The 136,287-nt window shown below is 46.0% G+C and overlaps 1 protein-coding gene and 2 long non-coding RNA genes across 5 annotated transcripts; 2 read left to right on the top strand and 1 right to left on the bottom strand.

Moving 5' to 3' along the window:
- Window positions 1-18,911: 18,911 nt before the first annotated feature.
- On the top strand, window positions 18,912-79,903 carry LOC113603469 (uncharacterized). 3 transcript variants are annotated; one of them, XR_003425066.2, is made up of 5 exons: window positions 49,587-50,598; window positions 53,209-53,327; window positions 74,517-74,600; window positions 75,050-75,660; window positions 76,830-79,903. It is a non-coding gene; the product is annotated as an uncharacterized LOC113603469 (long non-coding RNA). The 3 variants fall into 3 exon arrangements; XR_008290458.1 differs by lacking the exons at window positions 49,587-50,598; window positions 74,517-74,600 and adding an exon at window positions 18,912-19,136; XR_003425067.2 differs by lacking the exon at window positions 74,517-74,600.
- On the top strand, window positions 19,356-21,623 carry RASSF10 (Ras association domain family member 10). The gene has a single exon (XM_027073105.2). The coding sequence runs from the start codon at window positions 19,676-19,678 to the stop codon at window positions 21,200-21,202; it is 1,527 nt and encodes a 508-aa protein (XP_026928906.2). The 5' UTR covers window positions 19,356-19,675; the 3' UTR covers window positions 21,203-21,623.
- Window positions 79,904-114,519: 34,616 nt separating the features above from the next.
- On the bottom strand, window positions 114,520-127,605 carry LOC113603467 (uncharacterized). Its single transcript, XR_003425064.2, has 3 exons — window positions 127,116-127,605; window positions 119,898-119,990; window positions 114,520-116,353 (listed from the first exon to the last, which is right to left on the bottom strand). It is a non-coding gene; the product is annotated as an uncharacterized LOC113603467 (long non-coding RNA).
- Window positions 127,606-136,287: the final 8,682 nt, after the last annotated feature.

Here is a 136,287-nt window from a genome sequence, read left to right as displayed (position 1 = left end):
TCCTGGAGACTGTTGACAAAGGAACTTGAGAAGGCAAAAAAGCGCCTGGAATCACAAGAGGATGCTCTGAAGTGCAGGAACAGCGCTCTGCCACTGGCGGCTGAGAGGATCACTCTTCTGAGTCCAGGATTAGAGAGAGCTCCGTCTGCCAATCCCAGACACCAGAGCAGCTGAGAGACTCGAGGGGAGCCTCCTTGCCCACCCCCTCTCCAGAGGATTGTTCTCCTGGAGAAGCCACCGCGTCTGTGTTCCTGTAGTTTTCCAGAAACTCCTTATCCTCTCCAGGCGCCTGGCAGCCCTCAGGGTACGGAAGCTTCAGGCGAACCCTGAGCTCTTACCCAGGGTCTCCAGTCCACTGATCTCAACAGTGTGCAAGAAGCCTTTCATACTTGAAAACCCACAGTCAGGAGAGCTGAAACATCCCCCCTGTGCAGAAAGGAAGTAAAAAAAAAAAAAGTTTCTATTTTTCTAAAAACAGATTTTCTTTATAGACTCTTCCGATGTGTTAATTTCAGGTCTTTTTTATATCTTGAGACTAAAAGGACCAACAAACCAGAGTCCATTGTGCTAGGACTAACTACTCTCTGTCTCTCTCACTCACCGACACCTTATCTGGAGCTCCCAGTTTTTCTGCCAATTCTATTCCGTAGTTACCCTCTCTCCACCCCCACATCCCTGCCCAGCTCCAGGCTTCCCCCATCACCCTCCAGGACTACCGCCGTCAGCCTCCTAATATGTATCCGTCCTGATGGTCTCCTATCATTTTGTGGGGGAGAGAGGAAAAGGAGGGAAGTGTGGACTGAATATCAGATTTCAAATGACTTCTGGGTTTTCCTTACGTTTATTTATTTATTTTGAGTGTGACAGAGCCCACGAGTAGGGGGGAGGGGCAGACAGAGGAGAGGAAGAGAGAGAGTCCTAAGCAGGCTCTACGCTGTCAACGCAGAGCCCAGTGTGGGGCTTGATCTCGTGAACTGTGGAGATCGTGACCTGAGCTGAAATCAAGAGTCGGATGCTTAACCGACCGATCCACCCAGGCGCCCCAGCTTCTGGTGTTTCTTGTATGGAGCATCATGAGAAGAATTTGGGGTATGTGATCAAGAAACGTTAACAACCGAGAGCAGCCAATATTCAAGAACTAAGGAAAATGCATATGCCATTGTGTCTGATCTGATAAAAATCCTTTGCATATTCATGATTGTTCACCGACAATGATAAATGAATGCTGTCAAAAATCATTCCAATTCAAACTTCTGTGGGCATATACAGATATACAGATTGTATAGATACACATAACAGAATGACAGAAAACACAAATCATTTGCATTTCATTTTTTTAAATGCTTATTTATTTTTGAGAGAGAAAGCATGAGCCCGGGAGGTTCAGAGAGAGAGAGAGGGACAGAGGATCTGAAAGGCTCTATGCTGACAACAGAGAGCCCGACGCAAGGCTCGAACTTGCACATCGTGAGATCATGACCTGAGCCAACGTCAGACGCTCAATGGACTGAGCCCCCCCGGGCGCCCCTGTATTTCATTGTATACTGCATTTTATTAATGGAGATGAGCACACTCATCAAACATTTATTGGGTTTACCAGACAGATGTAGGGCCACTATGCAAGAATAAATACAGAGCTATCGTGTCTCTTAAGGGGCTAAACATAGAGTTTCAAAAACGACAGGATCATTTGGTAACTTGAGATCGATAAACAATATTCATCTGATGTCATTTGGTTCTTGAACTGTGTTGTTGGGGGAATCAGGAGGTTCGTCTTTTTTGTTGCTGTGTGCACGGAAGTACCAAATGTTGGTTTATCCATTCATCAGGTGAGGGACATGTGGGCGATTTCCAGCTTTTGGTGACTATGACTAAAGCCATTATATGCGTGTAGGTGCAGGTTTTTGTGTGAGCCTGACTTTTCATTGATCTTGGGTAAATGCCTCTGAGTGCAGTTGCTGTGGGAGCCTTCCAGTTCCTCCATAGCCTTGCCAGCACTCGCAGTTTTAGACTTTAAAACATTTTTTAAGTGTTTTTTTTTTTTTAATGTTTTATAACTTCAGTCATCTAATAGGTGTGCATTGGCATCTCACTGTGATTTTCATGCGCGGTTCCCTCAGGGCCCATGCTGTTTGTTTCTTCATATGCTCATTTGCTCGCTGTCCCCATATTGTCTCCAGTGAAGTAACTTCAAATCTTTGGCTTTTTAGTATTATTTTTTAAATGTTTATTTGTTTTTGAGAGACAGACACAGACAGACAGGGTGCAAGGAGGAGAGGGGCAGAGAGAGAGGGAGACACAGAATCTGGAGCAGGCTCCAGGCCCTGAGCTGTCAGCACAGAGCCCAATACGGGGCTCGATCTCACGGACCGCGAGATCGTGACCTGAGCCGAAGTCGGTTGCTTAACTGACTGAGCCACTCAGGTGTCCCGAATCTTTTGCTTTTTAAAAAATTGGGTCATTTATTTTCCATACGTTATTTATTTTTTAAGGTTTTTATTATTTTTATTTATTTTTGAGAGAGCATGAGCAGGGGAGGCACAGAGAGAGAGAGAGAATGAGGATCCCAGGCAGGGTCCACACAGCACAGAGCCCGACTTGGGGCTCAAACTCATGAAGTGTGAGATCATGACCTGAGCCGAAATCAGGAGTCAGACACAACCAACTGAGCCACCTAGGTGCCCCTCCTTACATTATTTGTAAAGAATCTATCCTTCTCGCTGCCTTGGTCCACTATTGTTATTGGTCAGCAACTCCTTAATCCTTAAAGGATAGAGTCCAAACATCTTACGATGACATAAACAACACTCATAATCTGGTCCCGGACAGCCTGGCCACCTGTTTCTTTCTGCTCCCAAACATATTCTTTCCATGGCTGAACCATACTATTTACAAGGTCGCAAGGGCTGCATCGTATTCTAAGTTTTGCACACGCTGGGTTGCATGCCCTTCTTTCCAGGTGAATTCCTACACTGCTCTCTCAAGGACCATATTAGAAACTTTGGAATTTTGAGACAGCTAGTAGGCTTCTGAGCTTGTGTTGCTACTGTAACATATCACTCATCTATTGATGCATAACAAATTGCCTAAAACTTAGTGGGCTTAAGACAACAAACATTTATGAGCTCACAGATTTTGCAGGGCAGAAATTTGGGAGTGGTTTGGCCGGGTGGTTCTGGCTTATAGGAGGTCACATGACTCCTCAGATACAGTCATCTGAAGACTTGACTGGGGCCAGGAGATCCCCTGCCAACCTCACTTATATGGCTTAGCAGAAGGCCTAGTTCCTTGATGGATGTTGGACAGAAATCTCACTTCCTCAGCCATTGGGTCTTTTCTCATAACATGGTGGCTCTTTCCCCAAAGTGAGTGATCCAAGAGAAAGAGGCAGAAACTGCAATGTGTTTTATGACCTAGACTTGGAGGTGCCATTACTTCTATCATGTTCTCCCCTTTTTTTTTTAATTTTTAATGTGTATTTATTTTTGAAAGAGAGACAGAGCATGAGATGGGGAGGGGTAGAGACAGAGGGAGACACAGAATCTGAAGCAGGCTCCAGGCTCTGAGCTGTCAGCACAGAGCCTGCCATGGGGCTCAAACTCACAAACTGCAAGACCATGACCTGAGCCAAAGTCGGACGCTTAACCGACTGAGCCACCCAGGTGCCCCTATCATGTTTTTTTTTTAAATTTTTTTTAAAGTAATCTCTGTGCCCAACGTGGGGCTCAAACTCACAACCCCAAAATCAAAAGTCACATGTTCCACTGACCGAGCCAGCCAGGTACTCCTACTTCTCTCATACTCTATTGGTCACACAAACAGTGGGGAAGAGGAGCATCCAGACTATGAGTACCAGGAGGCCAGGATCATTGGGGATCATCTTGCACACTGGCTACCAACTAAGAGCATAGACTCAAAAAGACCCAGGTTCAAATCCTGCCTCTTGCCGTGTATTAGCTGTGTTGTCATAATTAAGTTACTTAACCTCTCTGAGCCCTGATTCCACATCTATAAAATATGCCTGATAGTATTAACCTTATGAGGTTGAGGTTGCACCTAAAAAAGTGGGTTGCCATAAACCAGCTAATTTATAGTAAACACTTCATAAAAGTTAGATGCCCTTTAGAACCTCCATGTCATTTCATATCATTATTAACCTATTTTTTTGGCTATATATGTTTCCTCTTCCTTACCTAAATTGCAGTTTTATTATTAACAACCAACGATTGAGTCCCACCTGCCAGACTCTATGTTCATGCCATCTCTCTGACAATCTGTTGCCACTGGAAGAAGAAATGAACATACTAATTGGGATCGTAAGCCCTTCCATTTCCTCCCTAGGACTTCAAGGTTACAAGAGATTCCTTCCAGATTTCTTTTGCCTGAATTATTCTTTCTATGTGTTGGTTATCACCCCCTCCCAACTCCCATCACTCCAAGCCCATGATCTATCTTTCTTTGCTCTGCTCTGGGCTCTGGGAGCCTAACCTCTCTTGAAAGCATCACTGCGGCCCTTTGCTTTCTGGTTTCCTTTGAGTTCAAAGGGAGGCACTGATTAGAGATCAAAGAGCAGTAGAAGATGAGCTTGGAGTATTTTTTTTTTTCCTGATTCCTCCCTGTTTGGGCGCTGTGCTTCTGGCAAGGGCTGTGTCCCTCTGTGTCCCTCCTGCTGGGGTGGGTGGGACTTGCCTCTATGTTTCTAGCTCTCGCTTGGCCCAGAAACACTATTTCTTCCCCATTGGCCTTTCAGGACCAGGGGTGGTGATGCCTTCCAGCTGTTGCAAATCATGGCCAACCCTAAGCTATGGTCTCAACTCCATGAACTTGCAAAATACATTATTCACTGTCATCGTTTTCCCCACAACATCACTTCTGATCAAGGAACGCATTTCACAGCAAAAGAAGTGAGGCACCAGGCCTGTGCCCATGGGATCTACTGTTCTTACCTCGCAAGGATGGTGGGACACCCTACTGAAGACCTACCTCTGGCACCCAATAGACAACATCGTGAAAGTTCAGGGTTCTATGTTATGGGGTGTGGTAAGGGAAGTTGAGGTCATTCTACCAGGTAAAGAACCCACACCTGCTGATTTCCTGGCTGGGGGCAAAGGAAGGAAACATGGAATGAGGAGTGGAGGAAGGGAGTTCTAAACAACAATTCTGCCTGGTTATCAGCTGCGGCAACAAGGACTGTCACGACCATGCACGATTTCTTTCATACATGCTACGTGCACACGTCCACATACATACACTTATTTCTTCTCTCTCCCTCTCTCATCCTTCCCGTACATTTATAATGTATGTAAGTCTTGGTGGCTGTAGAGGAGGCCCAAAAGGCAAGAAGACAGGGTGGTGAGGTTGTCCTTTTGAAAGATAAGAAGTGGTAATAAGGGATGATTAGCAAGAAGCAAAAGTCCGTGACAAGTTCAGAAGAAAGTGGCAAAGCGGCATATATAATCGAGCCTGAGTTGCTGGTAAACTAACTGTAAATTAAATACAATTCTTTGGGGCACCTGGGTGGCTCAGTCAGCTAACCCCCCGACTCTTGATTTCGGCTCAGGTCATGATCCCACGGTTTGTGGGAACGAGCCCCTAAATGGGCTCTGTGTTGACATTGTGGCACCTGCTTGGAATTCTCTTTCTGCCCCTTCCCCACTCATGCACCAGCTCTCGCGCTCTCTCTCTCAAAATAAATAATAAACTTTAAAAAAATAAATAAAATTCTTCAAGGAAGTCCCCACACCTTGCTCCAACTATTTGATCCTTTCTTCTTTCTAGTGAATCATCAGGACCCGTAATACACAGGGTGACCATACAGCAATGAGATTGATTGCCACAGTCCAATGTCCAAAGTCCAAATCGGTCTCAGCATGTTGGAGCACATCTGATCAGTGCTTGGTAATAAGGATTAACTTTGTATTCACTGCTGCCAAACTCATCACAAACACGCTCTAAGTGACCAGAACAGTGAAAGAAAAAGGCCTGGGTCTGGGAAGGCCATGTCTCTTAACTAATCATGTAGCATGTTGGGACTTAGTTTCCTCGTCCACAAAATGAAGGGGCCACCTGACATGGATGGATGATGCATCAGAATGTTTTTGGTTCTAAGTAAGAGCAAAGCTGGCTCATACTGGCTTAAATTATAAAGGGAATTCACCGGCTCATGTAATTGAAAAGCCCATAAAGATTTGAAGAGCTTCGGGGCTAGCTCGAACACCTGAAGGGGAACCAATTTCCGCCTCACCGGTTCTTGGCTCTGCGTCCCTGGTGTTACTTCGCCTCCGGCAGATCTGGGCAAACCATTTGGTGGTAAACGGGGTTCCAGCTGTTCCCTGGAGCTGCATGCGCTCAGGCATGGAGGCAGGAAGGGAATATGTTTGTGCCAATGAATGTTATCAGCAAAGTGCTTCAGATTTACTCTAACCACACCCTCTAAGGTCACGTGCCCCTTCCCGAGCCAATCACTGCCACCGGCGGTGGAACGTGAGATCCCCCTAGCCTGGGTCCGCAGCTCGGTCCCTTCGCACTGCTTGGGGTGGCTTCAGCCTCCGGACAACTGCGTTGATTCCCAGGTGGAACTCGAACAGGGGGGAAGCAGGAAGGAGAGAAAGAAAGGTGCACAGTCAAGCAACACGTCTTCGTGGTTAGTGCATTTAAACTTTTTGGGGGTGAACAGAACCCCAATATATAACATATACATAATGGAACTTCTTCACTTAACTGACATACATACGAGTGGGGATTTAGGACCCTTTCTTCTGTTGTTCCTAAGAGACGTGCTTAGAAATGTAGCGCCTCCTAGCCCAGGAAACAGGGATAAAAGCAATGTCCCTGGGACCATCAGCTCTGTTCGTTGCTACTGCCTAATAAGCAAGTATCTACTAAGATAACTTGTCAGCTGCCTCCAGGCACTTCTGCGGGCCTTGTGCTATTAATTCTGTGCACAGCTCTGTGAACTAGGTAGAACATTAATTTTTATTAAGAATATGCTTTATAGTTCCAGGCTCCTCAACATAAAGATTGATCAGTACCCAACTCTCATTGTTCAAGTTTACCAAAGCTTGCAACCATTTACCTAAGTTTCTGGTAGAGACCAGAGCGATGAAGCCACAGACCAGCACAAGAGGCTAAGGAATCTGACTATACATGGGTCCAGGGAGAAACGGTTTGAAAGCAATAGGAAGATAAAGGCTTTCTTCAAGTGGACAGTTACCAGAAACATAGTTTCCTGAAAGACACAGGGAATTAACAAAATATTATATTAAAAAAATTTAAAAAAAAGGGGGGGCACCTGGGTGGCTCAGTCGGTTGGGCGTCCGACTTCAGCTCAGGTCATGTTCTCATGGTCTGTGAGTTCGAGCCCCGCATCGGGCTCTGTGCTGACAGCTCAGAGCCTGGAGCTTGTTTTGGATTCTGTGTCTCTCTCTCTGCCCCTTCCCTGCTTGTGCTCTGCCTTTCTCAATCTCAAAAATGAATAAATGTTAAAAAAAAAATTTTTTTCATAATTTTAAAACCCCAAAATATTATATTTACTTTTATTTGTATTTATTTTTATTTTAACATTTATTTATTTTTGAGAGAGAGAGAGAGAGACAAAGCATGAGCCGGGAGGGGCAGAGACAGGGAGACACAGAATCCAAAGCAGGTTCCAGGCTCTGAGCTGTCAGCACAGATCCTGACCTGGGGCTCAAACCCATGAACGGTAAGATCATGACCTGAGCCAAAGTCGGACGCTTAACCGACTGAGCCACCCAGGCACCCCAATATTTACTTTTAAAGTCACGTGGAAAGCATTTTACGTCTTGAAAAAGTTGAAGATTCTCTTAATAAACGCTTTGACCTAAAAATCTGAAATACTTAGACAAATTATCATTTTAAGTTCTGGTAAAAAATGTACATGACGTAAAATTTACTATTCTCACTTTTTTTTTTCCAGCGTATCGCTCAATGGCATTACGCGCGTTCACACTGTGGCGCAATCCTTACCACTGTTCATCTCCAGAACTTTTTTCACCTTGCAAAATGAAACTTCACACACATAAAGCAACAATTCCCCGCCAGCATCTGGTGAGCACCCTTCCACTTTCTGTCTGTGCATTTGACTACTGTAGGTGCTTCATATAAATGCAATCCTAAGGTATTTCTTTTTTTTTTTTTATGCCTGGCTTATTTCGCTTAGCCTGATGACCTCAAAATTCATCCACGTTGTAGCATGTCAGAATTTCCTCCCATTTAAGGCTGAATTGTATGTGCATCACATTTTGTTTATCCATTTATCATCTGTCGATGGCCGTTGGGAGTGCTTCCACCTTTTGGCTGTTGTAAATGACGCTGCTATAAACCTGAGTGTGCACATCTGTCTTCAAGACCTGTCTTCAAATCTTTTGGATAAGCACATACCGAGAAATGAAACTGCCGAATCACATGGATGGATAAGATACTTTTAATGACACAGTTCTGCTCTGTGAAATTCTTTAACGTGTACTCAAAAGTAGCAAATGCTTGCATACGGAAGAATTCAGTGATTTCATTTTATAGCTGAACAATCGATATGGAAGAGAAAGCGACTGGACAATCTTTCGGAAGATCGAGTGGCTTCTTTCCTATTTACGGAGGTTTAAGTGATTCGGGGTTCCATTGTGTTCTAGGTTTGCATTTGTGTCAGTCTCGAAATCACGAAATCAGGTGTAAGGGATCCATAGTTTAATCCAGGTTTAACTCAGAGCACGGGTCCAAGAAAACAACGCTGTGCTTCAGGAGTGAGACAAAGAGGAGATTCTCCAGCAAGCGGGGAGAGACGGCCGGCATACTCAGATGTAACCTATTTTTGCTTATCTCTCCCACAGCCTTCCTTTTCAATCCAGACGGGCCACAGTGACAATGGAAACATGTCTCTATTTCTTCCTCAGTGGGGGAAGAGAACATCTCCTTGTGAAGATAGTTTCATTGTCTGAGAGTCGTTTGTATCAAAGGTTCCATTTAATCAAATTTAGCTTCTTCTAAACATTATTTCTTAAAGGGAGTTGGCGAGTTCTCTGCAGCTGGTGCCAGCTCATAAAACAATCCTGCTTTCAAACCAAGAAACGTGGTATTGAAACTTCTCCCGACTCGGTTGACTTCGCTGAAAAAAGAAAGCTAGCATTTTGCTCACATAAAATGGCAGTAACTCAAGCACAGGCCTCGTATTGTGTCCTGGGTGGCGAGCAGCTGACACATAATAATTTGGTGTTGGGACGGTTGGAGAGAGTTTGTATCTCTCTACAATGAAGAAAGGCCACACTTTGGGTCAGGCCGATTCCACCCTGAAAAGGCTGGGGAATGTTTCAGATGTGGCAACGAAGACACTGTCTCGTTCACACACTCATTAATAGGATCACCTTTCGTTAATTGGGTAACAACAGATAATGAAAATTAATCGAACAAAACCCCTTTTGACATAGTCTTCAAAGGTGATGTCATAGACCATTGAATGAACCGTGTTTGTTTGTTTTGTTTTGTTTTGTTTTGCTCAGGAGACTTCTCTCTGTAAGTCATACATTCCCAGGATGATTTGTGAATCAGGAACGAGGCTGGTTTTGTTGGAACAAAAACTAAGAATGTCAAATACCTTCCAGAGTGTCTTTCGGATGACTGAAGTCAATGCTACTTGAGACTCTCGTACCTAAACATTTCTACGTTATCACCTCGTAACCTAGGCTTCCAACAGAAGATACAAAGCTTTCACCAAAGATACAAGATTGCAGAGTATAATGAATGAGCCGCTCCTCCCCTACTCTGTCCTGTGTCTTCCTTTCTCTCTCTTCCCTGGGGCATCCCTCGCCTGTCATATGTTGCCAACATCCTACGGTGTGGATGTCCTTTATATGTATGATTACTATTCATGGAGCCAAGGTGCTAAAGAGAATTCTTGCTAAGAGCGTGCTTGTCTCAGGTTTTTTCCTCCTAGTGCAGTTGGGCTCAACTTTCAGTGTGCAGAAGAAGCCCCAGGGGAGATAGCTTTAAACACAAATTCCTGGGCCTACCTCTAGAGACTCCAATTCAATGGGTGTGGAGAGGCCCTGGAATCTGCATTTTAATAAACACCACCGGCAATTCTGAGCAGGTGGCTGGCCGACCTCACTTTTAGATGCCGTGTCCCTGAGGAGGCCTCCCTCCGCACCCCTCACCCCAGCATCTCTGCCCCAGCTCAGGCTGGTGAGGAATGCGCTCCCTCGGTGGAGAGCGGCAGGTCCCCGATCTCCCCCGATGCATTTGAGAGAGCAGCCACGCACTTCCGTAAACACAATTTGCCAGATTATTTTCTGTGGTTAATCGTTAAGAGGAACCGATTCAGGCAGTAAGGTCCAGTCACACTTCTGCACGGCTCAGGATAGTGAAGGGCGGAAGTTCCTGTTTGGGGTGTTCCACGGCCGCCATGAACCGTGACTGACAGACTGGACGGGTAGGAATGCCAGACAAAATACCAGCTCCCACAGGGCTCTGTGAGCTGGGAAAGTGGCCAGTGCCTGCCCCTTGGCCCTCAGTTTTCTCATGAGCGAGGGAGCTATGTCTCACTTCTCACAGGTATAAGGAAGATGACTCAAAACCCATAGAATCGAATGACTCGCCACCCTTGAGATCCAACACGAGGACATTGAGCAAAGGGCTCTGTCCCCACTGTGAGAACTTTGTAGAAGTTCTGTGTTGCCTTCTTAGAAGCTCCCCTACAAGAGGAAAAAAGATCCAGGGTGAAGCGCATTCACATTCTTTTTTGTCTTTTTATGTTTATTTATTTTTGAGAGAGAGAGAGAGAGAGGGAGAGAGAGAGCAAGCACGAGTGGGGGAGGGGCAGAGAGAGAGGGAGACACAGAATCCAAAGCAGGCTCCAGGCTCTGAGCTGGCAGCACAGAGCCCAACATGGGGCTTGAACTCACAAACCGTGAGATCAGGACCCGAGCCACCCAGGTGCCCCAGCATGAAGCCCATTCTTTAAACCAGGTACTCGACTGGACTCCTCCTCAGCCGGTAGCATTCTTAATCTTCACCATCCTTGGAGATAAAGCACCTGAGATAACTTCCTTCAGATTACAGGGAATGGAGATGCCCTCATTCCCGGGGCTGTATCCACAGCAAAGAGACATGGGCAGGTGAAGAAAAGGTCTAAAGGAGAAGCAGGACTTAGTGATCCAACCTGAGGCCTCTCACTTTTTAAAATCGTACGCTGTAACTGCATAATCAGGCAATACGTGACTGAATTCCTCTTGTAAAATCATTACAGAGGAAGCTAAGTTCCTCTCTGATCCTCTCCCTGGGCAAACATCTTCTTCCTCCAAGAGAGATTCACTGCTTTCAGTCTGGTACCTTTGATACCTGGCTCTGTGCACGCACACACAGATATCAGTACCCCTGGAAAACATACAACGTGGTTTTATGTACATGCGTAAGGGTATGTGTTTCGTGTGTATATTTTTTTAAATATCAATGGGATCCCAGCACATACATCCCTCCAAAACTTCCCTTTTGCACAGAACAATGCATCCTAGAGATCTGTTATTGCCTGTGCAGATACACCTACTGGCTCTAGCTAACACCTCGCCTTCCAAATTATGGTTGTCCCCCAGTGCACTCAGCCAGTCCCTTCCTGGTGGACACTTGAATTGTATCCAGGGGCTTGCTGAAACACAAATGGTCAGTTCACAGCCCTGTTCATGCCTCCTGAGCATATGTGTGTTTCTCTAAGGTAGATACTAGAAGGTTGAATTGCTGGGACACGGGGTATGCATAGTTTTATTTTTAAGAGATATTCCCACATTGTCTCTAAAATAGGTGTATTGATTTACACAAGTGGCGAATGAGAGGAGGTATCTCATCTTTGCCAACAGTGTTATTACCGATTTAAAACATTTTGCCCATCTGCTGGCAGGAAAAGGGCATCTTGTTCTACTTAAATTTACATTTTCCTGATTTCTGGTCTGGTTGGGCATTATTTCATGTTTGTCACCATTTATTCTTCCTTAATCTACCTGTTACCCATTTACACGACATGTGATGATTTTGCATGATCTTTTTTTAAACTAAATTTTGCGAGTTCTTTTTACATCCTAAATCCTAAGCTTTTGGTACCTACAAGGTACATGTTTTCTCCTGAGTTATTACTTAACTTTTCAACATCATTGATGATGTCCTTCTGTACTGTTTTCGCCAGAAGTTTCAAATTTTGGTATGGTTGTATTGACTGGCCTTTTCTGCATTTTGCTTTTTTTTTTTTTTAATTTTTTTTAACGTTTATTTCTTTTTGAGACAGAGAGAGACAGAGCATGAACGGGGGAGGGGCAGAGAGAGAGGGAGACACAGAATCCGAAGCAGGCTCCAGGCTCTGAGCGGTCAGCACAGAGCCCGATGCGGGGCTCGAACTCACGGACCGCGAGATCGTGACTTGAGCTGAAGTCGGAGGCTTAACCGACTGAGCCACCCAGGCGCCCCGCGTTTTGCTTTTTTAAATGTCCTGTTTGTGAATGCCTCCCCTCGGTTATAAGTATATTTTTGTATATTTTCTCCCATTATGAAGCCTGTGTATTTTTCTGGCTCAGAGAACTGCCTGAATCTATGTGTCTTACATTAGGGCTGGTGGATGAGCAGGGATGCTGAAATCCTGTCCGGGAAGCAACAATGTATGTTTTCAATGGGATCCAGCTGCGGGCGGGACTCAAGAGCGGGCTTCTTAGGCTGCCTAAGGGGACTGGCTTACGTTGCAGCACAAGGCTTTTCTGAGGGACATCATAAAACAAAAAGAAACCTTCCAACTACAAATCCAGAAAAGATATGCAGTGGGTTTCTCTGGAGGTGGCCACGACCCAAGACAGATATGCACTTGTTCAGGACTCTTAGGGTAGCTCCACTCGAAGAGGCTCAAACAATCTGCTCCAAGTTTCTAGGCCTTCCCATAGACAGCATTGCCTAATGGAAATACAATGTGAGCTACATAAGTATTCATAAATTTCTGGTAGCTACATTAAAGAATACATAAAAAGAGGGACACCTGGGTGGCTCGGTTGGTTAAGCGTTTGACTCTTGGTTTCAGCTCAGGACATGATCTCATGGTTCATGGGATCGAGCCCCATGTTGGGGTAGAGCCTGCTTGGGATTCTCTCTCTCTCTCTCTCTCTATCTCTCTCTCTCTCTCTCTGTCTCTCTGCCTCTCCCCCCTCAAAATAGATAAATAAAAAATTTTTAAAAGAATAAGTAAAAAGAAACAAGTAAAATAATTTCAAGGATTTAATCTGATATTTCTAAAACAGTGTCATTTTAATATGTAGTCTCTATAGCATATTGTTCGTGAGGTATTAAACATTTTTTGTGTGTGTGCTGAGTCTTTGACATCTAGTGTGTAGTTTATACTCACAGCACATCTCAGTTCAGATGACCACATTTCAAGGGCTCCAGAGCCACCTATGTCCATTGGCTACTTGTGTTAGAAAGCACAGCCCTGAGGATTAAAACCGGAATGTCCCTGGTGTGCTGGGAGGCATCTACTCAATGTGTAGGAAGGTGCTTAGGTGACCACAGTCTGAATCTTAAGTCCATTCTTCACCTTCCCCTGCAGCCCAGTCTTCTTCCTAACAAAAGGGTGTCATGACGTCCATTGTTCTCAGCTAGTTATATGGGTTAATCATCCTAAAGCCCAGTTTTGCTTGGATTATTTCCTGGAGAGGATGTTGTTGACTTTTAGGAGGAGGTGATCATTCAGCTGAAACCTGGAGGGTGGGTAGGAATTAGGGGGTCAGAGAGGACGGAATGAACAAGGGGGCAGCTGGAATGGACAGGCTGGGGGTAAAGCAGACATCAGACCCCAAGGGGCGTGTAGACTCTACTGAAGTTAATGGGGGTCATCAAACATTTGACAGTAGTGGGTATGAGAGAAAAGCAAGACCAGAGACAAGGAAACTCATGAAGAAAGTGTAGGATCCAGATAAGAAATAAGCAATCCTTCCTTCCTCCCTCCCTCCCTCCCTTCCTTCCTCCCTCCCTCCCTCCCTCCCTCCCTCCCTCCCTCCCTTCCTTCCTTCCTCCCTCCCTTCCTTCCTTCTTCTTCTCCTTCCTTCCTTCCTTCCCTTCCTCCCTTCCTCCCTCCCTCCCTCCCTTGATTCCTTCCTTCCTTCCTTCCTTCCTTCCTTCCTTCCTTCCTTCCCCCTGCCTCCCTCCCTCTCTCCTTCCTTCCTTCCTTCCTTCCTTCCTTCCTTCCTTCCTTCCTTCCTTCCTTTCTTCCCTCCCTCCCTCCCTCTCTCCTTCCTTCCTTCCTTCCTTCCTTTCTTCCCTCCCTCCCTCCCTCTCTCCTTTCTTCCTTTTTTCCTTCTTTCCCTCTTTCTCTCCTTCCTTCCTTCCTTCCTTCCTTCCACCCTGCCACAAACATTTACCAAATGCCTACTGTGTGCAGAAAACAAAAGAGACAAGACCCATGCCCTCACAGAACTTCAATATACTGTGGGAAAGGAGATAACTAGTGAGTGATGGACTGTGACACTCAGGTTCCTGCTCACTTGGTGAATGGTGGGGCCATTCTCTGAGACAGGGGTTCAGGAGCCAGAGCAGGTTCAGGAAAAAAGATGATGGGTTCAGCCTATCTTTTTTGACACATGTTTGGGGTGTTTGGGGGACCCCTAAGTGGAGCTGTGCCACTAGCAGCTGCACGTACCTATTTGGAGATCACGAGATCTGGAAGGGACACATAGATTTGGGAGCCATGACAGATCAAGGGTATTAAATCCCTGGCAGTGAATGAAAAAATCCTGGGAGGATGTGTAGCAGCAGGAGTCACAGACTCAAAGGTGCACGGTGGTCAGGTGAGTTGCGAGTGTGTGTGAATTGGGTCATATGTGAGACATAGAAAGTGGTGGGAACGTGGCTACCTGGAAAGGATGTCCTCCACCTAAGACATCCTGTGGGCCACATATAGACCCATTTGCAACCTATAGACTTTCAGAACTCTCTCTGCCGTATCTCCCGTTTCTTATAAAGATTCTCGCGGCAGGTAGCTAGCTGTTCACAAAAATCCACTTCCGGTTCTTTGGGGTCACTGCATTTCCCGGCCTCCCTCGCCATTACAAGTGGCCGTGTAACTGGGTTCCAGCCAATGGGACGTGAGGGGAAGTTGTGTGCTCCACTTCCCGGCCATGGCCTTGAAGAAGGTAGGCCCCCTCCTCCTCTTTTCTTCCTCTGGCCAGATGTAGATGATGAAGTCTATGGGCTTTTGGATCCATTAAGTGGAAGGAACCAGGCTCCCTATATTATTGTCTAGAATAATACCACCTACCAATCAGGACACCTGCTTTTGACTATGACGTCGGTGATAAATAAACCTTTGTCATGTTTGAGCCATTATACATGTTTGGCTCCGTTTGTCACTACAGCCTAGTGTAATCTACCAAATACATTTCTAATCGAACAAATACCAAAGTAGCCCTGTCTGTGAGCTCTCTAAGGGCAGGGACCATGCCTGTCTAGTCCACTGCTGCGTCCTCAACACCAAGTCCACGGTAGAGCATGGAGTAGATACTCAATAAAACTTGTGGATAAAGCTAGGTATGTTTCATTGAGCATTTGCTAGATGAAATGTTAAATCTTTTATTGTTGTACACTGTTTCATTTTGTATTCCTGGGAACTCTATAAGAAAGGTTCTATTATTGTCTCTTTTTTCCACACAAAGAAAACTTGGAAAAGTTATAGCTGGGTGAAAGGCGAAAGGTTCATCTAAGCAGGATGATTCCAGAACCCACACTCTAAAACACTGGTATACAACCAACCATATGCATACCTACGTTAATAATTTAACTCACATGGTCTCTCCCTCCAAGGATACCCTCAACCCCTTCCCTCTGCTCATTAAGGTCCCACCTTCTTTATCCTTCCCGGAACCCCTTGATTACCCTTTAATTACTCCAGCAGGAATTTCATATATATCATTCCTGTAACAGGGATTCCACATATCTGTCTGCCTCTAGATAGAAATTATACTAACCTTAAGGGTAGCAGAATATCTTAGACATCATTTATTTTAGTGTTCCTTATAGCATCGAGGAAGATAGAGGCACCACTATGTGCCAGGCACTCTCTAGGCACTGGGGACCAAAATATAAACAAGACAGTCCATCCAGTCTCACAGAAAGCTCTCAAGTCTTGTGGCATAAACAGCTATTTTAAAAAATGTAACTTCTGCATATTAAGAGAGGCAGAAGAAGAGCAAGGAACCCATTCTTTTTGGAGGAGAAAAGAAAGGATTCCCAGAGTGTATGATCTTTGAGCACAGCTTCTGGAGGATAAGTAGGCATTCTCCAGTTGTTTAAGAGGGATCCTCATAAGCAGGGAAAGCATGTACCAAAGCATGGATGCATCAAGACTTCCGTGCTGTTCTGGATGAGTGAGGTGTTGACTTGCTAGAATGTAGGATCCACTCACTCATTTGCTCATCCATTTATCTGACAGATACTTGAGTAAACTTAGAAGGTGCCACGCATTGTACTTTAAATGCAGAGGATTCAAAAGTGAGCAGGAACAGGTAGGATCGCTACCCTCGTGGAGCTTAAAATCCAGTAGGGATTACGGCTGAGAACAAAGCTGTAACGATCACGTGTCCGGCGGGAAGGAGGAAGGGATAGCCAAACATGTGAGGACTCGGGGGAATGGGCTGAGCCAGACTATCAGAGACCTCCAATACCATGCTAGGGAGATGGAAATAGCCCTGCCTCTCTGATAGTTCTCAATTTTGTCCAGTCCCCTCACTGCCCCTGCCTACACTCAGTGCAGGCCACCGACTCCTCCATGAAGGTATATGACAATCCTCTAAAGAGCCTTTTTGCCTCTCATCCTCCCCCACCCACCATCACCCCCAACGCAAACAGAGTGATTTTTTTCAAATGAGAAGATCATGTTACGTTCTGTGGCAGGCAGAAGTCTAAGAGAGCCCTATGATCTCCATCACTCTGGTGTTTCTCTGGTGATTATGCTAGGTTACACAGCAAAAGGAATTCCGCAGATATAGTCAAGGCTACTAATCAGTCAACCCTAAACACAGGGAAATGATCCAGGTGAATCTACCTGATGAAGTGAGCTCTTTAAAAGTAGAGAGTTTTCTCCAGCAAGTAGAAGGGCAAGTCACAGAGACTCAAATTCAAGGAGGTTTCCCAAGGATTCAACATGCTGCCGCTGGCCTGAAGATGAAGAGGGTCACGTGGAAAGGACCTAAGGAGGGCTTGCAGGAGTGGACAGTGAGCTCCAACCAACAGCCAGCAAGGAAACAGGGACCTCCCTCCTCCAACTGCAAGGAACTGGATTCTACCGACAACGTGAGTGAGCTTGGAAATGGGTTCTTTCCCAGAGCCTCCAGATGAGAGCTCAACCCAGCCAACGCTTTGCCAGTAGGCTCGGGAGACTATGTGCAGGGAAGCCAGCCATCCTATACTGGGTTTTTGACTTCCAGAACTACAAACTAATAACTGCGTGTTATTTTAAGCCACTAAATTTATGGCGATTTGTTCCACAGCAATAAAAAACTAATACACCCCCTGGCTTCTAACCCTCCAATAAAACACCCACCGTGGGCTTGCCACGTCTCAGCATCGAAACCTTATCACAGTCCTATTACGTGGGTATGTTATTATCATGATTTCACCGATGAAGTAACAGCCACACCACCACACTCTCTATTCCTTGACTTTGCACATATGGCTCCTTTTTTTTTTTTTTCAATATATGAAATTTATTGTCAAATTGGTTTCCATACAACACCCAGTGCTCATCCCAAAAGGTGCCCTCCTCAATACCCATCACCCACCCTCCCCTCCCTCCCACCCCCCATCAACCCTCAGTTTGTTCTCAGTTTTTAACAGTCTCTTATGCTTTGGCTCTCTCCCACTCTAACCTCTTTTTTTTTTTCCTTCCCCTCCCCCATGGGTTTCTGTTAAGTTTCTCAGGATCCACCTAAGAGTGAAAACATATGGTATCTGTCTTTCTGTGTATGGCTTATTTCACTTAGCATCACACTCTCCAGTTCCATCCACGTTGCTACAAAGGGCCAGATTTCATTCTTTCTCATTGCCATGTAGTACTCCATTGTGTACATATGGCTCCTTCTGCCTGGGATGCCACCTGCCTCCTCGCTCTGTTTTTTCTTTGGCTGACCTAAATGGTGCTTTTGGCCTTGCTTAAGATGCTATCTCCTTGGGGGGGGGGGGGGGGGGAACGGCTTCCTTGGCTCTCCCAGGCTGGGTAGATACTATCCCAGCCTTTCCCTAGCACCTCATACCTCCCTTATCAGAGCACAGAAGCCGCTGTGTTCAACACTCCACTCAGCGGGGCTCTTCACTAGATTGTGAGCTCCTTGCTGGCCAAGACTGTGCTTTGTTCATCACCAAAGTCCTAGCACAGTATCTGGAGCCAGTGGGTACTCAATAAATATTTACCAAGTGAATGAATAAAAGTACTTTATTCAGGAGGCAATGGCAGTCATCCAAGGTCTTGACGCAAGGGAGTGACCTTATCAGACCCGTGCTTACAAGGACAAGCTGAGGCCAAGTCTTGCACGCAAAGGACCACCCTCATCAACATCTGAGGATGAAGAAGTTCATTCACATTGTGGTCTTGGACTTCTTGAGCTAGGAAACTTGGCTCTTCTGTCTTCCTGACTACATCTGGATACTGGATATGCCAGAAACGGTCACGGTCATGGCTAGTGTTCTCCTACGGAGGTGGAACGTGGAAAAAAAGCTCGCGACTGGGGTCGAGGGTCTCGAAATCCCACTAGAATTAGGCGCCGCCTGCCAATACGGCTGTGAGAAGCCACCGCAATATGGGGAGCCACGACCCTGTCCATGCGGGGAACCTGGAGCCAGCCTCCGGAGAGCCGACTCAGGCCTAGCCCTCTCTATCTCCACGGAGCGCACAGTCCGCAAACCTCTCCTTAAATATGCAAATATTGCTTCCTGATGAGTAGGGCTGTAAGGCCTTCCGCATTAAAGGCAGCGCTTACTGCTCCCAGCTGGAGGTCAAGTGATGCGGTCAGAAGAGTCTCCAGTTGAGACGCTGCGCGTCTCGGTTTCCTCGTCTGCGCAAAGGGCACTCCCCAGACGACGCGGCCTTGAAGGACCAAGGGGCGCCGGGAAAGGTGAGAAAGTCAAGATGCGTACAGGTAGCTCTACACGCAAGGAGAGGAGCCAGTGGGCCGAGGGAGAGGCAGCGCAACAGAGCGGCGAGTCCGCGAAAGGGGCCGGGATTCCCGTGGCGGGCAGCGCGAGAGGGGGTTGGACTCGGCTCCCGGGCGCGGCGAGGCAGCGAGGGGCGGGTCCGGGCGCCGCGCCTCCCGCGCTCCGGCGGCGGATCTGGGCGCTGGGGGCGGGAGGGGGAGGAGCCACGTGGGGAGGAGCAAAACCTGGAGGCCCCGGGAACCTTGGGCACAGCCAAAGCGGCGGGAGCCCGATCCCGGGCGCACTGCCCAGGGGGAGCGCGCCGTCCGGGCCGAGCACGGCCTCGGCCATTCCAGCCTGCGTCGGCGCTTGCGTTCGGTGAGCAACCCGGGAGGAGGGCCAGTGCGGACCGGGTGAGGGTCCCAGGCTCCTAAACTGTCCCAGAGCTGCCGGGCTGCCCGCCGTCGCTGCCGCCCCATTGGGGCCCAGCCCGACCCGCCACCTGCGTCCCGGGTGCACCATGGATCCTTCGGAGAAGAAGATATCGGTGTGGATCTGCCAGGAAGAGAAGCTGGTGTCTGGTCTCTCCCGCCGCACCACCTGCTCGGACGTGGTTCGGGTGCTGTTGGAGGACGGCTGCCGGCGGCGACGGAGGCAGCGGCGGGGCCGGCGGCGGGGAACGGCCGGCGACTCTCCAGGCCGGGAGGAGCTTCGGGAACTCCTGGACGAAGACGAGGAGGACGACGACGAGGCGCTGCCGCAGGGCATGCTGTGCGGGCCCCCGCAGTGCTATTGCATCGTGGAAAAGTGGCGGGGCTTTGAGCGCATCCTGCCTAACAAGACGCGCATCTTGCGCCTCTGGGCCGCCTGGGGCGACGAGCAAGAGAATGTGCGCTTCGTGCTGGTGCGCAGCGAGGCGTCACTACCCAACGCGGGCCCCCGCAGCGCCGAGGCGCGCGTTGTGCTCAGTCGCGAGCGCCCCTGCTCGGTTCGGGGCATCCCCGCGCGGCCCAGCCTGGCCATGACCCAGGAGAAGCAGCGGCGGGTCGTGCGCAAGGCCTTCCGCAAGCTGGCCAAGCTCAACCGGCGGCGCCAGCAGCAGCCGTCGTCGCCCTGTTCGTCTACGTCGTCTTCCACCGCCTCGTCCTGCTCGTCGCCGCCGCGGGCCACCGAGAGCGCATCCGTGGAGCGCATGGAGACGCTGGTGCATCTGGTGCTCTCCCAGGACCACACCATTCGTCAGCAGGTGCAGCGGCTCCGGGAGCTGGATCGCGAGATCGATCGCTACGAGGCCAAGGTGCACCTGGACCGCATGAGGCGGCACGGAGTCAACTACGTGCAGGACACCTACTTGGTGGGCGCAGGCATCGAGGTCGACGGGCCCAGCCCGGTAGAGGAGCCCGAGGCGGCGGCGGCGGCGCCGCCGCCGCCGCCGCCGCCGCCCCTGCCCCTGGACGGCGAGGCGCAGGCGGCCGCGCTGGAGGAGCTGGCCCGGCGGTGCGACGACTTGCTGCGGCTGCAGGAGCAGCGGGCCCAGCAGGAGGAGTTGCTGGAGCGCCTCTCAGCCGAGATTCAGGAGGAGCTGAACCAGAGGTGGATGCGGAGGCGCCAGGAGGAGCTCACCGCGCGGGAGGAGCCCCTGGAGCCTGATGGTGGCCTCGACGGCGAGCTGCTGCTGGAGCAGGAAAGGGTCAGGACGCAGCTCAGCACCAGCCTCTACATCGGGCTCCGGCTCAACACGGACCTGGAGGCCGTTAAGTCGGACTTGGATTACAGCCAGCAGCAGTGGGACAGCAAAGAGCGCGAGCTGCAGGGCCTCCTCCAGACTTTGCACACGTTGGAGTTGACGGTGGTCCCCGATGGGACTGTCGGCTCTGGCGGGCCCTCCCGGGAACCGCGGCCTCAGGGCTGCGCGGAGATGTGGGTGGACCAGGCCCGCGGACTGGCCAAGAGCTGTCCTGGCAACGACGAGGACTCGGATACCGGGCTGAGCTCCATGCACAGCCAGGACTCGGACTCGGTGCCCGTGTGCGAATCTCTTGTGTAAGAGGTGTAGACCACGCTTCTCCCTTCCACGAAGAAAGCAGTGGCCTTGGCCGGCTCAGGGACTCGAAACCAGGCAGGGGGTGGGCGGGGGAGGTCCTGCCAGGTAGCATTGCTCTTCGCGGGGCGGGGGGAGGGCTGGCGACACCCGCTAGGCCAGGGAGTGTGGAGGGGGTGCGGGACTGGGAGGCCCAGAGGAGGCAGGCGGGTCTCCATTCCAAGCTCTTTTAGGGGAAGGAAGGAGGGAGGAGGTGAGAACGTCCTGTATTGGAAAACAGTTGCCCCAGGGAAACTGACGTGGTCCGAACCCATTTTCAAAAAAAGAAAAAGAAAAAGTATTATGGAGATTTCAGCAATCTTCTGTATGGGAAGGACTGATGGCAGCTAGAACTTTAGTTTGTGGCATAAAGTGCTTTTAAAAGAAACTCTTGGATGAGAAGGAAATTCCTTGAATGTTAATTGTGACTGTGAACGTGTTAAAACTAGCCAAAGAGCACTGGTGTTCGTCTCAGCCTTGCTTACATCTCTGATAAAACCCACAGGCACCCAAATCCTGGCTCTTTACATTTCTGCAGATTGGGGGATTTACCCATCTGCTACACTGTTCATCTTTTCTTTTCTTTTTTCTTTTTTTAATGTTTATTTATTTTTAAGAGAGAGAGACAGAGACAGAGCATGAGGGGCGAGGGGCAGAAAGGGGGGGAGACACAGAATCCGAAGCAGGCTCCAGGCTCTGAGCTGTCAGCACGGAGCCCGACTTAGGGCTTGAACTCACCAACCGGGAGATGGTGACCTGAGTGGAAGTCGGACACTTAACCGATTGAGCCACCCAGGTGCCCCATCTTTTCTTTTCATTCAAAGGCTGAGCTGTATGGAAGCCTAGCCTCGTATTTCCTCCTAGCAAATACAGTATATGGTAAAATAGAATCCTTTCCCTACAATGACCTTTTATTATTACAAAAGCTAAACATAACCCTTTTGAGATGATAGAGAATCCTGGGACACCTAATCCCTGGTTACAGCTTAATGTAGGCCCTTCGGGATTTGCTCCTGCAGAGGTACCTGTGCCGTCCTTAATTTTCATTCATGTTGCCGCTTCATCCACTCAATCACTGCTCCTCCAAGAAAACTAGGAGGAAAGTTGCAGAAGCCAAGTGCAGTACAACTAAATTTGCTATTTAATGAGCACGCCGGTTGAAATTAAGACTTGAAAGCCAAGATCTTTGTTAGCATTCAGCTTTTGAACTAAGCTGTGTGATTAAAACCAACCATGACCTCAAGGTGTTTTACCCCCACCCAAGCCAACCTTCAGTATCTTTGGTCAGAGATTAATTAGTTACTTGTCCAAGCCTAAACGGAGAGGGCAAGTATCCAGGCTTACTAGATAAGGCCCCCCAAAGAAAACAAAAGAAGTCAGTCTAATAGTACACCTTGGGTGAGCAGTTTGATTAACCGTGGCACGTAGCCATAGATAAAAGCCTACAAAAGTGAGCTCGAAGACAACTCGAATGACTCTGGCTCTTGCCTTTGCAGCCGCCAGGAGACACAAGCACAACACCTCTCTCCTAATAGCCCGGTGACAGAGCCCTGGTGGGGACTCAGGGTAATTGTTGCAGTTATTTCAATGAAAAGTTATCAGTTGTAGCTAGTTGTTGGCCTGTGGAAGGAGCCTGTTGGCAGTGTTCCCTCTGGAGCTCAGTGCTTCTGAGGAATGTGGGATCTAATCTGTCCTGAGGAGGTATTAACAATGGCGTGTGTGTGTGGTTTGCAGAAGCCCGGTGTCAGCCCAACCATGCAGGGGCTGGCTCTGGTTTCAACACTGCACGTGAAGATAACGTCAGAGGTCTTGCTGTAGAGAGACGTTTCTTTCCTTGGAGAGGTCACGTCTGCTGGTCACCAGCGGGGACCTGCTCACCTGACCGCCCTCCAACCATTTCAGCTGTTTCCTTTGGCGTTCAGCCAGCCCTCCCCTGCCCCTTGCCGTTACAATGCACGTGGATGTCGCAGGTTTTCAAGGAAAAGGGGGATTAAAAGGCCATTTTCTTAATTGATGTTTTCGGAAGACATTAGCTGGCGTAATTACGGTGTTTTAGTTTCACCTGATGCGGAGAACGTCTACGCATTTGGTCTTGAGCGTGACTGAAATGGGGAAGGGACCGGAAGAGGGCCACTGCCCCCTAGATGATCATTTGATCTCATAAACACAAAGCCTAATGATAGCTTCCCTTTTGAGGCGGAGGCACAATCCTCGTCAGAGGGTGACAGACGCTGCTTGTCTGAATGGCTTCTGCTGGCAATGGGCTGACCTGGCGGTTTTAAAATTATTGTGTTTTTTTCCTCCCCCCCTTTTTTTTTTAATCCCCCAGAGTGGTAGGGGAGGTGGTTCTTAGACGTTTATTAACTCAAAAGAGAATACAGAAGTTGGCAGAACAGGACTGCCTGGCAGAAAGGGGCTGTTTTCCTTTTCACTATTATTATTATTTTAAACTTTGACGGGCTGCTGACATCAGCAAATATGCCCGAAGCCTGTAAAGCAAATGAGCCACATCACAGGGAGAAGGGCTGTGAGGTTTTCTGGTGCCCTCTTTCCAGAGCCTTCCTGTCCCGTCTACCTGGAGATGCTTCTCCAGTCAACACTTCGGGCAGCGAGGAGGCTCTGTTTATAACAAAGGGCAGCCCAGTCTGCCCCGTTTCTCCTTTCATCCCAGTCACTTACGTCCCCAGGAGCCACTCCCTGTGTGGGTAGGAGAAGGAACAGGAGGTGAGAAAGAAAGGAGACGATAGTCCCTTTTACTAAGAACTTTCCCACGCCTGAGAAAACGTGAAATTTGGATATCAAAAGGACCGAAACAGTGCCTGTGCCTAGAAAGTGCCTAACAAATGCGAGATATTTTGAAAACGTCATTTCATTTAGAAAATAATCCTCATGGCATATTTAAAAATATGCATCGTGAATGCACAGCATTGGAAGCATCCACTCAGGAAGTCAGAGCCCCTGGGAGAAGGAACTCATCTCCTGCTCTCCCCGCGGAACAGGAAACCCCGGGGAAGAAGCAGCAAGCCTGTGCAGGACAGTGTGAAACGGAGGGGGCTCCCACCAACCCACCCCTTCCTTGCTGGGAGCTGATAGAATTTACCGTAACTTTGATCTTAATTATCCCATTCTCCACCCTCTCCCAAACCAAAAAGACTTCCCCTGGCATCTCTGTCTGTTTACATATAAAACACGGTGGTGATGATTTGCTAATTAGACAACTTACATTCCATGGTCCTTATGATGAACCTAACAATAACATAAGTAAAAAGAAAGAAAAGTCACTCAAAATCCTGTCGCCAAAAGCTTCTCGCTACCAAAATTGGGCATGTTTTCCTTCCCAACCTTTTGAATTGTGATTTCATATTTTGCTGGGGGTTTTTGTTTTTTGTTTTTGTTTTGTTTTGTTTTGTTTTGTTTTGTTTTTTTTTTGGAGAGCACCAGCGGGGAAGGGGCAGAGAGAGGGGGAGAGAATCCTAAGCAGACTCACGACTGTGAGATCATGACCTGAGCCAAAATCAAGAGTTGCGTGCTTAACCACTGAGCCACCCAGGTGCCCCCATATTCTGCTTCTTTTAAAAAATATATATACTTTAAATGAGGTCGTATGTATGCTTTTATGCTCGGGTTTTGACCTGAGGCTCCATCCATCTGGTGGATACACCATAGTGCATATAACTGTTCTCATGTTAGTAAGTTATTCCCAGTGTTTGTTTTTTTTTTTACTGTTATAAAATAAGACTGTGACATGTTCCTTTGTGCACATTTCTGTTTTCCCCAATAAGATGGAAAGAGACTTCCCAGGCCAAAGAGTGCAAACATTTAAGGACTTGGTACTTAATCATCAACTTTCTTTTCAAAAGATTTGTTCTAATAACAAGCTGCTATGTGTGATGGGGTCTATTTCACCACCCCTTGGCTTTCATTAGATATTACGTTTTGTTAAGAAAATATTTTTTTAATGTTTATTTATTTTAGAGAGAGAGAGAGAGTGAGCGAGAGAGCGCGCGCGCGCTAGTGGGGGAGGGGCAGAGAGAGAGGAAGACACAGAATGTGAAGCAGGCTCCAGGCTCTGAGCTGTGTCAGCACAGAGCCCAATACGGGGCTCCAACTCACAAACTGGGAGATCATGACCTGAGCCGAAGTTGGACGCTTAACTAACCGAGCCCCCCAGGCGCCCCATTGTTAAGAAAATATTTTAACCAAAATTAATTAAATAGTTCTTTGTGGCCCCAGGAATGCAGGGCTGGCAACCACTGGCTTAAAATATTCTTACAACAGAAATGTGGGTCATCCAACGGAAGTGTTCAGAGGATGCGGTGCTTTCCCTTCTTCCTGTTTTCCGTGTCTTCCCTGAGCACCTGCTTTGGAATAGAGATCCTGTCTCCTATCAGAGCTGGCCAACAATGAGCGAGATTAGGAGAATTAACGAATAAGAGAAACAGATTTATAAAAGACAAACTTTATTATCTTTTTCACCCTGAGTCTATGAGAAAAGGTTATTCTTAGAAGGTGATGAGAGAGGGGCCCCTGGGTGGCTTAGTTGGTTGAGCCTCCAACTTCGGCTCAGGTCGTGATCCCCCAGTTTGTGAGTTCAAGCCCCACATTGAGCTCTCTGCTGTCAGCACACAGCCTGCTTCAGCAACTCTGTCTCCCTCTCTCTCTGCCCCAACCCCGCTCGTGCTGTCTCAAAAATAAACATTAAAAAAATTATTTTTTAGAAAGGTGATGATATAAGTCGCGTTTGATTTTCTGCTTCTCCCTACCCACTCCCATCTGAAATTAAATCAACATAAAATAAATACATAAGCCCACTTGCTTATTAACAGCCTCTAATTAACAGTTTTGATTTTTTCTGGGAACTTCTTTCTACATGTAATAAAACACCTGAGCTTATTCTTGGAAGGGGAACATTTGCCCATGAAATTTGTAAAACTGTGAATGTGGAAATGTTTGAAATATATTGTTCTAAACAGACAGAAAGGAGGACAATAAGGAACTATTTTTTGCTGAGTACTTCCCAAACATCAGATCCTTGGGCTGAGTATTGTTGCATGCATTTTCTCTGCATTCATCTTGTGAGATAGAACTTTCTAAAAAAATTTTTAATGTTTATTTATTTTTGAGGAAGAGAGAGAGAGACAGAGTGTGAGCAGGGGAGGGGCAGAGAGAGAGGGAGACACAGAATCTGAAGCAGGCTCCAGGCTCTGAGCTGTTAGCACAGAGCCCGATGCGGGGCTCCAACTCACAGACCTCGAGATCATGACCTGGGCCGAAGTTAGGACACCTCGCCGGCTGAGCCACCCAGGCGCCCCTAGAACTTTCTAACCTCCACTCTTTACAGACAAAGAAACTGTAGAGCGTTGGCATTGGAAGGGCCTCAGAGATGATCAGCTCTTGTCCACGTATTTCCACCGGGGAGGTGGAGTGCCTTTCTCAAAATCGTAGAGCCAGTAAACATCTACTAGGTGGGGATTTAGAAAAAAGACAAAGGAGGAGAAATTCCTGTGTAAATATCTGGGCATCTATCTGTCAGGTGAAGTCCTTGACAGTGGGAAAAAAATTCTCACAAAAAATTAATACCCTGTGTATCAGCATGGAGGTTTCGATGAATGCCACCTCCTCCCCCCCAAAGGCACAGATGGCTAGTCAGTCACCAACAGGGACTCCTCGGCCATCAGGGCAGACAGCTGTGTGCTATTCACAATAACATCTGGAAGGTGGTACCAACCAAGGCTGTGCCGAAACTGCCCCCAGCATTTTTAAGCAGGCCTTGTTTCTGGTTGAGCCTCTGGGCACGTGAGAATCAGCAGAGGTCAAGGGAGGGAATGTTGGGCCCTCCGAGGACCCCTGTGCCCATGGAGTCGTGCACACTTGGTTTAGGCATCTCTGGCCACGCTCTTTCCACTGAACATGGGTAGCCCAAAAATGGATTGCTTTGAAGGCCCGCTGCTTCAGCCTCTGCCCCTCTCATCCATTCCCTTGAAATTTTTTTCTGTTTCAGACACCTCCAGGGTTCGCTAGAGCTTTCAAGGTAAAATCCACATTTCTGAGCAGAATTTATAAGGTTGTTGGTTATCCAGCTCAAGGCCGCCTACTAAGGCCCACCCTCCCCTGCCTTAAAATCACAGAATTGAGTGGATCCTGTTTCTCCATTCAGGTCACACTGCCACTGGCTGTGCAAGGGCCCTCTTCTTTCTTGTTTTACTTCATGTTTTCCTTCCTCCCCCACTCCCACCCCCATTTCTCTTCTTCCTCCCACTGTAAGCAATTCTTCTAGTGTATTTGATCTATGACCTTTCAAACCATCTTACATATTCAAGGCTGTCACGTTGCACACCTCCAGGGGGCACCATCGACCTAGGAAACTGTGTGAATGGTTTCCCTGAAGTCGAGCAATGTGCCAGCACGTTCCATTCGCTCCTATGGGTATACGTATCTTTGAAACGTAGAATGAAACAGTTGTGTTCTGATGATTAATATGCATGACCTTTACTGGACTCTACAGCTCACTATATTTCTTTCTTTTTTTTTTCATGACATTATGTTTGTGTAAGCACTCCACATTGTGCTTCGTAAATCTAGCCCATGATTTTCTGACCTGTGTGGTATTCTGTCACTTTAAGGTCTACGTTTCTTTGGGGGAAGGAAACTTAGGTTGTTCCCGATTCCTCACTTCCTCAAACAGTGTTCCAGTGAACACAGGCAGAAATCAGTGGCGACATGCGAGAATTTGTCTGAGTTTGGAACCCAGAAGTTTGAGTGCCGAACTGCTCTATCGCTCTCCCGAATGGCTACACTCCCAGGTTGGGCTCTTAATGGCAGTGAAGAGTCTCCATTTTCCCCATTGCCTCTTCAACACTTCATATTATCCAACTTTCTACTGTTTACATTTTGTCTTAATTTGCATTTCTTTGAATTCTACTGAAATTGACCTTCACATGCTTTTTATCCTTCTGTTTACTGCCTGTTACCGCCCATTTTTCCTGTGGGTCTCTCTTTTCTGGCAGATTTGCAGGAATTCCTATGTGTCCTGAACACTAGTTTCTTGTTAATTATAGAGCAAGTATAAATATCTTATTCTAATTTGACTCCATCTTAACTGTGTCTGTGGTGTCTATTGTTGAAAGATACCTAATTATAATATAGTTAAATGTAGCACTCCCACATCTCCCCATGGCTTATGGTTTAAGGTTCTTGTCTAAGAAATAAAGTCACAAAGATATGCTTCCGTAGTTTCTTCTATTAACCCCATACTTTTTATTTCTTTCTTCCTCTCTTACTTTTTCCTTCCTTCCCTTCTTTCTCCTCCTTCTCTCATTTCTTCATCGTTGATTAACTGAAGTACTTCCACAGAAAGATTCTTCCCTTTATAAAGTGTTACTCTGAAGGACAGTTGAAAGCCTAATTATCCTGAACTATAGGACAAAAGCAACATTCTTACTTTTTATTTTTATTTACTAGGGTTCAAAATAATGTGGCTGATCTCTAGCATTCTCCAAAGGTGACTAATGAGTTTTTCCTTTATTGTTCATCTTTTGGGGAATCATTGTGACTTTTCAGATTTAAAATATTTAATGTGTTTCAAACCACTGTGGTTACGGTCCCATCTTTGGCTAGTGGGAGCTTCTTCAGGTTGACTCCTGGATCTTTTTCCTGGATCTTTTTCATACTCTTCGAAAGCTTCCTTTGCTCTTCCTTTGTCAAGATGATCCAGGCTTGCGCTGTACCCTGTCGCAGACCTGAAATCAGCCATCACTACACAGAGCCTTGATTTTTTTTCAATGGCAAATGATATTTAGAAACCACAGTCTAGATACTAGGGGTGCTCATTGCCACTGGGTTGGTGATTGTTTTTAGGACTTTCCAGTAGAAATAAAAGAGGAGATACGTTTTACTGTGTTTCCTTTTAATTTTTTTTATTACGGTAAAATACGGATAACAAAATTTGCCATTTAACATGTGTTAAGTATACAATTCATTGGCATTAAGTACATTCACAATGTTGTACAGTCATCACTGCTATCATTTTCCAGAACCTTTTCTTATCATCCCAAACAAAAACTCTGTGTCCATTAAAGAATAATTTCCTATTCTCTCCTCCCCTCTAGCTCCTGGTAACTTCTATCATCTTCTTTGGAGAAGTGCCTTTTCAAATCCTTTGTCTGCTTTGATTGAATTTTTTGTTGTTCTTGTTGTTGAGTTATAAGAGCTCTTTATATTTTCTGAATAGTAATCCTTTATCAGCTGTGTGATTTGAAAATATTTTCTCCTATTCACTGGATTGTCTTTGTTCATAGTGTCTGTAATGCACAAAAGTTTTTAAAGTTTTGTTCAAGTTCAGCTTGTTTATTTGTCTTTTGTTGTCTATGTTTTGTTGTCTTATCCAAGAAATCTTTACAAATCAAAGGTCATGAAGGGTTTTTTCTATTTTTTCTTCTAAGAGTTTTACAGTTCAAGCTCTCATATTTAAGTCCTTGACAATTTTTTTGCCACTATTCTTTTTGTTTTTATTGACAAGTGACTTTTTGGAGGTCTTTATCCTACAATTCCTACTATATCACTTACAGGATTTCCCCCCTTTTCCTTCTTTCATCGGATGGATAGAATTTTCTTTGGCTGATTGGGAGTTGTACATTTAATTTTGCTCTTCTGCAAAATTACTAGGAGCCATACTTACTGCACAGTTACTAGGAACCATACTTATGTTTATTTTTCCTGAGCAAGAAACACACTACTCTCACTTTTCCGGTCTCGCGGATTTTCACATCATCTATAATTTCAGTTATAGGAAATCTTACTTAGCTAATAATAACCTGTCTCAGTCTATTTTGTTGGGATCATATGAAATGTGCATAATATGGAGGAGAATTGACATCTTTATGATGTTGAGTCATTCTATCCAAGAATAAGATAATAGCAAAGCACAACAAATCCCTCCTGAGTTCAGCGTGGCTTAAAATAATAATTTATTCTCTCTCATGCATCGGTGAGTCAGACAAGGGTTCGTTGATCCAGGCTCAGACAAACTGGACTCCAATCTGCAGGTCAGGCTTAGGTCTGTTGTATGTTACCCTCCTGGAACTAGAGGCACAGAACTTTCCCAAACGTCCCTTAGAGTCATTACAGAGACATTAGCCTAGACTTTTTCTTTTTTACATATACTTCTGTAGGCCGTGGATCCTCAGTCTGGGTCAACACACAATTATTAAGTGCCTACTGTGTACCAGGCCTAGGGTTTAGGCCTTCAAAGGTAGGGATCAGTAAAGCAGGTAGCGTTAAATCACTACATGTACTCTCTATGACACGAACACTGGGATTTTAAACATTGGACTCATACTTTTCAGGCAGTGATTCCACTTTTAGGTATCCACAGAGTATTCGTGCAAGTGGGCAAGGATATAAGTTCACGATGGTCACTGTAGCGATATTTGTAATAGCGAAAAATCAGAAACCATCCTAAATAGGAAAGTGGTTATAGAAACCATGTTATAATCATATTGCGGATAATATGCAGCTACTAAAATAATACAGATCTGCATTGCCGACATGGAAAAATATCTAATATATCATTAAGTACAAAAGCAAGTTAATGGAAATAGCATAAGCTCCTTACTTATTTTTATAACTTTAAAAATTACACATTTCTTAACTTTATCCCCTGAAAGGGTCTGGAATCAATTATTGCCTAGCAGCAATGAGTACCCACTGGCACCTATATCATGGTATCTAAATTTGTTTTGAATTTTATTTATTTATTTTGAGAGACAGCATGCGTGAATGAGAGTGGGGGAGGGGCGGAGAGCAAGGAAGAGAGAGAATCCCAAGCAGGCTCTGCACTGTTAGCACAGAAGCCAATGCAGGACTCTATCCCACAAACCATGAGATCATGACCTGAGCTGAAATCAAGAATCAGATGCTTAACCGAATGAGCCATCCAGGTGCCCCTGTATGGTGGTATCTAAATACCATATTCTATTAAAAAGATAAAGACTGCTTGAAGTAATCATAATTCCGAATCCACAGCAAGAAATAGGTAAGATGGGCTTGCCACCTCTTAAGTACTAGAAAGCAAGGAACTGTAAAAACTTAGTAGTTTTATCTAAATTCAGGAGTAACCTGAAGGCACTCCAGTGGCTAAACATGGGGAAATCAATTTCAATGAGAATAACAACTGTTATGGATGGAAGCACATGAGAAATGTAAAAAGCTAGGGGTTCACAATGATACTGCAAAAAAAGAAATTAACTCATTAATCACCTTTGGGAATTGCGAGGATGCCTAGTTGTCATTCTGGAAATCAGTAATGAAGAGAATATTTATTCTCGTCTGTACACACCATGCTTCTCAGTCCATCAAGCTGCTGGATGAGGGGAAGTTTTTCTTTACAAGAGAATTTTAACTAGCAAGTGCAGAAGGAACGATTACCCATATACAACCCAGCCCTAATGAATTAGTGCATGTAGACAGTGGTCATGGATAGGTACTAAAATGAGCAGGTGTCAGGTTAATGGGAAGCTGTATGGGATGGTCAGCTGATCACACTGGCACCCATGGAACATTCGGGTACAGTGTGCCTCCCAGTATGATAAAATAGGAAGCACTCAGCCCCACCTATCAAATATGCTAGCCCAAATCATGGCATCTGAATCTAATCAAGAATCTAGTGCTATTGAGGGGGTTGTAGGAAACAGGGAGAACAGAATGTGGCATGATCTTCTGAGTGTGTAATCAGCCAAATCCAGATTGTGGCAAATCCTGCAGGACAAAAGCCTGTATATAAATAGCCTAAAAGAGGGAGTGGAGATGTAATGATTACAACTGTGGATTCATTTTTTTTTTTTTAACGTTTATTTATTTTTGAGACAGAGAGAGACAGAGCATGAACGGGGGAGGGTCAGAGAGAGAGAGAGGGAGACACAGAATCTGAAACAGGCTCCAGGCTCCGAGCTGTCAGCACAGAGCCCGACGCGGGGCTTGAACTCACAAACCGCGAGATCATGACCTGAGCCGAAGTCTGATGCTTAACTGACTGAGCCACCCAGGCGCCCCACAACTGTGGATTCAAAGGAACTAAGACATATCAACAAGTTATAGAGTTTATTTGGATATTAATTCAAATAAACAAAAGGTTAAAACAATTTTAATGACAATCAGGGAAAATAGAAAATAGACAATTATTAGGGGATTATTGTTTTTAGAGATGATAATGGCAAAATGTTTATGTCTTTAAAAGATTTTACCTGTTAGAAATACATAACAAAATGCTATGATGTCTAGGACTTTCTAGGATATTCCAAGAAAACAACAACAACAACAACAACAACAAAAAACTTGATGCAGAGGAGAAATAAGTAAAACAAAATTGACGAATTGTGCCTATTTGTTGAAGCTTGGTGATGGGTACATAGGATTCATTATGCTGCTCTCTATATTTATGTATTGGTTTGAGAATTTCCATGATAAAAAGTAAAAAATAAATTGTAAAAGAGAGCACAAGAAGGAAAAATCGGGTTGTAGAACGATACGTATGTTATAGTTTATGGGTTTTCCCCCCCTTTTAATAAACCAAACAGGACAAAACTCTGTTATACTGTTATCTGGGGTTATATTTGAGAGACGGGATCAAGGAATGGTGTGGGAAGCTGTTTTTTTTTTTTTTTAACAGTATAAACCTGGGGATCTTTTGAATTTGAGATAAGTACATATAACTTGTTACTTTAAAAAAAATGAATAAGACGTCATAATTAAGATATGAGCAAAGCACTGTGGGGGATTGTTTCCTGTGTCCTGGTTAAACATGGCTGCCAAAAACAGGACCTAAAAGCATGAGAGTGAAGGGTGCACCTGAATAACTGGACAGGCTCAGCGTGACCCCCAGCCAACCAATCTGCCATGCCTTGAGGGATTTACAAAGTGATCACACTCTCTGGAAAAGACGGTATTCTTATCTCATCATGTGGAAGCTAAGCAGACTGTCCAGTAGAGTGACCCTGTGATTAGATGCCTAAAAGAAAGTATTTAATCTGTTCATCATGGGTTAAAATACAAATTCTTATAGTTTTGAATTAATCTTTCAAAGCCGGAATAGAAACAGAGTAAAACCTTGGTTTGCGAGCATAATCTGTTGCAGAACCATCTTTGTAATGCAAAGCATTCGCATATCAAAGCAAATTTCAAGAACCATTGGCTCAGTTGTGATCATGTGACATTCGGCATCACGTCGTACTTGTATTGCAAGACATTGCTCGTTTATCAAGTTAAAATTTATTAGAAATGTTTACTCGTCTTGCGATACGCTCGCAGAACAAGTTACTTGCAATCCAAGATTTTACTACTTAGTTATGAAGTGTTGTCAGTTAGTTATTCATTTTCTTCCATGTCAGTGATTGCCTGAGTTGGCCCAATTCCAGGGGGGAAATGGTAGTGGGGGGTGTAAAGGGTGGATATTAGCATCAGTGGGTCTGACACATGGGCTCCTAGCATGCTGGGGTCCACAAACCCATACCTCACACTAGGCACAGTCTGTGGGCACCTTTCACATGAATGTTCTGCTACTTTGGGAATTTTTGTAGATGCATAAGTGTGTTGCATATAATCAGACTCTTCAGATCCTTGCTGAAGTTAGAGGAACATTAGGATGTTATGCAGCAACTGCTGTCACGTGGGGATTTCTAAATCTTTTGATATTAGAAGGGGTTCTCATATGGAGAGAGAATGGGGCCACTGGTCTGGAGTTATGAATTATTCTTTTTAAAAATGTTTTTAATTTAGGGGCACCTGGGTAGCTCAGTTGGTTGGGCGTCCGACTTCAGCCTGGGTCATGATCTCGCAATCTGTGAGTTCGAGCCCCGCGTCAGGCTCTGTGCTGAAAGCTCTGAGCTTGGAGCCAGCTTCAGATTCTGTGTCTCTGTCTCTCTCTGCCCCTTCCCTGTTTATACTCTGTCTCTATCTCTCTCTCTCAAAAATAAATAATTTTTTTTTTTATTAAAAAAATTTTTTTAATTGTAAGTTTTTAAATTTTAGACACAGAGAGAGAGAATGGGGGGAGGGGAAGACGGGGAGAGAGACAGAATCTCAAGCAGACTCCACGCTCAGCATGGAGCCCAACGTGGGGCCCAATCCCACAACTCTGGGACTGTAACCTGAGCTGAGATCAAGAGTTGGATGCTTAGCTGACTGAGACAACGGGACCCTCTGGAGTGATGAATTATTCTTAAGCTGATCTTCAGGGTTGGAATTTGGGTGCTCTTTCCATTTGCTGCTTTTCAAAAACGTAACACTCCAGGCCTATTTCTGCCAGGCTGAAGACACTTGAAGCTGCTGGGGCTCCCTTCTGCTTGCTCCAGGGTACTTTACTTATTACACAACTCCGTTATGGTTCTTGTAACACTGACTGGGTTGGGTGTTTTACTTGTGTCTCCTCCACTATTATTGGCAGGGGGAGGAGAAGTTGGGAGAGATTGAGAACAGAAATTCATTTATTCAACAAACTTACAGGCATCTGCAGGCTCAGGAGCTAGAGAGAGGTAAAGAGATGAACAAGATATACCCCAGGCCATCACAGAGCTCACTGAGTAAGGCAGTGGAGGATAGATGAGCAAATAGACATCACAATACAGTATGAGAAGGTGCTATGGCTTCCATGGGAGAAAAAAGCATCGTTATAACCCAGTTTGTGGAAGCCACAGATACTGGGAACCGATGATGCTTAAACTGTGATTTGAAGAACCAGTTGGAGGTGGCCAAGTTGAAGTGGGGGAGGGAGGGACCAGTAAGTGCAAAGTGCAGAGGAAGAGAGCACAAGCCCAGAGGTGAGAGGCGGAAAGTGGAGAGAGAGGGGACAAATGCGGAGAGGTTGGCAGGGGCTGGGTCACGTGAGCCTTGTGTGCCATGATGAAATCTTTGGACTTAATCTTGAGACCAATGGGAACATATTGCAAGTTTAAAAGCAGAAACCTGACCGAGCAGAGTTGTCTACCTAAATCATGACTTGGGCTAGAGTGTGGATGGTGGCTTGGTGTGTGCAAAACTGGAAGTGGGCAGAGGTATCAGGGGGCTGATTCTTCATGCAGGTAAGGTCCAGGCAGACACCTGAGTGAAGGCTGTCGTCGTTGGGATGGAAAGATAACAAACTGGTGGGACACTGAGGAGGTAGAATGGACCCACTTGGTGCTGGGTTGGACGTGCAAAGGGAGGAATCCAGAGGACTCAGATGATGACCAGATTTCTGGCCTGAGAAATAGGTGGCTATTCCCTGAGAGGATATGGGAGGAGGGAGGGGCTTAGGGAGATACAGTGCAGGATATCAACTCTATTTGAGTGATGTTGTATCTATTCCAGCCTTTCTAAGAGACGCCAGAATCACCAAGGCAGTGAAAGTCTCAAGCCACAGGGGCACCTGATGGCTCAGTTGGTTAAGTGACGGACTTTGGCTCAGGTCATGATCTCACAGTGTGTGGGTTCGAGCCCCACATCGGGCTCTGTGCTGACAGCTCAGAGCCTGGAGACTGCTTCTGGATCCTGTGTCTCCCTTTCTCCCTGCCCCTCACCCACCTGCAGTCTGCCTGTCTCACTCTCTCAAAACTAAATAAACATTAAAAAGAAATTTAAAGGAAGTCTCAATCCACCAAAGAGCATATAAATCTTCCTGCCTTTGGTGAATGGGACTAAATTTTGAACACACATACCAGGAGAGCAATCTGTGCCTGAAGGTCGTACGTGACGACACATTCTTTGGAACAACAACAATGAAGGCAAACTTCTGTGCTTTGCAAAAATGAATACATTTCATTTTCTGAAGGAAAAAAAAATGTGTCATTTAGCAAAACTTCTGCTAAGTAGAGTAGATAATCAATTTGGCTAATACCAGCTTTATGGAAGGACCTAAAAATAATGCAATTGCTGAGCAAAGCTCTATCTTTGGTGGAAAGTCTAAGACTTGGACCCATGGGTTCAAATGCAGGGTTTTCTACTGCCTCACTCTGTGACTCACTAATTTTATAGTTGGGCCAAATTATGTAACGAGAGAGGTTAGGAACAATAATAACCACCTCACAGAGTTGTCGTTCAAGTGATCTGTGAATTGTAATGTTGTAAACATATTATTTTAAGTTGGATGGTGTCACGTGCCTTGTCCCATTTGTTCCTTAGTTATCCACACATTCATATGCTCATTTCATTCGTACAGTCAGAAATACCCACTCTAAGTACACACTATGTGCCACCACTCTGGCAGACCCAGAGGATAAGACATTTATTAAGATGTGGTCCTGGGGTGCCTGGGTGGCTCAGTGGGTTAAGTGTCCTACTTCAGCCCAGGTCATGATCTCACAGTTCATGGGTTCAAGCCCCACATCAGGCTCTGTGCTGATAGCTCAGATCCTGGAGCCTGCTTTGGATTCTGTGTTCCGGCTCTCTCTGCCCCTCCCCAACTCCCACTCTGTCTTTCTCAAAAATAAATAAACATTAAAAAAATTAAAAAGACATGGTCCCTCATAGTCCAGTGAGGATGAGAGATTAAAAACAAAAGCAGGGAAGATAGCAATCAAGTGGGTCAACAATTTAGAAGAGAGGTGAGGAGGCCCTGAACTAGGGGAGGGACAAAGCAGAGATCTGAGACACTGGATGGTAACTTCACTCACATGCAGTGACTCATCAATAGTAGAGGACAAGGGAGAAAGAGTAACCTAGAATGACTCCCAGGTTTCCAGCTTGGGCAAATGGAAAGATAAGACTGGGTGATTTCCTTGGATGGGGTGAAATGGGTCTTGACAAGGGGTGGGAGTAGGAGGTGGTGAAGTCAGTTTGGAGTAAGTTGAGGTTCCTATGGGTATCATCTGATGGTGGGGGAAGGGAAGCGATAGACAGGGATCAGATGCTTAAGGAAGGGTGCAGAGTGGGAATTTAAGGGGACTAAAGTTGAGCTCTGGACAAGACTAATACTGAAATAGTAGACAGAGGAAGGGAAATTCACAGAGACTAAGAAACAACACAGAAGAAAGAGAAAGTAACATCGTGGAGACCGTATGGGAGGAGTGAGTTTCAAGACAGGGGTGGCCACCTGGACCCATGTGATTTGGTAATTTAGAAAGATAACCTTGGAGAGAGGAGTGGCAGTGGATTGGTAGGAGGTGAAGCCACATTTAGTGGTTTTAGGAGTGAGTGGGAAGGTGGGGACAGGAAGTAATGAGAATTCATTTGCGAAGTCTGGTATGATGTGGGTAGAGGTGTGACTGTAGTCTTGCAAAATGAAGGCCCACAGAAGGAAGAATGGAAGGTGAGGAGGAGAGTGGCCCAAGATGGGATTGGGGAAGTAGGCAAGGGCCAGAACATGTAGAGTCCAGAAGGCTACAGGAAGGTGTTTGGATTTTTATTTGTAATGCCCTGGGAATCACTGAAGAGTGTCAAGCAGGAGAATGATGTGATTAGATCCCCCTAGCTGCTCAAAGGATAACAAAGGAAGGGGAAAACTGGGCTTTGAGTTTCTCAAGGTGTAGAAGGTCTATGATGTTGCTCTGGCAGTAGATGGCTAAAGAGAATGGTTCAAGGCCAAGGTCATCAAAGCTGGGAGGCCAAAGGTGTTAGGAGATATATCTACATGGATGTTGATATATCCACAACGGCATCAGGAATTGAGATGGTGAGAGGAAAGGTCTTGGGGTGAAAGAACAGAGAAAGGTAAATCAGTGGAACCAATATTGTGAATATGGGGAAGCCTTGCCTCAGAGCAGTGACTGGGAAGGAGAGGCGTTAATGACCCCATGACTCTGACCACATCTCTCCCTTGCTCAGCTGCTCCAAAATTTCCCTGTTACCCACTGGAGAAAGTTCAAGCATCTTAGCACTTCCCTGCACAAGTTCATCTTGACAGCCTCACCTCCTGCCTCCACCCTCCCCGAGACTCATTGAACTGCTTGAGTTTTCCCATTCACACCTCTCTCCCTTTGCACACACTGTTCCTTTCATCTCAAGTGTCTGTCCCTTCTTCCCACCCTTGCAAGAACCTCTCTTTACCCTTTATGGCTTAGTTCAAATGTCCTGCTTCTATAAACATTTTCTCAAATGCCCCAGCTATTCAGGAAGCTGATATTTATTGAAGATCTGCCATGTGCCAGACTCTGGGCAAGGCACATTCATTTGGCCTGCCCTCTGTGCTGCCCCATCCGAGCTTGCCAGGTCTGCCAACAGCATAGAGACCGGCCCAATGTTAGAGCTTCCAGACTTGGCTCAGTAATCACTGAACCTGAGAACCAGGCTCCATTGGAATTTCATCAACAGGAAGGGCTGGGCAGGTTTCTTCTTATTCCCTTACCTTAACCCAACCTCTGCAACTTCTACAGCTATAAACAACAAAGGACACTTAATACGTGAGATGCGATGGTCTGTGAAGCAATGTTCCTGATTCATTCGGAAGTTATGGTCAGGTATTATTGCGGTACATGCTTCCTATTTTGATTTCTGGGTACCCGTGATACCCATGCCTGTAGCTAGATACCAGATGATTTTTCCCCAAGAGTCATTTGCTTTGCTGTAAGCAGAACGGAAATAACTGAGAGACTCTGTTTGGAGGGCATTCATCTTGGGGCAGAGATTGCATGTTGGGTGACATAAGCACTCGATCGGAGGCCACTACGTAGTCAAAAAATATTTCCCGAGATGAGCACTGGGCCCAGTTCTGAGCTAGACACTGCAGAACAAAGCTAAGCTTGGACCCAGCCTAAGCATCAGTGCTGTTGTGTGAAGAAAACTGCAGCCAATGATGCCCTGGCCTGCACACCCTTTCTCATTTTTTGGCTGCCAGCCTAAGCCTCCTTTTTCTGGAAAGCCTTTGATGGGCCCCAGTAGACATGGTGAGTTGTTTATTCAAAACCATTTTCCCTTACGCATAAACTCTGTTTATATTCTGGATAGCATTGTACACAGCTGATAGATTGCACTTCCCCGTCTCCTTTATACTTAGGGGCGGCTATTAAAATGTAGAAGGAATAGGTTGGGTGAGGTTTCTGGCAAACTGCCTTCAAAGAGGCGACTTAGCAGACAGGTGCCTCCTATTTGCCCTCACTCCTGTTCTCCATTTTCATTTCTGGGCTGCAGGTATGATGGCTGGAGCTTTCACAGCCATTTTGAATGATGAGGTAATCTTGAAGATGTAAGACACGCTAAAAATGACAGAGAAGAAATAGAGGGCCTGGAAACTATTCTAAAAGCCCTGGACTGCCTCCTCCTGGGTGTCTTCATTTCAGAGAAACAAACAAACCTCATTTAATATGAGCCCTTATTTATTCTGCCTGTTCTGTGCAGTTATGCCTAATCCTAACCAATACACCCCCCAGACTGCTTTATCCCTCATATCCTGATTCATGTTCCCTTTTTTGCTTGTTTACTTACTTATTTTGAGAGTGAGAGAGCGACTGTGCCTGCATGTGAGTGGGTGGAGGAGTACAGAGAGAGAGGAGAGAGAGAGAGAGAGAGAGAGAGAGAGACAGTGAGAGTGTCCCAGGCAGGCTCCTTGCTATAAGCGTGGAGCCTGACTCAGGGCTTGATCTCACAACTGTGAGATCATGTCCCGAGCTGAAATCAAGAGTCAGATGCTTAACCAACCGAGCCATCCAGGCACCCCTGATTGATTTCCCTTTATAGCATTTACAACTACCTGACATTTTTATTTGTCTGTGTCCCCCATTAGAATGCAAGCCCCATGAGAATTTCTCATGGTCTAGAACAGTGCCTGGCCCACAGTATATCCTCATTAAAAAGCTGTGGCACTGTTATTGCTGTTGTACATGTCCTTGTGTCATCACACTCATTGTACTTGCAATCACGCCCTTAACATCTATCTTCCCCGCCAGAATCTATACCCATATACACAGGGGGATATTTCTACCTTGCTTTCTGTTGTATCAGCAGCATCTAACTTAGTGCCAGTATATATGTGATCGATAAAAATGCAACAAGTGGAGCAAATTTTTCTTTGCGAGAATCCTGGGCTGGGGTGGCCGGAGAACCAGGCTGGGTTGCCAGGAGTGGTCCCAGTGGGGGAAGCAGTCCAAGTGGGGGTGGGAGCAAGAACTGGACTGTGTCTCCCAGTGATTTGGAGACAATGAAGAAGGTCTCTTGGAAGGATCCTGGGTTGGTTGGCCAAGGGTCTGGAAACAGGATGGAATGAGAGACATGGCAGGTGCCTGATGAGATCTTTCCCCGTGCTCAGCTCCTCACCTGAAGTGAAGTTGCTAAATGCTTGGAATTCTTGATCTTATTGGATTAGTTGTTGAAAATATTGAAGGCCTGCAATTATGGGCACTGTGTGTTGGAACTGAAATAGTTTGAACACAGGAGAGGAGATAGGGAGAAAACAGGAGGAAGGAAGCCATGAGGATCACAGAACTTGGGTGGTAGACTTCAGATGGCCCACTCCCGGTCTTGCCGACCCTAGATCTCAAATCCTGTCCCAAGCCAGTCCAGACACAGAGGATGTGTGTGTTCCAGAAGAGAACCAGTTATAACAAGGCATTCTCTAGTGGAGAGAGTATAGAATTTAGAGTCCGACACACCTGAGTCCCAGGGTCATCGCTGCTAGCTCACTAGCTTCTCGCTGCCTCACAGCTAGTGAGGCTCTTTAGTTTCTGCTTTGGGGCCTCAGTTTTCCTAACGTCAAAACGAAGATGAGACGAGCAAACTCAGGGTTGTGTGAAAATGTGTTCATTCCACAAATGTTTATTGAGCAGCAGCTATATGACAGGCATCGTTCTAATCCCTTAGGCTGTATCAGGAAACAAATCAAAGCTCCCTGACTTTGGACTCTTACCTTCCCAGATGGTGAGGAGTGGGAAGGGAGGAGAGGCAAACATCCAATAGTGAAATAGCGGAGGAACAGAAGATCTGGTACGTTAGACGGCGATAAGCTCCAGGAAATGGAGACATAACGTTCTATCCGGCACTTAGCACGCTGTCTGGCTAGGCACACAGTAGGTACTCCAGGAACTGGTGCTGCTATTATCCTAATTAAGAAAAGATGAAGGGCCTGAGGCAGAATAACAGGCTGTACATTTTTATGAAAACGTGTCTATCTCTTAAACTTCAATCAGAAGTAAGCAGAAAAGTTGCCAGAGAAGGAGAAGAGTAGAAGATTACAAAGTGAAGAAGAAAAAAAAAAAAAAAGACCTGAAATGCTTTCAACTGATGTGTAATCAGCTGCATCTATTCTAATGACCGCTAATTAAACTGTCTCTTGTAGGCTCCCAGAGAACCTCGCTTGCCCAAACAGGTAGACTATGAAATGAACATTATAAGACCTTCAGCGTTTAAACCGAGTTTCATTTTTACCATAACTCAGAGAGCCATTTGGAAAGGTTAGGCCATTTTCTTCTAGCAGGTGGCCTTCACAAGTGACCATTTAAAATACCCATGTGTTTTTAGCTGTATTTTTAAGGAAAAGCGAACGCTATGTCAAGGACATTTCCTCCTCCCTTTCATTCGTGATGCCCTCTTTGGTTGACATAAAGGGATTGTGATCAGAGGTTTGGGCCATTTATTTATTAGTTTGGCTAGCAAACATTTATGTGGTTAATAATAAAAACGAGAGTTAAAAATTCTTCAGTGTGCACCTTTACCCTGTCGCACATTTATGTGCAATGCCTAACTTAATTTTCTCAACAACGTATTGGTAAATATCTTTTACATGACGAAATTGAGGTTTATGGAGATTATGTAACTTCGCATGGTCAAAAAGCTAGTAAGAAGTGGAGCAGGATTCGAATCTGGGTCTGACTGACTACTGAGGGCTTATATTTGACCACTACTATGACTGACAAACCTCACGATAAACCAGGTGAGGAAGGTATAGTTCTGGCCTAGGAAGACCTCGTTATTCAATGAGAGAGACAGATAAGCAAACAAATAATTGTAAGACGGTATGTCACCTTGACACAATAGGCATGCTCTGGGAACCTAGATAAAAAGAACTGCCTACTCAGATCGATTGCACTGGGGAGATTTTTCCAGAAGTGATATTTAAGGTGGGTGTTGATGGATGAGTAGGAGTTTGTCTGGAAGCAAAGGGCAGGGCATGAAGGGAAGAGCATATTGAGCAAGCTTTCTCTGACGCTACAGCCCATGCTTTAAACACTATGCTAGACTAACTACCTCCATTCATGTCATAATTCGTCAGACGTTCACTGAGTATTTTTCTTGTACACTCAGGTTTTTTGGGCGAGAAAAAACAGAAACTGGCTTCAGTTCATATCAATAACCAACCTAGAGAATTCAGGTCTTACAAATGCATGTTCTCCTTGTAGATTCTGCCCTGGGGATTTTGAAATGAGTCATTTAGCTGAACTGCGCCCAAGGAGACAAGAAAGATCTCACCGGTGAGGTGCACGGCTCACTGGGCACTTGTCTGAGTATCCCAGAAACTGCTCACACTGGGCTCCAAGCCCTAAGCTCCTCAGTGAGGTGTCCTGCAAACCCTCCAGACACAAAAAAGTTAGTAACCGGGATCGGTTGACAACAGGGTTGATGCAGAAATCTCAGAACAAGTGGTCAGTGGGAACATAGTGAAAATCACTTGTGTTCTGGACTTGTATTTGTCTGTAGCGAGAGGAAAATGATGGCAATGGGAACCATTTAAGCCTTGTTCCCCCAAGGGGGTGGTTTATTATAATCAAGTCTTTCTGTTCTATGAGAAATGAGCGTGTTTGCATTTCCACTGAGTCTCACCCATCACAGAGCAGAGCTAGGCTCATTACAGATGTTCCTGTACTAAGGGCCGTAATCAAAATGAAAGCCCTTATGTAAATCTTGAAGCGATTGGGCTGGAGATTCGAAAGTCAAACAGGGGCAACATAACTTCTAGCCCAGGTCCAGGAACATAGCTTGTATTCAAGAAGCGTCTGCTGAATGAAGTCAATAAATAACACATTAAATAAATAAAACATAAGGTAACTAGATTGATCTGATCCTCTTTCAGTGTGGACATTTTAATTAAATTAATGGGTGATTTCTGATTACAAAAGCAGAAGGAATGAAACATCTGGAACCAGAGGGACAGCACGTAGGTACAGTGGCCGTGGTGGGAGCATGGAAGTATTTGCCGAGGGGTGGAGGGAGAGATGGCTCGATGAGGCAGGGGAGAGTGGGAGATCCTGGCTCATAATTAAGGAGTTGAGAGCAATGCGAACATTCTTGGGTTTCAGGTAGGGGGTGATTTACGGGACCACTGGCTGCTAGGTGGAGAACTAACAGACTATGGGGAGCAGCAGTTGATGCCTGGAGAGCTGGTTGGGAGATGCCTTCAGGCCCCACTGAGTGACGATGGACTAGGAGGTGATGGAGGAGTTGGGGAGCGGATGGGGGTTCAAGAGTGGGCAGGTGGGACCCACAGGACCTAAGGACAAGGGAGGAATTGTCACTGACTCCTGGGATTTTCACCGGAGCAACTAATGGGTGATGGTGTCATGTACTGAGATGGGGAAGAGAAGGTGACAATGTCTGGAGAGAAAGATCAAGAGGCTGGTCATACACCCACTAATTTTTTTTTTGATCACTTGAGTGACATCCAAATGGAGACTGCAAGCACTGAATATGAGGGTGTAGCCCAGGGAGAAGGTTTAGACTCCAGAGTGTGTGTGTGTGTGTGCATTGTATTAAGCAAAAATAGATTATACTATCATACTGTAGAGCAACCTGTTATTATGATCCAAAATACCACTTGCCCACATTCCTCTGACGACCTGTACAATTTTTCAATTCTTTTGTTTTAATTTTTTTAATGTTTTTATTTATTTTTGAGACAGAGAGAGACAGAGCATGAGCGGGGGAGGGGCAGAGAGAGAGAGGGAGACACAGAATCCGAAGCAGGCTCCAGCCTCCGAGCTGTCAGCACAGAGCCTGACGCGGGGCTCGAACTCACAGACCGTGAGATCATGACCTGAGCCGAAGTCAGACGCCCAACTGACTGAGCCACCCAGGCTCCGCCCCCTTTTTTTTTTAAATTTTTAAAATGCTTTTATTAAATTCTTTTTAATAGCTACATAATATTCCACCATATGAATATACCACTGTTTCCTAATTTAAAATTTTAAATGATGACATATTTGAAAAACAGAAAAGTACAAAACATATAACAGATACCCATGCACCCATCAGCTAGGTTTAATAGATGTTAACCTTTTAAGACATATTAGTCTCAGATCCCTTCATTGGACTTAAAGAAATAAAATAGTTCAGATACAAGTAAACCCCCCGCCCCTCTGCCTCCTTTCCTTTATCCCTTCTCCGGAGCCAATTAACTGCCCCGATGTTGGTATATGGGATTTCTGGGCACATTTTTGTGTACTTGCCAACATGTGTTTGCATCTGTAAATAATATATAATACAGTCTTATTTTAAAACTCACATAAATTGTTTCATGGAGTTGTATATGCCCTTTTGCCATGGCACAGATCACTTCACATTATATGGATGATATTTATCCGTCTTTAAAAAGTCCTCTATTAGTGGACACTTTAATTTTATTTTTCACCTGTGTTCCTCCCACACAAATATAGGGTGGTTTACCTGGATACATAAGCCTGAAGCTCTTCAGCCAGGTGCCATCTGTGAACACTGGCGTGAAAACCACTGCCAAGGTATTTCCTGAGCCTAGCCCTGGAGTGGCGGCCTTGGATATTAACCCGCGGTGCCCGCAGCGGGCCACGCAGAGCAGGTGTTATGTAACGTCACGTTCTGCGAAGAATGCACGCGAAGCTGCTTTGTCATCACGTCAGCTCAGAACAGGAGCAAAGCTGTTGAATGAGAGGCTCAGAGCACAGCCTGGGCTGTTTTCTGGGTTGGGCGTTGATGGAGCTGTTTGCTTCTCTTCATCTTGGCCCTTTTAAACCTTTCTTAATTGCTTGACTCTGGAGCTGACCAGCCAGTTCTTACATCAAACACTCCTCCTGCATCCATAGGGCTTCTCTCCTCCACCTCCTCCTCCTCCTTTTTTTTTTTTTTTTTAATATACACCCAGCACCTCCCAGCTTTAAAAAAAAAACATTTCTGAATGCTTTCAGTCTCAAACAAAGCTTTATAGATTTCTTGGCAGGAAATCCTGAATGGAATTTGCCATTAAACTTTACTAAAGCAACTCTTTAAACAACATGCACGGAACAATCAAACACGTTTAAATGTCAGTCCCCAACAAAAGCATGCATTGTCCCTGGAGAGCCCCGAGTGGCACTAACCTGCTCAGAGCTGGAAGGGTTTACAGAAACGTAACCTATTTCATTTCACGGTTTGCCTGTTGTACGGAACTTTCCACACCCCATCAAAAGTAAGGCTTCCTGATAGCACATTTCAGCAACCTCAGGTAGCTCCTTAATGGGAGACTTCTGCTCCTCTTGGGGCAACGCGACAGCACTCCCCCCCCCCCCCCATTGAGACAGCTTTTTCATAATGACAAAGTCAAACAGAAAGTGTAATTTTGCTCCAACTCTCATTCTCCCCAGCTTCTGGCAAGTCTTAGCTAATATTTATTGAGCACTTATTATGTGCCATGGACTGCTATCTCAAGCATCATGACAGCCCTGGGAGATAGGTATTGCCACTGTGTCCGCTTTCCACGTAGGGGAACTGGGGCGTAGCAAAGTTCATGAACACATTCAGGGTCATAGGGCTTGTGAGAGGGAAGTGCGACTTGAGCTCAAGGAGCTGGACTTCAAAGCTCATGGTCCCAAGTTGCTGGACTGATTTAACGCGTTCTAAAAAGGCTTCCAAATTTTCAAGGAGGTGGGAAAGAGGGCTAACCCCTGATGAGCACCCACAAGGGGCTAACGTTGCACACATGCTCTCGTTTTTTTAAGCCTCTTCACACCTTTAAGAGTACTGTTATCTTCCGTGGTTTATGCGCGTGGAGGTGGAGCCTCCAAGGGCTCTCACCTGCAGAGGACAGTGTCTGGCTTAGGACTGAACCCAGGTTCAGTAGAGAGAACTAGAACTGCCTGACCCTCTAGAAAACGACTGAGCATCTAGAAGGTCTTCAGTAATGCTTTAGATTTATGGGTCTTCGCCCTCTTTGGCTTCTTCTTTCTGATGCAAAGGGTACACATATGGTTCAGTGGGAGAACGTCTGACTCTTCGAGTTTACAAGTTTGTTTAAATAAAGCTTTCATTTATGGCCCAGATATAAAAACCTGCCAATAAATCAAAATGTCTGGCCATCGAAGATAATAAACAAGAAAGCAGCTGGTGGAGAAGACCCTCTGTGACCCCCAGGAGCTCCCCCTGTGACCGTCCAGTCCTTCGGTGCCATTGGAGGGACGCCCAGCATACGCATCGCTAATGTGAGTCAGATATCCACGCACACGTGAAACCATCCTCCTGTCGCCTTAACCTTGGGCCCCCAGGAGCTGGTGCTCTGCAGCATTTTCTCAGAAATTCCCAAACGCATGAGTTCAGAGTCCTCCCCGTGGGTGGCTGGGTACGTGAGCCAAAGTTATGTAAGTTAACCAAACAGAAGAAAGAGACTGTGTGAGCCCAGGTGACGGAATGACACAACCGGTATGGGAGCCGCTGGCCTCGGGTGGCTGGTTGGGCTCCAGCGCAGGTGAGGGAGGCAGATCTCCACCTTTGTTTTCTTCAGGCTCCAGGGCAGTCACCAAGGGAACCTGGTCAAGGGGAACTCTGATCCAGCCAAGCTGTGGGGGAGGCCCTGACCCCTGGCAAGGTCCTGGTGAACTCTCGGAAGAGGAGGAGGGCGGGGGGGGGGGGGGGGCGGAGGGGGGGGAAGGGGGGGGAGGAGGTCCCCTAGGCAGCGGGTGGGGCCACCAAAGAGGTCGCAGCCTCCTCTTTCCACACGCAGGGAGGACAGGTCCTGTGTTGTTGGAGTCTCCAGGGCTGGCGCGGCGGCGGTCGGGAGGAGAGATGGGGAAGGAGGGGCAGGTGAAGGAAAGAATCTGTTCCAGCTCCGGAGTGGGCTAGGAAATGTTGCTGGAAGTGCAAAGAGAGGGAGTTTGTGCAATCAAGACTGCTCTCGTCATGTTTCGGAGGTGTGGATGTCCGGAATAAAAACACTCAGAGGAAGAAGCGGCCCCGCGTAGTGTGTTTCACATTGCTGTGGAAACAAGCCCTCAATGGCTCCCACTGTCTTCACCCAAGAAGCGGACCTGGCAGCCAGAGCGTCTTTTAGAGGCTACCGAACCCCGAATACACTCGACACGCTTTTTCTGGCGTGTGGGCACTAGCAGCGAGTCCCGCTCCCGCTTTCCTTTACCTCCCCCCCACCCCCCACAAGAGCTGAATACAGACTACTCTTGAATTCCAGCACACAAGCCCTGTTGAGGGCGTTGAGCAGAGTGAGAGCCCCCGTGGAAGGGGGGAGGCATTTGGACAGCACATAAAAGCTGAGCTGACCCAGTTCTAAGATTCTCATTTTGCCAAGTACAGACTCAAGTCTCCCTCTTCCCCAGCAGCCGCGAGACACTCAAGACGTAGATGTCTTAAAGCAACTGCCTCCGAGACCTTTTCAGTCCACAGGAGGTGAGATTTTTCTACTTTTAAAAATCTGACACACAAAGCCAAGCACACAAGTGCCCACTGAGTTATGAAGTCAAACGTTTCAGGATTCGAATAGGGCTGCCTGGGCCCCTTGTGGCTATTACAGAAAACTCCCAATTCCTGTACAGAGAAAGGGAAGTTCATCTTGACCAGGGGTCTGGGAAGCAGGCAGGCTCCAAGCAAGATGATGTCTTAGGAGAGAATGTTAGTGCTTGCTGGCCCCCAGGCTGTCTTTTTCAAGTGTTTATAGGGCTTTGAACCTCAGGAGAAGGAAGCCATTCAAGGGTGAGGCCAGGGTAGTTCTCATTTCTTTTTCCCTTGGGGGGGGGGGGGGAGGGAAGAGGGGGCAGTATTTTTACTGCTCTTTAAAAAGCAGTGCGAAGCCTGCTTGGGATTCTCTCTCTCTCCCTCTCTCTCTCCCTCTCTCTCTCTCGCTCTGCCCCTCCCCTGCTTGTTCTCTCTGTCTCTCTCAAAATAAATAAATAAACTTAAAAAAAAAATACTCTTGATTAGACATTCGGGAACACGTTTCATGGTTGCTATTTTCCAGAAAAGGTCAGGCCCACCACCTGAACCCACTGACCAACCTCAGCATGGCCACGAGCGAGGCGGTCAGCACTGTTGCCTCCTGACGTGGGCTAAAGGGACACACGGAGCACCACCTCAAAGAACCATCGTCAAAAAACCCAAAGCAGTCAAATGTTGAATGCCAATTTCTACTTGGGGGTGGGAAGCGGGGTACGGGGAGGGGGTTAAGCAAAGTTAAATTTTACCACAAGGAGACAAATAGACTAGTTTAAAATGGGGGACGTTCTCAGGACAATGGATCTACTTCTTTCAAAGCGTTGGCATGAAACATCAAGGAGACACTTGGGAAAGAGAAACTCCCTAGCTTAAAAAGGTTTAAGAGACATAACCACCAAATGCAGCGTGAGGGGCTGGAATTGTGATTCAAGCGTACCAATTGTTTAAAAATAAAAATTAATGGGGCGCCTGGGTGGCTTGGTCGGTTAAGCGTCCGACTTCAGCTCAGGTCATGATCTCACAGTCCGTGAGTTCGAGCCCCACGTCGGGCTCTGTGCTGACAGCTCAGAGCCTGCAGCCTGCTTCGGATTCTGTGTCTCCCTCTCTCTCTGCTCCTCCCCTGTTCATGCTCTGTCTCTCTCTGTCTCAAAAATAAATAAACGTTAAAAAAATTAAAAATAAAAATTAAGAAGGAAAAAAGAAGACCGAGAAATTTGAATATGGATTTGGTGTTAGGTGATACCAGGAGATTGTTGTCAAGCTCATTGGTATATAAAGATGGTCCTGTGTCTAGATTGAAAAAACAAAACAAAGCCCAGTTAAAAAAAAAAAAATACATACTGGGGTGGGGAGTGAAATAACAGGAAGTCAGGAATTGCATTAGAAAAAAAAAAAAAAGATGAAGCCAATGCAGCAAAATCTTGCTAATTGTCAGGTACATGGGTTCATTATACTGGTTTTTTCTACTAGGTTATTATGCAATTATACCACTGTAATTGTATGTTCAAAATTTTTCATTAAAATGTTAAGAAATTAAAAAAAAAATGGGGCAGAAACTCCTAAAGCAGAAGAGTCAGGTTTTCCCTTGATCTTGTTATTCTTCCTTTTCTAGCTGCGGTCAACTTGGGCAACGGAACTCTCTGGGGCCTTTTCAACCGCGCCAGAACTGGACCGTGACCTTCACTGGCTCAATGACAATTTACCGTCTTTAGGATTTTCATTTATTCTCTTTACATACTGGGTCTGAAAACAACTAGAAGGAAGCCTTTAAGCCTTGGGTTGTGCTAGACACTTTCATAAGGTCGGGGCGGGGCAGGAGGAAGAGGGGAGGACGATCCTGGTGGGGCGAAGGGCAAGCAGACCGACCAGGCTTGGTGCCCTTGTGAGGCTTACACGGGGTGCTCCAGGCAGCGTGTCAGGGACTGGCTTAGAAACCCGCGGGGTTGAGTGCTGGGTGTTGTATGGAAACCAATTTGACAAAAAATTTCATATATTTAAAAAAAAAAGAAATGCAAAAACAAAAACAAAAACACACACACACAAGAAACCCGCAGAGAAGAGGAGGGGAAAACAGCGCAAAAGACAAAAGCAAAACCAGGTAGCTGGGAGATGGTGGGAAAACACTGACTTTGACTGAAGGGTTGGCTTGGACGACTTGACCTCTCTGGGCTTCAGGAACTTCACCCCCCCCCACCCTCCCAGCGTGGCACCGGTAAAAATCCCTCCCCGACAGCTACTCAGGGAAGAGGAATCGGGTCTGAGTGTAGAAAGCAAATATTTATTGAGAATCTCCTCTGTGCCAGGTGCTGTTATAGGTAACAGCAACACAGGGATTAATAAAATAAGAGTTTTGCCTTTGAGAAACTTATTTCCGCGTGTACTTGGCCATGCTGACGAAGTGAGTGAGGATATAGAAACGAACTAAAAAAACAAACGTGTTGAAAGCCTGCTGTGTGACGGTCACCTTGTCCTGTGTTCTGTTACCTCATTTTAACCTCGCGAGGACACTCCAAGGTGTTGTTCGCTTTACAAAGGAGGAAACTGGCCCAGAGACGCTCACCACGTTTGCCAAAACCACGCAGCTCGTACGGAGTTTAGGATGTGAAATCTCCCCAGACCTCCAATCCTCTCTCCTTCTCCATGGTTAGAAGCCAGCCATCTGGAGTGTTCTCATCTTTCCACAGCCAAACCGCAGACCTGTCCATACCAGCATCTAGCCTGTCCTTTCCCCTCTTGTTCAATGGAGAAAGCGTGCTTCTCGGTATCACACGGATTCTGGATCCCAGAACTTCTCTTGGATCTGTTTGTAGGTATGGATTATCTTCTTTCACTCCTGCTACTCCACCTGGGGCTTTTCCACCAGATCCTTCCCATCAGCGCTCGACACTCAAGCCCCACAATGCCTTTCTAGCTCTCGTGCTATCCCTCTGTTCCCTTCCACAGGGACGCTTCTTGAAAGAATTGTCTGCAACCACGGTGTCCTCTGTTTGCTTCCTCACTTCCGGTTCCTCTGACCCAGTCCCTTCCCCTTGCTGCCTGTATTTCTCCAGCAAAGCCGCTCCTGCCAAGTTCAAATGGCCCCGTGATTCCCAATCCATTCTTGTGTGTGTGTGTGTGTGTGTGTGTGTTTTCTTTCTATATTCTTAAAAATTGCTCTTTGTAGAGAGGGATCACACTGCTAAATGTTGTTGCCACCCAGGTAATTGTATCTTAAATTTAAAGAACACTGAGCTTTTATTTTATTTATTTTATTTTTTATTTGTAAAGTTTATTTTTATTTATTTTGAGAGAGAGAGAGAGAGAGAGAGAGAGAGAGACCGACTGGGGTAGGGGTGGAGAGCGAGGGAGACAGAATTCCCAAGTAGGCTCCATGCTGTTAGCACAGAGTCAGATGCGGAGCTCAGACTCATGAACCGTGAGACTGTGACCTGAGCTGAAGTCTAGAATCGGTCGCTTAACCAACTGAGCCACCCAGGTGCCCCACCACCAAACTTTTTTAAACCATGGTTATTGAAAGGTAATTCACATACTTGAAAATTCACCCATTTAAAGTGTATGGTTCAATTGTTTTCAGGATATTCACAGAATTGGGTAACCATCACCACAGCCTTTAGACACCACAGAGTTTAGACACTTTTACTGCCCCCAGATAAACCCTTCAGCTATTAGTAAGGGCTCCCCCTCTCTCCCCTAGTCCTTGGCAACCACCAATCCACCTTCTGTCTCTAGAGATTTGCCTGTTCTCGACGTTTCATATAGATGGAATCATACAATAGGTGGTCTTTTATGACATGTTTCTTTTACTTAGCTTGACGTTTGCAAGGGCCATCCGTGTTGCAGCCTGAATTGGTGTTTCATTCTCTCCCACTGTGTGGATACACCCCTTTTTGTTCATCTGTTCGTTAGTTCATGGACATTTGCGTACTGGTCACCCTTCAGCTATTATGAATAATGCTGCTATTGACATTTATGTAACACTTTTGATATGGACTTGGGCTTTCATTTCTTTCGGTCATACCTGTAAAAAGGGAATTGTTGAGTCACATCGCGACTGCACGGCTGTTCTCCAAAGGAGCTGTGCCAGGTTGCATGTCACTGGCCATGTATGAGGGCGCCAATGTCTGCACATCTTCCCTAACACTTGTTATTGTCTGTCTTTGGTCTTTGGTCTTTAGCCATAGCTTTTCTTTGTCTATTATGATATTAGCATTTTTGAATAATTCAGCCCCTCTTCCCTTGGTGTTACTCGGACAGTCTTCGTTTTAGGTTTATCTGATGTTTCCCCATGAGTAGATTCTGGTGACATGTCACGGGCCAGAACACTGCAGAGATAGTACTGTGTCCTTCTTAGGGTGTCACATCTGGAGCCTCATGATGTCTGTCTGTACCTCTTGGTGGCGCTAATTTTGGTCATCCGGTTGAGGTGTTGTTCAGTTCTCCACTCTATAATTACTATTTGTTTTTCTTCTTTGCAATTAATGGACGTGTGTGCGGAAACCCTTTAAGATCGCGCAGATATTCTGCTCTTAGTCAAAATTTCCCCTAGATTTTCCTTCCATCGATGGCTCTTGCCTAATTCTATCTTTATCAGGATGGTTGCCAAGTGAGCATTTTCCAGCTACTGCCCTCCCTCTATATTTAGCAGCTGGTTCTTGGCATTAGGTTGTAAGCTAGATTTCTCCCTTACCCATTGATTGATTGCTTGATTGATTGTAAGACCGTATGAATTTCTATTTTTCCTAATGCTTTATAATTCATTACTGTACTTCACTGATTTGGCCGGTGGGAGTTTCTCTACTCTGTCTCCTTTGTCCTTGTGACAAACCCCAATCCTTCTCTCTTTCTCAGCTCCATCAAGGCATAATTGACTAAATTGTAAGATATTTCAAGTGTACACCATGGTGATTTGCTAAACATATATACATCAGGAAAGGATTTCCAGCATCTAGTTAATTAATATATCCATCATGTCACATGTGCATCCGTCCGTATTTGTATGCTCTTTCTTCTCTTGTGAAAACCCTGGATCTGTACATCAATCCATCCCCTCACTTCTCAATCTTACAATCATATACACTGGTTTCAGAAGGGCTTCCCCTGTACCATTACAATAAGCAAACCTACAAAAACGAGTTTGAGATTTGTTTATAATTCTTAAAATTCATAGAAGTGTGTAATGCGTATCATGAGAAATCTGAAAAATATCCTAGGGACTCAGAAACTTTCAATAAAAATCTCTTATAAGCCTGAAATACAAGCTCAGTTCTTGGATTGGAGTTGGATTTGGGGGTATTTTCTTTCTAAGGTGGAAAGGCAACTGTAATTTCCTGAGAGTAGCCTTTAATTGAAGACATGTTTGCAAATCCACTGTGTGATCCCAGAACTCATTCAAATAGGCATTTGCGCTCAATATGTCTCAGGTTTGGCCTTGTCGGAGCATGCCAACAGACAGCAGAATCACCAGCTACATTTTGCTAAGAGAGATTGTGCCAAACTGATGCACTTGACCGCCCGAGGAAACAACTCCCTGCTCTTCCAGGTGAGATTGAAACCTGCTTACCTTCTTCTTTCTTCAAAAAATCCACAGAAGCATCAAAAATTGTCTTAAATTAGACCCAGGCCAATCTGGAGATAAGCTCCATCCCTGTCTACTCCCCCTCATTATTCCATAATCACCAGTTTGCATTTTTTGACTCACTTCCTTTATCATCAATCCCTCTACATTTGTTGACTTCTGGCCTCGACAACAGGAATGCTTACAATGAAGAAAAGACTTAGTGCTGTGAACTAGAAGAGGAGACCCTCCCAATCTAGACAGTACAGATTGGAATGGAGTTGAGAGTTCAGGGGCCTAATAAGTTCCTTTCCTCCTTTCTCACCCATGTAATATACTAGTTGAGAGATAGGAGTCAAGCAGATGGAAATTGACATCTCTTTATTAATGATATATCTAGGTTGGACTATGTTGGTGGATGCTATATTGTACAACCAAAAACCCATTTCAGGAAGGAAGGACTCATTCCCCCAGCTGTACATCTTCCAGAAGATCAGCTGACGGCCCTCTTTGGGGATGGTCTTGGCTGAAGGAAACCATCTTGCCCAATCTCACCTTCCAGAGGCAGCCTATACCCAATGACTGGCCCAACTTGGGAATACCAAGACTTCACCCCACTGCAATTTGGGACAGGTCTGTAGGGTTGCTGAGGCTTCTGCTGGGACTGCATTGCTGCTCAACCTCTCCCTCTACCCAGTTTGCTTCCTCCTCCCACTGTCCAGAGGTATCAATCCCAAGAGCACTGCCTTGTCAATTTCCTATAGGCTAATCTCCAAATTTGTCTCCAGAAGAACCCAGCCTGGGATGCATGCAGTCAGGGAAAGCGTCCTGGAGGTTGCATTTGACTGAGCTGTAAGACTAAAAGTGAGACAGGCAAACCAAGAGTATGTGTGATTCATCCCAGGGAACAACATAGGTGAAGGCCAGAGAACTTAAAATCTTGTGTTCTGAGTCCCAACGTCCTTCCCTGTTCCATTTAGACCTACCCAGGGCCTGACATCATTTTGGTTGTATGCATTAATAAGGATGAGTGAGCTTTTTCCATGTATTTCAGATTGTGGATTGTACCTATTTGTTTGTTACAACAGAAGCACAGAAACAAACAATGCCAAACAGGAATAATAATGGCTCCCATTTATTGAGCTCTTACTATGCTCTAAGCACTGTATTAAGCACTTGATACATATTCTCTTATTTAGTTCTCCTAAGATCCTCTAAGGCAAATACTATTATTGTTTCTAATTTTATGAATAAGAAAACTGAGGTTTAGCCAAGTTAAGAGACCTTCCTGTTCTCCAGCATCCAGTAGGACTCTTGGCCACCTACTATAGACTCCCTTAGACAGAGAACCATGAGGGAGCATATATGAGGATGGCAGAATCCACAGCGGGTTGTGACCTCTCTTGGATGTGCACAGAGGGCCTGGCCTGAGGGCAGGACCTGCCTCAGGCAGCTTGAGGCTGGGAGACCTGACCTGTGTGGCTTCCACCTCTCCAGCTTAGGTGGAGGTGGGTAGTAAGCAGAAAGGCCTCAGCGCTGAGGAGAGAGCCATGGTTCTGAGGCTGTAGACAGTTGCCTCTGCTCAAACTAAGAGAAACTTGATAGACCAGTTTTTCTTGCCTTTGGAAAAGAAGGTGCCAGCATAAGGCCAGTGCTTAGGGATCATTCAGAGATGTTTTTTCAGGAAACAGAAGGGAGTGGGGCCAGCAAGGCATAAGGGGAGGCGTTTAAAAAAAGAAGTCCTGTGTGTAGGTTTCCCTTGCAGATGGGGTTTCATAAACAAAAGACGCACCATGCCTCTTGGTTCTTTTGCTCAACCATCCAATCATTTATTTAACAATATCTATTGGGTGCCTACTATATGCTAGGCACTGTTCAAGGCACTCGGGCACAGCAGTGAACATGACATTCAAGGTCCCAGCTCTTCTTGAGCTAATATGCTAGTGGGAGAAGATAGACCTACTCTAGTCTCCTAGCTGTCACTGGCCCTGTCAACTCCTGCTAAGCTTTGTTGGCCCGTTGCCTGCTCAAGGGATGGTACCTGGGCTTCTGCATGATCATGGTCAAGGATGGGCAGGGTGTGGAAGTGTTGCTTGTCACCCCCACTACAACCTCCCTGTGGTAGGAAGGCTGGATTCCACATTATTCTCTTAATGGAAAGAGCTAATGCCAAAGCCATTAGCCTAGGCCTGTGGGTAAGAGGGCCCCAAGAGTCCAGCCCTAATCCCTCTGTGCCCCATCCCTGGCAAGAGGGGTGAGATGAGTCCAGATGACCCTTACCCATGCATCAGGAGCTACTCTATGGCCAGTTCTCTAAAACCTAGCAGCCTGTTGGGATGGCACCTATCATGAGTTGGGGCCTCCAGGCCCTGCTGCATGAAACCAAGTTCTTACTTCTCATCAAGGACTTTCTCTTGAGTGGGCAAGTCTGCTGAACTTGGGGCCCCTTTGTTTAAAGCAAGAACTACCACTGGAGAAACAGGTGTAGTGTAGAAAACCGCACTTGGTCTGAAGCAGGAGGAAAGCATGTTCTAATTCCAGGATTGCCACCTTTTAGCTGAGTGATTGGGCAAGTTGCTTGACTTCTCTCAATGAGTGTTTTGGAATATGTTATCATCCCTAACTCACAAGGCTAAATAAGGTAATGGGTAAGAAAGGCTCAGGCTTGGAACACTTAGTAAACACTGGCTAGACATCAAATATTAATTGAATATGAAGTGATCTCAAATCAAAGTAGTAACTTTTTTGCTGAGCACTTGAGGGAATTGAAGGAAGTATAAAGCAACATGCCTGTCCCCAAGGAATTTTCCCTAGAGTTCAGTTGTAGTCTTGTAGAGTTCTCTGATGACAATATCGAGTGCTCAAAATTGCTAATAACTAGCATGTGGTAAGTGTGCAAGTGTTACAAATGGGTTTCATCTACATATACAGAGAGAATTACAGACTAAGCAGGAAAAAACACTGAGGGAGCAAGCGGGTAGTTTTAAGTTCCCATACTGTATCTGGTAGGACACTTACTGGTGGGACGTAGGCACTATTCAAAGTAAAACCTTCTGAATAATGGGTTGGGGGAGTGGAGGCACCCAGCCTGGGATTTGCCCTCTTCCAGGGAGTCTAACGGAAGGCTGGGTTCAGCACTGATGACAAGTGGACCTTCACTGACCCTTGGCAGTAGTCACCTGATCCAGTGGATTTTCACTGGAGAAGAACTACAGCTTACACATGAGTTTGTTGTCCAAATAGAAACAAAACCAGAGATGGCCAGAGTTATGGAAGATGAAGACTCTGCAGGTGGAAGAACCCACAGCTCACTGATTATTATTGTTTCAGTCCTCGTACAATGAGAGGACAGGCCTTCGGGAGCCAGACGGGATCATGGTGGAACAGGGCCCAGTATAGCATGCAGGAGATCCACGGAAGAATCACAAAGATAAGCAAGGAGAGGCATATAGAACAGAAACAGGGAAGAGGCTGTTCTTGTGGCTTGTCCTAGTGGGGAGGGACAGGTAGTGAACACCAGACCCATGTGGTTGTTTTAATTGTATACTTTATTTTCCTACTATAACTATATTTGTGCTTAACAGTTTTGTAATGTAATGTGTGTATAGTTTATCGTAGAGGGTGGGCTCAGTCATTTTAAACAAACCATTTTGCTGATATAACCTCCGTAGATATTGCCAAGGAGGGGAAGTGAGTGGGCAGTTCCCATGTCCATGGCAGTCACCTGGTGCCCACCATGGGTGCACTGGTTGACCTATTCCTTACAGGGTGGTTCTGACTGAGAAGGTTGAGTATGGGCACCTCTCTCTAAAATGGAGAACAGAATGATTGCTGGAGGAATCCACCATACTGGCCGCTCCTTAAATTTCCTCCTATATTTTCTGCACTTGTGAAAACTGTCATCAGCCATATTTGTGGGGGCTTCAGGAATGTGACCCACTCAACCCTGTATCACTGGTTGCTTGGTTTTAGAAACATCGCTGAGATTTTTGACAAGTGATTTCATGGTTCCTTTATTCCTGTGTGTCAGAGACAGAATATTAACTTTACACTCTAACTCGGATGCACAGAGAAAATATACCTTATTTTTCTTATATCTAGAGTAGCCTTCCCCGCTTCAAGCCCACAGCCAACTCATTAGCAAAGAGAAAATGTAAGTGTTCAAATTTAAGTGTAACTCAATATTAAATCTAAAAGTTTATTTAGAGTAACTTCTTTGGGATAAAATTGCTCAGTCCCCCAGATATAATTCCTCCTCTGTCTTTTTTGTTCCCAAAGATGCGTCCACATGTGTACATGAGAGGTGGTGGTGGTTTATGTGACGTCACAGCCATAGGGAAGATTCAGGGTCTTTGTTCCTTCTCATGTACTCCTCACCCTCCCTGGAAGTATGACTCCTGACCTGGCCTTGCTCAGTTCGGTTAGGGCCTTCAAGCACCCTCTGGCTGACTCCCCCTCACCTTGGCTCTCTTAGGCTTTGGCAACTCCTCTGAAGAGACTCCCATTTGGCTTTGGCTGGAGTGTTTCCCTCAGTAGCCTGGGTACTGAGATCCCTCGTCCTTCCCATGGTGATCCTTCTGGAAAACTCTTCCACTGGACTCTCAGGCATTTCTGAAACCTGTCTATGCCACACTGGGAACAAAGATGACTCAGGAAAGCTTGAGCCATACGGTCTGCCTCTGCCTGACTGTGCTGGAGTATCAGGGTGAGGAGGTGGTCCCCCCAGCTCAGTGTGGACAGCCTGGAAATTAGCCTCCTCCTCCCAGTCTTCAATGGCTTGCAGAACAGAGCCTCCGGCCTTCTTGGCTCTCTTAGACTTATCTAACCCACGGCCCTCCTAAGTTCACTGGGCAGTAACCAGCTAGAGCAAAAGCTTTGTTCTGCTACCTCCATATGCTTCTTCTGTCTCCTGCTATATCCTGGGCTAGAACGTGGAGGGCTTGTCTTTTGCTTCTATTCCATTTCTTCTTGCACACAGCGCAATTTGTTCCTATAAGGGCAAGAGTATCTTCTCCATACCATGGAAGCACTCTCTGAACCAGGTCCTCCAGGCTTAGATGCTGATACCTAAGGAGGAAGACAAAAGAATTTGGAAAACCATCTCTCAAAACAATAGCCTTGGGTGCAAAGCTATTATCCTGCTACCTAAATTGTGATTGCTGGAGCTGATTACTACCTTGGTAATTCTTTTTACGCTCTCTCTGTCACAATAGCTAATCTTCTGGAGGCATTTGATAATAAAGGTCATGTACTTGGGGAGGTAAGAAAGAAGAACAATTTTAGAGATTTCAAAATGTGAGTTACCCTTCTTAGACCTGCTTCTCTGGAAAGGTCCTTCTACTTGGGCACACTGCAGTGGTGTGGGATGGAAATACCTCCAAGTGGAAAATGTCTTTGTCCCAGTCAGCCTGATAAATCTTGGTCCCAGCCAAAGACGGGATGACAGCAGCTGTAGCTGATGACAGAGGGAGATAAGAGTCCCTGAATTGAAAAACAAGAGGGGACAGTACCTCACCCAAAGGGCATCTTGAAGGAGGAAAAAAAAAGAAGATACTTAAAGCATAGCCCATAAAGAACTGAAATGGACTTCATCAAATAAGAACTATTCGCTACTCTACTACTAAATAGCTACTAAATAGCCAGCCGACTGGCAGTCACCCTTCATTTAATAGATATATTTTAATAACATCTTAATTAGAACTTTCTTGTCTACCTCCCCCAACCTCAACCTTGTCTAAATAGTCATTTTCATGTATTTGAACTGTTTCCACTGCTCTGCCTTCCCAAATGTCACCTGCATGAATGAGGCACCCTCTGTCCTCAAGGTGGAAAATTTAAGGACTAGCATATTGCCCCTTGTTATTCGTTAAGCTTTCTATGAGGAGCCTGGGTTTCTGCAGGGTCCTGGTTTCAGGAAAGCTCACAGTTCAGCAGGGTCATATAGTTCTTGCCCATTTTCTGTGTTGGGTAAATTTGCAACTGGCCGCTGGCAGAAGGCTCTGTCTGCTAGGACTATGCTCTCTTTCACGGAAGCATGTTAGGGGTCAACTTCAAGCACTATTAGCTAGGACTTACTCTCTTCATCTTCCGCATTTCCTCAGCAAGGTATCATCTTGACTGCTAGGTGCAGTACCATATATCTCCTGGAAACAGGGACACCTGAGACTTCAAACCTGTAAGGAGAGATCAAGCCTAATAGCTCAACACAAGTTTTCTGAAATCACTGACATAATACAAAAGGATCGCGTGCCTACTTTGTGCTCACACCATGCTCAGCACTGGAAACGTAAGTGTGCAAGACAGACATCGTCTCCCCTCTCAATGGAGTTTATGGGCTGGTGGAGGAGACAGGCTTTGTTAAAATATTTGCTCAAACAAATACATAATTACAAGTGGTGATAAACGCTGTGGAAAAAAACGCGAAGTGCGGTGAGTGGAAAGAGCTGACCTAGCTTGAGGGAGGAGGCGGAATAGAAAAGTCTGTCTAAGGAGAATGAGTTTTCAACTGGGATCAAGAGGAGGACAGGCGTGGATAGGAGACCAGAGTCTGTGGACAGGATATACAAAAGACCTGAAGCAAAATGAGCGTGGCTGCTTTCAGGGACCGAATCACACCAGTGTTACAGATTAAATTGTGTCCCCTTCAAAAAAGATATATTGGGGGGAAAAAATACGTTGAGGTCCTAACCCCGGGTACCTCAGAATACGATCTTATTTAGAAATAGGGTTGTTGCGGATGCAATTACTTAAGATGAGGTCCTACTGGAGACCAGTAGGCTTCTAATGCAATGTGCCATCCTTATAAGAAGGTGGCCACGTGAAGACAGAGACCTGGCGAGAATGCCATGGGACGATGGAAGATTGGAGCAATGCACCTACAAGCCAAGGAATGCCCACGATGCCTGCAAACCACCAAAAGTGAGGCGGAAGCAAGGAAGGCTTCCCTCACGGTTCTGAGGAGAAGCCTGGCCCTGCCAACACCTTGTGTTTGTAGCCTTCTAGCCAGAACTGTGAGACAATGAGTTTCTGTTGTTTAAGGCACTGGGTCTGTGGTACTTGGTTACAGCAGCCCCAGGGAACTTTCAGAGCGGGTGTGGCCGAGTTGTAAAACGGAGCGCAAGGGAGGAGTGTGAGACGAGAGGGGAAGAGTAGGAAGGGCCATAGACCTATGCTCAGGATTTGGGGCTCTAGCCTCAAAGCAGTGGGGCAGCAGTGAGGAGTTTAACTGCTATCATTCCAGTCACAGTGCACACAGATTGCCATGGTTGCCGGGTGCAGAAGGACTGGAGACGGGATGAGGGGCGTTGCAGGTTGAGTTCTCCAGGAGGAGACGCCGCAATAAAGCCTGAGCTGACAATGCCTCCGCTAACCTGCTGGAGAGCTCTGGAGCGAGGTCCTTCAAAGTTGTGCTACCACCTCTCAAATGATCAGACATTCCGGCTTCCCAGGGTGGCCACCTGTACGGGATGCCCTGGGAAAGGCATGACCTGAGGCGAGGTGGCCCGTCAGCAGCAGAGGCAGCCTCAGCAGGAACAGTGAAGCTGTCTGCGGTCTACATGCCCCACGGCTGGTCAATAAGTCTTTCCTTGAAGGGTTCTGGGCTGCTCATCTCCTCTTCTGCCGCAAGACATCATGGGGACCCCAGAAATGAAGGGCTCCGGGGGAGAGGTGACAGTGGCTTGAGCCGGTGTGGTGGCAGTGAAGAGAGAGAATGTGGCCTGGTTCCGAGATGGGTTAGTAGGTGAAATGCTACAGATCGCAGAGATTGAATGAGAGGATTGAGGCTTTAAGGGAAAAGGAGGCATCAAGAAGGGCTTCCAGGAGTCTGCCTTTGCCCCACCGAATGGATGGTTGGTGCCATTCACCAAGTTAGAGAGCTCTGGAGAAGATCGAATATGAGAAGGTAGAAGGTTGTGCTTTCAGATGTGAAATACTGTTGGATGAACTGGATATTCCGAGGAATAAAAACCCTGAGAGAAACACACACGCACGCACACGTGCGCGTGCACGCACATTTTGGTTCCAAGAAGAGTCCTGTGTGCTCACCTCTCATTCTTGAAAATGCCATCTGTTGTTGCACCACTATGGATTTTACCCTTTTTTGCTGGAACCTGAATCAGCATCCATAATTTACCTGATAAGCACGCTGAAAAGCTGTAGTGCAGAAAGATATGAAAAGGAACTCAGACATCTGAGGAGTGAGGATGGCCCCACACACTGCACAGGAAATAATTAGCCAACTCCCAAGCCAGCGGTACCACCCCCCGATGGTATCACTTGCTAATCCAGGACTGTAGTAACTCCAGAGGTGAGGCGGGTAGGTTTGAGAGGTGAGAGAGAGCGGCGACATGAAAGGCTGAAGATTAATTTAAGACCGGGAAAGAGTTTTCACCAGAAAACCACTTTGCTAAGCAGAATCTGCGGACAAGTCCAAGCAGAACTTTCCATCCAATCGAAGTTCATCAGCTGAACTGGGCTCATAATTATGCTCCATCCCGCCACCAGCTGGGGCTGCCTCCTGTACCGCCCCTTTGAGATGTCAAGTTTTCCGTGGATATGTTCATTGCCTTTGACTCAGTGAGTCCAAATTCTGAACCTGATCCTAAAGAAAATAGCCAATAAAAGGAAGATGCTGTAGACATGATGATGTTATCAGCACATCTTATGATAGCGATATATTAGAAAACTCCTTTCATGCCAAGAATGCATCTTCACTTCGTGAAAGGTGTTGACTGTGGTCATTATGAGGGTTGTGTTACAACAGGATAAGATGCTCGCCTAGTCTCTTTGCTGAGCGGCCGCCTTGAGAAGCACTGTGATACATCCGAACATAAAAGTAGGCTCTGATGTGGGGAGTAAACCACAAAGATGATACGTAGCCTTTAGGAGGTCACACAGTAAGAGGGAGAGCTGAGATTCTAACCCAGATCAGTCCTTCTACAAAGCCCGACCATCCAGCCACTCATACATTTAACCAACAAATATTTATTGAGTCTCTAATATGTGCCAAGAGCTGTGTGAGGCCATGCTGTTTTGGTGATATCATCTTCCCTGGAAAGAAAGGTAAAAGTGCAGCTTTTCATATGCAGATGCAACTTCTTGTCTGAGAACTGCAATGTTTTAGATGGTGTCTTATAGTTTTTAGAAACTCATAGTCTTTATCCTCCAACTGTTCATCACCTACCCATTTTCAAGACTTCTCTCAGACCCCTTTCCCCATTTCCTCCAGCCACAACAGCTCTCTCCCCGCACTGGGTCCCTTCACCACACAGTTCACACCTAACTAGATCTCAATGAATGCTGATGGCCAGCCCTGGAGATTTATTCTTTGGTATATACTGTCTTACTCTTTACTTAATAGATGCACATGTGTATGCATGCTCTTCTGCGTGTGTGTGTGTGTGTGTGTGTGTGTGTGTGTGTTCTTTCCAATAAGGCTGTAAACAGCTCCATTAATTGAAAATTGTTGAGGCTGGGAGTTCTCTGACTCATAGGCTTCATGTGCTATTGCCTCACCAAAAAGATTGCCGTATTCAAACTAAATAATTTATGTCTTCTTTACATTTTTCAACCCAGCCACGTCAAGCCCACAAAGACTTAAAAATTGACCCAGACATTTTAAAAACGTCTCACTTAATTATTTCAACAACCTATGAATATGTGTATCAGTAAGACTGAGCTTCATTAAGCTGTAGTAGCAAACAACCCCCTGATCTTCGTTGCTCAAAACAACAATAGGTTATTTTTATTTAGGTCGGTAGGGAATCTGTTGTACTTTAAACCCACTCAGAAGCCCGGATGATGAAGATTTCTGAAATGTTCCCAATCTTTATAGGGTGAGAGGAAGAAACAGGAGCAATTCTTGCACTAGCTTACAGGTTTCCATATTTTATTGGCCAAAGTCAATAGTATGGCCATGCCTAAAATCAAGGGAGAAGGGAAATGTAGTCTCACCAAATACCCAAAGAAGAAATAGAAATATTTGGTGAAGAGCATTAATAATTACTATGTTTTTTTAGCATTACTATTACTATTTTTTTTCCTTTTTAGTTTTTAAATACCACGAAAACTCAGATGGGTTTAACAACAGGTCCAAGGTCATACATTTAACCACAGAAGAGCTAGGATTTGAACTGAAGTCCATCTGATAGCAGAGACTACACCTCTTTCGCTTATTTCAGAGCTGCTTTCCGGAAAGGATGCCTTGCACATTCTTTGGGTTCTGGCTGGCCTCACTTAAATTATTCTTCTCTGTAGGGCTCTTCATTGGCTACTTCAGGTGTATCCTCACCAAACATGATGTCTGTTTGCTCTTCTAGTAGTCGATTCATTGTTATTTCAATTTTTTTAGGTGTTTTTAATGTTTATTTATTTTTGAGAGAAGAGAGCGAGGGAGGGACAGAGAGAGAGGATCTGAAGCGGGCTCTTACTACCTTTTCTTTGACAGAGCAGGTGTCAGTAATATCAAGGTGAATAATATTTAGTCCTAGCTTATAAGGGTTTCATCTTTAACTGGAACAATCGCTAAAGATAGCAAATAATTCCCAAAGCAATGTGACAAGTACTATAATGAAGACCTGCCCAGTCTTTGGATACAGGCTGTCTCCCAAAGTGGAATTAGGAAAATGGAAATGGCACACGTGAGAGTCACCATCACTGGAAGTAACCCAGACCAAGTCTGCAAAGAAAAAGTTGCAGAGATTGCGGAACACGCCTGAGCCTGGCAAGCCTGGATTTTTTTGCAAATAAAAAAGCTCAAAGCTAAACAACAATAAGCTGCAGCATGGGACAGGACTGCTAACAGAAGGTAGATGGTTTGATTGGGATTTCTGAGAGGGAGGTATCCCCGATGGAAGTTTATTACTTGAGATGTAGCACCGGCAAAGTCATAGAAAAATATAGCCTGGGGAAACTGAGGCTCAGGGAGAACCAGTGATGGGTCCCAGCTCACAGAAAAATGGTGATGTTGGGATTTCACCCCAAGGCTGTCTTCCCTAAAAGTTGAATGTCCACACGTGTTCCATGTTGCCACCTGCCACTAAGTGAACCACCCAAACCAGCGGCCTGCAAGCCAGAACGTTGATGGCACTTCAGGGGCCCCGGGAAGACTTTAATCTTGGGTTCTCCCAACCCAGCTGCCACCTTGGATTATTTGAAGTAAAAATTACACCTGTATTGGTGTCTTTCAAGCCACTGCTCTAAATCTCTGAAGATAAGCATTACAGATAAATGTATGCTGCTCCGTTTATCAGTCTTTTGAAACCTCCAGTTTAGGAATGAATATGTTGGGTTGTATGTCCCTTTCAGGCTCCACCCTACCCTCCTCTCAGCCCATAGGCTGCAGGGAGAGATGCTACATCCACTGACAAACAGGATGACAGAGTAGTTAATTCTTGCTAGAGCCATTTATTAATATAGCCATGGCTCCATTACAGTGTGAGTTTCTGGAGGTCAGTAGCCAAGTGTTGTGCCTTTAAAATTCCTCAGGCTTCCAGAAGAGTCAAGAGAGTTTTTTCATTTGTTTCATTTCTTAAATCAAATGCTGTCATATTATTAAAGTAATCTGGGTCAATGGAGAGTGACATGATCTTTTTGGCAGTTTATGGATAATTGCTAAGGAATCTTCCTACACTGTAGGAATCTTTCCTACACTGTAGAAAAAGGGAAATAAAATGGAGAAAGACTCCACTTTTGACCCAGATGGCATAATAATAGGGACTGGGGTTGAAATAACTAAGAAAAGACAAAATATAGAAAATAAAAGTTTTTAAGATACTGATAAGCAGGCAAAGAAAGACAGTGGTCCCGGAGATACAAGGAACAAACGTGGTGAGCCCTATGGTCGCCCAAAGTTACTGACCTGAGCTTCCAGGCCATAACTCAGGGAAGGGAACCCAAGCAAAGCCCAGCAGACTCCTTCAGTTGGCAGATGAAATTGAGAAAGCAGGGAGATCAAGGCAGCTAGAATATACATTGGGAAAAGTACCATAGAGGCGAGAGCTGCACGAAGAGAAAAACCCTTGGATCCGCAAAGAGGTCCTCTTGAGTTTTTAGCAGGGTATGATCAGCACATATGTGCAAGAGAACCACCAAAGGTCAGAGAAGGAAGCATTCAAAACGATTAAAGAGGGGTGCTTGGGAGGCTCAGTCAGTTAAGCATCCGACTTCAGCTCAGGTCATGATCTCATGGTTCATGGGTTCGAGCCCCACATCAGGCTCTGTGCTGACAGCTCAGATCCTGAAGCCTGATTCAGATTGTGTGTCTCCCTCACTCTCTGCCCCTCCCCTGCTCATGCTCTCTCTCTCTCTCTCTCTCTCTCTCTCTCTCTCAAAATAAATATACCTTTAAAAAATCTATTAAAAAAAAGATGAAAGGAATAGTTCCTAATGCCCATCTAGGGACAGAAATAGTCCTGCTCCTATGAGCCACACAGGAAAAACTTGTAATTCATGGGGCATTGAATAGAATATTCTAGAAGGTTTTGCCTCAGTAGTGAAGAATAATTATCCCTAAACTGGATATTGCTCCGGACCATAAAATATCACTGGATATTTTATGAATCATAAAAGCAAACCCTGAGAGGATTGAACTGTTTCCAAGTAACCGTATCCTAAAACAAAGCTCAAAAATATTTACAGGAATATAAAAATATCCTGTCCCTAACACAATAAAATTCATAGTATCTGGCATGCAATACAGAAGAGTTCTCACTTGGATACCCATCCTGAGTTCTCTCCACCTCTGCAAGACCTCTGCAAATGAAGTGTGCCCTCCCCTAGTCTCTCAGACTGCCATCAACAGAAATCGAGAAAGCAGCCTACAGCAACGCTTGTTGTCTATGAGAGGCTCTCCTCCAGCCTTCCATATGACCATCAGTCAGGAGTCCAGAGAGCAGTCAAGAGCTCTGTGTGCTCCTGACACCCCTTCCTACCCTTCTGTGATAGATAATTTTACATGTCAACTTGGCTGCATCATGGGATGTCTAGATAACTGGTCAAACATTACTTCTGGATGTGTCTGTGAGGGTGTTTCTTGAAGAGATTAGCATTTGAATCTGTAGTCTGCGTAGAGCAGGTGGCCCTCTCAAATGTGTCTGGGCTTCAGTCTGAATAGAACAAAAGGGCAGAAGAAAGTTGACTTTGCTCTCTGCCTGACTGCTTGAGCTGGGACAGAGATTTGCCCTCATTGCTCCCAGTACTCAGGCCTTCCAGCTACACCACTGGCTTTCCTGGGGCTCCAGTTTGCAGACAGCAGATTATAGGACTTCTCAGCTTCCACAATCAAATGAGTTAAACCTTATAATAAATCTTGTGTGTGTGTGTGTGTGTGTGTGTGTGTGTGTGTGTGTGTGTGTGTCTGGTATAGATAGAAAGATAGATACGTAAATAGATAGATAGATGATAGATGATAGATAGACAGACATAAAAATAAAATAGGATATATCCTATTGGTTCTGTTTCTCTTGAAAACCTTAGGCGAATACATCTTATCTGCCTTCAACATTCCAGCTTTACCACCATTGTCTGCTTTGAGACCATCAGAACTTATCTCATTAGTCCTTTTTTATATCAGTCACCGCAAGAGGCCCAAGGTGTCCTGGTTATTCATCATCCCTTAGACTCTCATCCCCACGTGGCTCAGATGTCCCCTTTTTTGGTGAGGCCTTCCTAACCATGCTAATTCACATTGCAATCCAACCCCTCTACACCCCGAGCCCCTTTCCCTATTTTATTTTTTTCCATAGCACTTACCCCAACTGAATATACTATATATCACTTATTGACTTGCCCACTAGAATATGAGCTCCATAAGGGCAGGGAATTGTACCCGTTCACTGCTGCATGCCCAGTGTTTAGAGCAGTGCTGGGTACATAGTAAGCAGTCAGAAATTATTTGAGGAATGAGGGACACATGCTGTGTCAGCATTTAACGGCGTATCTATGAGTTCCTTCTTCAGAAAAGGCGGGCCCTAGTTTCTGAATGTAACCTGATGCTCAGTGAATTGCTCATGGGGTGCTTTTTGGCCAAGCATTTTACACCATCTCAAGGATCATGTGTAAGCTGCGTCTGAGCACTTACCCAGATCCGCCCCCACCACTGAAGCCTCGCGGAGGACCCAAAAGGCGGGACTGTCTCATGGCCAAGAACGTGCTCCCAGATCTGTGGCTCCTGCAGTTCCCCTGGCTCAGTAAATGGCACCAGTTTTCACCCAGATGCTTGGTCTAAACACTAGGAATTACCTGTGATCTCTCTCTGACTGCTCACATCGGGTCCATCTCCAAAACCACTCGGAACTGGCATACTTTCCGCCATGCCAGGGCCACTGTCTCCCTGAAGCGGCCTGAGATCTGCTGCTTCTACGTCTGCTCTTGACCCCTACTGTTCATTCCCACAGAACAGAGATCTTTCTGTTTGTTTACTTCTTGTATTTCAAAAAATGTTTCGGTGACTTAGGAAATTGATAAAGTGGAGTACTTGATGAATAAGAATACGATAGAATAGAATAAATAGAATAGAATAGAATAGAATAGAATAGAATAGAATAGAATAGAATACGATCCAAATGTGAATAGGTACTGAGAAAATAGAATAGATAATAATAGAATAGATAGAATAGAATAATACGAATAATACAAAATAGAATAAATAATACGATCCAAATGTGAAATAGGTACTGAGAAAAAAGCCTAGAAGGAAACACGTGGGTATTTTAAGTGTAATTATCTCTGAGTGGCAAGATTATGGTTTGAATTTCCTTCTTTATGCTATTTAGTATTTCACAAATACTTTACAGTGAGTATGTATAGTTGCTGAGAAAACAGTAAGAAAAATGCTGAGTGACCAGTGAGGCAGCACTAATGTAGGTCAGATTTATTTAATAGATTTAGAATTGTTAATTTATGAATGTAACGAAATTTGGAGTCTGCTCATTTTGTAGATCTCCTCGTGCATCCCAGTCACCGTGCTACTAGGCGCTTTTCCCATACTTTATTTCTGTGGAAAGGGAGCCTTCTTCAAAGAGGCTAAGTGGTTTGCCCAAAGTCACTTAGCTGATAAGAGACATGGCAGATGCTAACGAGGTCTCCAGACCAGACATCCAGGCTCTACTCACTACCCCACATTCTCTTCTCTTACCCAAAGGCTGGGGTCCAGGGCAGACACGGCTGGCGAATGACTGGGTCAAAGATGGCAGGATTGAGGTTATCAGCCTAACTAAGGGGGTGAAATGGTTTGGTGAAGACACTGTCAGTCAACGTAAATCAAGTGACTAGAGCATCGTTTTACAGGCATACTTGAACTTGGAACTTATTAGCAACATGGATTTAATGTCGCCTGTAAAAGCAGCATAAAGGTAAACCCTTATTTGTTCTGCTTCCTCGCGCTATAAAAACAGAGCTCACGCTCTGGGAGTTGATGAGTCTGGAAAAAGGGGTGGGGCTAGACGCTGGCATCTCCACATAAGTCCTGACCTCTTGAGGAGAGAGGGGAGGAGCTGGGGGGGTGGGGGGTGGGAAGGGGCAACTGTGGTTTCCCTCAGTGGTCCTGAGAGACTAATCTTGTAATCAAAAAACCCGCTTCCCATTACACTCAGAATAACACCCACATGCTCTGCACCCAAGGTCCATGCTTCTTACGTGGCCCACCTTCTTTCTTCTCTTTGTCCAGAGCTCTCAGTCCCTGGGCTCTGGGCTCACCAGCCTCTGTGCTTCTGGAACTTTCCGGTATTCTGGCAGGGTCTTCACCGACTCCTCTGCTGCCCCGTTGCTTCTCCTTCATGCCGGTGCTCTGTAGGCTCCCTCTCGTCCTTCGGATTTCAGCTGAAATATACACCTGAGGAGAGGCCTTCCCTGGTGACTTCATGTGAGAGACCCCCACTCCGCATCACAATCATTCTCTTTGCCCTTAACCCCAATCTTTTTTATAAGCAGAACTTTTAACTGATATAATTTCAAATTCAAAGAATGTGCAAAGAATATATGGAAAAAATAGGTAAGTTGTGAAGCATGATAACATAATAAACACTTATGAACCCACCAATCAATTTAAGATCTAGAATATTAACAATACCTGATTTTTTTTTAAGTTTATGTATTTATTTCTGAGAGAGAGAGAGAGCACACGAGCAGGGCAGGGGCAGAGAGAGAGAGAGAGGGGGACAGAGGATCCAAAGCAGGCTCCGTGCTGACAGCAGAGAGCCAAATGTGGGGCTCAAACCCATGAACCATGAGATCATGGCCTGAGCTGAAGGCAAACACTTAACCAACTGAGCCACCCGGGCACCCCCACAATACCTGATTATTTTCTGCATAGCACTTATCAACTATCTAAAACCATATTGTGTACTTATTTCTGTATGTATTTTCTTTCGTATCTACTGGAAGGTGAGGTCCGATGCCTGTCTTGTTGATTGCTGTATCCCAGAGCTTAGAATGGTGCCTAGAAAATAAATATTTGAGAATGGATGAGCAACGAGGGTGAGGCAGAGAGGTCAGAGGAGTGGGACGTTACTGTCAGTGGTGAGGGGCGGCCTGCACTGTCTCCATGCAGAGATCCACAAGCCCACCAGACACAGCCCACCCCCCATTTCTCCGAAGGCTAGTCACATAACGTAAGGTGTAATGTCTAGCTATGTAGACAAAGGCACGCGAGGCCAGTCATTTTGCCATTTTGAGACTCCATTTCCGTCTCTGATAAAATGGGCCGTAGTAGCTACTTGCGGGATGCCTGGGGTAGAGATACAAACATTCTCACCTCCCTCTGTAATACCTGAGAGAGCAGGGCCACGGAGGTACAGGCAGCTGCTGGCAGCAGGCAGCTTCAGACCTGGAGACTGACAGGCAGACAGACAGACAGACAGATAGACTCTGGGTGGGCAGAACTGTGGCAGACAGACGCCCAGGCCACCCGGGAAGCAGTGGAAAGCCTCTCCTGCCCTCTAAAGGGCCCACTGTATGTGCTTTGAGCCCTGCACTGATGCCCGAGGCCAGGCACAGACCCCTAGAGTCTGTGGGATGGCTGGGCCTTGAACTGCCTGCTGGCAGGGATCATACAGGGTCTTGGTGCCCGAGTGGAGGATGCATCATAACTGAAAAGAACAATGAAATCTCTTTTCTCTTCAGTGAATCAGGGGAAAACTTCAGTCGAGCCTCGGTTTTTTTCCCCCCCAGTGCAAGTGTCCTGATTAAGCCAGTCTATACTAAAATTATATCCAGAGGAACCAGGCCCTCAGGACAGTCTTCAATGTCTTCCTTTGCCTGGCAGGCTAATGAATTAATTCAACCAGCAGTCACCAAGCGACTAGTATGTGTCGGGAGGCCTTTTGCAGGGCCAGGGTGAGGAGGGGTAAATGCACGGGGGCAGAATAGCGCAGTCAGTATTCTCCCCGGGGAAAGTGGAAGCTGGGGCGTGGTGGGGGCGTGGGGAGGGGGGTGCAGCCGGCTCTGCGAGGGCCAGGCGGAGTGACAGCGAGCTGCTCCTTGCAGAAGGGGGCTTTTGCATTGCGCCTGAAGGATGATGGAGGCACAGACCCACCCACGGATGGTGGAAAGCAGTACATGTGTGGGCATGGGTGCAGCAGGGAATCATTTCAGAGACATGGGCTACAGCCACATGTTGACGGCCTTGCTCACCGGGTCCTGAAGGCAGTGGAGCAACACGATCAGGTTTGTGCCTCAGACAACCCTCGCAGGGAACAGCTACTCCTCTGCCTCTGCCACCTTCACTCACCCTTCAGCTGATCAGAACATGTCCGGTTTCCTTTGGGGACTCGCCCTGCCCCCACTCTCAGCTCACGTGGTTCCTTCTGGCTCCTGAGTCCTGCCTATGATTCAGGCCTGGCCCATCAGTGTATTTCATTATTTTATCCCGAGGGATTGATTCAGAACTGGGCAGATTCTCCCGGTGGTCCGGTGAGACCCCGTTCGTGGACAGTCATTGGCTCTGTTGGGGAGAAGTCTCCTGTCTGCCAGTCTTGAAGCAGGAAGCCTGCCAACCTGTGGCTGTGGGGCCACCAGTGGGAGAGGACCGGCTTGAGAACGACACCGGCACAAGGGGAAGCAGAATGAAGACCTGGATTGATCAATGATGCCTCCATGCTCTCCCTGCCCATCCTGAGGATCCTGTCAGACCCATGGCAGGAGCAGGTCCCGTACTTCTGAAACCACCTAATGGGTAGAAACGGGCTTTTTTTCCCCTGCTCTGTCTACCGGACACTGACCTTCTTTTTTTTTTTTTTTTTTAAAGTTTTATTTATTTATTTTTAGGAGTGAGAGAGCATGCGCAAGTGGGGACGGGGCAGAGAGAGAGAGAGAGAGAAGGAGAGAGAGAATTCCATGGGGCTCAGACTCATGAGCTGTGAGATCACGGTGTGAGCCTGAATCAAGAGTCTCATGCTAAACCAACTGAGCCACCCACGCACCCCGGGGGATTGACCTTCTTGTATGACTCTGGTTCCATAAGGACTGTGAAAACAAACCCCTCTGAAAACAAATGGGCCATTCGGGAGGGATTTCCAGTTCCTGTAATCATTCATTCATTCATTCATTCCACAAGTATTTGAGATTCTACTTTATGCCACACTCTGCGATAAGCCTATAATTGTGAGCAAAATAAACATAGGCCCTGTTCTCATGGAGTTTGCAGCCTATTAAAAAAGACAGATGATAGGGGCGCCTGGGTGGCTCAGCCGGTTAAGCCTCCTACTTCGGCTCAGGTCATGATCTCACGGTTCGTGAGTTCCAGCCCCTCATTGGGCTCTGTGCTGACAACTGAAAGCCTGGAGCCTGCTTCGGATTCTGTGTCTCCCTCTCTCTGCGCTCCTCCTCTGCTCACGCTGTCTCTCTCAAAACTAAATAAACATCAAAAAATTTTAGATAAGACGGATGATAAAATATGTAATTAGAATGAATATGTAGTTAAAAATTGTGAAAAGTATCACGAAGGAAAAGTACAGGTAGCTATGAAATGTATTCTCGGGTATCAGATCTTATGGGGGCAGGATGGGTAGGGATCGGGGGAGTTTTCTTTAGGAACCAACAAATGAAATAGGAGCAAAAAAGAGGTGTAGGAGTTGGCTGGGTGAAGGACTGGGAGCAAGGAACTTTCCAGGCAGAGGGAAGAGTATGTTCAAAGGCGCTGGTGTTCTGTCAGCCATCTTGAAGAGCTTCCTCATCCCCACAGGCCCTCCTGGGTGGGAAACGGGGAGGGGAGGGTGGAAAAGGTGGCCTAGGAATCCAGACTTGGCTTTGCTTGGCCCTTGGACACAAATGCAGCATAGATAACTGCCTTCCTTCACTCCTTCATCTCTCAGTACCAGGGCACTTTCACTCTTTCTTCCTTAAAGAAAGTCCCTGTGCAAGTATCTTGCATTGGCGATGGTAAGGGGAGGAGGCACATTGCTAGCCTGCCTCGACCGCCGTCCTTTCCTCATTTCTTCCACAGCAAGAAGGTTTCAGTTGGGCTTATTCAGTTACTATAACTTAAGATTATAGTGATGATTCACTGCTTTTTTTTTTCTTGATTTGGAAATCATGCTGGATATTTAATCTCAAAGCTTTGTTGAAATAACAGACACACAGAAGTTTAAAAGTAGACGTTACATGACACTGAAAACGTAAGCAGAAAAAGAAAAAAGTGGATAAATTGACTTCATCAAATTTCATCGAAATTTAAATTTTTTGTGCTGCAAACAATACCATCAAGAAAGGGAATAAAGAGGGGTGCCTGGGTGGCTCAGTCGGTTAAGCGTCTGACGTCAGCTCAGGTCATGATCTTGAAGTCCGTGAGTTCGAGCTCCACATCAGGCTCTGTGCTGACAGCTCAGAGCCTGGAGCCTGGCTCAGATTCTGTGTCTCCCTTTCTCTGCCCCTTCCCTGCTTGTTCTCTCTCACTCTCCCTCTCTCAAAGAATAAATAAACATTAAAAAATATTGAAAGAAAGAGAAAGAAAGGAAGGAAGGAAGGAAGGAAGGAAGGAAGGAAGGAAGGAAGGAAGAAAAAAAGAGAAAAAAAGACAAGTCGAAGAACGGGAGAAAAATATTTGAAAATCATATATTGGATAAGGGGCTTGTATCCAAAATATATAAAGAACTCTCGCTCATCATAAAAAGAGAAAGGCCACAGGGGCGCCTGGGTGGCTCGGTCGGTTAAGCGTCCGACTTCGGCTCAGGTCATGATCTCGCGGTTCGTGAGTTCAAGGCCCGCGTCGGGCTCTGTGCTGACAGCTCGGAGCCTGGAGCCTGTTTCTGATTCTGCGTCTCCCTCTCTCTCTCTGACCCTCCCCCGTTCATGCTCTGTCTCTCTCTATCTCAAAAATAAATAAATGTTTAAAAAAAAAAAAAAAGAGAGAAAGGCCACAATCTAAAATGGGGCAGAGGATTTGAATAGACATTTCAGCAAGATCTAGAGATGGCCAATAAGCACATGAAAAGATGGGCAACATCATTAGTCATTAGGGAAATGCAATCAAGGCTCTAAGGAGTGATCACTTCACATCTACTAGGATGACTTTAAGCAAAAAGATAGCAAGTGTTGGTGAGGGCATGGACAAGTTGGAACACTCAAACACTGCTGGTGGGGATGTAAAATGCTGCCGCTGCTTTGAAAAACGGTGTGGCGGTTCCTCCAAACGCTAAACACAGAGCTACTATACGAGTCAGCCGTTCCTTTCCCAGGTACGTACCTAAGAGAAAGGAAGACGCAGGTCTACACAGAAACTCGTATTCTAATATTCACAGCAGCATCGTTCATAAGAGCCAAAAGGTGGAAATAACCCAATGTCTACTAACTGATGATGAAATCAATAGTTTGCTTTATCTATGAAATGGAGTATTATTTAGCAATGAAAAGAAAGGCAATATTGATACATGCTACAACGTGAGCCCTGAAAGCACTATGTTGAGTAAAAGAAGCCAACACATTCAATGATTCCATTTATATGAAATATCCACAAGAGACAAATCTCTAGAGACAAAAAGATGCCTGGTTGCTTATGGTGGGTTGATGGGAGTGAACGGGAGTGACTGCTTATGGCTACGGAGTTCCTTTAGGTGGAATGAAAGTGTTCTAAAATTAGATGCAGCAATGGTTATACAACCCTGTGAATATACTAAAAAACATTGAACTTTAAGTGGGTGAATTTTACAGTACATGAGTTTGTGCTTTTTTTTTAAGTAGGTTAACGATCTCAAGTAGATCAATCAATATTGTCAGAGCCTGCGGTTGAAGTAAATTTTACCCGGATTCTGGCACAAGACACAGGTCAGTCAGAGAAAACCTCCCCAGGGGAAAAGTGTAGCGATAATAATGGTCACATTATTCACAGTGGTAACTGAAATTGATATGACCTTTATGGTTAGCAAAGAACGTCTGCATTTGCTTGATTAAATCCCTTCACTCACATGAATCACGGGAGGGAGGCATCATCACACATATCTGACACCCAAGGGAACTGTGGTTCAGGGGGTTTAGGAACAGGTCAGATCATATGGGTAGTAAATTCTGGGGCTTGGGGCAGAGCCCTGGTCCACCTGCCCCAGATCTCATGTCACTTCACTAAGCCTGGGAAGGCAGAGGCCATGCTCTGTCTTTTTACAATAGTAGCCCAGTGCCTGGCAGGATGAATACATGAATGAATGAATGAGTTATAACTTACTTCTCTTTGGACTCTGTGACCATGTAATGCAAAGTGTGTTCCCATCTCCTCCTAGGAAAAGGAGACCAAGAAAGACAAGCTACAGGGGCCATCCTCGGAACACAACTTCGCAAAGTGCTGGCTGGCAGCCTGGTCTCCAGAAGTCACGCTGACTTTATCCTTTTATGGGTATAGAGAACGATCCTTTTATGGATTGCCTCAGCCCCACTCCCCACGTCCTGCCATCTTGAATTCCTGGTCAGCATTTGCCCTCCAGAGAAAGGTTGAACCTCCCGAGGCTGAGGTAACCCATAGCTAGTCTGTGCTGTCCAGAAGATGGCATGGGATCCCACAAAGGAGGTACAATCTCACGCAGCCAAAGGAGTCTTTACGGATGAAACCTGAACGGGACAGAGAGAGCTTTGACCTTCTGCGTAACACGTTTGAGTCAGCTGGTAGTTGAGTTCGGTTGGTTGGCTGTGTCTCAGATGTCAGTAGGAGACGAAGCAAAGATGTTCTGCTTGCTGAGGTTTTCCTTTCTCCATGGACCAGATGTTCTTTTGGAAAGAGCCTTGGATTTGGAATCGCAAAAACCTGGATTTAAACCCTTTTCTGTCATTTACCCTAGTGACCTCCCTAAGCCCAATGCCCTCGCCTAACCAGTGAAAATCTCACAGTCCCCAGCTGGTAAGTGGCAGAGCTTGGATTTGAAACCAGGACTCTTGACTCCACCTCCACCTGCAGTCGAATGATAGTTGGCAAAGAGATGTCTAAACTGCATGCAAAAGGGCAGGCTGTGGTAAATGTGAACACCTCCTCCCGGTGGCTGAAAGCCAGGAAGGAGTGAGAGAGCAGATTGAGAGAGCAGACGCTAATGTTCTCCCATTAATCAAGGCAGAGTGTGTGCTCTGTGCCCTTAAGAGGGCTTAGGACTTGGAATTGCTTCTGCTTCACAGCCTGTCTCTGGCACAGCCTGGGCTAGAGCCCTGGGGGTACTGGAGACACTGCCCAGATACGTGTCTGCTCACCTACACCCTCGGCCTGACTCCTTTCATGGCCCTTCCATTTCACAACCGTCACTGTGTCCGGGCCACACCCAGAAGGAATGGGATACACATCCCGCCAGTCTGGGTTATCTAGGTCTAAAACATACTTTGTTCCTTTGGTGATTCCATCTGGAAGGCCCCATGGAACTGAATGACTGACTTTCCTCCTTTAGCTTTAATCAAAGGGATGGCCGCTCCTACCCGTCCAAGGATGGGAGTTTCCATGAGATTGTCGGGGTCAGAGGCAAGGGCCCGGAGTTTTGAATCAGACAGCCCCCTATTTAATCCTGGTCTCTGGTTATTTCTGTAGGACCTTCAGTGATGCCACTTGACCTCTCTATACTTCATTTTACCTTTCCTGTAAAGTGAGGCAACGATCTAGGGCTGTGAGGACTCCACCAGGTAGCGTAGTGATGTGGTTGGTGCGGAGCAGACCTCAGAAACCAGAAGGTTCTCTCTCCTTCCTGATTCTGTCTCTTCTCTTGACAGTAGAGTAGATCCACTCAAAGAAGGAAGTAGACTCCACCTGGAACCTGGGGTGGTTTGATCAGACCTCCACTGAGTCCTCAGGTGTACGTGGGGGAGGATTAACGATCTTAGACAAGTCTTCCCGGGAGGAGAGGGGCTGGGAAGTATTGGAGGTATTGAAGGCAAGGAGAGAAAAGACCAGATGGGGATGTGCTAAGTATAGTAATAAGCAGTAATAGTGATAGAGTGCCTCATTTAATTGAACACTTACTATGTGCCAACATTGTACTTGGAAATTTACATGTGTTTCTTAATCCTCCTCTCGTCATCCCCATTTCACAGATGAAGCAACCAGCTGACAAGCGTCTGGATACGCCAGTAACTGCGACTTGAAACTACATGTCACCCAGTGCTCTGGGGAAGGGTGGGAGACGTAGAGGTGGTGGTAACTCAGGCTGGCCTGGAGGTCCCTGCCCTGGGGGAGGCTCAAGTCCTCCGTGGTTTGTGACCCAGCCCGGGTGAGGCAGGAAGTATGGGGCCTCCTCAGGCAGAGGGCCTGTCTCCCCAGTTCAAATGTTGAGCACCTCCATACCAGGGCCCCGTCTGCCTGCTCCCTCTGGTAGGGGCACAATCTGTGTTTAAAGGAAGCAAGAAACACTACCGTTTTCCCCTTTTCCTTGTGGGGTCGCCCTGTGTGGAATGATGTCTTTGACAACATAGAGCTTGTCACGGTTGACAAACCACTTTCCTACCTGTTATTCTGGAGACCACCTGCCACCCAGGAAGTCTCTCCTCCTCCCCACTGCTGACACCTAAGGGGTCACCAAGTCTGGCCAATTCTTCCCTTTATAGTCGAACTCGTCTGTCCTTCTGCACCTTCCCCACTGCCATCACCTAGATGCAGGCCTCTGTCACTTCCTCCCCCGACGGCTCCGTACCTGCCCTCCTCACTTCCCAGCTTGCCCTGTGCTAAGCCCCCTTTCTATCCAAGAGTCAGAAAGATCTCTCTATCTCTCTTTTTTTAAGTGCATTCATTTATTTTGAGAGAGAGAGAGAGCACAAGCCAGGGAGGGGCAAAGAGAGAGGGAGAGAGAGAATCCCAAGCAGGCTCTGCGCTTTCAGGGCAGAGCCTGATGCAGAGCTCGAACTCATGAACCGTGAGATTATGACCTGAGCCGAAACCAAGAGTCAGATGCTTAACTGACTGTGCCCCCCAGGTGGCCCCAGAGAGATGGCTCTTAAATAAAACTCTGCTCATTTCTCTCCTGTTGCCTTAGCACCAAGTCAGCCCCTGCACAGGACCTGAGCCACCTGCCCCCCCCCCCCCAATCCTGTCCTTATCTCCTCAGACCCACTTGTCCTCCCCCTGCCTGCCTGGCCAGGGGTGACCCATGAGGCCACGTGCCTGAATCACCTGGCAGGGGAAACAGGGACCTGGAGGCACATTTCATCCCTCCCTTCATGTCATCCCCTTGTCCGCACACGCACGTCTGTCCCGCCTGGTGATGTCACGGGCCCGGGTACATGTGCAGTAGCTCGCACCAGGGCTCCAAGGCGGGGGCGGGGTGTAGAGTGATGAACGCCCGGTCTCACTTCAGAGAGATGATGACAGCATGAAGGAAGGTGAGGCAAGACTTGGCACAAGGCACAGTGGGGACGCAGAGTCCCCAGAGCCTCCTGACTGAGAAATATGAACACGCAAACTTGGGTAAATAATGTCACTCTTATCTACCATAGCACTTGCTAAATAAGATACTTACGTGGTACTCTCTTCATGCTGGACACCGTTGTAAGCAGCCTACGTGCACTTACTTGATTTATCTGATGAGTTATCCCCACGACAACTCACTTTACAGACAAGAAAAACAAAAACAAAAACCCTGAGGCACAGAGAAGTTAAGTAACTTTCCTAAAGCAACACAGCTTGTAAGTAGTAAAGCCAAGATTTGGCTCCTGAGTCTGTGCTCTTAACCCCCATGCCCTTTTGTCAGCCTGTAAAAGTCAGGCCTGCCCCCCTGCCCCGGGGGAGCGCTGTCCTCCTGCGGCCCCTCACTCACCCGGGCGTGACAAGTGTCTGTAGAATCTCCAGCCCAGAGGCCTCACCTCGCTCTGCTGTCATTTATTATTTCATCGCTGTGAGGCCTCATCCTGTTTCTCAGCTGGGTTTTGATCTCCCCATTGCGGGGGGAGCAAACCGGAAGAAGATTCCTGTGAGGCACCGCACCGCAGCATTCCCAGGAATCAAAACTGAGGGTGTCTATCCGCGGAAACACTCCTGTAGGAGAAGGGTCGGTCTGAGGGTGCCCCGGGGGGCACTCCCCAGGCCTCGGTGGGCACACTGGGTCCGCGGCGCCACAGGGGCACGCGGCTCCAGGCAGATGCCATCCTGTGAGCCATCGGTTGTGGGCAGTGGTTGAGTCCACAGAAAGAGAAGTGAAGGAGTGAGGAGTTGATAGGCGCAAAGACGAGCCTTGGGGAAGGCCTGGTCGGAGGGGATGAGATAAAGAGCAGGGGTGGGGGGAGGAGAGGGACAGAAAAAAGTGACAGGAGGAGCACACGCACGAAGCAAGAACTCCTATTTGTGCATCATTTTCTCTTATCCCTTATCACCTACACACACACACACACACACACACACACACACACACACCAAAACCTCCGAGTCCAGTGCTGGAAGCAGGTGAGGTACGATTAGTAACACCAGTTTCCGGATGTGAAAACTGAAAGCAGCACAGGCTGGTGCCCCACCCCCCCAACACCGCACCACCACCCCCGCCCCGTGTGGCAGGTGGTAGCTAGCACCCTTCCCCACCCCCACCTCCCACCGTCCGGGAGCTTGTATCCCTCACGCAAGCCACCACGGGAGAGGAAGCAAGGGGGCCACCTGTCACATGTGCCCTTGATCCAAGCAGGAGGCACATCTGGGCCATGGAAGGAGCAGGCCCGGTGGGAGTGGGGCTCCAAATGGAGGTGTGGGTCGGGTGAGGAGTGGTGGGGGGGGGGGGGTACGGAGCAGGTGGAGGAAGCCAGCATACACCCTAGTTGGAGAAACTGGTTCTGGGGAAGGAGAAGCAGGGGGCCCTGGGAGGGGGTTGTGCCCTCTCTCTCTCCCCCTGGTCTCTCCCTCCTCTGGCATTTATGGTCTGCCCGCCCCTCACTGTCTCCCCGCCTGCACCACCCCCTTCTCATTCCCCCCTGTCTGTCTGTCTCTCCCCTTTCTCATGGCTTCCTCTCTATTTTCAGGGCCCATTCTGTCTCCATGTTTCCTCTTCCCCGACTCAACTATTCTGTACCTGGAAATCTAAAACATATCTGGCATGAGGTTTGCTTACTGAATAAAGTTTTATGCTACTTGTTTTCATTTGAAAAGCAGGAGGGCAGAAACGTTTTCTTCCCTTCTCTTTGAAGACGAAAAACCGTCTCTCCAAGGGGGATGCTTTTTAAACATCATCCTTGATGGATTCTGTGGGCAAACTAGTGTCTCCCAAGAGAGAAGAGACGGGCTCGCCATCTCTGTGTGAAGGTGCCAGAGACAGTTTCTGAATGAGACAGAAGGGAGACTCTTTCTCACTTTTCCTCCGAGTGACACAGACACCCGTGGGCTCTTCCCCATGATGAGATCACCCAGCATGCCCAGCAAGGTGCTAAAAAATAATTGCCCTCAGCGAAGACATACAAATAAATCATTCTGCCTGGCAGAGAAAAAAATGTGAGCGTTGTCAACAAAACAGGCAGGCAGAGCATTCCTCCAGCTCCTGGGCTCTGAGGACAGACCCACCCCATGCCCCCAGGGCCAGGAGGCATGCTGCTGCCGGCAGACCCTCACGACAGTCCCGTGGGGCCCCAGCTCACTCTGGGAGCAGAAGTGGAAGTCACTGCACAGCTTTCCTCCCGGAAAGCACGCACACAGTGCGCAGAAGTGTGGCTCCACCTGCTCAGTGGGGAGTTTGTCCAGGGCTGAGCTGTCGCGGGGAGACTTGCGCCTTCATCCCGCAGCCCGAGGGCTACAAGGCCATGCCGTCAGTCATAGTGGCTCTCCATGGCTGTGATTCGGCTTCAGGAACAGGCCCTTCCGGCCACCTACACCTCGGTCAGTGGGCATCCTCGAGCCCTTGAGTTTCCCCGCGTGAACTCTTGGGCAGATTGAAAGAGAAGCCCGTGTGATGCCGACGCCCTTGGAGGGAGGACCGGGTCCCTTCTCCCTCCCCCGTCACTGCTGTAATAGGCACTCTTACTAGCTTCCAGCTAAAGCCCTTAAATCACTTTTGCCAATATTAAATAATGAATTGGCTGCTTTCTTGACACAGCTGACACAGAGATAAGAGATTTCCCATCATCGAATAGGAAAAAAAAAAGGGGGGGCCTAGGTTTGACTCTGGATTTATTTCCTAAGACCAGATTCTTTCATCAGTGAATCATTTTGCTGACTTCCTTCTAAAGCACCTGAGACAAAGGCTGGCATTTTGGGGCATGCTCACAGATGATGGAGACGGGATGGCGTGAGGGCCTCTGGCTCTCAGGGCGGAGGGAGGAGACAAACACCTGAATCCGGGTCAGCTGGTGGTGGAGGCTGGGAAGGGAGGGAGGAGTTATAAAGGCTGTTCCGGGCAGAGGTAGGCGCAGCTTGGGGTCGTATTCTATAGGTGGGAGGCAGTGGAGAGGGAGGGAAAGGAAGTAAGAGGGTGAAGAAAGGGGGCAGAAGAAGAGCAGAGTGAGGACTAAATTCTCACCTCTTCCTGGGTCCCTGCTTCTAAATTTACTCTGTTAAAGATGTCCCGTCTAGGGGTGCCTTAAGCGTCCGACTCGTGATTTCCTCTCAGGTCATGACCTTGGGGTTCGTCAGTTTGAGCCCAGTGCAGAGCCTGCCTGGGATTCTCTGTCTCTCTCTCAAAATAAATAAGCATTAAAAGAAAGAAAAAAGATGTCCCATGTAAACATAGCTTTATATTGAGAGATGCGGTACAGACTTGGCATACGGCTCAAGGTCTTTTCAGTCTTGTCGGAGTCTGTTGGGCTTTCCCATCTGCTCCCATATTTGCACTTCTGGGAAACTTTCTTAGTCTGGATTCCCCCAGAAGCGTACCCTGAGACAACACTGTGAGTGCTGGAGGGGGAGCCGGGGTGAGGAAGGCAGCCACTAAGTGTGAGGCAACTGACCCTTCCTCCCACCGAGCAAGTCTGGGAGCCAGTGTAGAATATGCATTTGGGAGTTAACTGCTGCAGGAGAAGGGGAATGGGTTCCCATCGTGATTAGGTGGGAGCTGCTCCTTGGGGAGTGAGAGGGAGGGTGTTCATCCCCAGCACCTGACCTGCCCCAGGTTTGCTCAGCAGTTGGCGTAAGCCTCTGGGCTCAGCGGCCAGCCGGGTGCCGCAGTTGGAAAGGCTGGTACACATGGGGATGGAAAGAGTAGAGGCCATGGGCGTGGGACATCAACAGACTTTGCCAAAGCGACTACGGCAAGCAAGTGACCCAAAGCCGGGCATAGGGCACCTGATCCAGCCAGAAGAAACAAAACCTTACAGGGTTTGGCACCCACTGATGTGACCACTTTGAGCTTGTCGGGGCTCCAGAGACCTCTTTGGTCGTGAGGGACGCCAGCACTGGTGGGAAAAAGGAAGAAACACCAGAAAGAGATAGTCAACCGGACGTGAAAGGGGAGGGCAACGAGAAAAAGGAGCAAGACGTAGGTAAGCCACTGAAAAGGAAGCATGAAATACACAATCCGCAAAACTCCAACGGGACGTGAGGTGAGCCACGCAGGTGGTGTAGCTGGTCAGCTTTTGGGAAGGTGACACAGGAAGCAGCCACAGAGAGATGGGGTTCTGAGTAGGTGGCAAAAGATTCTAGACAGAATTCAGTCTGGAACATTGCTCTCTCTCTTTTTTTTTTTTCTTGTTCTTTCTTTCTTTTTCTTTTCTTTTTTTTTTTTTTTTTTTTTTTTTGGCTAAATCCAGGAAGATCTACTAAGACTTATTATAAGGACAAGGCTACAGCTCTCACCTATCTATGATGGGACAATTAGCAATTAAGAATAGAAGCGTTAGAGCAAGAACAATGAGAATCACAACGGTCGATGTGGTTGAGAAGTCAGGTCAGGGTGGCGCCCGGTGTGACGCAGCCAGCAGTGGCTGCGGGGGACACAGATCGTTGTGGTTTCCGATGTGTGTCTGCAGACACGGCCCAGGCAGCGTATGATCACAGAGGAAGGTCTGGGTGGGTGGGTCCGCACTGTTACAACTTCCAGCTGTTCCCTGTTTGAGGGCCCCAGGGAGGCGGCTCTGGTGATATAAAATGATATTAAATGCGACTCTTCATGTTGATCCAAAACGTTGGCCAGGAAACCCTAATGTGAAGACATAGGTGAGAAGTGGCACATTGTCTGGGGGGAAGTACTAAACATATCCATGCAGGACGTCTATGGGGTTAACAAAAATAGCTCTAGCAGGCGTCAAGCTATCCAGGTTTATAGGGACAAAGAGCTTGGGAGGGGCTCCCTAGGAGAGTCATGGAGGCAAGGAGTTGCCAGCTGAGCCAGGCGTGCTGAGCTGTTTCTCTTGTTCCCATTACCCTAAACCAAGTGAAGGGGCACTGACAACACTGGGGAGGAAAAACAAAAAAATAAAAGAGAAGGGTCCTAACTTACAGTCCTGAGATGAGCTGCAGAAAGTGTGGGTCTATGGTGAGAGAGACACTGAGCAATGTTTGTTTTGTTGGAGTTTGGAGGTATATTTGAACGTAGAGACGGGTCCCTCCTCCCAGCCTTGCCCTCTGCTAAGTTGGGAAGGTAAGAAGGTCACTGAAGTCCCCCACTAAGGCAGGGTAAAAATAGCGAGCAGGGTGCCTGGGTGGCTCAGTCGGTTGGGTGTCTGACTCTTGATTCCAGCTCAGGTTGTGATCTCCCAGTTGGTGAGTTTGAGCCCTTCATCAGGCTCTGTGCTGACAGCTTGGAGCCTGCTTGGAATTCTCTCTCTCCCTCTCTCTCTCTCTGTCCCTCTCTCTCTCTCTGTCCCTCCCCTGCTCATGTTCGCTCTCTCTCTGTCTCTCTCAAAATAAATAAATAAACATTAAAAATATTTTTAGGGGCACCTGGGTGGCTCAGTCGGTTGAGCATCTGACTTCAGCTCAGGTCATGATCTCACAGCTCATGAGTTCGAGCCCTGCATCGGGCTCTGTGCTGACAGTTTGGAGCCTGGAGCCTGCTTTGGATTCTGTGTCTCCCTCTCTCTCTGCCCCTAACCCACTCGTATTCTCTGTCTCTCTCAAAGATAAATCAACATTAAAAAAATTTTTTTTTAATATTTTTAGAAGAGTGAGCAGAAAAACATCAGCTTTGGTGTGAAAAGGAAGCATGATTTTCCTTTGGGATAAACAAACAAATCTTGGGGAAGATTAGGCTTGAAACATGGATTTGGGACCCTGCCAGAGAGCGTCACCTGCCAGTTGAGAGGCGACAGGAAAAGGTTGCAGAGAGGGTCGTTGCAGAAAGTGGCTAAGGGGGTTGCCAGGTTGATGGGAAAGTGCTTCCCCCACCCCGTCATCGGGGAACTGCAGCGGGGCCAGCCATGAACATCTAGAGGCTCCCAGAGGGTGTGGACACGTGAGAGAGAAACATACTTGTGGGACAGGTAAGAATAAAGACACACTTCCCCTGCCCAAGGGAGACACCTTGAAGTGGGTGTATGATTGCTTTATGTTTTAAATTGGAGAAGACCCTTTATATTCACCAAAGTGACCAGAAAGCCATGAAGGGAAGGACGGCAGTGTGCCTGAATGCCACATCCCCTTTCCTATTTATACAAGCATAGAATTTAGGCCATTCAATAAACTAGTTTACAGGCATTAACACCAGATTCACACCATAGTTACACCTTATCATTGGGGTGTGTGTATTTGGGGGTGTGCAATATTTATAAATGCCATACATAGCTCAACCCATAGTGTGGGTTTATTCCTTAGCAACAGGTGGCTTTGTTGTCTCTAATTTATGGTCCTCTGTAAAGAATCCTTCTAGCTATCTTAAAGAGGAGAACCTCAGCCAGTTGACCCCAATCAATGTTATAGTCCCTGTTGGGGGGCCGCAGGTGGGCAGGGTAGGTTAAGAGCAGTCCTGAGTGAACTAAGTAGCTTCGTGAGAAGGTTAATGTCTTTCTGGTGTCTATGGAAGGGAAGGCAAGGGGAACCTCCTGCAATAATTTCAGGTGGCTTGGGTTCCCACTTGGGAAGAAAAGGCCCATATTTTTACTTTGACTTTTGATTCACAAGTCTTAAAGAACCTGGACTCTGCAGGAATCTGGGTGAACTTGCCCCCCTTCTCTCCCAACCCCCCCACCCCCGCACTGTGTCCGGGCTCCCTACACCCCATTCCCGTTTTGTCCTTAGGGAGCTATCCTTCTCCTGTCTAGAGCAGTGGTTTTCAGCCTCAGCTGCATATGAGAATCACCGATTTTTCACTGGTATTTCAAAAATACACCCGTGCTAAGCTCTCACCTCCAACCGTGTTTCTGGAAGTGGGGTGTGGACACAAGTATTTATTCATTTATTATTTTTTTTTTAGAAACTCTTACGGTAACTCTTGTGTTGAATTAAGGTCTTGAAGATTGAGGAGGATATTAAACAGAGGCCAAGTGGGTCCGATTGCAGGAGACAGGGGAGGCAGCGTTCTGTAGAAAGCATGGCTCCAGGCTGACACTTCTGGGCCTGGCTGAGTGAAATAGAGAAATTCATTCATTCCTCAGATATTCATGACTGTCTACTATGTGCCCTGTACGGTGGGTATAACAGTGAACAAGACAGTTAAAACTCTGTGCCCTGGTGGTGCTTACATTTCAGTAGAGGGGGCTTTCCTGATAGGAAAACACAGGTGAGGCCCGCAGAAACCCCTCTCGGGCTCTCAGGTGGGTGAGGCTGGCGAGCATGCGTCAGAGTGCTAACTGGTTGTCTGGTTTGATTAAACACATTTGCAGTGGACTGTAGGCTCACACAGCTGATCCGCATCCGGCTGCTGGTCTCCCGTGTCTGGGCCAATACAGCCCCAAAGGCTCAGAGCAGCAGGAGAGACGTGTGGAGCAGGTGCTCATAGCCCTGCACACTGGGGACGATCCCAAGGCTGTGGGATGATGTTGCGGATGGTGATGATGAGTGTGCTCATTTTCACTTTAGTTTATTGTCTCACATGAGGAATCTGAGGCAGAGCCAGCCCCTGAACCAGAATCTTCCAACGTCTAGTCTAGACAGGGCCCTCTCCTGCCTCTCATTATGGCCATACTTAAGTTACCTTGAGACAAGAGGAAGGACGTCCTAGGAACCTGCTTTGGGCCCTTTTTTGCCCCAGGCTTCATGACCTGACAAATCCCTTCTGCTCGTCTTCCTCAGGATGAGATTTCAGAGGCTGGGATCAGAGGCAGCTTTGATGCAGCACAAGGCTAATGGTTCTTATCACCACCCCCACCTGTGAAGTGTGTTTCCGGTGGGAAGTGTAATTAGAGCCTCAGGAAGCCTCGGGGGTGGAGGGTTGCTGATGAGAGCTTGGCCACGTGCTGAGCAGGTAGTGTCGAGATGACCATCTGCCCAGCCCTGTCCTGCAGGCCCACAGGTCTTGAACCTGTGGAACAGAATGGATGGAGAAGCAGCCTGGCTTCTGTGTGCTTCCAGGTCCCCTTATCCTGGCACAGAAGAGCCTTTAGGTCCATCTCTGCCCTATTTGCGGGGAGGCCCGTTGCTGAGTGTCCCCATTCTCATTTCTAGGGTCCTCTTTCTTCTTCCACCTCTCTCCCTCCCTTGTCCTCTTTCTTCCCTGGTTTGTGCGTATGCCTACTGCCTTTAGGCTGTAGAGTCCTGAGCAGAGTCCATATCTTTGGTGGCCAAGAGGTGGCTGGACCACCAGGCCACTCTGCCCAGTACCTTGGAGCCTTTCGGACTCCCCCTTGGGTTCCGAACACTAGTTGCAGACCGTGTGAACTGCACAGAGAAGGGATCAATGAACAACATGTGAGCACAAAACTACATGCCCTGAAATGGACAGATAGCCTTTCATCCCATTGCTTGAAACATTCCCGTGGTGTCTTTGTTGCTGGCGTCGACTGAGCCAGGCCTTGTACTCAGTGCTCTACCTGTATTACCTCACGATAGGCCCATGAGCTACGTCTTATTTTCCACTCTACACTTGAGAAAACTGGGGCATAGAAATTTTAACTTTCCCAAGGTCACACCACTAGCAGGTGCTGGATTCTCCAAAGCCCGTGTGTCTGGACTGGGTGGCCTAGGCATTGGAGGAACTGGCCTGATACAGAGACCCCCGGAACCCAAACCCAAGTGGTTTAATTGGCCTCAAGGGTAATACAAGGAAAATAGTGGCAAATAGACAATTTCCGGATTCAGCCTGGGAGGCGAGCAGGGGGCAGATCTAACCAGATGAGCCAAGGATAAGCAAATGGAGTGGTGGGAAGGGTGGGAAAGAGGCTTCAGCCTTGAGGGGGAGGATTCAGAATCCAGGTCAGGAACTGGGCCTTGGCAACTGGCTGAGATGGGGTGGGGGTTGGGGGGGCGGCTGGCCCAGGGAGGAGGTGTGGCCCTGCCTGGGAATTAAGGAGAAGAAACAGGCAGAGGCCCAGTCTTTGGGGTGGGTCAGCACGGGAAGAGGAGTGGGTGGCTGTGATGTGATAGGATGTGGCAGATACGCAGATGCCCAGTATGATCCCCAATGCAGTGGTTGTTGGGTCCACTGGCACAAAAGGAGACCTGGAGCAGGGGGCACAAGGGATGCCGCTGCATGGGGCTAGACCCCAGATTTAAAGCTGAATTAACAACTACATCCCTGCAAGTCAGAGGGTCAGAGGCCACTGGTAAATATCCCGATTCATTTTAGATGAGCTCATGAACTCGGGGAGCATGCGGATGCCCAGTTTGAGAACTGGGGAGGGAAGGGTATCAGGCAATGTGCTAATATCCCCAAAGCAAGTGCCTCTGAAATCCTACTACATCTCTACCTAAATGATGAGGCCCCACTGTTCCTGGCAAAAGAGAGAGCAAGATGGGAGACCACCTAAACACAGCCTGGGCTACTCCGTTGACACGGAGAAGTCAAAGACTTTTTATTCTTCCTGCTTTATTGCCTGAGAATTATAGGCTTCTTTGTTTTGTGGTGGGGAGTGGTTGGTAATGAAAGTGGGATCAGCATCAAATAAGATAATAACCAATAGATATTGAACAGTTACCATAGGCCAAGCCTAACAACGCCCCCTGAATTAGGTACTGTTATCATTTGTCCTTTTTACTTATGAGGAAAATGAGGCTCAGCAAGTTAATAATTCAAAATCTTACAGCTCATGAGTACAAATTTCACGATTTGAACCCAAGCGTAAGCCTACACTGTAGCCACAGTGTAAAACGGCTATATTCTGTGGAAGCCACGAGCTCCAGGCCAGGATGTCAGATGTAGCAGATCATCGGAATTACATATTGAATCAATGAATCAATGAATACGTGGATGAATAGGCCCTCAAGATATATTATCCAGACCTTGAGGCCGAGGCAGGTCCAGAAGGGGAGGGAGTTAAAATGAAAACTGGGTGTAGGTCCCCCTTGTCACATTAGAATTTACTTGGGAGGATGTCCCAAGATAAGGCCAAAGGCCAAAAGTCTATCAATTGCCGTGAAATGAGGAAGCCAGGCTACCCTACCTCCTTTATGCTCTTAGGTATGATTAGAGAGCATAGATGCGGTCATTCTCAGGAATGTCACTGCTCTCTTCCTGATGTTTTAAGTCTTGTTTCCAACGTTCTATATTGTTAAATATGAATGCTGAAACAGAGTCCTTACCTGAGTTTTAGAAGCAAGTTTTTGGTTCCAGAATAGACAAATGAGGGAAACAATCCCCTGGACAAACTTGGGCCTGCAGGAGACTTTCTCTTTCACAGACGTAGCATTGAAGAATGGTAAGCGCCCAGGACAGAGGAGATAAAGAGCACTGGGGATCCAGGTCGTGGCTGAACCCTGGGGAGGCAGATAATCAGAACCCAGCCCCAAGGAGGGGATGGACAAGCATATGCAGAGCCTGGGGTTCAGGGTAGGGAATGGAGTAGCAGGAGGTGTAATTGATCCAAGACTTTGGGAGGGAGGCAGATGGGGCTCAGCCTTGTGGACTGCTTCAACATGGTAGCCCAATGGGGACAGAAGTGCTTGGAGGCAGGGATGTATGATGTCATACACTGCCTCCACTACCACTGAGAAGAGTGGTACTCAGGATGGGGTCCAATTTCCACCAAGTTACAATATCACAGATAAGGGGCCAAGGACAATGACCCATATCTTTCTGGGTTAGGATTACTACACAGTCTGGATCTGCAGGAGGGAGATGGGGGGGCACAGCTGCCCATTGCCGGGGCATCCTGAGGCTACATGGGAGGAGGGGGTCACCCTCTCCTATATGCCTGTCACTACTCTTGACCCACTTAGTTTGAAGCATGTGCATGGCCAGTTTATGCTTCAGAAACTTAGTCCCACCAAAACAGTCCTCTTGATTGTTGCTTGTTATGCCCAAGACAGCAGTATGATGCTGCCTCTTACTAGTTCTATACTGGCTTTGGGTCTCCATATTCTTTGTGGACTGTGTTGTGGGATACATAATAGCAATGAAAAGGGTGTTTACCCAGTTTTAATTGTGAAGGGTCACAATTCTTGGATCTGAGGCATCCAAGATGCCTTGCAAGATGGCTTGCTCCATCATCCTCCATGTACCCTAACAGTTCCTCTGAAGGCTCCAGATAGTACCTCAATGCCCGGGGATGGCTGCCCAGTTCCTCCCTCTTTAATAGGTGTCCATCCAGGACTGTGTGGGGCACACCTACATTGCCCAGGTGCTTTCCTCTGCGCTGCTTCCAAGGGCAGGTTGCTCCCTTGGTTGTCCTCTCTACTTTACATTCTTTGCCCAGAATTGGCTCCCTCCCTTCCCTCCTCTCCCTGTTGTCAAGGCACCAGAAAGCTTCAAATTCAGAACAGGATGGTTAAGTAGTAGAGGAAATCACAAGAGCCTCCAAGTGTCCCAGTGCCGGATCTTTCGGGATCCTCTTTCCCTCCTTTCCTTCACTCTTTTATGCCGATTGGAGACTCTAGGTAGCCCATCCCTCAATTCCTCGCAACTTACGCAACATCCTGATTATTTGTTCAGAAACACATCTAACATCTGGTCACACCTTTTCCTCCCACCCTCTTTGCACCTCCCTTTCCTTTTCCTCCTCCTTGCTGGATCACCACCTGAGTCTCCTCTCTAGGTTGTATGGAGGGCAAGTCAAAATTCCCAGGCCAGGCAACTGCAGGAGTGAAAGCTACAATAAGGAGCTAAAGAATTTGCAAGCCCGGGACTTCTTTTTGTTTTACAACTAATCACCCTATGACTTGATTAGCTGATTTGCTAATGCCAATACATTCAGTATGGTTAATTATAGACTGTGCTATTCAGGTCAGAACACATGCAGGTAAATGAGGTGTTGGGACAATTGCTCTCCCTGAGACCTGTTTTGGATTCCAAACAATCCTAGGGTTGGTTCCTTAGGACTCCTATTAGGCTACTAACTCTTGGTGTAGTCTTGAGGGGGGGTTGTCCTTTCTTCTTTCTGAGGGTCAGTTTGCCATGACAGAGGTGTCTTGTGGCATTGATGGAATCCAAAGTGCTTAAAAGGCCTAATCCATTCTACCACTCTGGGGAGCCTTAACCTCCTTTGGCTCCATAACTCAATAAGCCCTATTGCTAATAAAAATGCCTCTGTAGCAGGAAAGGATGGACCTTGTAAATCCTTCGTATTTTGGGTTTGGACTTTCATCAGGCAGGATGTGGTTCAAGAATATATAAGCTTGAACAATAACACCTGGACCCAGACCTTGCATTGGCACCCTCAGTGGCTTGCACAGGACAGATGTCTTGATTTATCTCAGCATGAAGAAACTCCTGGCTGCCTGCCTGCTAGTCAGCCTGGTTCTTGCTTGACCCACTTTTTTTTTTTTTTTAATGTTTATTTATTTTGAGAGAGAGCACAAGCAGGGGAGAGGCAAAGAGAGAGGGAGAGAGAATCCCAAGCAGGCTCCACACTGTCAACATGGAGCCCAATGTGGGGCTTGATCTCATGAACCATGAGATCATGACCTGAGCCAAGGGTCAGAGGCCTAACCGACTGAGCCCCCCCACGTACCCCTTGCTTGACCCACTTTGCCAACTCTCTGGCTACCTAGCCTCTCTCTCCCCTGCCACCTCTCTTACACACACACACACACACACACACACACACACACACACTAGGCTACCTCCTCGCATCACCCATACCACACTCCTCACAGATGTTTTCTTCCTTCACAGCACAGTCTATATAAGAAGATTGAGAAAAAACTTCTAAATATTTTCTTCTTCTCCATTTCCTCTTTCCTCCAACCCCTTTGTCCCCTCTTTCTTCTTCTTTTTTTAAAAATGTTTATTCATTTTTGAGAGAGCATGAGTGGGGGAGGGGTAGAGAGAAAAGGACAGAGGATCTGAAGCAGGCTCTGCGCTGACAGCAGTGAGCCAGATGTGGGGCTCGAACTCACAAACTGTGAGATCATGACCTGGATGAAGTTGGACACTCAACTGACTGAGCCGGCCAGACAACAGGGAGATGCAGTCAGACCACGTGCCCAGAAAGAGAACCAGGATGTTTGTAGACAGCACGTCCTGCCTTACTCCACAGCTGTCTGAGCCCCCAGCCTTCAAGAGCCCCTGGAAGTGCTGTCCAGCTGACAGTCCCCTCCTCAGTTCACTCCCACCCCAGGCTGCTTGCTGCTCTAAGAGCCCCTTGCACAGGTACCTGTGGAAAATGGATCAATTTAGGTTACAATTATTCCTAAGTGTTGTGAGAGCTCCCCCAAAGAGGGCAGCTGGATTTGTGGGTCAGAGTGAATCTGCCAGGAGATAGAGAGGACATGGATGGGGAAGCAGGGCAAGGAAGGGAGGACCATTGGGTGGAATGACTGGACATTTGGGATGCCGGAATGTGCTTCTGGCTTGTGGGGCACCAACCCCACTCCTTCTTGGGGAGGATATGTGTTGATATTCCCACTGCTTCTGGGTTCACAGGGACTGCTGGATTTGCCCACTAAGACTTGAGCCCCAGGAGTGGCCACACTTGATCTAGACTTTCTTACATGCCCCTGCTGTCCCCAGGCTTCTCTGCTCCAGGGGCCAGCTCCTCTGCCACCAGCTCTCTGCCAGGACCACCTTCGTCTCACCAGTGCTGACTGCTCAGGACCAAAGAGTTTCTCTTTGTCCAGCAGGTGCCACAGAGCCAAGGTAAGGTCTTACCCTTCTAGAAATCTATTGGCCTTGTGCTATAAACCCCATGGAGACATAATGCTCTAACCCAAAGGCTACACTCGGTGGGGAAAATTCCAGATTTGGAATCCATAAGCATTTATAGAGTACCTACTTTAATCTGAGCCCTGGGCCGAAAACTCTCTCAACCATTATCTTATTTGAGATAACATACTTATCAAGTACATCTAATTGTTCCCATTTTAAGACGGAGGAGCCCAAACTCAAATTAAATACCCAAGGATGCAGAGCTGGCAAATGGGAGACACAGGGTTAAAGTTCACGTCTGTCTGACTCCAAGTCAGAAGTTCAGTTGGCTTCCCTTCCCCTTGCAGTAACCGAAGCTCCCTCCCCCAGTCCGTGCCATGCCCCAGCTTCCTATCACTAGCTGCCTCAGTCTAGGCACTCTCAAATGATGGAGGCTCAGGCTACTGATTCAACTTCAGCAAAAGTAGATGGAGCACCCGCTACAGGCTGGTCTCCTTTCTCTCTCACGCTTTGCCTCATGTGATGCTCAGAGCATCCCTGTGATGGACCCCTTCTATCTGGGCTTTTCAAAGTGGATATGCAGTGGTGGGCAAAGAGTAGGTAACACCACAGGGAGCCATCCTACATTTTCCTAGCCAGTCAATTTTATTTAAATATTGTTTTACACAAATTACATGCAAATGCATGTGTTGATATGTATTTTTCTGATATATACGTATTTCTGATATATACGTATATTTGTAGTACTTGTATATGTAAATATATTTATAATATATATTATGATAAATTTTTTTTTAATATGAAATTTATTGTCAAATTGGTTTCCATACAACACCCAGTGCTTGTCTCAACAGGTCCCCCTCCTCAATGCCCATCACCCACTTTCCCCTCCCTCCCACCCCCATCAACCCTCAGTTCATTCTCAGTTTTTAAAAGTCTCTTATGGTTTGCCTCCCTTCCTCTCTAACTTTTTTTCCCCTCTTCCCCTCCCCCATGGTCTTCTGTTAAGTTTCTCAGGATCCACATAAGAGTGAAAACATATGGTATCTGTCTTTCTCTGTCTGACTTATTTCACTTAACATAACACTCTCCAGTTCCATCCACGTTACTACAAAAGGCCATATTTCATTCTTTCGCATTGCCTAGTATTCAATTGTATATATAAACCACAACTTCTTTATCCATTCATCAGTTGATGGACATTTAGGCTCTTTCCATAATTTGTCTATTATTGAAAGTGCTACTATAAACATTGGGATTCAAGTGCCCCTATGTGTCAGCACTCCTGTATCCCTTGGGTAAATTCCTAGCAGTGCTATTGCTGGGTCATAAGGTAGATCTATTTCTAATTTTTTGAGGAACTTCCACACTGTTTTCCAGAGCAGCTGCACCAGTTTGCATTCCCACCAAAAGTGCAAGAGGGTTGCCTTTTGTCCACATCCTCTCCAGCATCTATAGTCTCCTGATTTGTTCATTTTAGCCACTCTGACTGACGTGAGGTGATATCTCAGTGTGGTTTTGATTTGTATTTCCCTGATGAGGAGTGACATTGAGCATCTTTTCATGTGCCTGTTGGCCATCTGGATGTCTTCTTTAGAGAAGTGTCTATTCATGTCTTCTGCCCATTTCTTCACTGGATTGTTTTTCGGGTGTGAAGTTTGGCGTGTTCTTTATAGATTTTGGATACTAGCCTTTGTCCGATATGTCATTTGCAAATATCTTTTCCCATTCTGTCAGTTGCCTTTTAGTTTTGTTGATTGTTTCCTTTGCAGTGCAGAAGCTTTTTATCTTGATGAGGTCCCAGTAGTTCATTTTTGCTTTTAATTCCCTTGCCTTTGGTGATGTGTCAAGTAAGAAATTGCTGAGGCTGAGGTCAGAGAGGTTTTTTTCCTGCTTTCTCCTCTACGGTTTTGATGGTTTCCTGTCTCACATTCAGGTCCTTCATCCATTTTGAGTTTATTTTTGTGAATGGTGTAAGAAAGTGGTCTAGTTTCAATCTGCATGTTGCTGTCCAGTTCTCCCAGCACCATTTGTTAAAGAGACTGTCTTTTTTCCATTGGATGTTCTTTCCTGCTTTGTCAAAGATTAGTTGGCCATACATTTGTGGGTCCAATTCTGGAGTCTCTATTCTATTCCATTGGTCTATGTGTCTGTTTTGGTGCCAATGCCATACTGTCTTGATGATTACAGCTTTGTAGTAGAGGCTAAAATCTGGGATTGTGATGCCTGCCGCTTTGGTCTTCTTCAGTATTACTTTGGCTATTCGGGGTCTTTTGTGGTTCCATACAAATTTTAGGATTGCTTGTTCTAGCTTCAAGAAGAATGCTGGTGCAATTTTGATTGGGATTGCATTGAATGTCTAGATTGCTTTGGGTAGTATTGACATTTTAACAATATTTATTCTTCCAATCCATAAGCATGGAATGTTTTTCAATTTCTTTATATCTTCTTCAGTTTCCTTCATAAGCTTTCTATAGTTTTCAGCATACAGATCCTTTACATCTTTGGTTAGGTTTATTCCCAGGTATTTTATGATTCTTGGTGCAATTGTGAATGGGATCAGTTTCTTTATTTGTCTTTCTGTTGCTTCATTGTTAGTGTATAAGAATGCAACTGATTTCTGTACATTAATTTTGTTTCCTGCAACATTGCTGAATTCATGTATCAGTTCTAGCAGACTTTTGGTGGAGTCTATCAGATTTTCCATGTATAATATCATGTCATCTTCAAAAAGTGAAACTTGACTTCATCTTTGCCAATTTTGATGCCTTTGATTTCCTTTTGTTGTCTGATTGCTGATGCTAGAACTTCCAACACTATGTTAAACAACAACAGTGAGAGTGGACATCCCTGTCGTGTTCCTGATCTCAGGGGGAAAGCTCTCAGTTTTTCCCCATTGAGGATGATATTAGCTGTGGGCTTTTCATAAATGGCTTTATGATGTTTAAGTATGTTCCTTCTCTCCTGACTTTCTTGAGGGTTTTTATTATGAAAGGATGCTGAATTTTGTCAAATGCTTTTTCTGCATCGATTGACAGGATCATATGGTTCTTATCTTTTCTTTTATTAATGTGATATATCACATTTATTGATTGGTGAATACTGAACCAGCCCTGCAGCCCAGGAATGAATCCCACTTGATCATGGTGAATAATTCTTTTTATATGCTGTTGAATTCGATTTGCTAGTATCTTGTTGAGAATTTTTGCATCCATATTCATCAGGGATATTGGCCTGTAGTTCTCTTTTTTTTTGCTTGATATAATTATTTTCATGTAATACAGCATATTAAGTATATAACTTGATATAATAAACAATATATACAAACATAAAATACATATTTGTACTTTTACAACTATAAGTACAAATTTATCAAAACAAATTACTATGTGATAAAGTAGGCAGGAAAATGAAATTGACCATGGTAGAAAGAATTCTAGGATGTCCCCAAAGATTTCTTGGCCCTAGTGTATGTAGGTTATGTCACATGGCCAGTTGACCTTAAGATAAGGAGCTTATCTAGGGGGGCATGATGCAATCACCTGAATCTCTTAAAAGCAAAGCATTTTCTCTGGTTGGTAGCAGAAGGGAAGTCCAAGAGATTCAAAGCATGAGAAGAGTGGGCTGTGTGGGGTGTTCTCCATAGCTGAGGTGGAGGGGGCCACATCACAAGAAGTTGACAGCAGCCTCCAGCAGCTAAGAGCATTGCCATTCTATAGCTAGAAAGACAGCAGGGACTTCAGTCCTACAACCACAAGGAACTGAACTCTGTCAACAAGCAGGGGGAGTGTAAAAACATACCTTTCCCCAGTCAAGCCTCCAGATGAAGACACAGCCAGCTGACATCTTCATTACATTATGAGACTCTGGGCAGAGGACTCAGCTAAAACATTCCACATTCCTGGGGTGTCTGGGTGGCTTGGTCGGTTAAGCGTCCAACTTCAGCTCAGGTCACGATCTTGCGGTTTGTAGGTTTGAGCCCCGTGTCAGGCTCTGTGCTGACAGCTCAGAGACTGGAGCTGCCTTCAGAGTCTGTGTCTCCCTCTCTCTCTCTGCCTTCCCCCACTTGAATTCTGTCTGTTTCTCTCAAAAATAAATAAACATTAAAAAAAAAAAAAAACATACCACACTCCTGACTCGTGGAAACTGAGGTCATAAATCTAGGTTGCTTTAAGTGGCTAAGTTTCTGGTAATTCGTTAATACAGCAATAGAAAACCTATACATTGACTTTTCAGCATAAAAAATATTTCGTATTTTTGGCTTGCTGTCAGCTACTGTTTGGGCTTATGTTTCATGACTCTGTGAGGTTTGCGGTTTATGCTTCTACAGAGAGAAACTTTAGAGAAATTTTTTCTTTCTTCTGTGTTTTGTAACAAATGTTTATTGCAAATGTCTGCTCTTTGTCAGGTATGACTAGGCTGTAGTGATAGGTGAGACAGGTAAAATTCTCTGCTCTCAAAAAGTTCTGGTCCAGAGGAAAGTCGGACAATAAGCAAGAGAACAAATAAATACACAAGATACTCTGAGGAGTCTGAAGTGCCATGAAGATGGTGAAGGAGTGTGGGAATGTAAACAAGCCTGGGGGTAAGGCTGCAAGCTATGGCCTTAGCTGGGTGGTCAGGGACGGCCTCTGAGAGGATGACTTTGGAGCTGAGACCTGGGTAATAAGGAGCGGCCCCAAGTGAAGAGGGAGAAATGTCAGCTCCAGGGCCTTGTGAGCCTTCCTGAAGGTAGCCCTGTCCCTGGGCGTCACCACCAGGAAGGAGCTGGTCAGAACCTCCAGCACCCCAGGGCTGCCTCTGAGGCTTCCCTGAGGGCCAGCACTGCTAAGTCTCCAAGGAGGCTGCTTGGTACAGCCCAGGCTGGGATCCCGGAGACTGGTGCCACCCCTAGCCCCCTTCAGGATATTAGGGAAGGCTTGAAGGACCCGAGGTCCTCCTCAAGAGTTTTCCAGATAATCTGCACCATTTGGGGTCTGGCCATCAGATCCTCACCACGGTGAAAGTGCTTTGTTCTCACTGGGACCTGTCCTTACGTGTGAGAGGTTTTCCTGAAAAGTGTTTGTTTTCTCTCAGGGCCTACTGCTCAAGGGCCTTCTGAGTGATCTCAGTCCAGATTCTTGCCAATCTTCCCATACCCTGTTCATATTGTTGTAGGGTCTGGTCTTTCCATTGTTTAGGGAGCCCGTTCTGCCCCCACCCCACCCCAAGCCTTTAATGAGGACCATGAGGAGAGGCAGTGCCGAATCTGTACAGGCAGGCTTCTCTAGGCTTCCCATCCCTGGTCACACGCATAACATTGCAGGGCCTGGGAAAGAACTCGAATTCAGGTCCACATACCATATGGCTAAATACTTTAAAGCGATACATCAGGCTGGCAAAGTATATATAAAATGGGTTGTATTGTCAGACTTAAACAGACCTTCACAAAGACTTCTCAGACTCCTTGGAGCTCTACGCCGAATAGGTGGTGTTGGGGGCAGGCCTCTGGCTCCCAGGCTGCAGAAGGCTGACTTCTCTCCCCCACCAATCCCCTGTTCCACCCTGAACCACAAAGGGTGTCCCTTGAATGCATGTAGACACCCTGGCCTGCATGTCCAAGCTTCACGCAATGCTCCCTGCAAACCTCTGTCCCTCAGGCCTTACGGTGTGCACCCTTTCCGTGTGGTCCACTCTCAGGAAGATGGATCCAGGCAACAGGCACATGCAAATCTGGAAGTGGATTCAGGGTCAGATGGCAGGGAATTGTAAGGTTCTGGGTGCTTGGAGGCTCTAGAATGGGTTGGTGTGCTCTGGGTGGACGCATCCCTGTGGCCCTGCAGTCTCCTTGGCCTGTTGAGAAGGGACAGGATGCAGATGTCTGAAGTGCAAAGCCCAGTGCGAGAGCCCCTCTTGCCTGGATCTAAGAATGAGAACTTTCTGGCACTTTCCACGGTGCTGCCTGTCAGAAGCTTTTTAAAAAAAATTGTCCTTAAAGAAACATTTAACACTCGACTCTCAAAATTTCTCAAATTTATGGAAAAGATGCCAAAAGAGTTCGATGAACTCCCCTTTGCTTTCTCTATAAATAACCTACAAAAATTGTGCCGAACTGTTTGAGAGTAGTTGTAGACACTGTGATTCTTACCCTCTAAATACTCCAGTGTGTGTATAGTTTCTAGTTTCTATCTTTCTTTGTCTTTTATGACATTGATAGATTTGGAGAGTACAGGCTACACTGTCCCTTGGTTTGGGTTTGTCCGGTGTTTCCTCCTGATTAGGTTGGGGCCACATATTTGGGGTAGGAATACTTCCTGAGTGATGTTGTGCTCTTTTCAGTATATCTCATCAGGAGGCCCATGATGTCAGTTTGCCCATTACAATTCTACATGCTGATTTGCAGGTAATGTTAAACCATAAAAACATCCTGTCTCATCACACTGTTGGAAAGCATACCTTTCCCCATCTTGTAATTTTTATCAAGAACAGTATTGCCCAGGGGTGCCCAGGTGGCTCAGTAGGTTAAGCGTCCGACTTCAGCTCAGGTCATGATCTCATAGTCTGTGAGTTCGAGTCCCGTGTCGGCCTCTGTGCTGACAGCTCAGAGCCTGGAGCCTGCTTCGGATTCTGTGTCCCCCCTCTCTCTGACCCTCCCCTGGTCATGCTCTGTCTCTCTCTGTCTCAAAAATAAACATTAAAAAAAAAAAAAAAGAATAGTATTGCCCAGTAGATATATATACTGTAAGTAACTTATTTTAAATTTTCTAATAGCTACATCAAGAAAGTAAGAGAAATCAGGTCAAATTAATTTTAATAATGTATTTTATGTCATACAACCTATCTAAAATATGATCTCAAACATGTAATCGATATAAAAAAAATTGCCAAGGAGACATTTTAAGGTTTTTTTTATTCCAACTCTTTATAACGCTAGAGAATTAATATTAATTCCTAGAAACAGTACACTAACATTTTCTACAGTAAAAGGCAGTCATGAGACTTAGAACAGAAAGGCTCTGTGAGCTCATGAACAAGATGAACACCAAAACCCCACACCTGAGACACTGTAAAAACTTCTGAAGCAACAAAACAGTCCTAGACAAAGGAATGAAAATCAGTCCAGCCTAGAACTTCCCCACAGCAATAATGGATACTAGGTGATAATGGATTTGGCATTTGATAAAAAGCTGCTCATTATTTTGCCGGGGATAATACAAGTCCCACCCCATTCCGAGAGCTTGAGAAGGCTGATGGCACAGTCCTACCGAAAATCAACCATTTTTCTGCATGCACCTGCTCCATCTTGATGAAAGGCACCACTTCCTACCTAGTGACCCAAGCCAGGCTCCTTCAGGGTGCCTTCCTCAGCTCTGCTATCCAAAGGGACACCAATTCCTGTAGCTGCTACCTCCTAAATATCGCTCCACTCAGGTGCTCCTCCCCATCCGCCACCCAACTGTTCTTCTTCAGATTATTTTTTAAATTTTTTTTAACGTTTATTTATTTTTGAGACAGAGAGAGACAGAGCACGAACGGGGGAGGGTCAGAGAGAAGGAGACACAGAATCCGTAACAGGCTTCAGGCTCTGAGCGGTCAGCACAGAGCCCGACGCGGGGCTCGAACTCACAGACCGCGAGATCATGACCTGAGCTGAAGTCGGCCACTCAACTGACTGAGCCACCCAGGCGCCCCTGTTCTACTCCAGATTATTATCATAAAAGGTTCTCAGCCTCAGCATGCCGTGGTCCACTCTGCAACCCGCGCGATCTTTCTTAAGTTCAAATATCACTCACCATGTTGCTGTGCTGCTCGCAAACTTTTGCGACGGTTCTCTTCAGCTTTACGACGAGGTCTGAGTCTTGGGTTCAGTTCACAGGACTCTTCCTGATCTGGCCCAGAACAGCCTCTCCCGCCTCCCTCTGCTCCTCCACCGTGTGCTGCTCCTTGACAAAGCTCCTTGCAGTTGGCCGGACGCGTACGTTGTGTCACGCCTCGGTGCGTTGACAAATGCCGCTTCCTCTTCCCAGTAAACTCCTTCTCCTGTTTCCTCCACCTGAGCACCCCCCGGCCCTCCACAACTCAGCTGGAGCAGCACTTTTTTGGCCAGCCCTCATCAGATTTAAATTTGAGAATGGATCCCTTTGGCAGCCGTGAGGAAGGTGGGTTCCTCATAAGCCATGGGCTGATGGTTGGCTTCGGTCTTAAAACGCTACATCAGACATCTGGAATGTAAATTGTGAAGAGCTGCCCTGATAGTCACTGCAGACAGATGGTCACCACAGAGAAAAGCTGAGGCATGGTTGTCTGGAAATGGACTACTCCATTCTCCTCACTGAGTCAAGCTTAATCAGGGACGTCATGAGAATTTTGTGTTATCTTTATCTCGAGATGAACTTCCTTTTCTTACCTAGGATCAAGGCTTTTCAGCACATTCGTTTGCCAGGTTACTTGGGCTGATCTTTCACAGAATAATCAAGAGTGTCAAACGATTTCCTTGTACATGAAACTGTTATAAGAGACCTCAGCTAAGACACCTGTGGCCGCTAAGGGCACACATTCTTCGGGATCCTGTGATCTCATTGGCTACCACCACACTCTTTCAGACATGGTGAGAACTATCTCCTCTCCTCATGACTCTGTCAGAGTTAGCTTCCCTTTCGTTGCAGGGTGAGGAGAGAGAACGAAAATCATTTCACACAGCCTTCTCACCTTACTGCTTTCCTCCACACGAACCTAAAGAGGGACTTCTGAAATCTGAGATTTCTCCTCTGTCTTAATGAGTAGAAATTGATGAAAAAATACCAACGTTGGAGGACTAAACCATTGCATTTCAGGATTGGTACCTAGCAGGGCCTGGACACGATACAGAAATATATTTGTTCCAGTAAGCTCCTCTCTAACTTTGGTTTTTGTTTTTTGAACATCTGTCCTTTTCTTGGTGGGATGTGTTCGTTAAAACAGTTCGCCCTCGGGGTGCCTGGGTGGCTCAGTCTGTTAAACGTCTGACTTCGGCTCAAGTCATGATCTCGCGGTTTGTGAGTTGGAGCCCTGCGTTGGGCTCTGTGCTGACAGTTCAGAGCCTGGAGCCTGCTTCGGATTCTGTGTCTCCCTCTCCCTGTGCTCCTCCCCTGCTCACGCTCTAACTCTCTCTGTCTTTTAATAATAAATAAACGTTAAAAACAAAATTTAAAAACAATTTGCCCTCCTCCGGGCACGGGTCACTTCTCGAGGGTTACTGGCTGTCGCCCTAATGTTGGATTTTTTTCTTACCAGCTGCTTCCAAATATCTGCCCCCTTCCTTTTCTCCCTTAGACTGGAGGTCCACAAACTTTCTTTGAAGAGGAGCAAATACTTCCAGCTTTGTGGCCATATGATCTGTTGCACTTACTCAATTCTGCTGTTGTAGCAAAAGTAGCTATACACACTATATAAACGAATGGGTGTAGCTGTGTTCTAATAGGATTTTGTTTACAAAAACAGTCACCAGGCCAGATTTGGCCCAGGGGCCATCCTTTGCCAAACATGCTTTAGAATATTCCATGCAACAATGTACCCTTAAAAAATTCTCACCTTTCAGGCTCCTTGCACTTAGGGGTAGTCATGGCCAATGAGGCATTAGCAGACCACCACAATGGATTTCTGGAAAAGCTTCTTCTGTTTTCCAAACAAAGGTGTCGCCATTTTCTCTTTCATTTTCTTCCTTTCATTCAATATAAGCATGAAGCCTGGAGGGGCAGAGCAGCCATCTTGTGACAGTGAGAGTTCTGACAGCACTGGGGGTCTGGCTCAGCCCTGCGCTCTCTCCCCGGTGACTCCTTTACTTAGTTAAGCCACTGTTAGTCACGTCTTCCGTCCTTGTACTTGAACTCACTCCTAACAGGTACATATCTGAAAGCAACATATGCACACTATAAAAAATTCAGAAAATACAGACAAGCTGAAAGGAGAGGGGAAATCATACCGAGTTTAACCACCCATAAACACATGTCACAGAATGGAGAGGATGTCATCAGTTACCCTCAAACTTGCCTTGCTTGGGCCATTGCAAGGTAACTGTGATTGTATTTCTAAGTACAAAACCCCAAAAGAATGAGTTTTATTTGCTTATATCAGTTTCTTCCAAGAAATCTGGATGTTGTAAACCAAGGTTTTTACAGCACTGGAGTGACAGTTCTTGCAACATGTGGTCCATATCACAAATCTTTAAAAGGGGCAGCCTTCTGGTAGCCAAGAAAACCTTTCAGACCTGAAACTCTACCTCAGGATCAAACCCCACCCTTCTCAGTCAAACATACACATGCACACACACACACACACACACACATACAAGTGTGTGCATGCACAACCCTCCCTGGTATGGGGCGAGATGCCTTTAGATGAAGGAAAAGACCAGTAGGTTGAAAGAATAGGGTATAAAGCGTGGACACGAAAATGCAAGCGGATGGAGTCTAGTATAAAACAATAGAGGGGATACAGCAGTGCAAAAAGGACACTATAGTGAATAAATGGTGTTGGGACAATTGGATTCCTAAATGTAAACAAATGAAATTAGATTCCTACTTCACCCTCTATCCAAAGTAATTTCCAGAAGGATTAAAGACCCAAATGTGAAACGCAAAACTTTAAACCTATTTAAACATATGAGATGTCTTCATGTCCTTGGGGTGGGGAAGATTTCTTGACAAAACGTATCATGAAGAAAAGTTATAAATATGGCTACATTAAAACCCAAAATTTTGGTACATCAAAAGACATCCCTTTTGAAATATGAAAAGGTAAGCCACAGATGGGAGAAATATTTACATATATACAGCTTACAATGAATCTGTATTCTAAGCATATAAAGAAGGCTACAAATTAATAATAAGGAAAAGACAGCAGCCCAATAGAGAAATGGGTAAAGATAGAGACAAGTAACAGAGAGAGAGAGAAAATGAACGGAGAGGTAACACATGAAAGATGCTCACCTTCGCTAGTCCATTAAGGCAAAGCAAACATAAACAAGTTATGTTTTCACTCATTTATGTGGCACAGTTTATAAATAAAAGAAATGTCAAGGATGTGGGAAAACAGGGAGTCCATTGGTGGAAATGTATATTGGTATAGCCATTTTGGAAGGTAATTATAATGAAATATGTTTTTATTTAATGTTTATTTTTCAGAGAGAGAGACAAAGAGACAGAATGTGAGCAAAGGAGGGGCAGAGAGGGAGGGAGACACAGAATCCGAAGCAGACTCCAGGCTCTGAGCTGTGAGCACAGAGCCCAATGTGGGGCTCAAACTCACAAACCACGAGATCATGACCTGAGCCAAGGTCAGACACTTAACCAACTGAGCTACCCAGACGCCTCCATAATGAAATCTTTATTGAGTAACAGGGTAGGGCAGAGATCAAGTTTTACTCTTCCCCAAGCCTCGTCTTGAATCTGCTCTGCAAATTTTTTCTCTGTTCACGATAGCTTCAAATGCTACGGACTAATTCATATGTGGAAGCCCTAACTCCCCATGTGACTGTATCTGGAAATAGGGTCTTCAGTAGGTAATTAAGGTTAAATGAGTCATAAGGATGGGGCCCTAATCTAACAGGACTGTGGCCTTATAAAAAGGGAAGATTGATCTCTCTCTCTCTCTCTCTCTCTCTCTCTCTCTCTCTCTCTCCTCCCTCTGCCCCCTCTCTCTCTGCCAAATGAAGACCCAGAAAAAAGGCAGCCATCTGCAAACCAGGAAGACAGGCCTTACTGGGAACTGAATTGGCCAGCACCTTGATTACAGACTTAGCAGCCTCCAGAATTGTGGGAAATGAATTTCTTTTGTTTCAGCCACTAGTCTATAGTATTTAGATATGGCAGGCCCAAACAGACCGATACACCTAATAATAAACATGCATGGCTTAATATGAAGAAGGAATCCTTCTGAGGTGTAAAAAATGACCCAAATATCCTTGGATTGGCAGGTTCTTCCAAAGTAATAGATACTTAATGGAATCCTATTCAAAATTACAGATTATTCTTTTACCCTAACAAGCTGATTCAGTAATGCCTCAAGAAATTACGTGAAAATGACAAAAATTTTGGAAAATCAAAACAAAGGCAAAACAATAATGTGAATGGGGCTATTTTCCCACATCGCAAAACACCATGGATTTGGTGACTTTGGTGTAGAAATAGACATATGGTGACCTAGAAGTGAAGAGAGTCCAGAGATCCCCACACATCTGTGCCTATGTATATATGTGCCTGTATGTGCTTGTGTATTAAAAGTAGCATTTCAAATCAATGACAAGACAATGGCATACCCGATACATGGTATTAAAATAATTAGATATTTATTAAGCAAATACGATTCGGTTAGATCCTTCCCTAGCCCCATACACAAATTAACTTTAGGTAAAGAGTTTGGCATTAAAATTTTAACAAAGTATTTGCGGTGATCATTGTATTTGATCTATTCACCCCAAAGAATGAGTTGAAGGCAATCATGGCAATCCTATTTCCTTGGGCAGTAATTGGGCCAGGACATGAGGGGAAGTGTTTTGGAGCTTTGGGAAAATTTTTTTCATGTTTCTAAGGAAGAGAAACAGGAAAATACAGTCATTTTTGGTGCTTTGGATTTTCTATGAACTCTGCACATGAAATATATATCTGCTCTACCAATCTTGCTGGCAACCTAAAATGGAGACAGAACCAAAGATGGGATGCCAAGAAGTCAAGTTCAGGATAACCTCATTGGGCCAATGTTCGTACCAGGCCTAAATCCACCCTATTTCTAGACATCTTAAGTTAAACAATATATCTCCTTATGAGGATACATGGGAAAATACTTTAAATAATTAGGAATTAAGAAGTAATTTTTAATCAGAACACAAACCCTACAATCTGTGAAAGGAAGATTGACATAATTGATTATATTTAAAAATCCATACGGCTAACTTCATCATAACAAAGTGAAAATAGCAGCAGAAGGGGAGAAAATAATTGCAAGTTACATAACAGATCAATGGGCTATTACCCATAATCCTAAGGAGAGCCACAAGTCATAGGAAAAGTTAAAAGAAAAACTCCAATAGAAAAATGAGCAAAGGATATAAAAAGTCACTTCGCAGAAGAAATACGATGGATAATAAACATGATAAGGTGATTGACCTCTCTGCCTGCCAAGAGAATCAACAAGAAAACTGCTTGCTGAACTGACAAAAATTTAAGTAATGATAATAATACCCATTTTGATGAAGACGCAAGTATTGATGGGAATATAAATTCATATGGTCTTGTTGAAGGACAATCTGCTACATCTACTGAAGTTTTAAAGGTGCTTGTACTTGAAAGAGTATATCTATACCAACTTTTCTAGAAAGATGTCCACACAGATGCTCCATAGGAATGTATGAAGGTGTCACTGTAGCATTGTCGGGGGGGGGGGGGGAGGAAAGAACCTAAATATTCATTTTAATATTGAGCAGAAAAATTAGTAAATGGTGGTATAAATTATGAACTACTATGTGGCATTTTTAATGGGGTAGATAATTATGACCTAAAGTAGAAAAATCTCCCAAGTTATATCCTCAGGAGGAGAAAGAAAATCACAAAATATATATACATGCAGAGAGAGAGAGAGAGAAATTATATAAAACAAGTCCATTCTTATACAAAAATAAATGTTAGAATAAATCTATTATAACAATTAGATATTTTTTTTACTGTGTGAAATTAGAAAGCATCTCACAATTTCTGGCATGTCATAATTTAACTGGTACTGGTTTTTTTTTTCCTTAGATATGCAGATACTTTAAAAAATAGATGCATCTGGCTGGTTCAGTCGATGGAGCCTACAACTCTTGATCTCAGGGTTGTGAGTTCGAGCCCTGCAGAGGATGTAGCGATTACTTACAAATAAAATCTTTAATAAAATAAAATTAGATGCATATCAGAGCCAGTACAGCACAGACAGATAGATAAATAGATGATGAATAAACAGGTGATAGAAGACCAAGTGTTTGCAGCACCTTACCTCTGTTGAATTCTGTACTGTTTGAACTTTTTACAATGAGAATGCATTTGCGAACTACTTGTGTAAACATTTTAAAAATTCTAGTTCTTCTGTTTAATCTTCACTCCCTTAAATCCTCTCTTGTTTTCCTTTTGTTTGCACTTGCCTGACGGATCCCCACCCCATCCTTTTCAACCTTTCAGTATCATTTTACGACATCTTAGGTGAGCAGTCCCTGGATTGCTTTGCTGTTTTTACTCCAACGTGAGCCTTTGCCTATTTTTAAATGGGTTTTAAAAGTGTTGACATAACCATTATGTGGCGTGTTACTTCTGTCATCTTGCCTCATGCCTTACATTTTGTTCTCTATTTTGTCCTTCACTATAGGGATAGTATTTTGTTTGCTTTAATTTCTGCAGTCATTTGGAAACTAGACTTCCTGCTTTAAATTCTTTCGGTGGTGACTAAATTAGGAAGTAATTCTTAAATTCAAATGTAGCAGCCAGCTCTTGGTCAGGAAAATGATTGTCTAGGTATTTCAGGAATAGAAGTTTACTGCCAGGGCCACACAACTTTGGAAGAACGGGGCTGCGTAGGTCGGTGGATCCCCCACCTAGATCTGAGCCAGAAGGTGTGAGGCCACTGTGAAGTTACAGGACTGCACACTTTTGCGGTCACAACCGCCTCAGGAGAACAACGAACTGATCTTCTCGAGAATGTCTCTCCTGGGCAAACTCTAATCCATATGGAGAAGGCGATTCTAGGGACTGTAGCTCTTCCTGGCTTCTCTGGAGCCACGCAGAATGGTAGCAAGTTGTTAAGAGACACCAGAAGAGAACTTGTATTGTTTTATTAAAAAGTGAACATTAACATGGGGCGCCTGGGTGGCTCAGTCGGTTGAGCCCCCGACTTTGGCTCAGGTCACAATCTCACGGTCCGTGAGTTCGAGCCCTGCATCGGGCTCCGTGCTGACAGCTCAGAGCCTGGAGCCTGCTTCCAATTCTGTGTCTCCCTCTCTCTCTGCCCCTCCCCCACTCATGCCCCCCCCCTCTCTCTCTCTCAATAATAAATAAACATTAAAAAAATTAAAAAAAAAAGTGAACATTAACATTTCACTCCTCTTTATATGGAATGAGGAATCAAGCATTCTTCCTCGAGCTACGTTTCCCCGTTTCCAGTCATTTTAACTAGACGATTTATAATTACCCATTTTAGTTTTTTATATTTATATTTCTTCTGTCTTCTAGTATAATTTCTTCAGTGTATCCTCTCATTAATACACTTTTTTTTTGCAGCGCCATATTTATTACTCTTCTGTACCCAAAATGGATGCCAATCTGTACTGTATTTTCAATTCCATGGAGTCTTTTCTAATTTGGCTGACTGTGTTTTCAAGAAGTCTTGTTCCTATTTAGTACAAGAATTTCAGTAACAGTTACTGAAAACGCAAGGCAAGTCGCTTCTAAAAATGTTTTTATTCCATACCCAAAAAGATCTACATCGAAAGGGGAAAATTCTATATCTTACTCTAGAATATTGGGCCATTTTTCTCCTCTTATGTTACATTGATTTTCATAGGTCTGTGTTAATTTTTCCCTCTTTGGTTATCCTTTTAGAGTGAGCTATATTCAGGGCGAGGCTGGAGACTTAAATATAACTCACCCAGTTCCAGGCTGGAAAGAGAGAGGATAGTAGGTTTTCAGTTCAATGAATAAGCAGGCACCATATTTGTACATTTTTGTGCACTTGACCTACTTTGAAGGCTTTCTGGACACCATGAAAGATGGATACTTAGGGGAAAAGCTCTCTCTGAAGCACCACCTAATCCATTAAATGTCCACCAGTCAAATGGTGGTTTCTGTCCTAGGGTAGAAATTAAAGTATCTGCAGTGACCAGAAATGGAACTCTGATAGGCTGGCTGCAGTGCTGTCTTGCCAAAGAGCCCAGTGTTGGCTGCGGAGAGAGGCTGAGAAGTCAATTCTGAGCCATCGTTAAGGAGATGACTTCACTTTCTCCAGAATCTGGAGAATGCAGATCTCTTGCTCATATATACCAAGAACTGGCCGGGGTACACAGTGTCCAAATTCTTGGGTCAAATATGAAAAACATGCGATTACCCTGGAAGAAACGGATGGCCATTTATTTGAGCTCCTAAAGATATGAAAAAAAAAAAAAAAAAAGACATAGGATTAAAAACAAAAGTGGAATCCTTTCCAGGCAGACTGAGCCAAGAAAGGGGCCCAGGTCCTCCCCTTACCCAGAGCACCCTTCAGTCTTGGCATCCTGTGCTTTGAATCAGAGTCATTGTCTGGCTCTAATGCAAACACTGGCTTCATTGTGATTCTGCAGAGAGGCAGCCCCAAATGCACTGCTTTCTACCCGCCTGGGGCTTCTTTGAGCTTATCCCATTGAGCTATGACTCCGGCAACCAGCCAGGAGGGCCTCTATCCAGGGTGGTGCCTTGAGATTTCTGCTGATTTATTACACAAGAGCTGCCAGGTAAATCCCTTTGCTGTCTCATGGGAAATGTCAAGTCAGGGGCAAAGTTTAGGTGCTGTCCAATTGAATCTGGGGGTTTGGGTCAGAATGGATGGTGGCCAGGACCTTCCTATTTGTTATACATGCTTCTGAGGCTACTTGGATGGACCTTAGACTCCCTGGAAAGTTCTAGAAAAATTCTAGGTTCCACGAATCAAGCGTGCTAAGGGATTTTATTGAAATCTAGGGAGTGATGCAGTACACACTGAAATGGATGAGGTTCTGTGAACTGGACTTCTCTGTGGAGCTAATAAATATGGGGATTCCTCAGCCACATTCCCCGGACTTCTCATCCATAGGTCCGTGGTTGAGCCGAGCATTCCCAACGGGCTCTAATGCAGGAGGGTCACTGACAGGTTCCACTGAGAAAAACAGTGATTTGTGGGGATGTTGGCAAAGTAAACACTTGGAGCAGTAAAAGCGTATGGACCAAGAATGTGTTCCTCAGGAACTGCAAAAGGAAGACTACATCCCGCTCCCACTGGAAGGTTGAGCCCTGCTTTGCACCTAGCCAGATTTCCTCAGAAAGCAGGGTGCCTTGCAGACTCTAATAATATGCATTGCTCTCAGGCGAAGCTCTCCCAAAGGTCAAGGACAGTAGCAAGTAAAGGGAAGAAACCTTTCTTCTGTCAGGTGACTTCAGACTGATGAGCTCAACTGGGAAATCCCAGTGACAGAAACAGTGCGTTGTGACATCAATCAGCACCCGTCTGCCTACAACCACCCCCCCCCCCCCGCTAAGGAAAACTACCCCACCCACATCCCCTGATTTCCAGGTGACCACATGAAGTGCCATAAGAAGGTGCATCCCTGGCCACAGCTGATTAGACCAAGGATGGGCGCCTGAACCCCAGGCAGCCAATTTTCAAGTGACATAGGACGTGAACTGGCATGAAAAGATGAACCAGGCCAATCAGATTACTTCTTCTGGGAATCTGAATTGGGAAACATGCAGAACCCAAACCAGTTACCAGTCAGTCATAGTTTATCAGAAGGTCATATCATGGTAAGAGAGGCTAGGGGAGCTTTGATGAACCATGAGTAGGCAAAGAATGCCGGTGACGCAGGAAAAGAAAGGAGAGCAGATAAGCAGAGACAAACAAATTTTGAGAAAATGTGAAGAAGAGAAAAATGAGACACCTGGTTAAGAGCACCAGGTAAAAGCAAATGAGAAATTCTCCCCAACTCAAGGAACCTGTAAACTTACATGAGCAAGCTTGAGAGCATCTCCGTTGCTGGCAATGAGAGACACCCAAAAACAGTGAAACGGGACTGACATCACACCAAATGTTCGTGTCCCCCAGGGTTCATATGTTGAACCTAATCCCCAAAGAATCAAGATGTGGTCCCTTTGGAAGATGATTAGGTCATGGTGGGGAGGGGCTTGTGAACGCGATTAGCACCCAAATGAAAAAGGCCCCCGAGAGCCACCTCAACCCCTTCCACCACGTTGAGGACACTGCAAAAAGACCGCTGTCATTGAACAGGAAAGCAGACCCTCACCAGACACTGAATCTGCCAGCACCTCAATCTTGGACTTCCTGCCTCCAGACTCCGAGGAATCAATTTCTGTTGTCTATAAGCCACCCGGTCTAAAGCACTTTGTTACAACAGCCCCAATGGACTAAGATAAACAGTTAATAAGCTCTTGTTGCATGCAAGGTACTCGCTGAGTACTTAATGTATTTCTCATTTCTCATTCTTTCTCAGCTATCTCACAATAGCACTAAAATACATACATTATAGTCCTTGCCTGTTCTACTTTATCATCCTTACTTCAGAGATAAGGAAAATTAAGAGATTGTCTAGCTCTTCACTTCCCAGGATGGTAGCCACTAGTCACATGTTGCTCTTAAGCATTTAAAATGTGGCTAGTCCAGGGGCGCCTGGGTGGCTCAGTCAGTTGAGCAACCAACTCCGGCTCAGGTCATGACCTCACAGTTCACAGGTTTGAGTCCCGCATTGGGATCTGTGCCGACAGCTCAGAGCCTGGAGCCTGCTTCGGATTCTGTGTCTCCCTCTCTCTCTCTGCCCCTCCCCACTCATGCTCTGTCTCTGTCTCCCCAAAATAAATAAACATTAAAAAAAATAATAAAAATAAAATGTGGCTAGTTCAAATTGCGAAGTGCTGTAGGTGTAAAAGCCACACCAGACTTTTGAAATTCAGCACAAAAATTTTAAAGACAACGTAAAATATCTCCTCCATCATTTTTGGTTGATAACAGGTTGAAATGACATACGTGAAGTATCTGAACATATATCCATTTTTACGTTTGCTCTTGGAAGCCACCACTATCCTATAAAGAAGCTGAACTTGACTACGGAATGGGACAGAGAGAGAGACAGAGAGAGAGAGAGAGAGAGCGGTCATGTGGGGGAGCCCCTTAGTGCCAGACATCTGAACAAAGCCTTCTAGAACCTTCCAGCACAGCCAAAACGGCCAGCTGAACACAGCCTAACGAGTGTCTGAGCCAATGCCATGTGGAGCAAATGACTCAAGCCAAACACAGCCCAAATGGCAGAACCAAGAGAAATAATAAAGCGCTTTTGTTTCAAGCTGCTAAGTTTGGGGGTAGTTTGTTACATAGCAATAGATAATTAAAGTGTGCCTTCTGTAGGCAACACCCTATGATAGACAGACCCCTGGGGCCGTTCAGCCCCTGCTAGTTAAGCACTCCCTGCTGGTTGACAGCCGCTGCCCGGATTTCAGAAGAGACCTTTGAGTGGTTGCCTTTCTCTGTTGGGTACCCCAGGGCCCTTTTCTTCCCCACCAAGCCTGGTGAGGAGAGAGGCAGCCATCCCAGCTCTCTCTCCTGGCACCCCTCAGAGACAGGTCCACAGGACTAGCTGCCAACAGGAGCCCGCGGGAAAGCAGGTCGCAAACACGAAGAAGTAACATGGATGCTGGACTCTTACAAGTTTTTATGCTTCATTGGGCCAGACTTTCTGATATCTCACAAAATGTAGTAAACAAGAGTGGGTGGACGCTGTTCACCTCCACTTTCTTTTCTAAGGATGGGGCTCGCCTCCCCTGGCCCCCTTCCGACTCTGTATACCAAAGTTCCTTCCAGGCCAATTTTTTCCCCATCATCATCCAGGCACAACAATAGGTTCTCCTTTGTCTCAAGTTGGCCACTTGCTTTTCTGGGGCTTTCGTGCCTGGGTGACACCCACTTGATTAGACATTTGCCCCTGGTGGGCTCAGAGCCCCTCATTTACATTTCCCCACAATAGTGAATGGCTTACAGGCCGGTTGAATGAAATACAGTTGCTAAATAGCTAGTGATTGAGCCAGAAAGGCGCCCTTTAAAGGTCGTCCTTGGAGCATTTCAAAGCTGTGGACCACCTTTGAAAGTCAAGGCAGTGTGAGAACACTAGGAGCAACTCAACCTTGCCTCGTGCAGACATTTCGATGGCCACTTCCCACCCAGGTCTTCATCGATGACCCCGGGAAAAAGGATTTAGGAGTTAAAACCAAAGCCACAAAAGCAGCGTCACCATTTAAATTCTACATAGAGTCCATGCATAAAACAAAAATCACATATGGTCGCAATTATCCTTCAATTCCTGTGAATAGAGCAGACATTGTTGTGTGTTTACAACCCTGAGTAGTAATTCTTAATAGCGTTGGAAGTTCAAGACCGCTGAGTTACAAACAAAAGGGAGGAATAAAAGTAACGTCGATGCATAGATGTCTGTTTTCAAAGCATTTCACATTTAAGACAACCGCTAAATTCCCAGCCACACTCTACCCATCTCTAGCGGGAAATGAGGGACAGGTGGAGAATAACAGAAAGTCAACACTCAGCACAGTGAGGCGCTGTGCTCTCTGCTGTGTATCAGCTCATGCAAACTTTACATTCAGAATCACCCCTATTTTACAGAAGAGGAAACTGAGGTATACAGAGGTTGTGGAACTATCTGAGGTTTCCTACTAGCATGTGCTCCCAAGGGGCCGTAGTAAATGAGTTACTGGTGAAGGAAATGTAGGATCTCAATAACTGGAACTGAGAGATGGGGATGGATATTTGGGGTGAGAGACACCCCGTGAGCAAAGGAATAGAGATGGAAAATACAGGGCAGGTCTGGACGATATGTTTTTGTGGTTGGGTCACGGTGAAGTGACGTGGGCTGGGGGAAGGGTCAAGAAAGAATTCTTGACATGTTTTTGGTGCAAACAGGTGTTTTTAGTGAACCCCGGGACAGGGCCTGTGGGAAGAGTTGCACAGGGATTATGAAGAAGGATTAGTTATATACTTTTATGTTGGGGGGGGGGGTGGTGAGTGCAGTGGCTTGAGATAAAGGAAGTTTCCAAAAGGATGTTCATAAGCTAAAGAAGACTTTCAGGATCCTGGAGGTCGGCTATTGTCAAGCTAAGGTTGCTTTTTGCCTCTAGCAAAGCATGAACATTAAGACAGTTGAGTTCCTTGGGGAATGTCATACTCTGCGTGTGTCAAATCTTTGTCAAAGGGCTGCAAAGTGTAAGGAAATGTAATTTTCTCTACATTTCTTTTGCCTTTGTTCTTCTCATCCAAAGGATGAGTGAGATCTGGCATAGGAATCTAAGGCTGGATAACCTGGTAATTCTTGATTTACATGCCACCTTGGCTGGGCCATGGATGCCCAGATATTTGGTCAAATTTTATTCTGACTGTTTCGATGAGAGTGTTTCTAAATGAGATCAATATTTAAATAGGTGGACCTTGAGAAAAGCAAATTTCTCTCCCTAATGGGGTTGGACCTCATTTAACTAGTTGAAGGCCACAGTACAACAAAAAGATCAGCCTCCCCCAAGCAAGAGAGAAGACTCCAGCAGCCTGCTTCAGACTTCATCTGCAACATCATCTCTTCCTGGTTCTACAGGGGACAGCTTTCAGACTAGAATTGCAACATCAACTCCCTAGGATCCCCAGCCTGCCAACCCACCCTGCGGATATTGGACTTGCCAGCCTCTGTAATTGCCAATACCTTATAATAGATCTGTTTCTCTCTCTATACACATCCTATTGATTCTGGTCTTTAGAGCCAAACCGTGGGAGAGTCACAGAACTTGAGATCTGGAAAAAATCCTTTAGATCTCCCTCATTAGAACAATAGAAGAAGGGAGGGCCGCTTGGGTGGCTCAGTCGGTTAAGTGTCTGTCTCTTGGTTTCAGTTCAGGTTTGTGGGTTCGAGCCCCGACAGCTGTCAGTGCAGAGCCTGCTTAGGATTCTCTCTCTCCCCTTCTCTCTCTGCCCCTCCCCCACTCACCCTCTCCGTCGCTCTCAAAATAAATAAACTTAAAAAAACAAAAAGAAATGTTAAAAAAAAAAAAAAACCAGTAGAAGGGAAAGAAGACCATGTCTTAGAGACTTCCAGTGGCTTGTGAAGACCACGCAGACAGTAAACAGATGTGGGCTAGCTGCTGGCTTGGAACTCCCTTTCCAATCTCTTTTTCACTGTCCCCTTTGACTCACACACAGGATGCAGGTGGGGTTGGTGAGGGGACAGAGCTCTCCTGTGTGTTTCCCAAATACATTCTCTGCTTTCCTTCTCCAAACATGGCATACTATTGGTGTTGGCTCCAAACAGCCAGTGGTGGCCGCCACAGCACATGCCCATATGTCACTATCCCGCGATGCCAAGCACCTCACAGGTAGGTTGTGCCCAAGAGCAGGCCAGGAGCCAAGTCGGGCAAGCAAGGAGGTCCCTTCTTCTCAGCCTAACCAGCATTGACGGCTTCCTCTCCTGGTGTGATTTTAGGATTTCCCATTCTCCTCCCTACCGCATTTCCTGCTTAAAATAACTTTTTTTCCCAAGTCACTTTGGCTGCTCTCTGATTCAGGCAAAACTAGAGAGGCAAAGAAAAATAAAAACCGGTCAGTTATTTTGGCCCATAGGTCACGCTACAGAGACACCAAATAATTACCTAATCCTGAACCTCACCCACTCTGCCCCTATCACAACCCTGAATGTTTGAATGTTTTGCTTGCATTGTTCAAAGACCAGCTTCATCAAGTTCAAATTTATACCTTCTTGATGGGAAGGACAGGTGTAGGCAAGCGTTATGGCTCTTGTATGTGGACCACTCCGGACAAAAGTATGAGACATCTCTGCATTGCCCATTGCTTGTCCCCACCTATGTTTCAAACCTACTGGTCTTCCCAGCTGCAAATTTTTTGCTCCAGTCAAACCGGTCTCTTGATTGTTCCCTAAACTTGCCTTGTGTTTTGCAACTAGAAACCTTTGCCCCCACCACCTGCCCCCATGGGATGTCTTCCCCACCTCTTTCGACCTAGCCAAATCAGATTCATTTCACCCTTATTCAACGCCAACGGCAGGTCGGCATTGGGCCAGCACCTACACACGTGTTATCTCATCCTGCAAGGTCCAGCAGAAATTCTTCTTATCTGTGAAGCTTTCTGGGACTCTCCCAACTGGAAGTGACCATTTCCTCCTTTCTCTTATGCTTATTTTCTGTACTACTCATTTGGCACTTAATGTGTCGTAGAACTTTATAATCATTCACTCATTCATTTTATTTAAACAAGTACTCACTGAATGACTATTATGTTCCTGAAACCGTGGTAGGTGTTGGAGGTACAAAGATGAAGAAGACACCCTCAGTTGTCTTCATGAGACTCAGTCTAGTGGTGAAAACCGGCACATGAGGAGACAGTTGTCATACGATATGGCAGATGCGGGTCCAAGAAGGTTTCCTATGTCATCTCTGTCCCGGTTCAGTCTTGATGAATGAGTAGAAGTTGTTCAGGCAAAGGTGGGGAGAAAGCATGTTTTTAAGAAGGACAGAAGGACATGGGCCCAGAGCTGGGGAACAGCAGAGTGCGTAGAAGGAGATTGTAAACAGCCCCCTCTTGCCGGGGCATAGAATGTTGCTAAAGCACAGAATGTGCAAGACATAATGGGAGAGTCTGGAATACCAGGCTTAGAAGCTTGGATTCATCCTGGGGGTTGTGGTGTGCCATCGAGGGTTTTAAGCAAGGGATCCACCCAAAATTGGCAGTTCAAGATCACTCTGACTACAATGTGAAGAATGGAGAGATTTGAGGGAGGGAGCTGTAAAAAGGCTGTGGTGAGAACCTAGGCAAGAAATAAGAGGGCAGTGATATCTGCCCCAGGAATAAGGATGCTAGATTTGAGAAATATACAAGATGTGAGATCATCTCAAAGTCAGAGCTTTGAAGGGCTTCACAACTACAAGTGTAGAATATAAATATAATGCAACGTAGGGAATCCATTATGGAGATTGCAAAAGTGTTGTCAGAGAAGACAACTGTCTGTTGTCAGGCTGAGACTGTCTTAAAAATATAAAACAGCTCATAGATTCGTCATTCTTATAACCTGGATATTTGTATGCATCACATCTCTTCTCCTAGACTGTACTCTCCTTGAGGGCAGGGGCCCTGAAAACACTAAAGCACATGTAGCTCTTGTGACAAGCCAAAGCCTCTGCTCTCCCTGTTCGAAGGAGGTAGATTGCATCCTGGGGAACCATGTTGTAACAGCGGGCAGACCAAGAGTTTCTGCAGCAGGGGCAAGGCAGGGAAGAAGAACCAAGACATGTTTCTAACAAACCATGAGGGGGATAGCCAGATCACAGCTGGAGCCAGGCAAGGCCAAGTCCACATCTTTATTCTGCCACCAGCCGAGCTGTGTGATCTTGGGCAAGTAAAATTCTCTTAGCCTCACCTCTTTTATCTATTAAATGAGAATAATATTACCCGCCTCCCCAGGTCAATTGAAATAATATGTGAAATAATAAGTGGACACCTTCAGGCACGTACCTGGTACTGAGGGAGCACTCATTGTTATAGGCATAGGTGTCAAGGTGTCGGTGTCTTTTCTTGTCTGTTCCCCTCACTGCTCTGCGGGACCTCTGAGGGCAGAGACTATGTCTTACTCATGGTTTACTCCCATTTTCTACCACAGTGCCTGGCACACAGTAGATGTTCAATGAGTTCGTTGAATGAATTTGTATTATACTTACAGTGTTATCTCAGAGCCCGGCCAAGGGCTGTTATTCCAGATTCACAGCTTACCCCCTGAAAGAGCAAAGCCAGGATACAAATTTGACTAAGATCAAAGGGGCAGAGATTATTCTAATACAAAGTAGAGCATTAGGTTCTCTGAAGCTTGATCCTGTTCTTCCTTCCTTTTCCTCCTCTCCTCTTCCTGTCTCGTTCCGTTCTACATCTTGGTCCAAGGCCATCTCATTTGCTCACATGACTTAGATCTATATGTTGATGGCTTTCCAAATGTGTGTCTCCAGCCCTGACCTCTCTTCTGAAGTCAAGATCAATGGATCCAACTGCCTCCTTGACATCTCCACCGGCAATTTCATGTCTAAAATTGAACCTCAGACATTCCACCTAAACCTGCTCTTCTTCCAGCATGGCGCTTCTCATTGGGTGGCACCATTATCCACCCAGATGCCCAAACTCTTCATCTGGGACCTGCAACACCTCCTTCTCCCTCAGTCTCCACATCCAATAAAGTGCCAGACCTCCAAAGTCTATCTAGGCCCTCTCCTCTGCTCACAATCCCTATATTCAACACCATCATTCACATGGAGAGGGTACAACTCCTCTTGTTGGCCATTCTTGCCTTCTTGCTTCTGTTTTTAGACTGAGGCCAGAGGAATATTTAGAATTACATATCAGACCACATTATGTATTTGTGTAAAAGCCTTTAAAGGCTTCCATTACACTTGGGGAATTTCTCAAAATGCTTACCACCCGTGACCTGACAGTCCTTCATGACTGGACGTCCTACTGTACCCCTCCCTCCCTTTGCTGCTTCCTCGCCGACCTCCCTTCAGTTTTGCAAACACCCCATCCTTCTCCAGCCATGAGGGCTTCAAATCTACTGTTTTTCATGGAAGGCTCCTACCTGTCCTACTCACTTGGGTCACTGACAATTTCATCTGCTCATTTTAAATGTTCATTCCTCAGCAGGGCCTTTCTCCTTCAAGCACACATCACAGTTCTTCCCTAACCCTCTTATTCCCTTACAGCACTTAACACAATTTACAAATATACTCGTTTGTGCATTTGACATCCATCCCCTCAGCCCCACCCATGTGCACGCTTCTCCCGTGTTACCCATCGCCTTGTCTCTGGAGCCCAGCACAGAGGGCTTGGTGCACAGAACATGGTAGGTTTTTGTTGAATGAATGTGGTAAAGGCTGTGAGAAGCAGGCAAGCCAGGGGTTGGGATTGTGCAGTGGAGGCAGGAGGACCTCTGAATGGTGGTGCAGAGAAGGCTTCCAGGAAGGTAAGGTTTTGGTGGAAGGTTTGAAAAATGGGCGGGATGGAACCATCCAGGGTGAGTAAGAATAAAGGAGCCGGTGGAGCTTTCCATGTGGATAGACAACCTGCAGGAGAAACCCCAGTGGGTTGTGAGAAATGGTGGGTAACCAGAATGTCTGAAATATAGGGCTTGGGACAGGAGGTAGACTGGAAAGGGTGTGCAGAGAGCTGGCTTAAATCTCCAGGAGGTGCTGATGGGCGGCCAACAGGCGTCTCCTGGACCAGATGGTCCTTCTCTTTCTGGAGGGATTGTTCACAAACACTTGTGTCCCTTCGTGAGCTTTCAGGAAGGAGTTAGGGCCTAATACGGTTCAGCCCCTGCTGCTCCCTGCCCCACCCCAGCCCCAGGCATCTGGTTGGTAGGTTTGGGCCAAACCCTATTTGCAGTGGAAATGGAATGTTGCTTATTTTATGATGTTAACTGTTTCATCTAGTTCCACATTAGAAAACTTGGGACTCTGGACAATTTATAGGAAAAAAAATTAGGACAGAATTCAAACAATTCTTCCACAGGCATTTGACTCGTGTTCGAATCACGTCCAGGTGTGAACCCTCGTGACTCACCGTTGAGGCCTCTAGAAAAATTCATCCAGCTACACACAGGACTTTCTGAGCTTGCTGAAAACACATGCGTGGCTCCTCTATCCAATGGATTAAGGTTTAATTATTTTTTTAATCTTTATTTTTGAGAGAGAGAGAGAGAACGAGTGGGGGAAGGGCAGAGACAGAGGGAGACACAGAATCTGAAACCAGCTCCAGTCTCTAAGCTGTCAGGACAAAGCCCGACACGGGGCTCGAAGTCACAAACCGAGAGATCATGACCTAAGCCGAAGTCGGACGCTTAACCAACTGAGCCACCCAGGTGCCCCTGGATTACTGTTTTAAAGGGACATTTATTAAGTGTTTTACCACTTACCCTGTTAGGTGCTTTCCATGTGTTACCTCATTTAGTCCCCACCCTCATGCCATCAGGGAAGCACTCAGATTTATCCTGTAGATAAGGAAACCAAGCTCAGAAGGATTAAGTAACTTGCCCCACATCACACAGCTTGTAGGCGTGAAGGCTGCATTTGAATGGAAGTCTGTCTGGCCTACATCCTGTGCTCTCAGCTGGTAAGTAAGCTCTGTGGCTCTCCAAACGCAGGGCATAGTGACTGGGTTTGGGGGAACCATAAGGATTGCTTTTTAAGGAACTTTTTTTTACTTTAAAATAATTACAGACTCACAAGAAAGTTGCACAAAATGTGCACTTGCATAGCTGTAGTACAATACCAAAAACGGGGGATTGACAGCTCAATCCAGAGTTGTGAGTTTGAAATTCAGATTTCACTAATTTTACCACCCAGGTTATTGTTTAAGTGGCGTGAAGCTTTCAAGGGTAAAACCAAACCAACAAACAAAACCTGCATACTTTATGAAAGGTCCTTTTGAACTCCTTCTGCCCTGGGCCCTTGAACTCTCACTGATGTCCTAGGCTTCCTGAAACAGCAGGTCTGAGGAGGGGAGGAATCAATACACAGAGAGATCCATTTCTGCCATCATGGGCTCCAAGGAAATGCTATATTGCCATGGGACCTCACTGAATCCATGCTGCTTTAACAGGAGAGGGCTTCCAGCAGGGGAACCCAGAGGGACCTGGTCAGACTGCCTGAGTCTGGTTGTTTGGAGGCCTCTAAAACCCTTGGGGCTACCTAAGACCTGGCTCAGCCAAAATGTCTCTTTGCTCCCATTGTCTGTCTCCTGGCAGCCGATGATAAGTGATAAGCATGGGAGATAAAACAGGTTTGGGGCTGTGAACCTGCCTGAATCACTGGCAGCCAACCAGGCCATTTTTATCTGGAAAAACTCCCCCCAGGACAGCCCAAATGAGTGTTTGGGAACCTGACTCAGGGAACAATGGCGGGAAATGGAGGCCCAAGCTTGGGCGTTAGGGCCCTGCCACCCACACTCCCCTTGCACTGTTATTCCTGGCGAAAACAGAGATTTGCTTTCATTCAGACAGACTCTGTGGGAAGAGGTGCAAATGAGGTTTTAAAATTAAAAGGAAGTAGTATGATGACAAGGGAAGCGATAGGAGATTATTTTCCAAGCTTCAGAGATTTCATTATAAATGATTCTGAGAACTCCCTCCCCGGGTATATAATGACAGCCATACTAGTAACTGTGGTAGCTCCTTGCCCACCAGGCCGGATGTCGAAGCCACGTCGGGGGTTAATTTCCTTGCCACATGGTTTCATTTAAGAATTTGAGAGACCCCAGAACAAAGGAGAAGTCAGACCTTAATGATGCGGGAGACGGTCATCCTTCTTGGTGTGGCCATCGGGCGATTGGGTTCTGGCCCCAGGTAAATCTGGTTTACTCATCTTTAACCCTGTGGAGGAGGCCATCCAGTTAGACTGACATGCACCGATGTTGCTAGAGATGACTGATGTACCAAATGCTCAAAATCTCTCCGTTATGGTTGTGTTGCCCCCAAATTCGCATGTTGGAGTCCTAAATTCAGTGCCTTAGAATGCGACCTTATTTGGAAATCATTGTGGATATCATTAGTTAAGGTGAGTAGAGGAGAGGAGGGTGGACCCTAATCCAGTACAACTGGAGTCCTCATAAAGAGGGGAACTTTGGACACACACACACACACACACACACACACACACACACACGGAGAACACCATGTGAAGATAAAGGCAGAGACAGGGGTGATACTTCTCAAGGAAAGGTGAAGACGGCCAGCAAACCATCAGAAGCTGAAGAAAGGCAAGGAACAGATTCTCCCTCGGAACCCCTAGAAGGCAACTGCTCTGCCAAACCCCTGCCCTGAGACTTCTAGCCTCCAGAACTAGGAGACCATAAATTTCAGTCCTCGAAGCCATCCAATTCCCACTACTTTGTTAAAACAGCCCTAGCAAACCAATAACACTCTCTCAAGAATTTTGTTTTAGAAACTTGCTCAGAATTGATTTCAAGGTCACTGGCTCATGCTGTGTGAAGCCCACCTGCCTTCCACTCTCAATATTGGAGTGGATCTTGCCATATTTATTTTCCCAACACTTCTGTTCTCAATAACGCCTATAAGCAAAAACAAAGCAAATACCCCAAAAATGTTTGCTGGTGATTATGCTTAAATTAGAGCCAGTCAGCTCTTTCTGAAAACTAAAAACAAAAACCAGAACTAAAACCTAGATGTACGCCATTCAGGAGATATTTCCTGCTGGTTCTTAGTCCAAACGGGTGAGGAAACACTAATGGTGGAAAAGTACCACTGTGTTCTCAGCAGGCACATCACACCTGCATCGGGCATAAACAGCTCCTTTCCCCTGGTTCTCAGATGCACAGAGAAGGGAGAGGCTCTCTACAGACCCAGGGGAATAACTTGCTGGCAGAAAGATGACCTAAGGAAATGACAGAAGCTGCATAAACATGATCCACAGCCCTGGTGGTGGTGGGGAGTCCTTTCACTGCAACCATCCCAACAGTGCCCTTCAGCAGAGACAACCAGGACCTGGGCTCCAGCAGGCCCTAGAAGGAATCCCTGTGACCAGAGGTCACTGGGACACATATCTCTATAGCCATGGGGTCCTGGCACTTGTGGCCCAGCTCCAAACCTTACTTGCTCTGGAGTGCTGGCTAGACATAGATCAGTTAATCTGGAAGACACCACTTGGAACCCCTAGGACTTCCTGTTCTGTTTTGAGATCCTCTTGGGGCCTCCTCTTGGAGTGTAGGTCGGACTTGGGCAGTTGGCTACACGGATGAACAGAAGGGAGAACAGACTTCTCCTTCCTCCTGTTTCCCCGTGTTCCCTCATGCGTGACACACAGCCTTGCTTGGCCTTTGCAAGGTCCTCTGCTTTCCCACCTAAAGGTGAATGGTTTTGTTACAGGTGGGACAGCAGAGAGGCATGCAGGTGTGGGGAGTGGGAGAGGGGGTTCTGCCAGCAGGCTCGGTCTCTACCTTCCTCTCAGTAGGACTGGGTTTAAAAGATCAGAGCTGTGCCCTCTGAGGAAACAGCCAGAACTCTCCTCCCCTTCAGTGGGAAACCTCTGGTCCTCACCACAGCTGCTCTGACCTGGCTTGTCTCCAGCCTCCCTCTCAGATGACCCATTCTCTGAAGGGTGCCTGGGGCAAAAGATAGGAAGACCCCCAGGGAGTGCCTGAATGGTCCAGCACCACCCAGATGCTCACCCAACTAGAGAACTGACCTCCATAAATGGCACCACCCCTTTTGGCCACGGATTCACCCATTGATCCAACAGGGTCCACCTTGGAGGCTTTCCAGAATCCCTTTTCTATCTAGCTTCCCGCCCTTTCACCTCCTCCATAGTCACCTTAGTCTTCTCACCTCTCTTTCCCTGCCTGGCCCCACCTCTATCCCCAGAAGGTATAAGTCTCATCCACAGGTGCCTGGGCACCCCAGCAAGAGGCTCAAGTCTTCCAAACTCTACAGCATACGACATCAACACAAACCTTTCCCTGGCTACTGGTGACTGCCCTTCCTAACTCAGCTCAGATGTTTTTAGGCCAACAAAATCTGTTTGTTTAAACTGTCGTACAGGAAAACCCAGGCAGAGGTGAGAAGGGAGGAAAACCCTGTCCTGCCACAGAAGCAGAGCAGCAAAGAAATCCCAGCCCAGCTGCACACCCTGAAGCAGCGACCAGAACTAGGCACTCGGCAGGCACACTGGCCCTGGCCTCACGGCTGCAGCTCAACCTTCCCAGCAGGGCACACAACGGGTTAAGGAACTACATTTCGACGAGTACTGTGGCCTGAAACTCAAGCTCCCAAGGTCTCTTTCAGAGTCCAGGGCCAGGGAAGTGTCTATTGTCAACAAATGCCACCACCGGACCAATAGCAGGCCAGAGTGTGGTTCTGAGATAGGGGCCTCTGCGTGTCACCAGGCAACGGGCACAAAGAAGGCTGGATCAACCAACCGCCCAGCAGACGGTGACAGTGCCCCACAGCCCCCCTGCACCTCCAGCTCCAGCAAAGCCAGGTGGGAGAGCCACTCAGTCCCAGAGTCCCCCAAGATCACATTACCATCAGTCTCACAATTTGGGGGGAAAGGAGATGGTGTAGAAAAGGCTTTATTTGGAAACTCTAGTACAATTTGGTTTATTAAGAGCTGGGCTGATGGCAAAGGTGAAGATTTTCAACTGAAAAGGAAGTAAATGTTGCTGCAAACCATAGCAAGGCTCATACACCTTTCTTTTGCTCCCTTCCTACAAGTCAGGAGATGGCCACAACCCTAGGATCCCTCACCCAGACCTCCTGGCTTTCCCTGGGGAATGCTGGGTGGGATGCTTGTGACACATTTACTAAATTAGGCTAGAGGAGAATGTAAGGTGAAACCTAAGAATGTTTGTTTCTCATTCCTACAAAGTACACTCCCTTCCTGTCACAGAGCCAGAGCGGGTCCAGCCATCACCCAGGGAAAGCCTTCTGATCTCCAACGAATGGAGACTTGAAGAAACATTTTTATTTCATCACGTACATCTTCATTCAACATTTAGAGCAAAAGAGGGCCTCAGCTAGGTGCTGGGGATGCAAAGATGAGCTGGTTATGTTTCCCACATGGTCTGACCTTCCCCAAAGGTTCACCATCTTACCCACCCTATATGCTGAAGACTCAGATCTACCCTCCCAGCCCAGCCCATACCCCTCCTCTCCTAAGCACCAACCCAATATATCAAGTAGTTTTCTAGACACTTCCTTGTGGTTTTCCACAGGGCCCCACGCTCAAGGCTTCATCTCTCTACCACCAAACCGGTTTTACCACATGAACTCTTTGCATTAGTGGATGATACCACCCCTCCATGGGGTTGAAATGTGCCCCCCTGAAATTAAAATATTGAAGCCCTAATCTCCAGTACCTCATAATGTGACCTTATTTAGAAATAGGGTTGTTAGAGATGTAACTAATTAAGATGAGGTCGTACTGAAGTAGAGTGGGTCTATTCCAATATGACTGGTGTCCTTATAAAAAGGGGAAATTTGGATACACACACAGGAAGACACCATGAGAACAGACCTAGGGAACAGACAACCATCTATAAGCCAAGGAACACCAACGGCTACCAGGAGCCAGGAAAGAGGACTGAAACAGATCCTTCCACAGAGCCTTCAGAAGGTACATGGCACAGCCAACACTTTGATTTCAGACTTCCAACCTCCAGAATTGTGAGACAATAAATGTCTGTTGTTCTAAGCCATCCCATTTGTGGTACTTTATGACAGGAGCCCTAGGAAACGAACACTACCTCCATTAAACATTGTCCAAGAAAGGAGCCTAGGAGGGACGCCTGGGTGGCATGGTTGGTTGAGCATCCAACTCTTGATTTCAGCTCAGGTCATGATCCCAGGGTCAGGCTCCATGCTGAGCATTGAGCCTGCTTGAGATTCTTTCTCTCTCTCCCTTTGCCCCTCTCCCCAGCTCTCTCTCTCTCTCTCATTCTCTCTTTCTCTCTTCTCTCTTGGAAGAAAGAAAGAAAAAGGAAGGAAGGAAGGAAGGAAGGAAGGAAGGAAGGAAGGAAGGAAAGAAAGAAAGACTGGAAGCTTCCATTGTGTCCTCCCCTCCATCAACACTTCCACTCTCCACCTGTAACCAACAATAAACCACTAAACATTGCCCATTACACCTGCAGGACACCTTGCCACCAGCCCACTTGTCTTCGTTCCTGCTGTCCTCACCTTGGAGCAGGCTGCCATTATTTCAACAAAATCCTTCCTAACTGCTGCCCCTGCCTCCAATACCACCTCCTGCCTAGCTCTTCCTCAAATTCCAGCTGGAGTCATATTTCAATGTGCAAAGAGGAGATGCCTCTTCCCTCCTTAGAAGATGTTCCCCCTTGCTATTAGAATGGAGTTTTCTTCCCCTACAGGTCTAAAGAGGTAATGGGTAATGTGACCCCTGGTTCCCTCCCTGTCCCCATCTCTTGCCAGTCTCTTTCCAGTAGAGTCCTCCAGCAGTCCCAAGCTTTTTTCTCTTCCTTAAATGCACCAGGTTCTATCTGGCCACCAACACTTACATATGCTGTTCCCTCTGTCTAGAACCCATTTCCCCACCCTCTTCATCCACAGGCTTTTACTTAAATTGCATTGTAATTGCCTCTTTTTCTATTAGTGTCCCACCTCGATGGTAAGCTCCTAGAGTGGAGTAATTCCATCTATTTTTTTCATGGGTGTATCTACAATGTCTGGCATGGTGCCTGGGACATAGTAGGTGCCCACCAATCATTTGCTAATTGGCCAACTGGTAGACAAAAATGCAACTCCTATCCACGATGAGCTCAGTCCAGAGGGAAGACAATAGTGTGGACAAAGAAGCTCAGTAACACAGAAATAAGACCCGCCTTTGACTCAGCCTGAGGAAATCAGGGACATTTCACACAGGCAATACCATTTAAGTTGGGCCTTTAAAAATGAGTAGAAACTGGCCAGAATGGAGAAGGAGCAGGGTAGGGAAACTCATTTTAGGCAAAGAAGATGCCAAGGGCATGCTTAGGAAATTGTGGGAATATTTTGTGTGCCCACAACATGATTCAGCAGATATGGGCTGGGGGCAATGGACTATGAATCTTGCAAGGAACTTATTTTTGCATATAAACCTCAACTTTTCTTAGACATGAAAGAGCAAAAAGTAAGTTTGTGATCCCTTTTTACAGTCAAGGAAGGGGATCTAAGTCCAGAAGCGCTGTTCCCTGAAAATCCTAATTCTGTTTGTTCCTAGATGTAAAACGTTTACTTCTTCAGAGCTCCGGCTAAATATTACATTTCTTTTTTTTTTTTTAATTTTTTTTAACGTTTATTTATTTTTGAGACAGAGAGAGACAGAGCATGAATGGGGGAGGGGCAGAGAGAGAGGGAGACACAGAATCGGAAGCAGGCTCCAGGCTCTGAGCCATCAGCCCAGAGCCCGATGCGGGGCTTGAACTCACGGACCGCGAGACCGTGACCTGAGCCAAAGTCGGACGCTTAACCGACTGAGCCACCCAGGCACCCTTAAATATTACATTTCTACTGAAGCTGAGCATCCGGATAAAAACAGCTGGGACCACAACTGCATCCACTTTCCCCTACCCCAACACCCCTCAAACTCCTGACTATTCTCAAAAGAACACAGGTTGAGTGAGTAAATGTCTAACTCCTCCAAATGTCCTGGGGGATGGAGGGGAGGGGAGGCTTTCTGGGGATACCCTTTATCATTCTGAAATCTCTCTGGCTCTAATCTAATTTCAGTTCCTCTTATTAGTCTTTTCATATATAAAGAATAATCTGTCTATATCCCCTGCATAAAATCATTTCCTATACTTGAAAGCAAGAATTAAACCACCCTTTGCCTTCTCTTCTCCAAAGAAAACAAATTTGCTTCCTTAACTGTTTTCTTGCAGAATCTATCGTCTCTTTGCCAACCTTAACTCCTTAACATCATTCTAATATTTCCCTCTCTCTCTCTCTTTCTCTCTCTCTCTCTCTCGGAACCAATGTATGGACCAGAACAGGAGAGAAATCATAGAGCCAAGATAGTTTTTCTTAAGATAGATGGGTGACCTGGATTAGCAAGAAAAAGAGTCCCTTCTGCACAGGAATATCTGCATGGTCCAACACAGTTCAAGTTCAACCCAGGGAAACATATGTCTGCTATTGCACATAGCGTGAAGCCTGAGAAGGTGTGCACGGGATAAAGGAAGCCTGCTCTACCATGCCACCACCCATGGATCTATAGCCTGGAGCCAGCGCTGTGGTCAGAACATGGACAGGTGAGTCTGAGCACAGGCACACACACAGCTCAAGCCCAAGGGTCAGCAGTGGCCCAGCAGTGGCCCAGAGCTACGAAGTCATTTTTTGTGGTACAGGAGTGAGACATCATAATCAGCATGTTAGTACTGTTCAGGCAGCTCAATCTCATGTGAAAGAAATACCATGCCAGCCAGCAGAAGTAATTGGATTGCCAAGCCGCTTTCCAGGAAAAGGGACATCTGGTTGACCTCATGGATGGGGTAGAGGGTCAGAGATATTCCCCAAGGGAAGAAATAAGGACAAAGCCCACTCAGATCCCATCTGGAATCAGGGCGCCCCACCTGGACAGCACTGCTGGCTCTGCCTGGTTCCCAAACACTAGAAAGGCACTTAAAACATTTTAGGAAAGTCACTCTAAAGTGTGTGTGAGTGTGTGTGTGTGTGTGTGTGTGTGTTGATGCATGGAGGTCCAAAGGTGTGAGGCCTGGGCAAGGGCTTCTTTCTATCAGAGTCTAAGAAAAGTACAGGCTTGAATTCAGGTTGGGGTGACTTCAAATCACTCATCCTGACCATTATAAAATATTGGGAACCATACAAATCATAGCTTTTTATGACAAAGCTAACATGTCAAGCTTTAGAGAATAGAGAGGAAGATGTGGGTATACCTGCTGCATTGTCTCCTTCCTCCTTGTCCTGTCAAATGTTCTATTCCTGCCCCCCATCTGCTCTCGTCAACCTTGCCTTCCCAGTAGGTCCTACCTCCGTCATCCTTCTGCCCTTCCTCCTCCACTTTGCTGTGTGTGAGACGGTCCCATAACTCGGAAGCCAGGCACGAGGCGCTTCACTTTCTGGTCGCATAGGGCTGGAGTGGAGGGTGCACAGGGCAGGATTTGTTGAGCAAGCCAGAGTCAGGCAGAGACTAACTCTAGGGCAGGGCAGGGCAGGACCTAGAAGAACAAATTGAAGATTAGGGTTATTTACGTGTCCATTTCCAGCCCTAGGCGGTGACTACTTCCCGGGAGGGACTTGCCTGCTAGTCTATCTTCTTGCATCCCTTGTGCCTTGAACAATGCCTGTCACCATGTTTGTGATAAATGAGAGGATAAAAAGATGAAGGGCCAAAGGGCCCTGCCTTTGCCTATTGAGATTGGCTCAGGACTTGGGGCAGGCTCGACTCTGTAGGTAGAGCCATGGGCAGATCCAGCTATAAGGAGTGGAGAAAACCATAAAAGGAGGTGGACCTGAGATTAAATGTCCCTTCTCTAACACCCCAGAGGCATTTCAATGTGGTTCCATTCCCTCAATGGTTGTGGCTCAATGCTGTCCTCATACGACCACCCTAACCCCACAATAGCAGTGCTGTCCAGGGGCACCCCTCCCTCCCATCAGAGTCACAGGAACCCCTAGGCTTCCCTTTGAACCACATCGCTGCCACAGCAAGCCACATCGGAGTTGTGAAATGTCCAGTGGGTCACTCTTACGTTACAAACAGTCCCCAAGCAAGCCCCCCACTAGCAATTGTCAGCTCGTGTCCTGTGCTCAACCACCTGGGAGATCTATCAGTTGCTGTTTGCAGTCACCCAAGCACCCCAGTTTCAAATAATTAACTGCTCCCTCGGAATGCTTACCTTTGCAAAATACCGCATGCTCACCTGAGCATAAAGAGGCTCCTGATAAGACTATCAAAATTGCCTTCGAATGCTGCATAATTTATGGTTAGGTTCATACCCTTCACTAAGCTCTAGGTGACAGCCTGGCATGCAATTAACAAAACAAAACAAAACCTGGCCTCTGAACTGTTAAAAAGCCTGTCCAATAGTCCTGTCTCACAGATGGTGACTCTCGGTGCCTCCCAGCTGAGAGTAGTCGTGTGGAAGGGAGTATCACTGGAGAGGAGGCCCCGGAAACATGAAGGCAGCTGCTGCCGGCTGTGTTGGGAAAACAAGCTTTGAAACTCAGGGCTGGGATGGGCTAGTGGGGATCAGATATAGCTAGGTGAGGGGGATGGCTAATGCCTTGCTCCCTGAAGGCTGTTTCTCCTGGTTACATGACTCCTGCTGTCGCTGTGCCCCCTCTCAAACCCACCCCAGCTCAGGGGAGCCAGCAGGCAGAACTCTGGACAAACTGGCCACAGAGTATCCCCTGATAGTAGGGGGATGCTCATCTGGCCCATGAGCAGCATTACCTTTTTATCAACATTCCAAATGGAATTTTAACACTCCTAGCACCTGCCACGTCCCTCAAGGATTCCTTTCACACATAGAAACCTCTGTATGCCACCTCTCTCGCCTCATGGTAATAAGACTCCTTTGAAATAACATTAATAATAACAGCTAATATTAATCATGCCCTTAATAAGTGTCAGAAACTATAGTAAGTTGAAACTATATTCAGAAACTGCACTAGGGGTGCCTGGCTGGCTCAGTTGGTGGAGAGTGCGACTTTAAAAAAAAATTTTTTTTTTAATGTTTATTTATTTTTGAAAGAGAGAGACAGAGCGCTAGTGGGGAAGGGGCAGAGAGAGAGAGAGAGGGGCACGGAATTTGAAGCAGGCTCCAGGCTCTGAGCTGTCAGCACAGAGCATGATGCAGGGCCTGAACTCATGAACTGTGAGATCACGACCTGAGCCGAAGTGGACGCTTAACTAGTTGAGCCACCCAGGCGTCCTGAGAGTGTGACTCTTGATCTCAGGGTTGGGAGTTCGAGTCCCACTTTGGTGTAGAGATTATTTAAAATCTTACAAAAAAGAAACTACACTAAATATTTCTATAATTGTAACAGTATATGATTAGTCCTATTGTGGGTACTTTATACACATTATCACTCAATCTTTCACAATAAGTCTGCAAATTAAAAAGAAAGCATCCAGGGATGGCTGGGTGGCTCAGTTGGTTAAACATCCAATTCATCTCAGGTCATGATCTCACGGTCTGTGGGTTTGAGCCCCACATTGCGCTCTGTGCTGACAGCTCAGAGCCTGGAGCCTGCTTCAGATTCTGTCTCCCTCTCACTCTCTGCCCCTCCCCTGCTCATGCTCTCTCTCTCTCTTTCAGAATGAATAAACATTAAGAAAAAGAAAGAAAGCATTCATTCTTTTACCATTAAGTACGATGTTATTTGTGAGTTATTCATAGATATCCTTCATTAGGTTCCCTTCTATTCCTAATTTAAGCGTTTCTATCATGGAGAGGTACCGAATCTGTAAAATGCTTTTTCTGTATCTATTGATATTTTGTCATTTATTCTATTGGTATTGTATGAAATTAATTGATTTTCAGATGTTAAAACAATCTTACGTGCCTGGGATAAGGCTGGTCATGGTATATTGTCCTTTTTATAGGCTGCTACGTTTGGTTTGCTGGTATTTTAGTGACAGTTGGTCCTTTTGTTCTTCTTTTTGCTTCCTGTATGTGACCTGTCTATTTTTCCCTGTGCGATGTGTCCGCATCATCAAAATGGTAAGACTCCAAAGATTGAGAAGGTAGCTGGATCAAGAAGCCAGCCAGTTGACAATTGTCTGGAGCGCCCTCTATAGGAGGTCTTGGAAGAAGTACAAAACACAACAGTTAACTCAAGATTTCTACAAACCACTTATTATATCAGCGGTTCTCAAATTGTAATGTGCAAAAGAATCACCTGCAGCACTTATTAAAACACAGAATCTTGGGGCACCTGGGTGGCTCAGTCGGTTAAGCGGCCGACTTCGGCTCAGGTCCTGATTTTGCGGTCCGTGAATTCGAGCCTCGCGTCGGGCTCTGTGCTGACAGCTCGGAGCCTGGAGCCTGTTTCAGATTCTGTGTCTCCCTCTCTCTGACCCTCCCCTGTTCATGCTCTCTCTCTGTCTCAAAAATAAATAAATGTTAAAAAAAAAAAAAAAACCACAGTCTTGGGTCCAACCTTCAGTCTGATTCGGTGAGTCTGGGGAAAGACTCATGATTTGCATTTCTAACAAATTCACAAGTGATGCTGATGCTGATGGTTCATGGATTATACTTTTAGTAGAACATTTTTATAGACTGGCTAATTGTAAGTTGCTCAATCTCACTCTGAAATTCACAGAATCTTACAAAGGAAATAACCCGCCCCCCCGCCACGCCTTGAAACAATAATACCACCAGCAAAGAGAGCATCCATTATCCTGATCTTCATTTCTAATTTAAAAACAAAATTTTTTTTAGTGTTTGTTTATTTTTGAGAGAGAGACAGAGTGTGAGCCAGGGAGGGGCAGAGGGAGAGGGAGACACAGAATCCAAAGCAGGCTCCAGGCTCTGAGCTTTCAGCACAGAGCCCGATGCCAGGCTGGAACTCATGAACCGTGAGATCATAATCTGAACTGAAGTCAGACACTCAACCGACTGAGCCACCCAGACGCCCCTTGATCTTCATTTCTAAATACCATTCTCTGATCCAAGGAAGCAAGGACCTTTGAGAAATAGCTAACTCTAGGGCTGGGACAAAAAAATACAAAATGAGCCTGGAGCATCTTATAATGTAGAGAAAGTAAGGAAATAAAAAGAACAAAAGGATGGAACATATCAAAAGACTGAAAAAAAATATCCATGAGTTCATACTGATATAAATAAGTGAATGAACAAATAGGGAAGAGAGATGAACTTCCTTACAGAAGAATCTAAATAATATATGTAAATATTCTCCCTTCCAGGAGGTGAAACTTAATTCTCATCCCCTTGAGTATGGGCTAGATTTACCAACTTCCAAAGAAGTGGGTAAAAAGTAACTTGATGGTGGAGGAACATGGCAGATACCACATTGACCACGTGATCTAGGTCAACATCACCAGTGATAAGTCATCTCTGTAGCATGTGCCCCAATAAGATGCCATGAGAAGGGTACCTTACCTCTGTGATATTCCCCCCAAGTCCCATAACCCAGTTTGATCATGAGCAAACATCAGATAAACTCAAACTGAAGACACAAACTGGGGGAAAAAACACAAATTATGTAGTTGCTGGAGGACTTGTTTCCAGAATATGTAAAGAATTTTCAAAACTCAGTAAGAAGGAAACAATCTGGATAGTTGGAGACATATTAGGAGTTACCTGGGAACAAGAAGATGGGGGTAGTGGAGAGGGGCAGAAGTGGGCAATTCCTCGGGGGTGCAAGAAAACTCTGGGGACGATGGCTATAGTCACTATCCGGCTTGTAGTGATGCAGTGATCACAGGTGCATATATATGTCAAAACAAACTAACCAGACAGTACATTTTCAATATGTGCATCCTGAATACTCTCAATGACTTTTCCTTATCTTTTCCTAATTTTCCAGAGGATACAGGGGTGAGGAATCTTGTCTCACCGGGTAGAGCCAATACATACCCTTTCCCTACGAATCACGTTCCTGGGAAGGCAAGGCAGCCAGCATTTATTGTGTAGTTATTATGTTCCTGGAACTTTCACACAGTAAACTCAGTGAATCCTTGGAGCAATCCTGAGAGGAAGATAGTAATAATGCCGCATTCCAGATTACAAAGATGAGCCTCAGGCAGTTAGGTAACATGGCTTATTATACAGCTAGTCAATAATGACAGAGGAATTGAAAAATAGTTTATTCAAAACCCAGGGGCAGGAAGGGGAATTTGTGTAACTATATTATCATAAATTACTTCCATCTCTGTTGAGTAACGTAATGCCATCCAGTTATGACTGAAACAAAAAACTCAAATAAATTAAAATAAAATATTGTTTATTAAATATATAGCAATGCTTTATATTGACAATAAGGAGGATCTTTTTTTCATAGTATCTGTATTGCATTTTTATTGAAAATCTGTTTTCTCTATTTCCACCCCATTAAATGAATATGGATAAATATTAAAGCAAATAAGACCTGACTGGGGCAGCCACATGACTCCATCTGGCCTCAGCTCTGGGTCAGATTGTGGTTTAGAAGGAAGGGGCAAAGCAAACTACTGAGGGAGCTTTTGTTGTACATGGTAGCCCTGTTCTAGGTGATGCCTCTGCCTGCCTGGTTTTCTGAAATCTCCCCTCTGGATTCTCCAGTCTGGTGTCCACTCTGTGGGATAGCCATCACTTCCAGAATCACCGATGCCCACATTTCCTAAACCACAGCTGGGACTGTGGCACCCAGGGACGTTGCGCTGGACCCTGGACTGTCTGGGCAGCATTCTATGGGTTGCTGGCATGCATGAGCTTCGCACCTCCCACATCACAGACTTCTCTCCTTGTGTCTCCTCTGTCACAATCTCAGCTGGACTCCCAGCCTCCAGGCAGAGTGATCTTTCTGAAATGCAAATCTGGTCATGCCATTTTCCCACTGCCAGCCCTTCACTGATGCCTCGTCACCCACAGGCTAATGCCTGAGCTCTCTGTTTATACACAGCATCTTCATGATCTGTCTCAGCCTATTATTGTAGCTTTACTTCCTGTCCATCTCGCCACCCCACATGCCAACCAACCCCCGTTCCAAGAACAAGCCCCATTTCCTCTTCCTCTGCCAGGAAGACTCTCTCTCTCTCTCTCTCTCTCTCTCTCTCTCTGCAAGCTCCTACTCAACCTCCATGTTGAGCATATAACTCAGAGGTCACCTTCTCCAAAGTGACCTCCCTGACTCTTCAGGAGTTTCCTTTTTTATACTCACCAAGCACTTTGTTTCCATGCACATATAGCCCCAAGCAAAGCTCTGTTTCCATATCTGGATCTTCCTATAGACTGAATTCCTCAAGATGGAAACTGTTGGGTACATCTTTGTGTAACCACGGTGCCAGCTGTCTCTTCGTCTTACAGTTCCAGGTCCACATGTGTTGTCTGTGTTTACCCCAAGGCCACCTGGGTGCCCAGTTCAATAGCTCTAGACCTCTGATCCATCCAGGAGCAATGCAGACTTTGTGGGAGCAGTAAAGAGTGACTCACAGGGCACACCCCACCACAAACAACTGAAAACTGCTCATCAATTGTCTTCCCATGGAATTCTTTCCTTGGACAAGCTACAACCAGGGGCTTTTCTCTCTTCCCCTCCTCCAAAGAGTACCTGTTGCCTTGGCTCTTCTCTGTTTTTATATACATGTATATAAATGTTGCTATCCATGAGACTTGATCTTAAAAATGCAAACAGAACAGGGCCCCTGGGTGGCTCAGTTGGTTAAGCGTCTGACTCTTGATTTCGGCTCAGGTCATGACCTCGTGGTTTGTGAGTTCAAGCCCTGCGCGGGGCTCTGTGCTGACAGCCCAGAGCCTGCTTGGGATTCTCTCTCTGCCCTTCCTCCACTCGTGCTCTCACTGTCTCTCAAGAATAAACACATAAACTTTAAAAAATGCAAACAGAACATAAAACTGTAAAAAAAAAAAAATTAAAGTACCATATCTCTTTTAGACCCACTTCCCAGAAATGACTGGTCTGAAGTTTTCGTAACTAACTTCTCATACTTAGATCTTTATTTCATGATTTATCCATCCAAGACAGTATCTGTTGACTCCTCAGGATGAATATGGTGAAATTAGTACACATACTACCCCTCCCACTTACCTTCTCTGTTCCCTTTTCTCTTTTTTGATCTTCATGATAGCCTTAATTTGAGTTCTCCAGATGATTATCATTAAACAACATACTTACACCTCTATATCTTGATCTATCAAATTTATACATACTTATGCACTAGCTCTTTAATAAATGCACCTACACAGCCACCTCCTTCTATTTTTGTCAACCAACCACATTTCAACATGTCAAGATGGTCATAATATTTGTATGTTGTACAACAACTATAATTCAGTTTGCTTGGTCTAATGGGTTGATTTTTAAAATAGCAAACCAATAAATAGAATTCAAATAGTATGACTACGTAACTATTATTTGCTCTAGAATCGTGTGGTGTGGCTGGGTTATTAAGGAAATGGAACAGACAATGGTCTGGGACTGACCCGTGAACGCCTGTGGTCGTGGGAACTCCTTTGATTGTACATCCTAATCACCTTTTAGAGTGACAGTAATTGGTCTCTTCAAGCTTCCTTCTTCCTCTTAGGTCATGTGCCAGGAAGTTACCCTTTCCCTCTGAATCCTTGGATTTATTGCCACAGGGTTGAGTCTCCCCCTTTTTCGTTTTCTTTCTTTTCTTTTTTTTTTTTTTTTTTTTTTTACTTATTCAGTTTTCTTAAGGGTTTAGCTATTTCAGGGAATCAGCTTTATGCTTATTTAAATGTTTAAATAAATGTTACATCTAATTAAACCTTAACAAATCAGGGACGCCAGAATGGCTCAGTCAGTTAAGCATTTGACACTTGGTTTGGGCCCAGGTCATGATCTCACTGCTTGTGAGATTGAGCCCCGAGTCGGGCTCTGCACTGACCAGCCTGGAGCCTGCTTGGAATTCTCTCTCTCCCTCTCTCTCTCTGCCCCTCCCCTGCCTCAGAATAAATAAGTGAACTTTAAAAAGTAAATTTTAACAAATCAATAAATTAAATTTTAATAAACTCATTGAATCAAATTTAAATTTTGTTTTTATAAATCTCCTCTTCCTAATTTCCTGCTTTTGTTTTTGTTATTTCATTAGTTCCTTAAGACAAGACCTTAGTTCTCTTACTTTTTAGTCTTTCTGCTCCAATTGCAAGAGCATGACAGGCCATAAATTTTCCTCTGAGGACAGCCTTTGCTGGGTCATTGGTTTTTATTGTTCTTTAGCAATAATCATCTCCCTTTTGATTTCCTCGTTGAGCCCAAAACTATCTAGGTATATACTTCTTAATTCTTTTTTTTAATTAAAAAAATTGTTAATGCTTATTTATTTTTGAGAGAGAGAGACAGACAGAACATGAGTCTGGGAGGGCCAGAGAGAGAGGGACACACAGAATCCGAAGCAGGCTCCAGGCTCCGAGCTGTCAGCACAGAGCCCGATGCAGGGCTCGAACTCACGGACCACGAGATCATGACCTGACCCAAAGTCAGACGCTTAACCGACTGAGCCACCCAGATGCCCCTACTTCTTAATTCTTAAATAAAGTCTTGTTGGGTTTTGTTTTGTTTTTTTTTACCTTTTTTACTGACTTATTTTTCAAGTCATATTATGATCAGAAATTTTGCCTGGTTATATATCAGTTATACCACGATTTAAAAAAAAAATAAGAATAGAAAAGAAATGTTGCCTGTAAAATTGCTACGAAAAAAATACGTATTTAAAAAAATTTTCTTTTTGTCTTGGCAAGGGACATCTGTTTGTAAAAGTAAATATAACCTTTAGTGAATAAGGGAAAAAAGCAGCTTTCATTGTTCCTAGTACCGGGCTTAATAACTAGTAAGTGACAATTTTAGGGCTCCGTCAGGCAGGCCACACGGATGGAGCTAATGCTCTGCTCAGAGAGTGTGACGGCAGCTCCATCCAATGTTGGTTGTTAGTCAAGGACCTTGGGGTCATCCTAGACTCCTCTCTTTCTCTTACATTTCAGTGAGGCAATCCCGTGGGTTCTACCTTTAAAATATATCCAGAGTCAGACCACGTGTCGTCACTTCCATAGCGGCCACCCTGGTCCAAGCCCTGACATCTCTCTCCTGCCCATCAGTAGGCTCTTAACAGGGCTCCCTGCTGCCACTCTCGCCCCCTACAGTTTGTTTTTGGCGTAGCAACAACTTGGTCCTGCTAAAAGGATAGTGTGTGCTCCTCTGCTCAGAACCCTCCAGGGGTTTCCTGGCCACTCCACGGGGAAGCCCCCTTGGTAGGGCCGTTGGCACCCTCCCGACCAGCTGGAATGGCAGGGAAGTGTCGGAATGAATGGGGAGCCAACCGGGAGAGGAGGAAGAGGGGGAGGGCCCTCTGAAACAACCAAGGGACACTTTAAGGACAGCTGCTTATCAACGATCCAGCTGCTCGGGTTAATGCCATCATTATTTGGGTGTTAAAAAGAAGTGTGACCTTCCTGGTCCCAGGCTTTTAAGGCACGAATCATTTATGTTACAGTAAGTT

The sequence above is a fragment of the Acinonyx jubatus genome, chromosome D1, assembly GCF_027475565.1.
Source record: "Acinonyx jubatus isolate Ajub_Pintada_27869175 chromosome D1, VMU_Ajub_asm_v1.0, whole genome shotgun sequence".
Classification (NCBI taxonomy): domain Eukaryota; kingdom Metazoa; phylum Chordata; class Mammalia; order Carnivora; family Felidae; genus Acinonyx; species Acinonyx jubatus.
The sequence above is the reverse complement of the archived record's forward strand: the minus strand, read 5'-3'. Positions and strand labels throughout refer to the sequence as shown.

Bases quoted from the DNA above. Each gene is read 5' to 3' on its own strand.
- RASSF10 (XM_027073105.2), top strand. From the start codon at position 19,676: ATGGATCCTTCGGAGAAGAAGATATCGGTGTGGATCTGCCAGGAAGAG.